We start from the raw sequence: 144,179 nt of genomic DNA on the forward strand, positions 1-144,179 counted from the left end.
TTCGATCACGGATAGAATGAAAATTTCCATTTGTTTAGTTTTGGAATAAAGAACAGGGTTAACGAATAGGTAGGTGACACTAAGGTTGTCACACCAAAGGGTGGGGAGCGTGGGAAGGAAAACACATGGTTCTTTGACAAGAGACTGACCCATAAGAGTCCAGCTATGACATTGGCAAGGGTCTTGTATTCGGCCTCGGTGCAAGATCGAGCAACAGTTTGTTGCTTGCAAGAGCTCCATGACATTAAATTTTGACGGAGAAAAATGCAAAAGCCACCAATAGAGCGGCAATCATCCGAACAACCTGCCTAATTGGCGTCAGAAAAGGTTTGAAATTGGAAGGAGGATGATTTTTAATGTGAAGACTAAAATTTAGAGTGTGCTTAAGGTACCGAACAACTTGCCAATGGGGGTTTTCGGATTGTGCATAAATTGAGCAATTTTATTAATAGCAAAGGCAAGGTCTGGTTGAGTTAGTGACATATATTGTAGGCTTCCTACAATGCGACAATAAAGGGTGGGATTGGAGAAGGATGGGTTATCAGATCGAGAAAGTCCGGTTGAGGTAGACATGGGAGAAGAGACACTATTGGCAGATAACATATTTGTGCGAGAGAGCATATCACAAATGTACTTCTATTGAGAAAGATGAATTCCATCATTTAAGTAGGAGATTTACAACCAAGGAAGTAGGAGAGTTTGTCTAAATCCTTGATTGGAAAAACAGAGGCAAGAAAGGTAAGAAGATTTTCAATGTGAGGTGAGTGAGAATTGGTGACAATAATTTCATCCACATAAACTAGAATATATGTAAGAATAGAATTAGATGAATAAACAAAGTGAGATGGATTGGCTTTAGGGGAGATAAAACCAAAATCACAAAGTTTGGAGCTAAGCTGTGGAACCATGCACTGGGTGCTTACTTAAGGCCATAAATGGACTTCTGCAAGTGACATACATGGTGAGGATGATTGGGATGGACAAAACCAACAGGTTATAACATGTACATAGTTTCAGTTAAGGTGCCATGAAGGAATGCATTTTGGATATCTAGTTGTCTAAGAGACCAACCATAAGAGACAGCAAGGGAGAGGACTAACCGAATCGTAGTTGGTTTCACAATGGAATTGAAGGTTTTGGAATAATCGATGCCCTCTTGTTGATGGAAGCTTTTTAAAACAAGACGCGCCTTACGCCATTCAATGGAGCCGTAGGCATGATGCTTTGTATGGAAAACCCACCTGCAACCAACAATGTTGGTGAAAAGGGAAGGGGAACAAGAGTCCGGGTTTGATTTTGAATAAGGGCTTGGAACTTTGTGGTCATGGAATTCTACCATTCGGGATGTCGGGAGGCCATGGTATAGCAGCTTGGTTTCTCTGGGATTGTAAGAGATGAGATTAGACAGTGGCATGGTGGAGGGTAAGAGATTTGACCTCCAAAAAAATGTTTAGGCCTAAAGGAATTGGGTCTAGTCGATGTGTTTGAGGTTGAAGAATGAAAAAGATTAGTAGTTGTGGATGGGCCGTATGTTGTAGATGGGTCATTTGATGGGTAAGTGATAGATGGGCCAGGAGGTATAGAAGAAGAGATGGGTAGAAAAGTTATAATGGGTTAATTACACTTTGCCCCTCGAATTTTCACTCAATTTACAATGTGCCTCTGAAACTAATAATTGCATCAAAGTAGATCCTCAAACTTTTAAAACTGCCCAATTCCTCCATTCCGTCTACCAGCAGCGTTATTTAAACAAAAATTCATTGCACGTGCTACTCATATGCATAACATATACTACAAAGATGTAATTTTTATCTAATTTATCATCATTGGCCATATAAAATATAAAATAATATATGTTATCAATTAATAATAAATTATAAATAATTGATAGCATATATTATTTTATTATTTCCAAAACGAGTTGTTTTGGTAATGAATATATTAGGAAGATAAATTTATTGATGGACTACTTCATCTTTTTACTCATAAGGTTGAAGACAAACTTACCAATATTACTAGTTTGATTAACTAGGATAATTTTACATATGATAATATATCAGTGCTATTAAAAAACTTGGTATCAGTATGTGTAATGATAAAAATATGTTACGACAACATTTGAAAAATAACAAGAAAGCCAAATATGAAATGAGAAATTTCTATGAACAATTTGGTTTACCTCCCTATTGCCATTTCAAGACAAAAAAGGAAAAACCTTGTTTACAAAGATTCTAATAAGTTTTATAAATCCAAAAAAGACACGTAAAAGAAACGTGATGAATTTTACAAAAAGAATAAAAAGTATACTTTGCAGCCTCAAATTATCAAAGGGTCTTCTACACTTTGCATTCCAAACTACAAAAATTGACATATTGTACCTTCAAAGTATCAATTTTTTTGTAATTTGGGAGTGCGATGTGTTAGTTTTGATAATTTAAGGGTGCAAAGTGTATTTTTCCCTAAATAAATATCAACCTGAACATGCTTAAGCCACATGATGGTTGTAACAAATCATGATTTACAAACTATTATACTCTCTATACGACAGAAAGTTCAATATTTCTATTTGGAATTATGATCTTGGAGAAGAGCAATAAAGAGGTTGAAATGAATAAAATGTAACAAAAAACAATCATACGTTCGTCGGTGGCTTTAGAAACATTTATATTTTGACTTGTAGTCGGTGTGACATTTTAAGTAGTTTCATGACCAAATTACCCTTTATTTTAGATTCACGTGACACATTTTTAAGTGGCTATTTAATTAAATAGTTGATATATAAAATCACCTAAAATACATCGCATCCAACATCAATAGGTGTGATTAAGGATGATAAAATCTCCTGTGAATAGATTATTATTATTTTTTTAAATATGTAATTAAAAGGAATACAAACCAAGAAAGCTAGAGTTAGATAGAGCTCTGTGTATATCTCTCTATAAACAAACACTTCATGATCTAAATCAAATGATGAAACATGTTCTATAATTTCAAATGGGTTAACTTTTTAGTTAGGACTTTCCTCACATCTTGGTCAACATATTAATTAAAAGTTAGATCCACTGTGTTCATATGTTATTGCTATAATGCTTGAATCAACTCTTTTAAAATAAAATATAAATAAAAGTCAATAAATAATGTCTCATCAGCTTAATGGGATGAAAATGAAATAAGAATAGAGTAGCTCTTCAGCCACACATGGAGAATCCTGACTGGGATCCCGACACAGCAAATTTTTTTTTTTTGCTTTTTTTTCATGTATTTTTTATGCTTTTAATTTTTTTTGTTTTTTAAAAACTCACAACATTATTAAAAAAATATTTCCTTAATCATTAAGTTAAAAAAAAAAAAAAAAACACCAGTCAGGATCCTCCATATGGAAGAGTAGCAAGCCTCATAAGAATATAGTATATGGCACATAACTCTTCCAAAAATAAAACGCCTTAAATATATATGATCCAATACGTACACACATATACATATACATAAGGTATTTGTTTGATGCATTTGAATTCTCCCATTCTTGTGACCATTTTTCCCCATTAGATATATACACACACACACATACAATATATATATATATATAGACCCCCTATAGCCTTTCCTTGATGATATATGGATCATGGATCATGACGACGACGATGCTACTACCGCCGCCGACATAACGACACGTCCAGGGCCAGGCATTGCATTCTCTTGGCTACCAAAACGTCCAAAAGAAAATTTAGTCTTTAATGATAGAATCATGCAAATGGTCTACCAAAAAACATCGATTGAGATAGACGGGTAATGAAGTCTTCCCATAAAATCTTCTGCTAGAAACTAGCTTAAACAGAGGCAATACAGGTTTCAGAAAGTTTAATCACAAGGACATGAGATAAAGATTATTAACTCAGCCTAGCAAATTAAAGCAAGTCTATTCCAAACACTCAGAAAATCGTACTGTCTGATCTAGTAACCATGCTGATTGAAGTGAATAAGAAACAAATTCCCAGCGGCATTAGTTCATCATACCAGCCTCAACTCCTGCGCCTACAACCGAAGGACGAACCAGCAGCAACAAGGAATTTGAGTTTTACAGCAATTCTGCCTCTGATTCATTGGCACTGATGAACTACTAAGTGTCCAAAGATAAGAGATGGAAAGAACAAATAACATCTCACTGAATTTTTTTTGGAGGCCGAAAATGTGCAGTGAGTATTTTGTGTTTTCCACCCCCAATTAGTTCAGTTGTTCAAGTCATCAGATTCTAATCGAGTGTATACAAAAGACAGTCACATAATCCTCAATGAGTTGGGTCTGGATTGAACTTTACAGTTTCTCTCCAGATGAGCTCCTTAATATTTTCTTCAGTAAATGATGGTTGCTCAAAATCAAAACTGAAAGGGCTTGGACAAACAGGCTCCTCGTTGATATCATGTAGAGGTGCCAAGTATGGGTGATACAAAGCCTCATCAACTGCAACAAACCAGGTATTAAAATTATTTTCAATGGAATTTATGGGAAAAGATTCCATCAAAATGAGTAATTATTTCAACACAGTAGTCAATGGTCCTAGGATCAACAGTCTAATCTGCACCCTACAAACAACTCAGCAGCGTTTGACATACTAAATGCTTTCTTGTAAAACCTCTTGGACCAATTACAGCTTTGGCACAACACATGCATTTTTATTTCCAATTTGAAATATCATTTTGACTTGTGCCCACTAGAAATGCAGTCAAATAAGCCAAATCTTCTAGTAAAGACTTGTAACAACATCAAACATTTTTCCATACAATCTTCCCCAAATTCCACTGCAAGTAGAGTGCTATATAACTCCAAAGCAACTGTTAAAAACTAACTGATATAATTGATGATGGGGGAACTCATGATACCTGTAATGCGCCTGTTTGGATCAAACACGAGCATCTTTTCCAGTAAATCAACAGCACCAGGGGACATGTTTGGAAATCTAGAAGAGAATTCCTGCTTTGGGAACTGTGGGAGCTGTCTAACATATCTTCGAGCATTATCACTTCGTAAAAACCCAAGACTGGAATCATCAGGTGAACCTATGAGCTTCTCACAACAACAGGAAAATAATGCAATTGTCAAAGTCAGTCTTGACTCTCAACAAGACAGAACAACTATTCATTTCAACAGAGTACTAACATAGACACAACAGAGCCAGGAGGAAAAGGAAAATGTGGGAAAAAGAAAGGAAAACCAGCAGCAGCTCTGTTGACACAGGAATGCATAGTCCGTCATTTTGCATGTGACAGTCAACCACAGAAGGAAATGAAAGGACATTCAAACCGGATTGACTCCTCAACCAATTCACTCCCACTTATTATCTCTAGTCCAAGGTGGTGTCTGTTCATCTTTGAAAAGAGGAATTCTTAGTCTGTGTTTCATGACAACTGAGGCTTGGCTTTCCCAAATTCAGTTATATGTTTATGCAATTTCTTCCATTTGGCAACTAGGAATATTTTCATAGACAGAAAAAACACAGGGGAAGAAGAACCTTTCAGAATGGGTTCCCCTACTCAAAACAAAGGGGGGAGGATTCAGACGGATGTATAATCTGAATTGAGTCTTGGTCTATAAATTTAGTGAAAAATTACTAGTGAGTGAAAGATCGGGAGTAATGACACTTAAATGTGGTATAGTGGTGTATCAACCCAGAATGATCGAGATTCTTGATGCAAAAAGGCACAAAATGAGATAGATTTTGTGATTAATGAGCAGAATAACAAAGAAATGATTGTGTTCGATTGCAAACAAGGGCATTTTTGTATGCATAAACCAGCAGAAAGGAAATATAGCACATTTTCATTTTCTGCAAGGAATTTTTAAAAGGCATACTTCAGTAATAAGTCTCAACTGATGAACATAGTCTTTGCCAGGGAACAGGGGTTGCCTCGTCATGATTTCACCAAGAATGCAGCCCACCGACCAAATATCAATTGCTGCAGTGTACTCTGAACAATTAAGTAGCAGTTCCGGTGCTCGATACCAACGAGTAACAACATACTCAGTCATGAAATCAGTTTCAGACGTTGTCCTTGCAAGCCCAAAGTCTCCAATCTTGAGGTCACAATTTGCGTTCAGAAGCAAATTACTGGGCTTTAAGTCACGATGCAAAACATTTGCTGAATGTACATATTTAAGTCCTCGCAACAGCTGATACAGAAAATACTGCAAAGGTAGAATTTAAGCTTTTATGAGAGCTCAAGCTTGAAAGATAGCAACAAAATCGTAAATGTTGCTACAGAAATTCATGTTACAATACTACCAGACATTAGAAGAATATCTTTGTTCATTCATTTTCCTTTTCTGCTGGCCAGGACAAGATATCAACCAATATGTTTTACCTTTAGTTCATTGTCATGTTTAATACAAATTCCAAAGAAAAATTCACGCTATTCAGCATAAATCTACTCTAGTCGTTTTAAATCAGATAGATCCAGAAAACAATCTAAACCAATAGTACCAACTCAAACATATATTAAATAAAGAATAGAACCACAATCTTACAGGAGATGGGAGTTGCGATAAGCCGACTCCTATATGGCTATTTTACAACGAAATGATTTCACCAAAAAAAAAAAAAAAAAAAAAAAACCTAGACAAAACTGAGTGGAGAAAAGGAATAAATGGCATCGACAAGTGAGTATGACATGTTTACATTCAATGGAAGGCAACCTCATCTTTAGTCCATATTTTTTCTTTTGATAAGTAAGAAGATATTTTATTGATATAGAAATAAGCAAAGCACAAGATCTTTAGTCCATATTTTACTTCATGCAATTTATTGTGATGATCATGAACCCTGTTGATACTCATACCCTTTCCCATATCCGTATCTAAAGGTTTGTGAGGAATTACAACAGCCCGCTGTTGCATAGATGAAAAACAAAATTAAAAAGAGAAAAGAATTTTAGGACATATTAATGGATCCTCATATATATGGATGATATGGCTGGGTAGTTTAAATTTAATCAAGATGATGCTCAGTAGTCAAATATCCATACAATGCAGACCTTGCCAAACTCCCACTTTGGTGAAAAACAGAATGATTCTTATAAATAAAAAAAATTGGACTACATTTTTCAAATCCATGGTAAACATTTTTTATAAGTAAACTCATGGTAAACATAATATCTTCATCCAAGAGATAGAAGTAATGCCAACCCGACAATGATCATCTGTCAATTGTTGGTTGGAACGTATAATCTGATGAAGATCAGTGTCCATTAATTCATAAACAATGTAAACATCATTGAAATTCTCCTTCTGTGGAGGCCTAATGATGTCTTTGAGGGCAATAACCTGCATAGGATAAAAAGGGAGCCTTAAGCATAAATTCAACTAAAACAGAAAGCAACCCTTGGGATAATCTCTCTTATCAAAGCTAATAATAGTACCAGCAAGAGTGATAATATGTGTGTGTGTGTGTGTGTGTGTGTGTGTGATAGAATTCTAGCATATGCTTGAAACTATCCATAATTTGTCCATACAAATAATCCTGTCCCTGTAACTAGGTTTATTGAGCTAGATATGTAAAAAATCCACTGTCTGTCCCTGAAACCCAGGTTCACAAACAAAGAAATCACAGGGACTACGCCTGCTGGCAGAAAATACATAATACGTAGAATTTAGAACACCGTCGCAATAGACAGGATTTACACCATCTTTGCCAAACATATGGAAGAGAGCTTTGATAAATGTACTGGTTCTGAGACATTTTGGCCTTTTAAATGTAAAGGATAATGACCCATTCCAGTGAAAATTTTCCGCCCATAAGCAATTGGTGAAAACCCTCTGGAGTTTAGGGATCACAAATTCAAAATATATGGCATAAATAAGAACTTTGCAAATTTCTAACGACCAAAATCATGGCCAAAACACGTACGTCACAAAGATACAAGGCTGACTCATGCGTAGATAAAGGAAAAATGACAAAGGTAGCTAGAATTACATTTTCATGATCCATGTGATGAAGAAGCTTTATTTCTCGTAAAGTTCTTTTTGCATCTATTCTGTTGTCAAAAGCATTTCCAATCTTCTTAATGGCAACCTCCTCACGTGTCTCTGCATTCACAGCAGCACTGAAGAAAGAAGAAGAAAAATTAATTTTTCTTCAGGATATTGTTGAAACTGCAAAAACTCGTCATAGCACCAAAATAACATATCATTCACATGATAAGCATAGCCTCTCAACACATGATTTCTCAACATGTTTAATGCTTAAACCAAGACACTGACAAGGTCATCCTAAACACAAGCAATTTTTTTTTTTTTTTTTTATAAGTCATCCTAAACACAAGTAACTGGGAGCACATTGCAAACAGTAAAAAAAAACTAAAAAAAAATAAAAAGCATATCCGTCATAGTTCCATATGCATTGTGCAATCATTACAGATTAATCAAATCCAACACCCATACCTGTCCATGAGCAAATGCTGACAAATTGTAGGTGCATGGCCAAATTCCGGTTTAAGGTTGAATTTGATTAAATCAGGAAACCAGTATAAAGTAAAAGAATATTTGTTTCACCCAATTAATTTCGGGCTGTTTAAATGAAAATTTAAAACGAAACAAATAATTTCAAAAAAAATTAAAAAAAGAAGGGAAACACTGGACACAGTTCCCCACATTTGAGACCTAGGCCGAGTTGACAACTCTGACACAAACTCAAGATTTATAAACAATTAGTCAATACACAAAACCATTAATGCATGAAAACATGGCCGAATATCATAAAGACTGCAAGACTAAATGAAAGAGTAAATTTATATTGTACGCTGTGATATTTATCGTCAACAAACTCAAAGTCAGTTACTCCACAACCGGGTCATCAACCGATTTATAACCCAGTTGTTTCACATTCTCAACAACCACAGCTTCGATGTGAGTGTTTTTAACCTGAAAGTAATGATAATTAGCATCTGTATCAACGTAAATCTGAGGTCATCAAGACGATTACAAGGCATAAGCAAGAACGTATACAAAATCAAATGATGAAACCATGATCTTCATTTCAGCCATCAGGAATAACTAGACAAAAATAAATAAAGATCCCAGTGAAAATCAAACTCACCATTAAAGCTAGTCCACAGAGAAAAATCTATAATCACACCAAATCAACAGCCAAATCTAACAATTAACCCACAACAAATCAGCTTCGTACTACAAAATTCCCAGTATAACTAACAACCAACAAGAAAATTAAGCCAATTAGATATATGATCCCTACGATAAATACTTTTTTTTCCTGCTAGAAACCAAGAAACAAGAAAGAGTTTGCTCCCAGAAGCAGAAACAAAAGAAAGAAAAAGAGAAGGGAAAAAAAAAAAAAAAACTCGAACCCAGAAAAGCTCTTACCAAACAATACCATAAGCGCCTCTCCCGATGGGCCGAATGGGAGGGACATACTTACGGGAAACTTCAAAGAGGTTACCGTACACATTGTACTGAACGTAGCGCCCACCATGGGTGGGAATCCCTCTGATATTATGCTCAGCTGAGCCAGAGCCAGGATCCATTTGAGGCGTCGGAGGGACCTTTGACTTCTTCTTAAGCAAAAATTAGCCGGAGGAGAGGAGGAGTGGGGTGGGGAGGGCTATATTGGAGGAGGGTCTGAAATTGGAGAAGCCGTGCCGGTAGTTGTAAAGGTAGTTGACATCTCAAAACTTCCTTTTGGGCTGCTTCTGGGAAAGAGAGAAGAGAAAGACAAGGGGCGAGTGAAAGAAAGAGCAGCGGACTTTGAAATTTGGACTGGGAGACGCGCTGGGTGGGTGACCCGTGAACCATGAAGACTTTTCTACTTTTCCTTTTTCTGAGGATTGGTGTGGTATCTGTGAGTGATTATCTTTCCTCCTCTTGTTTTGGGTTTTGATTGGGGAATCTTATTACCGTTGGGTTTTAATTTATATTTTTTTTTAAATATTTTTAAAAAATATAAAATATAAATATCAATACATTAATAAATATTTTTTTAATCAATAAATATAAAAAATTTAAAAAAAATTAAATTCATGAATGATCAGAATAAGAATACAAAATAATAGACATATTAGCATTATTCATTATTAGATACTGAAAAAAATAAATGCTATTATTTCTTTTCCTAGAATAATATTGTATATTATATTTTTATTTTATTTTTATCCTGTTCAAATGTGATATTTTTATTATTTTTAAATTATCTTTTATTTTAAAAAATTCAAATATTAACCGACAATACCACCTCATTACAGTGAAAAGAGAGGTTGATGAGTATATTGATAATTGATATGGCATAATTTGTGTTTGAGTAATGTACCCACCATTCCTTTTATCATTAAATTCCAACCATTTTCTTAGGTGGGATTAAATTATTAAAAATTATTTATTATGTCTAATTTGTGTGTCTATTATTTGATATCACGTCATGAGATGATAAGAGGAAGACAGTAAAATTAATGATAAATAGAATTATTTTTTATATTTTTACATAAATTCAAAGTAGGAAATCTACCATTATAGTCCGTCTATGGATGGTTAATTTTTATTTTAGATTTTATATTCTACAATCATATTTACTGTAACACATTTTGCCATATTTTTTATAAGAGTAATGCTATATATAATCGTAGAGTGTGTAAACGTTGTATAATCACTTTAACAATTATGACTGTAAATATTATTTCTCTTCTTACAATTAAAAATGACAATTTTTTTTATTTTTTATTTTTTTGACTTTCAACTCATATGAAGTGGAACCGTGGAAGCGTAGAAGCACGTGTTAGGTTATATGGTCTCATTTGCTGAGCAGTGAACAAAAGTGGTCGAAAAATTCTATTTATCGCCTCTATATCACATCATTATATATAATTTTTTTTTCTTATTAAATATGTGATATATAAATAATAAGTAGGAGAATTTTTTTAAATTTAATAAAAATAATTAAATTAAATATATTATATAGTGTATGGGATGTTGAATAGAAGAGTCAATGTCAAGCCTGTTGAAGTCGATGCATGTGCATTGAATTGTCAAATAAATGGTTCAAGTCCGCTCTCGAAATTTCCTCTGGAATTTGGACTTTTACTCCAATTCTTTGGAAATTTCAGTGTTTGTTCCTTTTCTTGGTCTACGTTCAATAATGGACATATTAGATATTTCAAGTCTCAAATTGAGCACCGTTGTCTTGCTCCATTCATCATTTTCCGTCGATTTTTAAATAGTAATGTTATACATCACATCATTATTTTATTTATATCTCATTATATATAATATGATGCATTTATCATAATTTAATAATAAAGAAATATATAATAAATGATCATTTCATCGTGATAAATATGTCATATCTTACTTGATAAGATATAAATAAGATAATAATATGATATATAAAATTTTTCATTTTTAAATAATTTCATCGCAAATATCGAATCTTTCCGTATCGGTTATGTTAAAAAATAAGTGGTATTGTATTTTTTTTTATTTTTAAATTATAATGGATTCCATTATAAACAGTATGCTAACACATTGATTTTTTTTTAATAAAGTTTCTATTTAAAAAATTGGATTATATACTATCAAACCATAGGTTCTTGATAAAAAATTTAAACCATTTCTCGTGTCATCTTTGCGCATGAGCCATGCTAATACATCGGTTTATGAATAGCAAAACTCGATAATTAAACAGATAGAGACGAAACTCTTCTAGATAACACAAATTTCAAAAGAGTGACATGGACAGTATGATGTCAAGTGCATTTCGTGGGCAAGAGGTTAGATAGATTATATAAATATAAGTGGGGACAAGTATTAACTAAGGTGGCCCTGATATTATAAATTGAGTTCAGCGTTAGGTGAATGCATTTGTTATATTGTAAGAACAGTGAAATATAACAAATGGCAGTATTGTGTGGTCCTTGTGTATCCAAATTATTACTTTTTTTTTTAGTCTAAGATAAAGTTTCGATTAATTCAATGTCCCGACTTATCTCAAGCGCACAATCGTACAGTTGGTACTGGGAAAGATGAACCATGCAAATGCAATCGTGTCGGCCTTCCTCTGCCAAAGAGTATAGTATTTACACATGAGAAAGATCAATCATACAATTGCTTTTTGGGGTTTCTTAGCTGACATGCTTTTTCAAAGGAAGAATAAAAAGGAGCCCGCTTAAAGTAGACGCAGGGCTGAAAATGGAGTAAGGACTAAAGACTAACGTGTGGTTTTGGGTGTTTTACGAAGATAATATTTTATAATAAAAATAATTTTATAATAGGATGATTATATCAATTTATATTAATTTTTATATTTTTCTAAAATTCTTTTATATCCCATACATTTCTCTTTAATTTTTATACGAGTAGTATTGTATTAATTAATTCTTCTATACACAGTCGTGTCATGTAGATGCTGTGCAGTTGCCTGCAGCTGATTTATAAAAAAAAATTTGGAATATGAAAAGGGAAAAGCAGATTGAAACCACCCATTTATGTGGTTTCTTGTTTTTGAGGGTGCGAGAGAAGAAGCTCAGCGTGGCTGATCCAACTCTCACAAGCTTCTTCCACGTGTTTTTTGCAGAAGATTGGGGTGGGCAATTTCGTGGGTAGGTTAACGGAAGGCCGTTGGTGTGGGTCAAGCCCGAGCATCGTTTGGGTTAGCTTGGTCACTGGTGGGCTTGGTTTGGGTTAGCTTCGTGGGCCAGCATTTCAGGTCAATGACATGGGTCAACTTATGGGTCATCTTCGTCTCCATACCGTCAGCACCACCACGACCACCTCTCATGTTCTGGTTCTAATATGTTCTTCTGAAAATGTATTGCTGCCCCTTTGATTGTGGATCTATTTCAATATGCTTCAATAAACATGCGAGTGATTTGATTTGTTCTTGTTGAATTGAGATAATTGGATATTTTGATAATTTTAGTTTGATTCTATTTATTTAAAGAAGTTTAGTCCACTGATGGTTTGATATATATATATATATAATTTTCGTGTGATTTGCATGAGCATTGTATCGGAATATGGCTCTATTTGATATATATGTGGCTTTGTTTGATATATAATTTGATATACATGTGGCTTTGTTTCATGAGATTTGCATGAACATGGTAAATATATATTTTGGAGCGTTCATATGAGGACCAATATCTTTGTTTGAAAATGTTCTTTACCGTTCTAATTCATATGGTAAAGTTATTTTAAAACCTTGGTTTCATTCTAATTTTGACTAAAACCAGCCATTATCATGGATGTAACAGCTCTTCTAAAAAGATTCTCCACAAAGAACTTCAATGTAGATTAGATGATAGTTTAGAAGGCTAGCAATGTTCATATTGGTAGAAAAAAGTTACAAACTTGATGGATCTTCTCTACAGTTTTCCGTCCATCTGAATATATTCTAGACCCTTCTGTGTTGGAGGATGAACATTGCTATGACATAGAATAACAAAAGAATAACAAATCCTTTCCATCAACATTTTGTGGTAACATGATGACCAAACTTACAAATTTCAGGCACCTTCATCTCTAGAATATTTACTCAACCAGCAATGAAATACAAGTTACATCTTCCTTGAAGTTGAAGCCCATAGAGAGACTCTAGGCAACAGTCTTCATTAGCCCACCCATTCAGCCAAGGAAAAGAAAATATTGCAGGAACAAGGGTTAGATTAAGGTAAATTAGAGCACCTTTTGTAGCTCATCCACAGGACTATACTCATCATCCCTGGTTTCGCGTCCTTGAAAATTTGCTAAGTCTTGGTCCTATATATAGAATTTCTCACCTTTATAGCTCTAAATTGCATAATATTTATAGGCATAATCTTTCAAATATTATTAAGATTTATGAAGAATGGATGAAGTGATTTAAAAGGAGCAAAGGCTCCCAAGAACTTATACATGTTATATAAGTTCATAATTCAATAAAGTTTTATTATTATTAGCAATATTAATTTAGTTAATTAGTATATACGTTAATAGAACATTAATTTAAAATCAAGCCTTATATATATATGTTAATAATCTCATGCATGATAACCTATCAAAAGATGTGCTACATATTGATGAAGATACAAGTAACTTAGAAAAAAATTACTTATGGAGATGAAGCATCAAATTTTACACTAGCAGTCAAGGTAAAATAGTTAGCAATACATACTCCCCCCCTCTCCCATATTAGAGAAAATAATAGTACAAATGGGAAAAGGGGAATTTTTGCAGCTTTCTAAATCACCCTTACATATGCTAAAAAAGTGGGGTTTTTTTTTATTTGAATTCAGGTTTCTTCAAATTTAAGGCAATTCAGTAATTACATTTCTATTCTGTGACCGCCTAAAAAAATTATGTGACCTCCTAAAAAGAAAAGTACATTATCCATTGTGGTATGAGGGAGTATAAAGCAATCTTAATCAGAATAGATAAAGGTAGAAGTTACAATTTTTTTTGATTGGTAGAAAGGTTGAAGCTGTTGCGATTGACCCAAATTTTGTATTGTAATTTTTATTTTTGCTAAAAAACACCCATTGTAAATCTTATTTGATGCTAATCAAATTTTGATTAATTTTTTTTTTTTCTTTGAGGAAGTATGTACAAGATTAGTCTTCACTCTCTCTCTTGGTCGATAGAATTAATTTTCTTGAAAACGTATCAAAGACTGGCCTTAGATGTTGAACAACTTGTACAAGGCATGGGAAAAGAGGAAGAACACGCATCTCTCCTAATACCATCCAGTTCAAATCCTCCAAACTCAATATGTTATTTCATAATTAAAAAATTTATTGCAACTCAATGTTTAGCATCCTAATTATTATTATTATTATTATGTTAGGACATCCTTCAAACTGGTTTACTATACTTTCCAAATTATATGCACGGTTACGTTGGACCAGTACTTGCATGGTCACCAACTATATCTAGATGGCAATAAAAATCCAAGCAACATTTAGGTGTTTTTTCAACTTTGTTCTTGTCTTTTAATTATAAGTTAATTAATTTTTAAACAGTTTAATATGTTTTCATTTTTTTATGTTAAGCAAAATGTTGGTTACCCATTTCAATATGGGATGGGACCTCCGAGACCATTTATCGCTACAAGCTCCACAAAAAGTGCAAGAATTGGTCAAGAAGATAGACTCGATTGTTTGGAAACTGAAGCGCAATATACTTCCGCTAGAGTTGATGAAGAAATTTTGTTGGATAGACGAGATGAACAAGAAACTGACGATGGCACTCCTGGTACACCACAGGTAGTGCCATCGTCAAATGGTGATGATATCATTGAGAAGCCAAAGTCGGGGATGAAGTTCAATACGTTTGAAGATTTGTTGAGCTATTATAAGGATTATGCTAAAAAATACAGGTTTGGGATGATGACACAAAGGAGTGAGAGATTAGAGAATCAAAGTGTTAGATATGTCACCATTGGTTGTGCACGGGGAGGGAAGGCCCCGGAATAAAAGTTCTAATATCGCCAACCCACATCCGACGGGAAAGACGAACTATAAGGTAAGGATGAATGCCTTAAGAGTCGAGGGAAAGATGTGGTTGACAACAGTCCATAACACACATAATCATGTAATCAGCCCACAAAAATCCTGTTTCTTTCGATGTAACAGAGAAGTGAGTGAGACTGTTAAAAGAGTCCTAGACACAAATGACTTAGCTGGCATCTTACTGAATAAGAGTCACAAGTCTCTTGTCATTGGCGCAGGTAGCTTCAAGAACTGCCCATTTTTGGAAAAGGATTGTCACAATTATATCAACAAAGCCTATCATCTACGACTTGGTGCAAGTGGTGCTGGAGCACTTTGAGATTATTTTATGAGAATGTAGTACAAGAATAACGGGTTTTTTGCGTTGATGGATTTAAACGATGACGGGAGGTTAAAAAATATTTTTGGGCAGATCCACATAGTCGGGCATAATGCTTTTTGGGCAGATCCACATAGTCGGGCAGCCTATCAATATTTTGGTGATGTGGTCACATTCGACACCACATATCTGACTAATATGTATGTGATGCTCTTTGCACCATTTGTTGGTGTAAAGCACCATGGACAGTCGATTCTTTTGGGAGCTGGGTTGATTTTCAGTGAGGACACTGAGACTTTCACATGGTTATTCCAAACCTGGTTGTAGTATGTGGACGGTATAGTTTCAAAGGCTATTATTATTGATCAAGATAGAGCAATGAAAAATGAAATTGCTATTGTCTTTCCAAAAACTCGACATAGATTCTACCTGTGGCATATACTGAAAAAAGTCCACAAGAAGCTTGGGTCATATGTTGGCTACAGAAGTGGGCTGAAAACTCAACTGATGAAATGCATGTACGACACATAAACTATTGAGGAGTTTCAGAAATGTTGAGCCAGGTTTATTAATACATATGATTTACATGAGAATGCGTGGTTAAAAAGCTTATATGCGGAGCGTGAACATTGGGTACCAGTTTTCCTAAAAGATCACTTTTTTGGCTGGAATGAGTACAACCCCAGTGCATCGAGAGTATAAATACTTTTTTTGACGGTTATGTCCATTCAAAGATAAACTTGAAGGAGTTTGTTGACCAGTTTGACAGTGCACTGAAGAAGAAAATTGAGAATGAAAATCAGGCAGGATTCCAGTCATTTAGCGGCACCATTCCCTGCGTATCTAGATCTTCAATTGAAAAGAAATTTCAGGAGTTGTACACCAACACTAAATTTAAGGAAGTTCAACAGCAAGTAATTGGTGTGCTTGATTTGGATCCATCTCTAATGACATCGGATGGTATAATGAATAGTTATTTAGTAGAAGATGAAGTTCGTCTTCAGGAATTCACTAAACTGGTTACATATTCAGTGAACTTTAATGTGGAAGACTACAATACAAAGTGTTCATGTGGGTTACTTTAGATGAGGGGGATACTATGTAGGCATATTTTGGCCGTATTCAAATTTAACGGTTTAAAATCATTACCTAACTTGTACATTTTAGACCAACGGAGGAAGGACATCAAGAGGAGATACACGTTAATTCGAAGTAGCTATGACATAGGGGATTAGAGGCCAAATGGTAATACATATTCAACTCTGTTGAATATGTGTTATGGGATGATAACTTATGCGGTGGATTCTAATGATCAATTTAAAGATACAAAGAAGACGATACACGAGATGACTGAATTATATCGTGAGAACCAACGCCCCTTATCTTTGACCCAAACAGGTTCAAAGGCGATGAATTTTTTGTCTATTTCCTTAAATAGTTCTTTATAACTACTAAAGAGGAATTACAATTTCTATAATTATATGATGTCCTATTTAACATCTCTTTACCCCAAACAGGTTTGGAACTTGGTTTTACGTCACTGGATAAAACTGCAGTTGGTAGTTCACAATAAGTCAAGAGTCTACTTATTGTCAGAGGGAAAAGAAGACCCCATCTCTGAGGAGAGCATCCAGAATGGAAACAAACATGCGAAAGGTTAAAGCCAAACAGAAGAAGCATAAGTGGGAGGAAAATGCAAACATGTGCATGTTTTAACATTGGGAGAATTAAAATTTATTTTTATGTTCATGTGTGTTAGATTTATAAAGTTTCACTAAGAAAAATGAGTATTTTTATTTTTTACTTTATTATTTTCCAGATGAAGGAGATACAGCAGCCATGGGCACACGTAGGAATTTATTTGATGAAGGAGATATAGTAGTCATGGGCACACATACGAATTTATTTGGGCTATCAGAAGTGTGATACCTCGTTTTTTACGTGTATTTTCACTGAAGGAGTATTTTAATTTAATTAATATATTAGTTCTTTTATTTTAAATTATTGTATTTTAATTGGATTTATTTTAGTTTGATGTGTTGTTTAATTTATTTTAGTCGTTTCATAGTTTTTAAAATTGTCTTCTTCGAATCAATTTTTAGACTCCGGAGGTGAGGATTGGACCTCATTTCTTTTCCTCATCTTTTTTTTTTTCTCTCTTTTTCTTTTTCTCTTTTCCTTTTCTTTTTCCTTTCCTTCTTTTCTTTTTTCTTCTTTTTCTTTCTTCTTTCTTCCCCGCGCGCTGCACGTCCTCTCTCTCTCCTCACTATCACCATCCAACTTGTGCCGCCTAGCACCACCGCTCTCCGGCGATGTGGCCGACACCACCCACCCATAAACTTCCCCCTCCGGCCGGTGCACCTCTCCACCAAATCTCACCTCCATTCGAGTCGTCATTTGCTGCCAAGAGCCAATCTAAGCCGCACGGTTTTTGTGCATTTCTGCCACCGTCGCTCCACCTCCGGCCACCATCTTTTTACCACTTCATCACCTACCTATTGCCGTCCTAAACCACCAATTTCTAGCCCCGATCCGTTGCCGGAGCAGCTCCCACGAGCGCAACTCCGATTTGCCCTTTTTTCGCTTCCACCGCCGTTTCCACCGTCACCCATGGCCAAAACTCACTTTCATTAGCTTCATAAACATCTCTAGGGCATTCCCTATCAATTTCAAGTCTTGGTTTGTCACCGTTCGAAAGTGGGTATTTTACAACCCACGGCCACAGTGTATTTTACACTGTTACGTTGCTTTTTCTCCGCCATTTGCAACGTCGTGATCCTTCAAAAATTACCTTATAGCGCTATAAGTATTTTTCAAACTCTATTTTAGATTTAAATATATTATTGCTTTTACAATAAATTCATTGACTGGTTGGTTAATTCCGGACTGAGTCCGAGGAGTCAGGGGTCGGATGGATTGAGGACGGAGTTATTTGGTTTTGTTGATATTGTGATTGGTTGGATGATTTGTATCTTGAGGTGTGTATTGCATGGTGTATTCATGTGCATATTTTAAATTGAGAAAAACTAGCTTTATTTGTGTGAATGGATTTCGGGTGCGTGTGTATCACAACCCCAAGCCGAGATGGGGTATTATCTCGGTGGAGCTCCTCTGGTCACTCGGGAGTAGATAATACTGAGTGACATCCCCTGGGTTGTCGCTGGGCGACGACCGGATCGCACGATACGGTAACATTGTCGTGTCGACTCCGTGGTTTCTAGGCTGGCGGGGACTAGAGGATGGCCTGGTCCAGGTACGCGCTGGGCGCGAGAACTGGGCATCACTCGTTTAAATGTCACACGCGAAGTTGTTACCTGTGGTGTGGCACAGGAGCCAGAGTGTGCGAATGATCCCTAGAGGAGATCATGGTGCATGCAATAATTGGATCGAGTTTTTTTGGATATTGGATACGGGCCATTTTCTAAGAAAATGGTGAGGTTATGTTTGAGATTTTGTGATCCATTTTCTGGAAAAATTGTGGTTTCTTGTTTTGGGTCATTATTTGGGATAATGGCAATGACTGGTTTTAAATGATATTTTTGGGCCAAAATGGGTTTTTGGCCTGCGTGGAAAAATGTGGTTTTATAATTATGTGCATTTGGCATTCTTTCATGCATATTGTTTGAGTTTAATATGTTTTTATCTTGTGACGTTTGGATTTTTACTTACCTGCGACACCATTTTGGTATCGTAGATTTTGATGCAGAGGTCGAGGAGGAGGAGGAGGAGGCTGAGCCCGAGGAGGCGGCTCTGCCGGAGTATTGATTTGGAGTTTATGCCTTGTAGTTTGGTTTGAAACGATATTTGAGGCTTGTGATATTTTATTATATATGTTTTGAACGGGTTTGTATTAAACAAAGAAAAATTCTGGTACGTAGTTATAAGACTTTTGTTATCCGCTGCGTGTTTTTATTTGCACACTTGTTGCATGTACATACACTTGGCACTTGGCAATAGGATGGTGATCCGTGTTGTCATCATCCCGACGTCTCGATTTCTACGTATCCGTACGTGGGATTTGGGGGCTTCACGAGAAGTATATGACACCAATCTTGGATAAGTGCAGGTATCATAAATATATATCAATCAAACAATGAATTCGTCTCCATCATGATTTCCACATATTTGTGTTGTGATCAATCAAACTCATGTGGAAAGTTGAGATGGTAAATAATCTTGCCTTTAATATGTCTTAATAATTTTGTTATTTATAAAATACATGTTCTAGACGGCTCAGCTTTTGACAGTAGTGGAACCCAGCACCAAGAAACCATGATTGGTAGTCAAGATGTAAGATTTCTAAACTTTGCACAATTTAATTGTAATATTTACATGATATTAATGTTTGCATATTAATCCTATCAGAATTTTTTTTGGAGGATGGCACACAACCAAAGCTCCCTGGGTGGTGATGGATCACAAGTGGAGCAATAATGTGGTTAATAGTTGAGCCAGATTAGATTTTTTGGTATTTAATGATATAGACAAAAATGTTAGAAGATATTTTCCTGAAAATCATTGTAATTTTTGGTTGCATTTTAGAGGAAATATTTGTGTATTTCATGTAATTATATATGTGGATAGAAGGAGAAGGTTCTGGAAGAAATTTTGTGTATTTCATGTAATTATGTATGTGGATAGAAGGAGGAGGTTATGAAATATTTTTTGTATATTTCATGTAATTATGTACGTGAATAGAAGGAGGAGGAGGTTATGGAATAGTTTTTGTATATTTCATGTAATTTATGGAAATTAAACAGGTTATGGATGTATGTGGATAGGAGGAGGAGGTTATATGCATTTTTTGAAGGAATAGGTTATGTGCATTTTTTTGTATATTTCATGTAATTTATGGAAATTAAACTAGTTATGTATGTATGTGGATAGAAGGAGGAGGTTATGTGCATTTTTTTTTTTTTTTGTGTATTTCATGTAATTTATAGAAATTAAACAGGTTATTAATGTATGTGGATAGAAGGAGGAGGTTATTATTATTTTTTTGTATATTTCATATTATTTATGGAAATATAACAGGTTATTAATGTATGTGGATAGAAGAAGGAGGTTATTATTATTTTTGGTGTATTTCATGTAATTTATCATTGAGATATCTGTTTAGCATTGGATGTATGTGTGTTTGAGCTTTTAGGCAATAAATAGTTCTAAAACAATAACAATTGGTTTGTACTAAATTAGGTTTATATTGCTGGCGCACGGGGAGGGAATTTGGCATTTGACATTGATATATCTGTTAAAGCAAACACTTCTTTTCTTTTCCAATGTTTGAGAAGTGATGCAGTTTTATTATAATTGTAGATAAGTTGGGAAAATGAGATTTTTACCCAAAACTTGTAACATATAAGTTTGGAAGGATTTTGGGAGGAATTTTACCCAAAAATTAAACAGACTGGCACACGCCCCTAAAAAAAGCATCAAAATACTCCCAAAATGGTCATGGCATTCCTCTCAAAATGTTCAAAGAAAATATAATACATGAAACAACACCACCAACATACATGAAACAACTAGTCTAAGTAAGTTTTAAAATTTAGATACAAAGTATGAAAAAACAAATACAAAAGCTCAATACATCCAGAGTAGTGTGTGTGAACGAGTTATTTGAGCTTGTTGCTCAAGAAACGCCAACTCTTTCTTCAGAACCTGAGGATTTAGCACGGATAGCACCATCACTCTCTCCTCAGTCTCATCCCCTCTCTTATGGAGCTCAAGCTCCTTCTTCTCGATCTCATCCCCTCTCTTCCAGATCTTAATCTCCCTCTTCTCAATGTCATTGACTTCGAGTATCTTTTCAAACTCTTTCTCATTCATTAAAATATCATCTTTTCTTTTTTGAAGCTCTAGGTCGATGTCATCATTACTGTCCGTCCACTTGAAATACTTACAGTATGGTAATCCCTACATATTAAGAAATTATTAGATGTACATAATATTAACCATTGTAGTAAACCTTCTACATTACAAGTGATGAAAGTACCTCTTTGTTGTACTTTCGACACCCAAAGAAGGGTCGTCCTTGATTTCTTGGCCTAGTTGAGTATCTAAGTGTGGCTTCAACCGTACAGAAGCATAATGGTTGACCCATAATACGTTTAGCAAATAATGAATAAGATAATAATGATGACATTCTAAAATGAACCAAAATTACAATGTGATTTAGGTTATCAAAGAACCAGAATCACAAGGTGATTTAGTACATAACAGGTTTGCTGCATGAAATGCTATGCAAACAAGGACGTTTATTTTGCTCCCCCCCCCCCCCCCCCCCCCCAAGTATGCAAATGAGTGAAAACTCAAGAAGAGACCAAAATGCTTGCATATATCAATGCTACACGACATGAAAAGTTTGCAATATCATAGAATTAAAGGAAGAAAAGAACCATAACACCTCACCTGAATACCCAAAATCTCACCTAAGCTAATAAAACATAAACCTATCAAACAAGACTGAAATTAGATTATTTTGAAGTTTTGCTTTGGGTCTAGTATCACAGAAAACCAGATCCTGCAAATCGTAGTGGAACCCAACAATATAACTTTTGTTATATTGAAAATTGGTGGTAGAATGTTGAAAAATGGTATTTACACCGAGTTCATAGCATGAACAAACCAGAGGAATAAATGGATTAAATTACATAAAAGGAGTTCCAATGCATTACAAACATAAAAAAGGATAACAGGAAAAATAGTTTCATGATTCTTCCCACACAAAAGCAAACATTGATTATAAACACAGATTTTTTTTTTTTTTTTAATTTCCTTGAGCAAGCATATTAAAAATCTAAATGTGCCTCCATACTCACCAAATCCAGCACAATTACATAAAGGAGCAAAATGATAGGTTGGTTAACTACAATCAGCACAATTTTCTTCATATAGAATATCCTAAATAAAACAAGCATTTCAACTTTTATTGTTCAAATATAAAAACTTACTCAGATAGACTATGAGATGATAAACAACTAAAAAATACTAGACCACAACTCGAAAATAGTAGACCAGTTCATAAACAACTCAAACGACTATCAAAAGCAACTCAAAAATACTAAACATCACAATAAGCATGATCATCACAATACATGGTGGAATATGAAAATCATATTTTAAAAAAAATTCAAGAAATGCTTGCCTTCCACCTAGACACGAAAGCGGCGACTGAATGGAAAGGGGCTGGTTTAAGTTTAGGGCTTCGGGATGAAGGGGAAGGGACTAGATTAGGAGATGGGTTTCGGAAGGGGCTGGGTTAGGGTTAGGGTTTCAAGGTGAATGCATGAAACTGAGTAAAGAAGGATGGGAAATGGAAACTAAGGGGGGCGGGAGGGATGTGACTTCAAGGGGGGGCAAAAAGGAAACCTATAGGGGAAGGGAAACGGTGTTTGAGGAGAGGGAGGTGAAATGCAAGAGGCAAATGAAACTCATTGAGAAGAGGGAAGGGGCTTGGTCGCGCGATTTGGGATTGACGAAACTCTGACTCGAGTGGGTTGGGACAAAACTCATTGAGGAGAGGGAAGGGCAAGCTCGCGTGATTTGGGACTGAGGAGAGGGAGGGACCTAGCTTGAATTACAAATAGAGGAGAGGGAAGAAATGCAAAACGTTGCGTTTTGTTTTTTGCCAAGTCAGCAACTCACCAGTCGTTTACGCGTCGCTTGAGGGTAGGCGACTGCAATAAGAGTTTTTGTGCATTAATTTAAAGGAACTCACACCGTACAACTCTTTATAACAAATTAATTGAATAGAAATAAAAGTAAAAAATAAAAATGAAGCTAATAAATTAGTTTGGTTTATGTTTCTTAATTGAATCGAGAAGCGAACTGTCGTCAAAAGCAGTTGCAAGCCTAATTTGGAAGTTTGATATTATAGTATAAAGTTCTTCTATTTAGTAGCCCTACACCACACACATGTTGAGAAAAAAATAAAATATAAAATTAGGTGTGTAGTGTAGCACTTCTGAGAAAAATTTTCTGTAGGTGAAAGCTACAACTACAAGTAATGATGTACTAAATTAGATTGTTTCAAAGCTTTTGGTTCATCTACTTCCAATCAAAAGATATATCTCTCAAATATAAAAGACAGTTGATCAATGTGTCGTTGAGCATAGGAGTGTAAAAACCCGAATGCGAATCCGAATTTTCAACTAGGGCAGGTTTCAATTTATAAAAACCTGAGTATTCGTTTATCAAAGTTGTAACCGGTTACTTAAATTTGTCAAAAAAATCGTTTTAAAAATGAGAGTTACAAATACAAAACAATGTCATTTCATTTATAAGTAATTTTTGTTAATGTGAGACCTGATTATAGGTACTAGATATTAATCCAGTATTCACATTATATAACCATGTCTGCATCTGGATATGGACGGGGTAGAAATATTTTACCTTAGCGGATACATGCACTTGATTTTCCGAGTCTTAGATTGGAAAAATAAAATAAAAAATAAAAAAACTAAAAAACTAGTCAAGATGCACAACCCTAACTTGTGGATTTCAGGTTCACTTGTGGCAACATTGGAGCTTTGATATGGTAATGCAAAGCCACCATAGTGCTGTGTCAACTATTTTAGTATGTGAGAGTATTTACATTGGAATCTCCATAAAATTTCCTATAATTTAGTTAAAAATGACATTCTCTAAAATTGTTTTTAGATTTTACTCATCTTTCAAAAACTTCAAACATCCTATTCCCTATACTTTCTCTATTCTATTAAAATAATATTTTTTTATTCTTTCTTTATTACTTTTTTCTCACTTTTATTTACAAACTTAACTACTCAATATTTTTTCTTATATTTTGAACTATTACTCTAGTAAATATTTTAAACAAAAACTTAAATTATTTTTTGTGGATGCGATAATATTTTTAAATTTATTTTTTATATTTTTGTAATTATTTAAATTATTTTTAAAATTATTATTTAAAACTATAACAAATATGAGTATAAGAGAAAGTGTAGATGATTAATTAGATGAGTATAATAAAAAGTATAGATTAGAATAAAATATTGATAAAAAATAATTTTAGAATGAACACTGTACATAACCTAAATACTTTTCAGAGATTCGGATGTAGAGATATTTTGATGAAATCCCTAAAAATTTTTTCAAAAAAATAGGGACAATATGGGTATGCCGTATCGGTTGGAATGCTCTGAGGCAACCATTTAACTTTCGGTAAAGGGATGACGACAATAGAGGAAAAGATGAGTAAAAGGTAGAAAAAGATCGGAAAACAAGCCGACAGCTTCTCGAAAGAAAGACTATTCTGAAAGTTGATAGAAAGAGGCTTGTAAACCAATGGGTGTGGTGCATGGTGCTGTAGATGGTTTGCAGTAGTGGAGCAAACGACGACATTTCCAATTTAGGATAAGTGTGGGGGTGTTGGTGGACCAAATGTCTTAGGCAAACTAGGGTTGTAATCTCTTTGGTCATTGGGTTTTTTCAGTCTCAGCCCATTTTTGTCGGTTTAACAATTCATTACCAAAACTCACAAAACAGACCAATCGATTTTGCATCGATTTGTCAGGGTGAGTTGGGTTAAAATTTCCTTAACAAGCAGAAAAAAAACCCTTTCAAAAACACAAACAATTTCAATCCCAAACAGCAATAGGTAGAAAAAGCGTATGAATGAAATCTGGCACTGGTTTAATGGATACAATTCAGACAGTTCTAATTGTGCTGTCCCAAACTTTGATAGTTATAGAGGAGAGATAGAGACAATGACTTTGAGAACATGCACCGAATTTTAAAAAAAGTTAATGAGCTTAAAATAAAATAAGGAATCTCTGGAGGAAACCTTGACAATTATTCATTCTCTTTCATGGATGAAAAACATGAAGTGACATAGACCTAACATACCTAATTCCTTCAATGGTGGTCAGAGATAGCTCTAAGCTATAGAGAGACGAAGTAAGGCAAGAGGTCTGAGCAAATACATGGATATTAGAAAGAGATACAAGAGACAGCACCTGGATTGACAACAATGGCACTCTAGCGTATGATTCTCTATAAAGATTTAACAAAAAGAAACTTACAAACTTAAAAACAGTGGCTTGTAAATAGCAGAACTCTTAGGATATCAAACTGCATGCTTCCTCTCTCTTAGGTCACCAGTTTAAATTACTCCCTGGCAGAACCGAAACTCGCCATATGGAATAGCCAGAAGAAGTAAAAAACCGAAGGTCTGTATGTGAAATGAATGATTTAACTTTTGTGGGTTGGGGCGTAAAGGTCAAAAGCCGATCTTGACAATGAAGATTGGAGGCAACTCGATTCATGGTCGATTCATTTACTGAAGAAAATTGATCAACTTCTTTATTATCCCATTTAAGTATTTATATATTCACTTATTTATTACCTCTTTCAAAACAAGAAAATAGAAAGAAAAAAAAAAATCTTTAGTAGAGCCGTGTTCAACTTGAGTACTCAAATACAACTCGAGTTTCTTGCCAAACTCCAACTTAGTTTTTCATAAATCAAGCAGAGTTTGGGCGAGTAATACAGCCCAGGCTCGATCACTAAGGTTTGAAGGTTAGATTTATTTGGCATGCGTTGCTTTGCGGTGAAGGTTTGTGCAGGGTGCATTGAAAGATTTGCTCCCCAGCCATTTCACAATCCATAAGCCTCAGTCCTTGAGCTCTATGTGACAAAGCAAGAGACCAAAAAATACAACAGCACAATTTTCTTGTGCTGCTTCTTGCCTGGGGCCTCAAGTGGTAGATTGGATCAGGGTCCCGTCAATTCCACCCAAAACTGGGCAAGTTGATGATGACCCAGAGAGATTCAGGAAGAAGGAACTCCTCACCCATCATCCTCCATATGATAACTACAGGATCTAGAAAGATAAAAAGAGTCTGATCAGAAAATTAATATACAAGATATCTGTAATGGTCCGAGAAATGTCAAGAGCACAAATCCTAACAGTGTTAGTATTTTGCAGGGGATCATATCGAGTCATCGACAACTTCCTGTGATTCCTGATCAAGTTTGAATTGACAAACTATTCTGCAAACACCAAATTCTTTCATATATTAATGACATTACACTGTAATTTATACAGATGCATTCCAGTAGAACAGAGACACAACATTCCTTGACACTCATACTATACTGGATATGATAAGCAGCGCAACATGGTACACTATGATAGATATGAAAACAGAAAACCACATACCCAGACCCATCTGTACTTTGGATTGAGTTCAGTTCCAACATAATCAACTTCAAACTCGTTCTATTCCGTTTCCCTCAAGCCTTCCATCAGAATCCGTACTTGTTCTTAGATTAGAAAGCAGAGCATCACGCCCAGTTAAAACTAACTGGAAAAAGCTATCCACTTCCTTAGTAAGAAGATCTAGTCCTTGTGAAAGTTTCTCGGCTCTCCTTCCCAAATCTGAAACAGAATTCTGGAATGCTTCCTCTTCAACAGGGTTGACACCATCTTGGATCGTGGGATACAATTTCTTAACACTTGTATCAACTGCTTCAAGTTCTTTCAAAACTGGAAATCGTCCACTGGACAATATATTTCTAATTTCCCCGTTCACACTAGTCTGCAGGCTAGTAAATGCGCGTGCCCATATAAATTTGTCAGCAACATCTAAATCTAGCAACTTTTTACCAGAACCAGAGAAAGCTGCAGCAAAGACGCTACAGACAAATATTGTCTCCACCTTAACTCCATACAGAGCACTCATTAAAACCTTACCTTTGGCTGAGTTCTTAACCTTGGGAAGATCCAGTGACTTCACAAGCTTGTCCAAAATGGTGCAACAGTTTTCAACTCTAGGGTTCTTTGAATTGACATGCTGTCGCCAGCCATCAAGTGAAGATCGGGCCCGGATAAACAGCTTTGAGGAGTTGGATTCGAAATTGTGTAGCAAACACTGAAGCAAGAGATTTCCCTGGTTCAACCGTGAGAGCTCAGAGCTAAAAGCAATGCATACATCAAGTAAATTCACACTGACGTCCAAGTACAAATCTAACCATTTCTCATCCCAGTCACACACAGGGAGCTCAAGATCTGTTATGAGGGTTTTTATGTCGTTATGTGTTTCACAAAGTGACTCCATTGCTAATTTCATCCATGAAAAGCTGAGAATTTCACCCTTGTCTTTGGGATTAAGCCTTCTCAGCCTCTCTGCCAAGGTTTCCTCAAAAGTCTTTGATAGTATAAGAAGCTTTCGAGACAGATGCGATGATGATAACATTCGGAAAGGATTCCCAAAAGGGAAGAAGGGCTGGTGTGGTTCATGTGGACGACTCATGCCGATGATTTTACTGCTGATATGACAACAGAGAAAATCCTCAGAAAAACCATATGCACAGTTTCATAGACGATGTTAGAACTAAAGGCATATGAAAATGTATCATACAATTCACAATATATGCATGCCATATAACTAACCCCATGAGGCAACCTCCAGGAAAAACTATCACTTCAGCGAAGATCTTTTCACATGAACCGTCCATGAAAAAACCGAATTATTTGGATCATTATTAAATGAATTCCATTCCAAGTGACCTAATAGAATCAGTATGCTTCGTTGAGTTGAGATTTTCATCATCAACCACCCAATAGCGAGAAAACATCTAAATAGCAGGGAAAAAAAAAATATACAAATTGTTGTCCTTGTACTTTTCCTGCATTCCAGTAGCAACAAAAATACGGCCAAATAAAACCTAAAGCAATAATCCCCTCGCACCTTTGCAAGAAAAACCCAAGTCCGCATCTCGCAAAATAACTCCCCCCCCCCCCCCCCCCCAAACACCATAAAAAACAACTCTCACAGACCACCTAAACATAAAACATAAAACATAAAAATAGGCCGGAAAAAAAAATACACACAAATAGATAAAGGCATACACAATATCTCACCTAACAGTCGGATCTTTGAACAAGAACCTTGATTAGACCAATCTGAACCCAAAATAAACCTCCGATCGTTAGGAATCTGATCAAAATTTACAGAATCCAAACCCTATATAATTTTGCCCCAAAACAAATCACCATCTGCTTTAATTGCAAATTTTTCCGAGATTGGGAACAAAAAGAAAGAAAGGAAGAGAGGAAAACGTACCAGATGTTTTGGATCTGATCTATTCGGAAGAGAGTTTCAGAGTCTGCGACGATATTTCCTTGAATTTTCCGGGTGTGATTGGGGTAGGTTTGTTCTTGTTTTGAAGATAGATACCGAGGTAGTGATAGGATAACCCACGGGATATAGTGGGAGGTGAGACGTGCAGCGACACGTGTGAGTAGTTCACTGGGGCGTCTGGGACTAACGGATACATTATTTATTATTTTATTTTTATTTTTATTTTTCTTAATCAATATTATTTTTATTATTAATTTACAAAAAAGAAAAGGTGCAGACGACATTGTTTTGGTGAGAAAAGTCTTCGTCTTGCTGGGCCTCGCTCTGGTGTAGCTTCTGTACAAACTGGACACTTCTAAACGGCGACACTTGTCCTAAGCGAAATCTGATCGAACACGTGTTTGATCAAGCAAGGAAAAACTTCTATTTTCCTTATTTTAGAGTAATATAGATATATGATTGTGTAAATATTGTGCTTGTTTAAAAAAAAAAAAAGAGTTATCATTAAAAAATTAATTTTTTTATATGATGTTATATTTATTTCATTTTTTTTTTAAAATGTAAAACTTATACAAATCATTTTACCAAACCCAATTTAGAAAGAAAGAGTATTGCTATATTTATAAATAAATTGCATAAAAATAATACTACAAATTGATGTGACTTTATATTATTCGTTAGATATATTTTATAATAAAAATAATTTTATAATTTGACGATCTATTTCAAGTTACGTTAATGCGTGATTGTTTTTGTTTAATTCTTTTATAATTTAGATTATTTTCATCTTTTTGGACGAAAAATAAGATAATTTTTTCATTATTGTGTATAGCAGGAGTGGTAGAAAATTGAAGGAAAGAAAATGAAATTATTTTCTTTATTTGGTCGAAGAGAAAAATGATGATTTAAATTTATATTATAAAGAAGATTACATAAAAGTAATTATATAAATTGACATAGTTTGGTATGATTTATCAGATTGTAAATATATTTTTATTATAAAATAGATTTAATAGATTAGATAAAATCATGTTGATTTGTATTATTATTTTTATATAATTCTTTTATGAATATAACAATATTTTGTTACAAAAAAGGGACAATTTGAATTCAATCTGAATAGGACATTTTTGAGTCATGATTGTTTCTATAATTTCATGATCAAGAGTTAATAAATAATCAAATAATAATGAATTAAAATGTAATGAAAAGAAAAAGAAATTGTTATAAGTTTTGCGAAAATTGTCATTATTATTATTATTTTTTTTTTGTTTATCAAGTGATGTTTTGATGAAAGTTGTTATTGAGATCATTTTCACATAAAATATAATATATTATACATTTATATTTTACTATATTGATGTGATATTATTTATAAATTTATTAATTTAAAAAAATAAATATTTATTTAATAAAAAATTACAGTCGTGAATTTATAAATATCATATATTCATTATAAAAAAATGAATAAATATAAAATCTACATGAAAAATTTAATTTTTTAATAACAAATCTTACTTTTTTTTTTAAATGACTCATAATACTTATACATTCTACAATTATATATAATTTTATTAATTTAATAATAACTCCCCGTAAAAGTGATTTTTCTGCTGATAACAAAATTAAAAAAAAATGGCTTTTTCTTTCAAAAGAAACTAAAGCCGGCAATGACCATATAAACGGTGGCCAATCACGATCAATCACTCGTGATCCGCAAAATCCGACCGTTGCTTGCTATTTTTCCCAGGCTTCAATTATACTCTTCGGTGAAGATGGCCCACAAGAAGAAAACATACGCTCCTACATGTCCGACTTGTGTTCGAAGATTTTCGTTGCTTTCTAGGCACTGTTTTCCTTCAAAGTAAGCTTCCTTTGCTATTGGGTGTTTGTTTTCATAACCTCTTTTAATTCTCATGCACAAGGGCATTGACATATTTTCAAGTACGGATAATCAAATTAAGAATGAAATACCTTTTCGTAACAAATAATATTATATACAGTCATAAAATATATAAATTATATATATTTTATTTAAAAAAAAATAAGATCCATTATTAAAAAATAATTTTTTTATATAGATTTTGAATTTATCTACTATTTTTTAAAGGGAGTGTTCAAATTTACACACTTTAAAATTACAAATAACGTTTCTCTTTTATAGTATTTATAACTTATAATGCATAGAAAGACAAATTACGAATTAAGGTTTCGAAGTTTACATGACGAATTAAGATATTCTTGAATTGATTGACTGAATTAGATGGTTTCATTTCTTTTTAATTATTTTTTTATATTCTTAGATATTTAAAAAAAAAACAATTCACAACATTATTAAAAAAAAAAATTCTTAATCATTAAATAAAAAAAGAACACATTCGAGACCCAAATTCAAGTCCCAAAGCATTTTCCGTGTCTCAAAAAGCTTGTGTGAATGGCATTTAAATGTTATGGAGCACACACATAATATGTCTATCTTTATTAAAAATTGAACTATCTAATTTAGTTAAATATTTGAAGAGGAAAATTGAATATAGAGACATAAAACATATTTTACTATTTTATTATGTTTTCATAGTTAAATATTCAATAAATACTATATGACACTTAGGTGTAGTTTTGATAATGAGATGAAATGAGATAATTTTTTATGAAAGTTAAAAATTAAATAAAATATTATTTTTTTAATATTATTTTTGTTTTGAGATTTAAAAAGTTTGATTATTTATTATATTTTTTGTGAGAATTTAAAAAAATTATAATAATAAGATGAAATAAAATCTTTTATGTATCCAAACTAAGCCTTATGCCTGAGTAAGGCCACTCTTCCTTACAACTAGCACACTTTGAGATTTTTATTTTTTTATTCTTTTTACTTTTACATTTTTTAATATATTTAAATATTTTTAAGAAATAAAAATATACAACAATATGCTAAAAATCATTTTTTTAATCATTTAATAAAAAAAATAGCGATCAAATGGAGGGTTACATTGGAACGGCACAGTAACTTTTTTCAAGTTCTATATGGTATATTAAAAGAAAGGAACAAAAAAGTAATTAAAATATTTAGTCGGTGTTCCAGAAATATTAATAAAATATATCGTTAATAAAATAAGTGGACAATTGTTGTACGGCCAGAAAGAAAAAGGATTATTGCTGGACTACATTTGCATCCAGAAGACAGGCATGCGTACATTAAAAGCATCACATGGATTCATGGTCATTCAATCCCAAACGGATATTAGCTGCCTAGCCAATAATAATCAAAAAAAGAAAAAAAAAAAAAAAAAGAAATAGAGAATTGAATAAAAAGATTCACAAACTTGTGAACAGCGTTCCACAAGCTTGCTTCATAAATATTAAACCTTTAAGAAAATATTAGATTTTTCCTTTTATAAAACATTTGCACCATAAAGCATCAAAATTATTGTCTACACCAAAAAGTACTCGGTTTTGATAATAAAAATGTTTTATCTCATCTCATTATTATAATTTTTTAAATTTTTTATACAAAATATAATAAATAATTTAACTGTTTTAAATCTTAAAATAATAATAATATTAAAAAATAATATTCTAATAATATTTTATTTAACTTTCAACTATTTTATCTTACCTCGCCATCCAAATCACACTAATTCACATCGATGTCAATGACCAAATCCTAGGAATAATGCAGTTTGTTAAAATTTGTTAACTTCCAAAGAAGCCGGCACACAAAAAGGCAGGCAGGAAAAGAATTATGTTCCTTTTTTTTTTTAGTATTCAGGAATACTGCTGGCAACATTAACACCATAAACTATTCAATATTGTATGGAGTAATAAGAGACAAAAACCCAAAAAAAAGGGTGATCTACTGCCAAATGCCAGTATTCAGACCTAAGTAGGCAAGAGCATTTTCTGGCAGTGATGTTAAACCAAAACACATGACCTCAGTTCCAGTCTAGATCTTGGCCTGCCCAGCTTGCAGGTCGAACAGGAACAAGAAAAACCACATGAATAAAAAACCGTACACTCTTAAGTTGTTTCGACTGAATTACTGGTTGAAACTTGAGGGGTCCAATTCACAGAACCACCTGGTTTTGCAGTGATGTGATGTGATGTGATTTAACGGTTTCAATCAAAGTAGCTGGTCCAGTTGGATCCAACACCCATAGCCATCTGGTTCGGGGCTGGCAGCAATGGTGAAATGGAAACCCAAACATGCCATGTAATTGAAATCATGAGAACACGACTATTTAACTAACAGTTGGACGTACAAATAACAAAATTTGTAACGTGAAAACTATGAATAAACATTTGATGTAATATGCTAACAGCTATTGTTTTACAAAGTGAGGAATGAATGAATGATTTGAATTGTACAATTGCATCCCAATTTGAGGCAGTGCGGAAAAAACAATGTAAACTAAATATGAAATACACGCATATAATCGTTTGTTTGGAATTGAAGGGACAACCAAAAAACTGGGGAACTAATAATTGGATAAAACAAGCATAAAAAACTAAGGGGAAACTTAAACTGAGTGATGGTGTCTTCACCATCTAGTTGTGGCTGATGATGGTTCCTAGTTACTACTATCCCCTTACTTGTATCAGAAGTCCCTTGACCAAATTGTCAATTGCCTAATTTTGAAACAGCCTTGTCTTCTGGATGATTATCATTATGCATGTGGGAAGGATCTCTCCCAATCCGGTGTTCCTGCATATTAATCATAGAAATGGATGGAGTTGGAAATTGGATGGGTTATAAAATTCCTCAAGAAAAACATTTCAGAAAAAAATGGACAAAATATAATGCATACATCCCGGAATAGTAAGTCATCTGCCTCAAGCATGTGGATCACATGTCCCATTTTTGGCCTCTTCGTCGCATCAGGATCAACACATCGAAGAGCAACCAGTAGAACACGTTTAAGTGCCTTTGAAGCGGGCATCTCAGGCAGCTTGGGATCAACAACTTCTTCAGATTTTCGGTTTCCAACCATGGTTTTCAACCAATCTATCAAATTCACCTGCAATTTTTTAGGTACTTACCTTTAGTTAGCAAACGAAGGGAACTTTATAGAAGAAGGATTTAAAGAAATAAGCCAATTGAGATTTGAGTTTAACCTCTTCTTTTGGTCTACTATAATCAGCAGGGCTTCTCCCAGAAATTATTTCCATGATAAGTATCCCAAAGCTGTAAACATCACTCTTCTCATTCAACATTCCAGTGCAAGCATATTCAGGCGCAACATACCTAGAGAAACACAGGATGAGAGATGCTTTTCCAGCTTAAAGAAGAAAACAAATGACTGCATCAATGCATGACATTGGTTTAAGGTCATCTATAACTAAACCAAAGCAAATGGACTAACCCAAATGTTCCCATCACACGAGTTGTCACGTAAGTCCTCTCGGAACACAGGAGCTTAGCAAGCCCAAAATCAGAAACCTTAGCATTCCATTCACGATCGAGTAGTATGTTGCTAGATTTTACATCTCGATGGACAACCTTTGGTTCAAGACCCTCGTGAAGATAGGCCAATCTGCAAGAGCAAAAGTCACAACTAGTGTTCAATTGCATGCACTGGATGGAAAAAGAAACTAACGCAAAACTAATATAAAAATATCAGCACACCCTTTTGCCGTTCCCAATATGATGTTCATACGGTTATCCCATGTTAGGGGGCTGACAGCACCAACATCACCATGAAGCCATTGATCCAGATTTCCATTGTCGACATATTCATATACAAGCATCCTGAGAAACAAAACCAGATCACACATTATTACATCTCTAGACACTACAGAAACCACAACCCCTGGCTCAAATAGGAAGATCATTATTGATACCTATATGCGCCCTCAACACAGTATCCAAGCAACCTGACGAGATTCTTGTGCCGCACCCGCCCAATTACTTCCACCTCCACTTTAAATTCTTTCTCAGCTTGACCCCTGCTTATCAATTAGCTAATTGAGCTAATGCATTATATATACACATTAAAGCCGAAAAATCCGAGTCGGTAAAGATAATGGAGTCCACTTGAGTATGGCAGCCATTAGTGAAACGGTTTGAAGAAAGGGGAGAGGAGGTGAAAAAGATTAAGTTTTACTCATTGAAAACATCACGTACTCAGGCTTAATCAGGGGCACAAGGGCTTAAAAAGGAAATTGACACTCTCGAAAGCGTGCTACTTTGCAGCAGAATTCTCATTTTTCACGCAGTCAAGAAACAATATTGTACAAAAGAAAATAAAATAAACCAGAAGACAAGAAAACAAAGAACTAGCACATAAACATGACCAACGGAAAGGAACTTGGATTGGTTGCCGAGAGAAAGGAAGAAAAGAATATATGGTCAAATACGCACAAAATCCAATCACTCCATCAGGCACCGTTGAGAGAAGTCATCCATCTTTCCTTTGCAATTTATCTCAAAGGAAAATTATGAGACTCAGATTAAAATGTTCTAAACGGTGTCTAACACAACAATATTAGTGGAATAAGACAGTGCGTAGAGTACCTGTTATTCAAGAGGTTTTTGACGGCGATTCTGGTGCCATCTGGCAAGACCCCACAGTAGACAATCCCATAGCCCCCTTCGCCAATCACATTCTCCTCGCACAACCCATTGGTGGCGGCCTCCAGCTCTCTGAGAGTGTACCACCTGCCCCACCCAAGGTGCGACACCTCCGGCCCCACCATGCTACCGCTCCCGAACGACCCCGTTTCGACCGTCGCCGTCCCCTTGCTCTCCCCGCTCGAGTACCGATCCGACAGCACAACCATGCGGTGGTCGAGCTTCCCGATCTCAATTTGGATATCTGCCGGTGGAGTAGCCTGGGGGGACGAGACTTCCAGGATTTCTTTGAACATGGGAGGCCTGGTAGTAGTCGCGGCGGTGTTGGGTTTAGCATGCTTGTGGGGGCGGCGGTGACGGCGAGAGGTGATGCAGAGGGAGAGGAGGAAGAGGGCGAGCACGAAGAGCGAGCCCATGAATATGCCAATGACGACCCAGAGGCGAAGGCCGAAGATTGAGGTAGGCTTTGACAGCTCCGTGTTCACGAATGCGGCGTCGTAAACCGACATTGTTTGACTGCGTGTATTGATATACAGAGAGACAAAAACAAAGGAATTAAAGGGTAGGTGTCATTGGACTCGCCAGAAAACCTGGAGAACTGGGTTTACCGTCCGGCAAACACGGGCAACAACAATACCAGAAGATTTGGAAACAATACCAGAAGATTGGTGTAGTGGGAGAAATAGTATTTTATGAATTGAGAGATGTGTGTATCCTTTGCTGTAGCAGTAGCTGTAAAGATGCTGCTGCAGTTTTTAGCTCAAGGGCCTTGAGCCAAGTTTTCAAGTTATATTAGTAATAATTTTTTTTTTAGGATTATTTATTAGTTATGAAATTAATAATTATAATCAGTCAACAACAAGACCCTACATGATTTTCCTCAAAGTTGATCATCTCCTCCGTCTACAAAAGTACGAAAAGATAAGAATTTCAAATATTATTTATCATTTTAATTCTCATCATTTCATGATATTATATTAGGTGATTGATTCGCAGTTTACTTATTAAGCGTTTTTTCTTTTTTAGAACATCCCTCAAATGAGCAGTGCTGCAGGTTACTTATAGAAGAGTTCATGAAAACTTTTCTCTTAAGAAATGATAACAAAGTTAATGCTCTCTGAAGGTTCTACCATTCATAATAAGGGAATAAATAAATAATAGTATTTGTACAATCAAAAGATGACCGTTATAATACAGACAGGGCAGAAATACAATACAATACATCCTTCATAGATCAGACGGCTAAAGATGCTTGCTTGTTGCAGATGATGGCTTGCTTGCAGGTAGGCCCCAGGTAGGCCCCCCACCGTCCCAAATGTAAAGACTTTTGGTGATGAGGATGTGTAGCAAGTGATAATGTGACTTTGTAACCTTTTGATCCGGATGGGAAGGTAGGTCAGAAAATGCTTGCTGCTTTTGTCACTTGCAAAAGTTGCAAATTGCAAGTCATGTTGCTGAATACTCAGGGTCAGGACAAAGTTGGAATAGGGTGTTTTTGGTTCAAGAAAGAAGCATAAATGGCTTAAAAACCTACCAAACAAATGGATGGAGAGCATTACAGCTTATGTAATGTGAAGAAGATTCTTATAGTTTTGTTGTTGAAGAAATTTATGGGCCTAACTCATCTTATAAAATTAATTCAATAAGAGAGTGTTGCTCATTGTTTATAAACATGTCCAAGACTTTATCTACAGACAATGTAGAATTTATTCCTTAACACCCTCTCTCACATGCAGGTCAGTATTTTTCTTGGTCTTTGTTACAAGATAAGTAATGTGAGTCTCCATTCATCCTATAGTAGGCTTTGATATTATGAAGAAATTCATGAGTCTAACTCATTTCTTAAAATTGATTTAATAAAAGATGATTCTTCATTATTTATAAATATGCCCAAGATCTTGTCCACAGGCAATGCGTGATTTTTTTCTCAACAGTTCTTTGTCTTCTTTGTCACAATAGTTGGGCTACTTTCTTTGAGGTTTGGGTAACTATGGTGAATTATGAAAGCATGATAATCTCATAAAGTCGCTTCTTTCATTCTCGTTAATTATAAAGATCTTGTCTTAAACAATATAAAAATAGATATATAAAGTAAATCTTACAATATTCTCTTCTTAATTACATTGATAATGGTATGCTTTTCAACGAAGCTGGTTGATAGAAAAAGATTGAAATTTAGACAAGGGATTGATTTGCTTGTGGATTCAGTTAATAGACCTAATCAGCAGAGGATAACTCTTTACGAGTCTTATTTGGGGCTCCTGGCTGCAATAATGCATCACTTTTAAGCATTCATTTTGATTTGTTGCATGGATGCTTTCACTTGTGGTGGGTCTTAATTCAAGCTGATCTACTATTAAACAAAAGAAATTAAAGAAAAGGTGGTGAGGATCCGCTAATAAAAGTATAGGAAAATACTTTTCTAAGGCAAAAGTGTTGGTGGAAAACAACAGATTGTTTGCTATCATTTTGTGAAGATTCCATAAATAAAGTTGGAAAATTTTCTTAGGAGTTTGGTTGCAAGAGGGAGCTATAGATGGATGGCTTTCACAAGATTCTACAACCATGAAAAATGGCAAAGCATGGAACATATTTGAAATCCCAAAAAAGGGGCACAGATCTTAAATATATTTATATTTTTAATCTTAAATTATTTTAATTTCACTACAAGTATACCACCCCGTACTATGGTCCAAAAGTCAATATTTTATTACAATAATTTATTTGTCATCGTCATAATAAGTATGGATGATGTTTCGTATTTGTGTCATATTAAGTTATAGACATTCGACCATATGAATTAACCTGATCAAGATTCGTTAAGTTAAAGGGTCAAACTTTCGAATCTTAACACGACCTATTTAAATAACGAGTGTTACCCATTTTGACACATTTAATAATTAATTAAAAATACGTTAACACGGCATAACTCATTTTAACTTATTTTATATAAATGATTTTAACTAACTCGCATGACCCGATTAACATAATTTCACATAAAATTTAAAATTTAAATTTATTAATAGCTACGATATCTAAAAAAAAATAATAATACTACCTACTAACAAAAAATATAAATATTTTTTAGATTTTAACATATAATAAAACCAATATTATAAACCCAACAATAAAAAATATGAGCATAGGTCCAAAATTACAATCCTAACAATTAAAATATAAGCAAATTAAAAAATACTAATATTACAACCCAACAATAAAATTTAAATTGGTTATTGCGGGTTGATTTTGGATTAAACGGAGTGACCCGTTATTAATCCGTTTATTAATCTTATCTTAACGGATCAATTTGTTTTTATCTGAACGCATTTGTATCAAGCTCAAACCCCCTAATTCTGTGTCATATTTGTGCTAAGTTTACTAGTCGTACCACATATTATCACCCCTATTAATAAGTAGATTTGGATGAAGAGTTTTGTTTGATAATCAATGATAGTTGAGCAATGTAATAAAATGTGATATGGTAATTAGTGATGAAAAGTATAAAATACCTAATAATTTAGGGGCAAAACATATATTTAATCTTAGTTAAACATAAAATTAGTCTATGTAATTTGTCTTAAATTCAAATTACCGATGTTCTATTCAATCGAACCTTGAGTCAAAGTGGTTGTAAAATGATAAAAATTGATCCATATATTAAAATTATTTAAGCCAATGTTCATCATTAGAAAAAAGAACACAAAAAGGCCTATAAAAATATTTTTTAAAAAAATAAAAATGATATAAGTCGAAACATGGGCAATTATTTATTTATTTTTAAATAAGAACCTGATCTCATTCATGCAAATATTACACCATTTCCTTACAAACCAATTGAAAGATACATTCAAAAACAACTTCTAATTCGTACAGATCCTTAGTACATAAGAGTGCACCATTTGCCAAGCCATGTGCAACTTGATTGAATTCCCTTTTTGTATGAGACATAGACCAGTCAACAAAAGAGTTAAGCAAGTGTCTGGTATTTGTAATCAACAAACCCCCATAACTCCAGTCAGACTTTGGATTTTTTAAGATGTTTACCACTTTAATGGCATTCCTTTCCAGTTTAATTCTGTGAATTCCTATCTCCTTACAAAATTTGACTCACAACATCAAATCATATGTCTCTCCATAGAAAGGGCATAAACGTAGTGCTCTTCTTGCTCTTAATGTTCCAATTACTCTTCATGCCGAATCTCTAATTATAGCACCAATACCAATTAGCCCCATCTCGACTTGTACTGCAACATCCCAATTGAGCTTATAAAACCCAACTGGGGGTTTTAACCATCTTTGTTGTTGAGGAAAATTTGAGCTTCTAGCATTTCTGTTCTTAGAAGCTTGCACTCTATTAAATAAGTCAACTTTAGTTCTAACTTGATTGACAAGAAGTGAAGGATGCTTGAACTTTTGATCATGTACAAAACTATTTCTTCGAAACCATATTTGTCTAACAGTCATTGCAGCTTCATGTAACTCCTCTTTATCAAGCTTGTCAACCAATGCTTGCCATATACCATGGAAGTCAGCACCCTCAAGGCTCATTTTATATATTTTCTTGCAACTGACTGACGAGACATCTTTTGCAGCAGGGCATGTCCACAAAACATGGGCCATATTCTTAGAACCAAAGTTACAATGAGACATATATCATTAGAAACAACCTTCCTCCTGTATCGATTAGACATTGTTGGGATAGCTTTATTCACAGCTTTCCAAATGAATATAGTTACTACTTTTGGGATTTGCAAAGTCCAGATAGATTTCCAAAACTTGGACTGAGTACCAATTAGTGAAGGTCCCCCATGAGCTTTTGCTACCAGTTCTCTATGTAAATAATAAGCATTTTTTATTGAGAAAATTCCATCGAATTGCCCAAACTAGCTGATCTCCTTTGCTACCATCAGACACAGGGATGCCTTTAATAAACTGCACCTCAGGTTCACTAAAGAGTTGATTAATAATTTCCTCTTTCCATTGATTAATGCTAGAATCGATAAGGTCTGAAACCATGTTAACATCTACACTAGGAGGTCTTGCTGAGTTAATCTTATAAGAATAAGGATTTTCAAGCCACCTATCCTCCCATATTCTGACATGCTTCCCATCTCCAATCCTACAAACCAGTCCCTCTTTAAGTAAATTTAATCTAACCACCAAGCTCATTAACAAGAAAGATGGTCTTGACCCTACACTTTCCTTCAGCAGCTCCCCATTTGGGAAGTATTTAGATTTTATAACCCTTGCTGATAGGGAATCAGGGTGAAGCAGCATATGCCATGATTGTTTTGCTAACAGGGCTAGATTAAAACTTTTAAAATTCCTGAACCCGAGCCCTCCTTGCTTCTTTGACTGACTAAGTCGATCCCAATTAACCCACTATATCTTGGACGTGTCTTCATTAAATTCCCACCAAAACTTCTTTAACAGCTTATTAATTCTACAAGTAATGGAATTAGGCAGCAAGAAAATCCCCATTGCATAGAAGGGGATAGCTTGTAGAACAGATTTAAGCAATATTTCTTTTCCAGTTGCAGATAGGCTATTAGTCTTCCACTTTTTCACCCTAGACCATATCCTATCAAGAAGAGAATGAAAAGTGCTTGCTTTAGATCTACCGATCACAGCAAGCAAGCCAAGATATCTCTCAAAGGACCCTTTGGATTTAATGCTTGAGATACTTAGAATATTATCCATTACCTCCATTGGAGTATTCCTACTGAAATGGATTGCTATTTTTTCCTTATTAAGCATTTGACCATAAGCCTTCTCATAGACTTTTAATATAAAAAGTATCTTACTCCATTCAAGAGAATTAGCCTTACAAAAAAGAAAACTAGTATCTGCAAAAAAGAGATGATTCACATACACATGTCCTCCACCAATAGGTACATTCAAAATGATACCATGAGATTCAGCTTGAAACAGCATGTTGGACAATGCTTCAACATAGGTGATGAATAGATAGGAAGAGAGAGGATCTCCCTGTCTAATGCTTCTAGTAGGCTTAAATGAAGAGCAAACCCCACCATTCAGCAACAAAGAGAAGGAAACTAAAGTGATGCAATTCATTATTAATGAAATCCACTGATCAGTAAACCCTAACCTTTCCATTACAGCTTTTAGTAAACCCCGCTCTTCTCTATCATATGTCTTACTCATATCTAGCTTTAATGCCATAAAACCAAATTTGCCAAACATTCTAGTATTCATTGAATGAAGGGTCTCATATGCAACAATCATATTATCAGTGATCATCCTGCCTGGAACAAAAGCACTTGATTCATGGATATGATATAGGGTAAAATAGACTTAAGCCTATTAGCCAAGACTTTAGCAACAAGCTTATAGCATACATTGCAAAGGCTTATAGGTCTTAAATCTGTCACCCTTTTAGGTTCATTAACTTTTAGGATCAAGATTATATAGGTGTCATTCATCTAAGGGAGCCTCCATGGTTAAGAATATGCAAAACAAACTTACAGGTATCCTTGCTAATAGCATCCCAATTAGACTGATAGAACTATCTAGGAAACTATCAGGGCCTGGAGACCCTAATGGTTTCATTTGGAATATAGCAACCCTAACCTCCTCCTTTGTGAATGGCTACATTAATCCTTGATTCATTGATGATGTAACCTTTGGGGACATCCCTTATAAACATTCATTGGAATCTCCAGTATTTGAAGAGGTAAACAGATTTGCATAGAACATTATTGTCTTGTATTTGATAAATGGAATTGCTCTTTTTTCTTTGAGTGGCCTGCTTATGAAAGTAATTAGTATTTTTATCCCCATGTTGAAGCCAATGCTGTTTAGCCATCTGTTTCCACTTCATCTCTTCCTTAGGCAAGCCACCCTCCACTTCACTTTGAAGCTAGTCAATTATATGAGAATTGCAGTCATCATTAGTTTCTTGGAGAACTGCTATCTGTTTAACTTTTCTTTACACTTCTTGTAAAGACATTTTTTTTTCTTACCCGAAATCCACCTTTTCAAACTACTAGCACACATAGCTAATCTGTTTCTAAATGATGGTGCAGCATCCAGCCCTTCCCTAGAATTCTCTAAAGTAGATTCAACAGTTGTAGAGCAATCCTCATGAAGTTGCCAAGAAGCTTCAAACCTAAATTTGTCTTGAGATCTCTGGGTGTTTAAAATTGGAATAGACAGCTTTAAATGTAATGGAGAATGGTTAGATTTGATTGCAGGTAGAGCATTAAAAATTGCATTAGAAAACATAGTGTTCCATATTGAGTTGGCCATGACTCGATCAAATCTCTCTTTCACAAAAGGTCTACCACTCCTTTTATTGGACCATGTATATCTTTGACTCCTTGTTACTATTGAATTTAATGAACAAGAGTCTAAAACATCTTTAAAGGCCTCCATTTGCCTATAAGGTCTAGGATTCATCCCCATTTTCTCAGCTTGGCAAGTAATCTCATTAAAATCCCCTAAACAAACCTATAGTATATCTATGGTAGGCTTTAATGAAGCTAACAATTCCCAACTTCTATTCCTTTTAGATGCTAATGGATGACCATAAAAACTTGTTAGCATCCACTTAGCCCCCATTGATTTCTTAGCAATAGTGACACTTATATGCCGTCTAGAGTAATTGATAAGATCCACATCAATCGAGTTTTTCCACATCAAAGCAAGTCTCCCACTATTTCCCATACTATCCACCACTAAACAGCTCTCGAATTTCAAAGATTACTTAACCACCTCAATTTTCTTCCAAGACCACTTGGTCTCCATAAGGAAGATCAAGTTGGGACACTTTTCCTTAATCAACATCCTAAGGATTCAAAATGTACGAGGGTTCTCAAGCTCTCGACAATTCTAACTGAAGAAACTCATTGGAATTGCCAGCCTCTGCCAAATCAGTAGACAATTCATCCTCCAATTGTAACCCAGTCTTAAATTTCTTCTTAGCAGCATCTTTAGCAGTCCCCTTTCTCTTCCCATTTTCACTCCCTTCCCTTAAAATTTGAGGTAGCTCTAATTCAGGATTAACCTCCCTCTGAACATGCTGCTAATCAGCAGTTTATAAAGCTCTAGCTCTCCTTTTCCATGACCTAGTAGAAGGAGCAAAATTGACATTACTCTGTGTATTCCTTATTTCCATTGTGGTAACATTACTAGACCTGATAGAGGTATCGGAAGACTTAGTAGGAGAACTAACCAGACTACCAACAAAGCCCTTTTCCATTATCCCATCTGAATTAATACATTTGTCAATATTTGAAACAGGCTTAAAACTCTGCTCAGCACTTTGCTTGTCACTCACTAAATTCCCCTCATCAACAAAGATCCTCGAGGTATTGAAATTGATTAAGCAGTTATCCCCTTATTTTTGACACCCTCTTCTTGCTCCTCACTTTGACACTAGTAAGAAGTTCTTCCTCCCCTTGACTCTGCATCAAGCCCCTTAGAATTCGCTACCATATCTAGAAGGAAGTCCTGTCCCTTATCAAAATTAATCTTGTCCATATCATCAGCAGCATCCTTTGACCCAGACCCTTGAGAAAATTCTGTTGATGAAGATCCCTTTTCACCTCTTGGACCTCTATTAGCAGCCATAATCATAGGGCCATGCAACCAAGCCCTATACTGACTTGTATGGGAACCATGCAACGAACTTTCCCCACCTCTAGCTGGACATGCAGATGCCTCATGTTTTATAGTACCACATTGAAAGCAAAAAGATGGCAGCCTTTCATATGATATGGGGATCCAGCCCTTTTGACCCATTTAGAGACAGATAAACACCTCTCATTAAAGGTTTAATAATACTTATCTCTACTTTGATTCTCAAATCCCCCACCCAACGGTATTTTATGACATTGAATCCAAAATGTTTCCTTATCAAACACATAGGACCCTAGTGCAATCATCCCATCAAACTCCTTTAGGCATATAAGACTACGGTAAAAAAAAAAGGCCATGGCCAACCCAACCTTACCATTTCCATGTCAGCTTGATTACTAAACTCAATAAGAAACAAGTTGGTGCCCACATGTTGGAATTGGAGCTCTCCCACCGGTTTCCAAACCTTAGTCATGTTATTTTGGAATACCTCCTTATTAACCACTTTCTCAGACACCAATAAACCAACAAGACAAAGCTTACCTCGTCTTATCACCGTATCCTCCTCTAGAGTTTCAACAAGAACCACACTTTTCTCAGCCTCTATAAGATTGAGGTTGTTCCACTTTTGCATCAAGTCATTAGCCGTTTTTACCACCTTTTCCAGTCTACAACCAACAGAGATAGACACCTTACCTAAGACAAGAAACACTCCTAAGAGAAAGCTATGAGATCAATCGTGCACCGCCTCATTGCTTCAAAGCTAAGAGACCCAGATAATCGTTCACCGCCTCCATTCTATCCTACATGGTGTTTCCTTATCAAAACATGGGCAATTAGAGATCAAAACTTGAATATCCAATTACAATCTAGGTGGTACAAACATTTCTGGATAAGATTGGATATTGAATATCCAAGGTAGAGCCAAACTAGCCCAAATGAATATTATAATCGTATTTATGAACTGAAATGCAGATCTGATATAGTTGGATAACCGAGCTTGCAATAAAATGAACCTTCCTCCTTTAAAGCATAGAAATAAAGAATCATAGAATAATAATGCAATATAGATGAGTACATAAACTTTTTAAAGACCATTTTAATTTCTCTACATTAGCACATCAAAATCCAATAAATACTTATTTCAAACTATTTCACTATTATTCACAAATCATCTTACTACAGTTTAAAAAATTTTCACCTCATCTCATTTTCTAAACATCCCCTAAAAGCTTTATCCTTAAGCAAAAGGATTAGGCTTTGGGAAGTCGATATAATAGTAAGGATTCTTCATCGCAAACTTAAAGAAATTAATTTTCTAATTAGAGAAAGAATTAATATCTAGCAACATCTAAAAACTTAATTTATGAATGGATGAGAGAGAGAGAGAGAGAGAGAGAGAGAGAGAGAGAGGTTTAAGTACACAGCCAAGAAGAAGCGAACTCCCATCAGGTGGGGGGCATAGGAGGAGGAAACTCTTTTACCAGCTGTTGTTGAAGGTGGGGGCAGAGAGAAGGTTGGTTAAAACTTCGACATAACAACAAGAGCAACATTGAAAATGGTATAAGACAAGGAAAATAATTTGTATATTTATTGGGTGAGTAGGTCTCGTGCAGTCTATTTGAGAAAAAATCTATTTTTTATTTATTTATTGTGGACTTAGAAATCTGCATGAGATTCATATACCTTAAAAACTATATATAAAATTATTCACAAGAATAAAAGAAGTGGAGGTCATCTATCATCGTCGAAGTTAAAAGTGTTCTATTTTAAAAGAACTTGACATACGATGATTTTTGTAATTTTTTTCTTTTATTTTTTTATCAAAGTTTTGCCAAGAATTTTAAGAAGTCGGGTGAGAATGCTCAAAATATTGTTAAAACTAGAACTGCTTCCCCCTATAAAGATTATTTCAAATTTGAGAAAAAAATGATATAAAACACCATGGGAAGTAATTGCTCGTCCACCACGGTGACCAATATTGAATCTGTAGAGGGAGAGTTTGGTGAAGCACTTTGATAGCCCAAATTGGTCTGATCAGGTGGGGACTTGGATCCCAAGCAAATGATCCGACCCCTAATCAAACTGATTAGATTACGTGGGAGGTTAGCTCTTGAGCATGTGTCCGACCCCTTATCAAATAGGTGGGATCACGTGGGAGCTCGACTCTCAAGCATGTGATTTAAACCCGATCAAATTGATCTCATTACGTGGGAGCTCGACACCCTATCATGTGATTGAATTACGTCGGAGTTTGACTCCCGAGCATGTAGAGCATATTCGATCTCCATAAGTATCCTACCCTAGATCAAAGTAGTTGGATCAAATTGATTCGAATCAAATTGATTGGATCACATGGGAATTGTCTCCCAAGAGCAAGATCTGACCTCCGATGAAATAGATTAGATCATGTGGGAGATAGGCTACCAAACGCGTATTTGGCCTCCGATCAAGTTGCTTGGATCACGAGGGAACTCCTTTTTCACTTGTCGAGCAAAGAGATCTCTAACCCTAGGGTGATCTACAAACCTCGAACCCAGGGAATATCAACAAAGCTCACCCCTTGAATCGCAACAGTGGTTACATTGCTAAGGGTGCGCACTTTGCTAGGATGTGAGCTAAAGTCCTTGCATCTAGGAGGGCAAGTGACAACATTGTAGGAATGCTCATCCCATTTTTAAAACATCATGGGAGGCAACTACTCGAACCCAAGGTGAGCAAGGAGCACTAACATGGGTGTATCTACAACTTGGGTGAGTAAAGAGCGCTCAACCCTAGCAAGCAAGGAGTACTCATCCCCCATATGAGCAAAGAGTGTCTGCACCTTGGAGCACAATGAGTGCTTGAACCTTGAGGCGATCATGGAAAGTTTGAAACCTGGCAAGAGCAATAACAACTCCTAAACAAGGCAATCAAAAGGGCCCACGCTCGAGGCAAGCACCATGAAAAAGCATGAAGGTTTAGCCAATGGCTTAGAGTGCTTGCTCGGTGGCAAGAAAAAGTGTTTGGAAAATGAAGCTTGGGCAGAAAAATGAAGCTTGGTTGGAAAATGAAGTTAGGTTGGAAAATGAAGCTAGGATGGAAAATGAAGGTAGAGTAGAATAAAAAAAAATGTATGATAGAAAAAAGAAGATAGACTGGAAAATGAAGCTTGGCTGAAAACATGAAGATTGGATAGAAAATGAAGATAGTCCAGAAATGAACCTAAGCCGAAAAATGAAAGTAGACCAAAAAGAAGATCTAACGGAAAATGAACCTAGGCAACCATAAGAGCTCCCCCCCCCCCCCCCCAAGGGGGCGCGGGTGGAATGTGCTCCTATCAAGGGTGAGCATTCAAATAAATAACTAAAGTTATCTCGTACAGAGGGGTGAACACTTTGCATAGTGTAAGAAAAAGTTCTTGTACCCAGAAATGCAAGTGAGGCACCCATACTTTACTCAGTGCAAGCAAAAACACTTGCACCTTAGGGTGAGTGAAGACTGCTTCGACCCCGAGGCAACCAAAGATTTCTTAAACCTAATCAAGCAAAAGTGCTCGCACCCCAGGGCGAAGAAAGGTGTCCAACTGGGGTGAGCAACAAGTGCTCCTCTCAGGGGTGAACATTGAAATTAAGTAAATGTGATGATATTTGCCAAGTGCTCATCTTAGGATATACAAAAGTGAAAAGTGATTGCCGCCTAGGGCAAGCAACAACATTTCACACCTATAGGATGAGCACTTTAGTCACATTACTGTTAAGGAATTGTGCCCTATGACCATGGGAACTTGCACAAATCATACTAGCTCCATGAGATCTAATGGTTACATGGGAGCTTGGCTCCGCAATATGTAGAGTATACTAGATTTTCAGTAGTATTCGGTCAAGTCCATGGTAGAAATTCCCACAAGAAATCTCCATCTCAAAACCATCAAGCAAACAACACAAACACCTAGGACAAATCACCATCTTAGAACCATCAAGTCGACAACATAAATATCTATCATAAATCTCTATCTTATATCCATGGAAAACCCATGGGTCTATGGTGCAAAAATGAAGATATTTCTAGTTGTTGCTCTATATTTTCATCTCTACGGGTGGCACTGTGGTTAGGTCCGATCACATTGGCACTGTCATCCATCTCTTCCATAGCTCATGCCATGGTTGATGAATAAAGATGGCTCCACAATTTCTCTAGAGAAGAAGAAATCTGAAGCAAAATGAGAAGAGAAAGAATAGAAAATGGTAAATGGAGAGTTGGGATTGCAAGAAAAGATGAAGATGAAGCTAATTTTGGAGGTTTCTAGTTGTCATCCATTGGTTTGATTTGGATCATCTATCTAATTCAATTTTTTGTAGGGTATCTTAGTTAATCCAGATATGTGCATGGTCATTTTAGCCTAACTCGGATCTCTTGCAGAGGCACATTAGTTGGATCGATAAATGCAGCTAGAACATTTCAATCCAATATGAGATCTGTAGAAGGACATTTTGGTTTAACTCATCACATAAATTCCTACATTGTATGATATAAACTGGTTGTTTTATTATAAATAGACAAAAAAAAAACTTTTAATGGAGAATTTTTTCCAATATATTTATGTTATATTTATTGAGATCAACACATGCCGTGAAGTGAGCATGAAACCCAACCTCAATTAGGAGCATTTCTTTTTTTGATACAGTTGTGACGGATTAACAATAGGGGTGTTGAGCAAGCTTGTTATGAATGTGTTTCGCAACACTACTGACGAACTCAATCAACCTGCACCAAAAGAAGCGTAGGGGCTCAGTGGATAGGAAACACCTATGATGCCTAAGTTAGCGTTATGGAGAAATATGGAATCAATGGAGTTGTCATAAGTTACTTCAAATAACTAGTTAGTGTCAATTATATAGGCACTTAATCGACCGATAATGATCATGTAACCACATGATATTCTCTGACGATCTTGGATATGATGAATATTAAGTTTTGGATAGGCAATAACCCAAGAAGGAAATATTGTTGTGAGCGAGAATCTTGGATACCCATTCTTATTAGAAAGGCTCGAGATTCCCTTGATGGTTACATCATTAATAGGGCCAAAATATCTTGAGCTCGAATATCCTAGTGACTTCTTCTTGTGGCTACACGTTGTGGCCTTCCTTAATTCTTGTTTGCTAGGCTTATGGAACTAGGTTCGTGGGCCTTTATGAGGTGGATTGGGCCCAGTCTGATTGGGGGAATATGTCTATTTCCAGTTACACCTTAAACTCTTACCATACGAGTAAGGGGTGAATTTTGTATTTTACCCCGGAAGACTTTAGTGACCTGTATTCATTGTCTGCGGCAGTACATGTTCCCATGCCTGGGGTTACATGTGACAGCTTGGCTTTTACATCTTATCGTGCAACAGGGAATACGAGATTTGCCCCTAGCATTTCCTTTTCAGTGACACTTGTCACATTCCTATTCAGAGTCATCCAATCAATGCTGCCGCCTATTTAAGTTTCGATTCCTAACTTTTATCAGTCATTTCCCGTAGTCTCTACCGTTCTTGCCTTCCCTTTGAGAAACCCTAACTTTTCCTTTGCCTATTTCTCTTATGTTGCTAATGGTGCCCAAAAATGTCTCCTATATTTCATCTCAAGGCTTGTGCTTATCATGTTCCAAGGGGTTTCCCAGAAACCCAAGGACTTTTAGCTAGAACAACCCTCAGTATTTTAAGGGTTACCACTAGTTCGTAGCCATTGCCCTGGATGCGGTGAGGAGTTCCTACTGAGTGCCTGACTCCGTCATCTTGGAAGTGTCGGGAGCTAACAATGGGGTAGTCGACTCGAAGGGGTAAGCTAAGAAATTCGCATTGTACCCCTCCATGTTCTCGAATGGTCTACGGTTTCCTTTCTTCCACCTCGTTCGGGATGTCTTGGATTATCTCACATTGGCCCCATCGCAACTCCATCCTAATGCGTGGATGATTCTTTTGTCGTGTTTCCTCATATGATGCCTGGTCTCGGGAGCCAAGGATGACAACTACCTCAACTTGACTGCCAGGGAGTTTTTCTAAACACATAGGACTCGGTGCCATGATGGCAATTTTGGTAACCTCCATTCTCGTACCAACTATCTGGTAGCCCGCTTAGAACTTCTTCTTTGTTAAGGATTGGTTTAAGATATTCTTTTTTTGTATCGGGTTGTAGTTGGGAATTCCTTACTAGGGAGGTTGTTCGTTAAGAGTTTCCCCCATTTGAGTTGTGTAGGGAGTCATCCCGGATACAAGGAGTTTTCTTTGAATCTGCCCTATCGGGAATAGGCTCGCTTAAAGGTGGTCTATTCCTAGGTTGAGGGGTATCAGAAAGAGGTGAGGAGGTAGGCGGTCAATCACCTTCTATTTGCCTAGTTCTTCGAAGTTGTGGATGCTACCGAGCTTCAAGGCTCCAAACCACACCCTCTGGCAAGCCCCTTAAGTGTCAAGGGAAAGGCTCGACATACAACCTCCCTAAGAAAGTTGTGGAGTGTCATGTGAGCCTTAAACTTCTCTAGATGATATACCGAGTCCTTAGATCCATTGTACATTTTCATTTGTGGAACTTTGAATTTAGGTGGGAGCAGCATTGCTATCACCTTCAAACTGTAAGGGAGATCCGAACTATTGAGTAGCTGGTTGATCGAGGAAGACACTCCTTTCTTCCTGGCTATCTCCTCGTACTTATTCATGAGACTGTGCAACCTGTGGCACATTCTTTTCTTCTCTTCATCATCCTCGGCCACCCCATTAACACTTTGTGTCTGCTTGAATTTGCTCATTTTGGCTAGGTGCAACGCATTCTCCAGATCCAACATTCCTCCATTTTAGGGCGTCGCTCTCACGCTAGAGACTCTCCATCTCCAGTGCCACCTTATTCATCCTCTTTTCCATTTCGGCAAGTCTCCTTTCCATGTTTGTTGAGGTAGCTTCTTGGTCATGGGTCATTTGAGATCGCATTGTGACTAGCATACAAAAAACACGTTAAGGTTATTCTTTAGATCCCACAAATGGTGCCAACTATTATGAACGTGTTTTGCACTACTGCTGATGAACTCAATCAAACCTATACCAAAAAGTGTAGGGGCTTATGGGTTGGAAACACGTCCGAAGTCAGTGTTTATAATGGAGAACATGGAATCAATGGAGTCGTTAGAAGTTACCTCAAATCACCAGTTGGTGTCTATTATACAGGCACGTACTCGATCAATAATGATCGTGTAACCGCATGATATGCTTCGACGATCTTGGATATGATGAATATCAAGCTTTGGATAGACAATGATCCAAGAATGAAATATCGTTGTGAGCAAGATTCTTAAATACCCATTCTCATTAGGAAGATCTGAGATTCCCTCGACAGTTACATTATTAATAGGGCCAGAATATCTTGAGCTCGAATATCCTAGTGGCTTTCTCTCGTGGCTACACGTCGTGGCTATGGCGCCCCCGACTCCTACATTCAAAAAGGAGGGAATTGTAACACTGGGATGATGACAGCACGGGTCACATATCCCAAATGCCAAGTGCTTAAGGTGAACATGCAAATAGTGAATAGTAATAATCGCAGCGGAGAAATAAAATAGTCAATTAAGTACCAGAATTTTTATATATAGAACTACTAAAATAAAATCCCAAAATACAAAATCAAAAAGGGAAACAAATCCCATGATCAACAAACGTCTATAAGTCATTCCTCTGACGGAGCCTATCCCTTAAGCTCAACGTCATTCTCTACATCAAAATCTACGATTTTATAAAACGGAACCATATGGTAGAAATACCATGGTGAGATTATAAATATTAGCATGTAATCAACTAAACAATCCAAGAGATAAAAACATATTAAGACAACCAACACGTATGCATGTACATGATGAAACATTCATGAGACCAAAACCATCATTTTTCTCGAAAATGACCATTTTTCCAACACATGCCAAAAATATTATTTGGTCCAAAACACGTCCATTTAAAAATACCAACCACCGTTTTCTGGCACATATAAATCCACAATTTTTTCAGAAAATGACCCACATATAAATCCACAATTTTTCAGAAAATGACCCACATATAAATCCACAATTGTTTTAGAAAATAGCCCACATATATCCATTTATTACGCATTTACCATGGTCTTCTCTAGGGACATCCGCACACCCTGACTCACTTCGTCACACCATAGGTAACGACTGTGCACGTGACTTTGTAACAAGCGATGCTCAGCTCCGCACCCAGCACATTCGTGACCAAGCATCCTCTAGCCCCCGCTAGTAAAGAGGTCATGAAGTCTACACGAGAGCGTTACCATCTCGTCCGATCCTATCGTCACTCAGTTTTATACATTCCAAAGTGACAAGAGAAACTCCACCGAGATAATGCTCAATCTCAGCTTGGGGTCGTGATATGCACACACCCAAAAATCTTTTCTCAACACGAAAGTTCAATTTTCAATCATGAGACATGAAAATGCATGCAACAGTATAATGGATGTCATGACACATCAGTCATTAAATAAAATACACCAATCACAATCCAACTCCACAAATAAACTCATCCTCCAATCCGGCCCAAAACCCATATCCAATAACAACCACAATCCATAAAACCAACACTTATTAGACCCAAGGCCCATCACAACTAAACAAATTATAGAAAACAAGTTAGTGCAAAAATATATTTAAATCTCAATAAATTCTTTGAAAAATTACTTACAACAATAGAAGGAATAATCTGGAAGATCAAGGGTGACACCAAAAGTAGTGAAGCAGTGTTTTTCAAGTATTAGCCATGGGTTTCAAAACTAGGAAAATGAAGGGAAAGCTACAAAGAAAGCTTGGCTGGGCATGGAGGGGCTTATGGTAGTCAGTGGAGTGGATAGTGGTGGCTAGTGGTCGTGGGTGGCGGTGTAGGCGACGGATCGGGCCGAAGAGATAGAGAGAATCCGTGAGAGATTGAGGGAGAGTGGGGGAAGGTGGAGGCACGCTGGGGGTGGGGAGGCTAAGTAAGTGTTGTCGGTGAGGGAGTGTGACGCCCCCAAATTCCGTTTGGGATTGGACGGACATTTGAAGCGTCGAGACATGTAACACAAGGTTACTTGCCCCCGTTCATGACATATAAGATGCAATGTTCCTAACATGCATATAACATTATGCAATATTCGCAGCGGATAAATTATTTCTTTAGCAATACTATGCACCAAATTGAAAATATCCCAAATGCTTAAAACATACTTGATATATAAAGACTCATTGAACAACTAAGATCATAACACTAGTCCAAAATGATTATAATTCAAAAAATACTGGAGATGCAACTCCATCGTACAAGTAGTAATTTACGTTAACTACTATATTAACATTGACGTCGCATCGTCGCTCAGTCAACTGTGTCTAGTTGGTCAGCTCCTGATTCTCCTTCAGGTCCTGTAACAAGATCTACCATTTAGGGGGAATGGTAGTTGGGACTATCACAGTGAGATTTGATTACAAATCTCAGCAAGTTAATAAAAAACTTCCACACAGGCTAATGATGCATGGATGACAGTAAAAGCATAAATGCATAATCAAATTCATAAGTAATTAAAGCATAACTTAGCATACAACATAGCATAATTGACATAACTTAAATTGAAACATGAACTGAACTTGACTTGACATGAACTTGATCTGAAACTTGACTTATCATGAAAAATACATACTCCACAGTTGTTGTGGCTCCATGTATTTTACACAAACTTGACTTAACATGAAAAATACATACTCCACAGTTGTTGTGGCCCCATGTATTATACGGAAACTTATTCTTTAACTGTTTAAATACATACTCCACAGTTGTTGTGGCCCCATGTATTCTACGTGTCACAATTACTGTATCTCACGTAGTGTATGCATTACAATTGCTGTGACTCCATACATAAGTAATCAAGATGAAACGTGACTGGAATACGAAATGACTGAATCCCTGACGTAACATAACGTGACTTGAACATAACTTGAAATACATGACCAACTTGAGATAGAAATATTTCGTAACATGGCATAACATATAATAGATAATATATTTAACATGACATACTTGTAATGTACAGTAATACATGACAGAATATATTATGTAACAGCTAAAAATTGATGACAGAATAAATTCTGTATAATAGACAATTACGTGATAACTTGGCATGGCATGACATATATGATAACATACATACATACACTGTAGTTCCTTTACTTAGCACACATACATAGTAGACTGCTAGTAAGTTAAAAGCTAACTTACCTTGATCTCCGCATTTCTTATAAAACCTTAAGCGCGATCACGAGGAACTGTAATTAGTGATTCTAAAAGTTAGCACTAAATCACTAATAAATTGAAATATGGAAAATACTAACTTAAAGAGTAAAATTTCTATTTTACTCTCTGCATGTAGGAAAATGACCGTTTTACCCATAACTTAAGGATTTTGCATACTAACTCCAAAAGTTACCAAAATTTACATGCCTCATGTAAATTTTATCCTCAATTCATATATCAATTTAGAAAAATTTAAAACTAATCACAACTATTAAAACTCCATAGGGCCAAAATTCTCATATGTTATTTCTATTGATTTTTGTTTCCAACTTGTTTTGATCAACCTTTTGATCTATGACTTATAAATATGTGATCTTCAAACTAAACCATCACATGGTTTAAAAAGATGTCTTAAAACATATATATGCTTCTAATTCAAGATCACATGATTAAAAATTAACCAAAACATAAATTTAGCCAAGAACATCCACACTTTGGCTTATTTGAATATCTCTTTACATAAAATTTCATATCTTTGAAACTAATTTCAAATATATTCAAAATAATAATATAACATGTATATAAGATGCTTAAGATCCTCCAATAAAATTATCAAAGTCATTGGAATAGGTTTAGACCACCAAAGAGTTAAACTTTCTCAAAACAGAAACTGTTTTTCCTCTTCCAGTTTCTAAGTTTCTAAATTTAAGAAAATCTTTCATCAAAACATTTAATCATGCAAAAATCCTCAACCAATAGTCATATATATATGTTAACAATACTCCATAAAAATTTCGGACCAATATCTATCCATTAGCTTGGTCAAAAACTCTAAACTATAACATATTCTCTAGTTTATCTCCCAGAATGACCTTTCTATAGTTTACATAATATTTGACTAAACAAATGATCTTCAAATGGGACAAATAAGATATCCATGTAAACTAGACTAAAAAAGGAACAACTTATAGGAAGGAGACTTTATGATAAAACACTTACAAAAACTTCGAAATGGGCGTGCAAAAGAACTCCTAAAAGCTGTCCGAGAGAAAGTGTTTGATATTCTTTTAAAGGAACGTGTAAATGAAGATAAGTTCATGGGTGATGGCTGGAGATGCTTATGGACGAGATAAGGAAGATGATAAGGCTGGAGTTGAGAGTTGAGTGTAGTTTTCTCCTACCCAAAATATCTATAAAAGATTATCTCAAAATATTCTATCCAATAATATCTACAAAAATCAGTTTAAGATATTTTCCAAATGTGGAGTAGACTTGGAAGAGTAAGGTGGCTAAAATCTTTCCATGTGTATTTTAAATCTCTATTCTTAAGATATTTTCCAAATATGTATTTTGCTTAAGTGTCATGATCTCACACCTTGATTTCCTTCACAATTCCATCTAATGGTTTCTCTTTGTGCCAAGTATCTAATACTATTCATTATGTGTGGTTAAGATCTTGCCAAGTCTCCAAATAAAATTTCGCTAACCTAATTTGGACATTTCACACTGTGATTTTGAAAACACTGCGCTTAGTTGTTTACCGAGGTTACTATTCACTCCAAAAATAAACGTAATAAACTTAGTACTGAAAAATCCTAAATATTCAATTAAGCCTAGTGGTGTAGACTATAATGTATTCTGACACTTCTAACTATTTCAAATAATTAAAATCGCATTTCTGACACCATAGTAAGTGATAACACTAACTATGTTGACAGGCTAAAACCTATGCGATTAGTGGATTCGTGAAAGCTTATAGAGTCTTCACGAGATTCCTAAAGTCAATAGAAATTCTACAATTGAATTTCTAGCGGGCTGTTACAGGGAGCAACTTCCTGGTGGTGGTGCGGTGGCCAGGCGAGGGCTGATGGCGGAGCTGGGTTGATGAACCCATGGATTTGTGTGCTGCGAAGAGAGAGAAAGAGGCTGCCGTGGAAGCTGGGTCTAGTGGGGTGGTGGTGGTCGTTGGCAAGTAGGGAAGCTGGCGAGGTGGGCGGTGACGGACAGTGGTGCACGGCGACAAGGGGTTGGGCTGGAGAAGAGAAACCAAATGGGGAGAGGCATTCTGTCAAGTGCAGGGGGGAGGGAGGAGAGAGGAGGGAAAGAAAAAGAGGAAGAAAGGAAAGAAAAAAGTAAAAAAGAAAAAGGGAATGAAATTAATTCTAGGCCCTTTATCTTGGGGTTTTCAAATTAATCCAACGGATAGGATTAAAACAATTGTTTAACTTAAAAACACAGTAATTAAGTTAAATAAAATAGTAAAACCTAACAATAAAAATCATTTGAAATGAAAAGTCAATAAATAATAGATAGTAAATAATAACGAGAAAAAGTTCATTAAAATAAATTACACAACTTAAGCACCAATAACGATAAAATACTATAAGAATAATGATAATAATCAATTTAAAATAAAGGAACCAATAAAATAATTAGTGAAATAAATATTTAAAAACACAAGAAAATGAGGGATATCACAATAGCCTTCCCGTTCACTAGGCTTATGGCACTCGGTTTGGAGGCCTTTGTGAGGTGGATCGGGCCTAGTCCAATTGGGGGAATATTTATCTCTCCAAGGCGCCCTACCTGGCTTGCTCGACATACTCTCCCTCCCTCGCTGGGTGCTGGCTGGACAGGTGGGTAAAAGAAATAAACTTTATAGGGTGGGTAGGTGGGTATATAAGGGTTATTAACTCTAATTCTAAACCTAAAATTTCTCTCTTATCTCCCCTCATTTTCTCCCACACGACGCATGACCCACACTTCTCCACTATTTCTTCCTCTTTTTCCTTTCGTGCATGGAAAGCCACGTCCATAACTCTCCAAGCATGGATCTTGTGGGTCTCTAAGCATGGTGGGCTCTAGAAGCATATGGTGGTAGTGTTTTGTTTTTCTTTACTTTGTTGGTTGTGATGTGATTTTTGGCACTAAAGGCAGGGGATTTGGATGGTGGACAAAGCCACCTGCTCGCTCATCAAACAGACGGGATTACAGAGTATACAAGAGCGGGGTAGGGAAAAAACTCATCGCCCCCCCCCCCCCAATGGGGGTGGGGTGTAGGAAGGGTGGCTGCCCACCTGTGTAGGGTAGATAGTATCCTTAATTAAAAAATCGAAGCAGAAAAAATCGATAAATATCAACGCAATATGTGAACAATATTTGATATTTAAGTTACGCAATAATTCAAACTCTACATCACATTTGTGAATAAACCTGTAAACATAGAATTAGACTAGTACTTTTAAAGGGATATATGTATAATTATTTTACAATTCTTTTCAAATTAATTAATATAATTGTGTAAATTATTTAAAAATATTTTTAATTTTACATAATTACCTTTCATTTTAAATAGAATTATAAAATAGTTGTAAGTTTATTATTTTCTATTCTTAAAATTCATAGTTATTTATTTAAGTTTGTAGACTATATCATGATCAATAGTGCTACAGAAACCGCCACGCGCACCATTGGGGGAATCCGCAGCCACATCAGCTAATTTATTAATTAAAAAAAATAAACAAAAGCAAGAAAATCGAACCGAATGGAAATAAGGGAAGATTTGTGATTTCAAAAGCCAAAAACCAGAAGAAACGGGTCTGGAGGGAAAACATTTGTCGTCGTCGTCTTCGGGTCTGGAGGGAAATTTTTTGTTGCCGTCTTCTTCGAGTTTGGAAGAAGGAAGAGCCCTACCTCGTCATCTTGTCTTCAAATCTCTATTCGTCGGCTTCTTGTCTCCGTGGCTAGCTTCAGGTAAGATCTTGGTTTTCCTTTTATGAAATCTGAAGGTGAAATCTTGGTAAGATCTTGGTTAGAATTTCATTTTCCTTGGTTTTTAGCTTCTGAAATCTTAACAATAAGACACACGCAGAATGCGAAGAAGAAGATACAACCAAAGCATGCATTTTTTTTTAAACTATAGTAGTACTACTTGGAACATACCCACATGCTGGATGCAAGTTCAGCCATTAGCTTTGGGTTCTCGATTTCATGGAAAGGAGGGAGAGAGAGTTGTAGATGACGAAAGGGAGGGATTTCAATTTCATGGGAAAGAGGGAGAGACAGCTACAGACAACGAGAGGGTGACTTGGAAAAGATGAATGAAGGGAGAAGAGCGAGGAGAGAGCAGCAGATTGTAAGAGGGAGGCTAGGAGAAAAAGACGAATGAGGGAGAAATTCAGGGTCCAAACCAGGCAAAGGAGAATTTGTTTCTGAAACACGCCATTTTGATAAATCTCAAAATGCGCCGTTTCATTCCACGGAAGCAAAGGTTCCCCCGCGATGCCCATGCTCGGTTGCAAATAGCATTTTTGTATCATAATATATATAAATATTGTGAAAAATTATGACATATCTATTAGGTGTGAAAAGTATGTTAATGAATTTTTATTTCTGTAAATTTGAAAAAATAAAAATTTATTATATTTTAATATGAATTTCCAAATTGCTCCATTTGTTGGTTAAATTTATTAATATTTCATCTTTGTCATTTTCGAATTTAAATAGGTTCGCTGCCACCTAATGAGAGCGTGCTTGTCCCGAAGGAAACAGGCGGCGCGTGTTACTTTCAATACTGACATGCGGAAGCTTTTTTTTCCCTCTAACGGGCGCTCTTTCTCCCTCTATTCGCTGTGTAGTGTGTTACTCTGAAATTCTGTCCGTCTCTCTCGTCGATCGCTCCTAACTAACCAAGAGACACTGAAATCACAGATCAAAATACCTAAATTCTTACGACGTCACTGTAATTTTATCTCTCGTGTTCCTGATCGGGGTAAACGAAAACCCTATATTTTTGGAGCTTGTAGATTATACCAAAATCCTATAGTTTGTTTCTCTCGATGCTTGTCCGGAGCTGATTTGATCAAAATTCGATAATCTTTTGTGATGATTTGTTGATTCATTTCCTACAATATGCGAGATTTGGGGTTTGATTTGTGAGAAGGCTAATTTTCTAAATTTTATGTGTACATATCTGTTTCTTGGGCTTGAATTTCCGGAAATAGGGTTTTGTAAGGTCGTTTGAAATTGCACAAATTTAGAAATAGGAGTTTGGGGGTGGTTTCTAAATTTTTGGTTGCGTGGGCGATTCTTGTAGATTGAGCTGGATCGTAGAAAGAAACATCAAGCTTCTAGAGTTGGCAGTTTGGAGATTTTCAATGATTTTGATTAGTTAGTATCGAGGTTTGGCTTGGAAATTCCAAACCTAGATCAATGAGAAGGAATTGGCAATTCGATTTCACTAAATTGTAGGGTTTTACTAGTGTAGTTTCTTGAATAGCAGGTGGATTGTCCTTGGGTGGATGTAGTTTCAAAATATTCAAACTATGTCGGAGTATTTTAAGAAGCAGATGACGTTATGATTTCTGGGCATTGCCTAGTGGGCAGGAGTTTGTATTAGAGTTGGTGAAGCTTTCCGGGTATTGGTTTCCGTGGTTGAGACCGCACACTGTTTTGCTGTCATCATATTGTTTGTTCCAAACTTTGCAGAATGAGCTTAGAGAATGAAGACCAAATCTTATTGGATCAGCCATCTGAAACGAATCATGAATGGCAAAAGTAATGAACTTCTGTTTCCAGTTCCAATTTTTATGGTTGAAGTTTTCTTTTCTGAGCTTTTATGTTGTATTTGCTTCTCCTCTTTTGGTGAACTCTGATAAAAGACTGTTTTAATGATGCAGGAAATTGAAAATTTTATATAAAAGGGAGTTTTTATTGTCATTAAGCGAATTGGATGTTTGCAGAAAGTTGCCTAGTGGGCTTGATCAATCAATTTTGAGGTAAGATGAATCTTTTTCTATAGGAGCTAATAAGCATACGTCTTTATAGTCCGCATTTGTGAATTTTGACGATGGAGTACCCTTTTTTTTATATCATTGCCTTGCATGGCTTTACTTACTGCTACCAGTTTACTCATGCATCATGATATGCATTGTTCTTAATCTGATTTTTTTTTTGTAACAAAATTAGTGAATTTGAGGATTCTTTCCAAGATCAGCAAAGAGTTTCTAGCGCCTTGTCATCACATAGTTACAGGCGTAACGAGTATGGTTCATCCCCACCTACCAAAGGGGATTTCAATAGCTATTCTTGGGGTGTCCATGGAAGATGGGAAAGTCGTTCATCTGTTCGAGGCGATAAAGATAGTGACTCGCAATCCGATTGGGAGTTGGGTAGGATATTCCATGCTCATGTTGATAATTTTTTTAGTTGTAAATTGTTTTACTTGGACTAGTTTGTAATTTTTTTCTATGCATAGCTATTTATGCATGTTTTCCCCATGGAGCTTAAATCCCCTCCAACAATTCATTGAAAGTGTAGGTTGACAATATATATTTAGCGCACTTTCTTTTGTATTAGACATTTACACTAGTAATTAGGAAGTTAAATACATTATGACAAAGCATTTACTAAATTTGTAAAGGTAGTAATGAATTAATTGATAAATCATGTCTTGCAATATCCAATTGATTAGAAATTTATCATGTTGTCAGAATTCCACACTCAAAAGGCTTTAAAAACTTATTTATTGGTCCTAAACTCAGTCTCTTTTGGTTTACATGGAAGTTGTTGATGTAAGGAGAAAACACTTGAGAACTAATTAGTTGTTGAGTCATAGGTCAAATGACCACGTTAAATGATTTGAAGGGAGGGTGGGAAATCCTTCAACATGCAAGTTCTTGCATGGTTTTTTTGAAGAAAACTTTGATATAGGAGAGGTGTAAGCACGGATGTCCTTTGTCTTGCTTTTGAGAGGGTTGCCAGAAAATGTTTTTTTGAGAACTATTCAACTTCATTGAAAAGCTCAAAAAGTTCAATCCAAGTACATTTGATATATAAAAGAGAGACGCCTATCTAGAAGGTGCAAAAGATACAAGAAAATCTTTTTTTTTTTTTTTTTTATAAGTAGCCAAGGAAAGTTTTTTGTGAAAGTGAGTAGGAAAAATGATTAGACAAAGAATGTTGTTTTGAGAAAACTATTTTTTCAGTCATGTGCTAAGCCAAACTACTCCGATTGAAGAAGTTACTCCACAAAGCACTAGCAACCTGGAATGTATTAAAAGATGATCTATTCATCTTACACATTTTTTTTTTGTAAGTAAGAAATTTATTGAAACCACGTAATTAGGCATAGCCCAAGTACACAGGAAGTATACAAGAGAAAACACCTAATTCTAAGCTAAAGCTGAAAAAGAGCACGAAAATCATTGGGGCAGAACCCATCCATTACAATAATCGAAGCCTAGAGCAACAAATTATGAAAAAAGAGAGCTCTAATCCAATCCACCAAGTGTTCTCTACTGTCGAAACAGCAATCGTTCCTCTCATTACAAATACACCACATAAGACAAAGAGGAACCATCTTCCAAACAGCCGGTGTTTGACCATTTTTTTGAGTCCCTCTCCAACATGCCAAAAGATTCACCACACTCTTGGGCATCACCCAAGCAAAGCCAATTACACATGTAGCACCAATTATTGATAACTTTATTTCTTTTCCTTGGATTATCCATGGTGAGATTCTTTCCTATTTCGAAAAATTTTATAAGCACAATGTGCTGAATTCTTAATGTTCTCTTTTCTTGCTGGAGGAACAGCAGTGAGTGTCCCTCCTTTGCGTTCATTTGATATATGTCACCTAATTGACTTGTTTGTTTAACAGTTCTTCATGCCTGCATGTTGTTTGCATGCCCTGAAAGCAAATGAAATATATTTCTTTGTGTAAATGTTTTCCTGGCATTCTATAGATTGATACAGCATTCTATCTATACCTGCCTTCGTGATCTTAATTCTGTCCCGCATCAGTAATGCATAAAGCATTTGCTATGTAATGCTCAGTTTTCCTGCAACATCACAAATTAGTTTGTTTTCAAGTGCTGAGATCTCGATGGATGGTGGGTTTGTCTAAAAAAAAACAACTGATCTAGACCTGTGTGTTGTATGCTTTAACCATTCATATCAACATGCAGATTCAGGTAGGCGCTATGGCAACCAATCTCGACGATCTTGGCAAGTTCCTGAGCATGATGGACTTCTTGGTAGTGGTTCTTTCCCAAGACCATCTGGATTTGCTGCAGGAGTTTCGGCTCCAACATTTCGAGCTAATGTTCACTCCCAGCTCAATAAGAGCAATGAGCCCTATCATCCTCCTCGGCCTTATAAGGTTGGACTCGTGCTTGTTGATGTTCCTCACTCAGACTGTAATGCCTGTAGTCTTGAATTTGGAGTTATACATCCCTTTTTCAATGCTATAGCATGATTTTTCTACCTTGAAGAGTAAATGTAATGCAAAAAGGACGAAGCCAGTTGCAATTCGTTTTGTACAGCCTCCTGAATACTGAGTTTTTTTTTTTTTTTCTTGCTGTGTATTCTTCAGGCAGTGCCTCACTTACGAAGGGAAACCAATGACTCCTACAATGACGAAACATTTGGTTTTTCTGAGAGCACAAGTGAGGACAGGGCAGAAGAGGAAAGAAAGCGAAGAGGTAATTTGCAAATTCTGCCAGATTGACTGGCTGATGCCACTGTTGTGTGTGTGTGCGTGTACGTGTATCTTAGCTACTTAATTGTTAACCGTTTCTCTAGTTAGTGAGTTTAAAACTGATGACTTGGTTTTCAGTTTCCTTTGAGCTAATGAGGAGGGAACATCAAAAAGCATTTCAAGAAGAGCAGAAGTTAAATCCTGACAAGCGTAAATATGGATTCGACATTACCACACTGCTAGAGGATTCCAAAGATGAGAAGAGCCTTTTGAATAGAAGCAGTGTGTCAGATGACCCCGTGACACCAAAAGCTTCACATAATGATTCTGAGAAATCTTCTTTTCCCCCACAAACTCCTGCATCCAGACCACTTGTACCACCTGGTTTTACAAGCACAGTTTTAGAAAGGAATTTTGGATCAAAATCCGTAATTCAACCGCATACAGTGGAGGTAACCGTCTTTCATTTTCATCTGATTTCTATGCTTGGAAAGTTAGTCATCTGAAAAAAGAAATGAAGAAGAAAAATCATTAGAAAGGTGGCCAGTCATGCATCTCTCTTTTTGTATAGTAATGCGTTCTAAATATCATACAGTGAGTTACTTATAAAAAAAAAAAAAAAAAAAGATATTATACAGGGACTAGAATAAGTGGTTTACTGTTTTATTGTCTTGAAGTATTGCTTTATCGTTCTAGAAGCTTTAATCCTAAAAGTTTGTATTGCATGTGCCTTTTAAGTTTATTGAGATTTATTGTATTTATGAGAAGACTACCAGGAAAGAAGCTGAAAAGTCAGTAGCAATCTTGTGTAATTCTACCCAGATTCGGTACATTCTCAAAAGAGTAAACCCACATCATAAAGAATAAAATGCAAATTTATGGTCACTTGGACTGTTATAAGCGAATATGCCTGGGAAATTCTAGGGAGGAAAGATGATTTTGCTACTTTCCCTATCGTTATTTTTCTCTTTTTTGTTCCCTCCCCCCCCCCCCCCTCTCTCTCTCTCTCAACCTACAGTTCCATCTGCTTCAAAACCTGCAAGCAATTTTACTGATGCATAGTTTTTTCATATATGTATCTACAATTTTTTATTCATTTTTAACATATAAATGAAAGACGGGGTTTGTAGAAAAATTATTAGCTTGATTAGCGAGATATTAGAGAGCTCATACCATCTATTGATATTTTTCTGTATAGGTTTAGCATATGCTGTCTCAAGATCTTCTCTGTTTCATTTTTGTAAAACCAAATATTTTTACCCAGGATTTTTTGTCTTGCTTGTCATATGTTACCTTTGCTTGTCCTCTTATTTGTCATGCATGTTCTGTTGCTTCTGTAGGTTGTGAATCCTGAACTTGAAAACTGCCATTCACATGCCAAAGGTAACCTTATATTAAATGGTGTTTCGGATCATAAAGTGGAGGAACAGTCATCAGAACAAAAGGTTTTGGGTACACATAAACTTGGAAGTACTAGTAATAATGTTTCATTATATAACAACAGTGACAAGAATCTGGATGTACCATCCAGTAATAAGATTGATGTGGATACTCAGTTGCATAAGACTTCTTATCTTTCAGAAGCCTTTGAAGCTTCGGAAAATAGTGAAGTTATTGAGCTTAATGGCGAGAAGGTAACAAGGGATAAAATAGTTGGTGAATCCAATCATGATCGGTCAACTTCAATCCTAGATAAGCTTTTTGGCTCTGCTTTGACACCAAGTGGTGGTGGGTCCTCTAGTTCAATTGAGGTAATGGTGATTTCTAATAGACTTCTCATGCTTGCCTATTCTACATGGGTGTATGAGAGTACTGATAGCATATTGACATCTGTTTCCTTCCAAAATGGAGTTAGGCTATTCAAGGTGTATTAACTATCTATTTATCAAAAAAAGAAAAAGAAAATATCTGTGTTTTACTGAATATGACCATGCCATGATAACATGACAATACTACCTATAGAATACAAGCATGCTTTGCTATCATCAAAATTGTTCAAGCAACTGATAAATAGTTACATGATTTACAGCCAGACATGGCATGTAGTTAGTTGATTCTAAACAATAATTTATTGAAATGGGTGGAGCATTTTATGGTTCTAATGGAATTCCCAAGAGAAGTGAAAATCAATTTTTATTGGTTGAGGTTTTGAATTAACCATATGATCATTCTTTAGGTCTTTGGTCAGATCTTTTCTTGGATGATGTTTTGCTGCTTCTCCCAATGAATGGATGCATTGCTCATTTTTGTCTATTTTCTTGTTTGTAACATGATGTATCTCTTCGTCATAATTTTCTTTGTTGTTTGTGCAGCATAATACTAGTAAAGCAGATGAGACGATCCCTCATGCTTCCCAATCTTCCAAGTTTGCTCGTTGGTTTCCTGAAGAAGGTATGCCTATATCAATGTTCTGGTTTTAAGTCATTGGACTTGCTTAAGCTTTAATTGATTGTATATTGATGTTAAAAAAAATCTCACTGCAGAAAAGAAATTAGTGGCTGATCTCTCCTCCAGCAGGCCAAATGACTTCCTCTCCTTGATTGTTTCTGGCGAGAAAGGTGGATCCCGGGAAGAAGTTTCTTCTGATGTGAAGAATACAGAGCACGTGTTATCTAATTTTCCTTTTGAAAGATTTGAACCTGCAGATAAAAAATCAAATTTAACATCTGATATAATTGAAAATTCTGAGCAATTGTACAAGAATAATAAACTGCAGGCACTTCCAGCTGTCCTTACATGTGAAGACCTCGAACAGTCGATTTTGTCAGAAATTAGTGAAAATGGCTCGACTCAGCAACTGCCTGCTCAAGCCTTGAGCATTCCCTATCCAAAGACTGAGCTGCCAAGTGTTAATATTAATGATCATGCTTCTCAGCACCTCCTTTCATTGTTACAGAAGGGAACAGGACTGAAAGATACTGTACCATCCTCCAACCTAGACATTCGATCTTCAGAGAAACTGCAGAACAATGAGGGAGTAAGTTTTGACTCTGCAGCTCGGACAAAAGAGGTAAATTCTGAGAATTCTTCTAGTTCAGGGCAGAGTCTGACTCTCGAAACACTATTTGGGACTGCTTTTATGATGGAGCTGCAATCAGTTGGAGCACCAGTGTCTGTCCAGAGAGGCTCGGCTGGATCTGCAATAGTTGATGTTCCAGAATCTCATGAGTTTCCTTTTCCTGAAATTGATGATGCTCTTGTTCTTCCAAATGAAATAGGGTCCAATTCAACTAGTTATGAAAGCAGTGTTTTGACCTCTAAGGAAAGACTGCAAACCAAACCGGTAAAGATTGATGAGCAGTGGTTCTGTTTTGATGATCCTCAAGCTGAGCCAGATTCATTCCAGGTTCGAACTGGATTGAAGTCTAAGCTTGGTGGCTTTGACAGGCCTGTGGATACTCGGCTTTCTGAAGAGGATAGCTTGATTACAGTTAATGATCCTTTGAACCTTCAAAGTTATGCGATTGAAAAGACTGCAGCTAGAACCAATGCATTAACTTCCCCAAACACCCAAGTTGACATTGCTGAAAAACTAGCAGCTTGGAATGCCATCCTCAAAGACAAAAGAGCATTCATGGGGGGTCAAGAAGGTCCACCTTTTCTTTGTGGTGCTCGCGATAGGAGGGAGCCCAATATTACCTATCAGAATCTTAGCGTCCAACCATCTTCCCCACAGCTTCAACCCCCTCATTCTAATCATGTAGGGCCTTTGCTCCATCCATTAGATTCTTGTCCTGCTAACATTCATACACAATTGAAATTTATGACACCAGACAGAATCATCCATCATGATCCTCCACCGAATCATCAATTTCCTGCTAATATGCTTCGTCCTCAATTTCGTCATCCCAGCCCTGGATTGACTGGGTTTGATCTTCCCAGTCACCACCCTATGTTGCAACAGATGTACTTGTCAGGCAACTTTCCTCCACCTCACCTGCTTCGAGGATTTCCCGGGAGTGCACCAATGTCCACTCAGCCAAACAGGGGTGCACCTATGCCTCATGCCAGCAATCAGATGACTGGTTCTATGCCTGAATTAAATCCATTGCAAGCTTTTCCTTTTGGTCACCGGCAACCCAACTTTGCTGGTCTTGGATTGCCACCACCAGGTAAAGCACTCACCCATATGGTTTGTCTTGTCGGTACTGGCTTTTCTGGTTTAAAAATGACTACTACTTATATAAAAAAAAATTAAATGTAAGTGCTTCCCATGCATATTTTAATTGGCCTATCATAGTTTTACGACAATGGCTTCACATGTGATCAAATTGTGTTACACATGGTTCACAACGACTTGAGGTTGTCTTGGCTTAGGATGGTAGACTTCTGCTCAATCTAAGATCAGAAGGAATGCATAGGATGGTAGACTTTGCTAAAAACTTACCACGTTATGTACCCTTACCTTTTCAAACTTCCCATTTGCACAAATTTCCTATTTTTGGAATGACTGAAAAGTTCTTCAAATGAAATGTAACATTAAACGGTAACCTGAATGTGAAATCATTGATATTTCTCTCTACCTAATTGGTCTTGATGTGTCAAGTGATGACTTGCTATAGCAGCCTTCCATGATTTCTTTTCCAGGAAGTGTACATTAACTAAGTGCCATTTTTGGCATTGCGTCTTTTTTGGGGTCGGGGGGAGGGGGAGTTGGGTTGGGTGGAGTTCGGACAGTCCTGAATTGAAAGGAATGCTGGACGTATAATCATTCTCCATTGCATTTGTTATTGTTAAGAATTTTTAAAATGTAAATCTTAAATAGAATAGAGGGGGAAAGAAGAGAAGGAATACTTCATCGTCTGAGAAATTGCTTGACTATCATATTCATCTTTTGTCATTGATGTTTTGTCGATTCTCAGCTCCTGAAATTGGTGGTGTTAGTACTCACCCAGAGGCAATCCAAAGGCTTATCGAGCGGGAGCTTAGGTCAAAATCAAAGCAGGTTCAACCTTTTGCTGCTGCTGACCGTGGTCAGGGAATGTATGGTCATGAAGTGGATATGGGTTTTGGTTATAGATGATGATTATTGAATGTATGCTTGTGTATATTGCTTTGTGTTCATGTCTCTTGCTAAGATCTGCAAGTCCAGTCCTTGTATCAGTGGTGGAATGAATGCTTCTTTCAAGGGGCATTAGGTGGCTTAGCTTAGTAATGGAATTTTCTGGCAACTAGCCCTTAGTGAGTTTTAGGCTAATTCCATCCTGTTCACTTGTGGCTTGTGTCGAGTTTGAGTTATTAGTCTTAAAAATTGTTCTTAAATTCATCTGAGATCACATCCTTTCCTGTTTAACTTCAAATTGTACAAATTAATCTGTCTAAATAACGTACGATTGAAAACAAAGCCTGAAAAATGCAAATTGCCAGTTCACTATAACATGCGTGGATAGGGGTGCCATGCTTTGTTATTCTTATAATTATTTTGATTGCTGTGTTTGGTTCCTTACTGCACTCAGTGCAGTTCATATTTAAACTACTATCATCATCCAAACACATAGTTTATACCATTTTTAGTTCAATTCAAATTGAATTCATCGTCGGCCCATAACTGACAAATTTTAATGGCTCTCTCTCTGGGTTTTCCATATCTCTCATGGGGCCCACATGGCTAGCATTATATTGGCAGACCACTTACATACTTTTTATTACTTTATGCGGTACTTTATTGCTTTTGCATATTAGCGCTATGGCTGTAGGTGAGTTTGTACAAAAAAAAAATTGTCTTTTACATTGGCAATGAAAAGGAATGCTAGGTAAACAATAGATTTTAATGGTGAAATTTATTTATTTTTACAACTTTATATATATATATATATATATATATATATATATCTAAATTCATCTTTAATATCCAAACACACTTAAATTCATCTCAAGTAAATTTTATAAAATTCATTCAACTATCTCAACTCACTACTATTTATAAAAAAAAATCAAATTAACTTAACTCAATTTAGTTTAACATCCAAACTCAACCTAGCATTGCATTAAACTAAATCAGATACGTAGATGGACTACATCTTTAAGCTTACGAGGGTCACATATGCAACGATACTAGCATATATGGCTTACACACGAGTTTCGCACATGCTTGTCAAATGGTGACATTTGTTTTTAGTCAAAGGTGGGAAGGGAGATCAGCGGCTTAACAGTATTATGGTGTGGCGTATATGTGCTTAAGTAGCCGGAAAGCAATAGATTGAGGGCATGTTTGGATATGTTGTATTTGTTTTTTGTGAAATTGAAAAGTGTTTTCTATTTGAGTAATCTTTAAAGATGAAATTATGAGAAGTTATGATAATTTTAAATATTTTGTGCGTTCAAACATGTCCTCGAGTCTTTTTTGACTTTGAGAAAAAACTTAATAAGCAATGATTATGCGGCCTTGGAATTCTATTGCTTAGAGTATTCTCAATGGCTTATGTATTATATAAAAAATATAAATTATTTGAAGAATTGCTCACAAAGGGAATTCTATCCGATTATGTAAAAGGAAATCTAAAATATAATTCTCTACAGTAACTAGCTATATAAAGCGGATATTGTTCATCCTGTAAATTTTTTTTATTATTTATATTTCATTTACTCTCTCATTTTCTTTTGGGGACTGCTACTATGCCACCCAGTGGTGACCACTCAACGTGCCCATAGGCCATATGCCAATTTTTTTTTCCTTTTTCCTTTTTACATGTTTTAAATATCTTTAAATATTTTTTTAAAAAAAAATATATACTCTAATAGTTATTTTCTTAACCATTATGCAAAAAAAAAAAAAAAAATTAAATGGGCGGTCTAAATGTGGGGGCAAAATTATGGGGCATAGTATCATTTTCCTTTTCTTTTATTTTGATTTTCATCATGTATGCTAATTCTTTTTATTGTTCATCATTTAAAACATATCTATTTCATTTTCATTTAAAACATAGGACTGGATTATATTACATTATATATAAAATATATAATATATATATATATATATTGATTTTGCAAATTTATTGGTAGAAATGAAATATTTAAAAAGAATAAAAAAGATTATTTAAATGATATGAAGAAAAATTAAATAAATTGATTATGATATATTGTAAAAGTCAGTATGTAGAATAGAATCAGTGAGATTTTGTAATATATTTTAAAGGATAAGATAAAAGAACCACTGTGAATACTCTTGTACACATTTTAGTTTAGGATTAAAATATTTATATTTGATTAATATTTGAATGTTTAGATAAGATGAGATGAGTCTACCTCAACATCTAAATGGAGCCTAAGGCCTTTACACCATACACAACCCACATGGTATAAATTAATTTATAAGATTGAAGTTTTAAAATTGAATTATTCTACTCACTAGCTAGTCCTACACCACATACTGCTGATGTGTGCTTTTATTTTATATTTTTTTTTTACTCTTAGCACGTATGTGCTATAAGGCCGTTGAATAGATTTTTCTTTTAATAAATTTATTGTCAAAATCAAATTATATCAAGTGATTCGTGTGTGATGTAGAGGTTTTAAAATAAGTTGTTGAAAGTGCTCTAATATATTATAATTTATATAGGTTAGTATGTGTATATATATATGAAAATTTCTACTCAACAATCTTACACCACATACTTGCTTTTAGTTTTAATTTTTTTTATTTTTTTTCTTAACAGATGTGTGGCAGGGATGGGCAGCCGGGCCACGCACCCCGCTGCCCTACCCTTGCAGGGGGGAGAACTTAACAATCCAATACTAGAAAGACGCCATTTTATGTTGTTTTATGATTGGATGGTTTTCTTAATATATAAATAAAACATAAATATGTTTATTATAGATATATAATATTTATGTATGTATATAATATATTTTTATATTTATATATATAGTAGGCCGAGGTTGGCCCAGCTCGTCTCCAGCCTTTGCTGGGGGGCCAGATGCAAACGGGGCCATCCGCCCCCAGCATCTAGCAGAATGGTGATTTGCCTACTCACTAGCTAGTCCTACACCATATACTGCTGATGTGTGCTTTTATTTTATATTTTTTTTACTCTTAGCACGTATGTGCTATAAGGTCGTTGAATAGATTTTTCTTTTAATAAATTTATTGTCAAAATCAAATTATATCACGTGATTCGTGTGTGATGTAGAGGTTTTAAAATAAGTTGTTGAAAGTGCTCTAATATATTATAATTTATATAGGTTAGTATGTCTATATATATATATATGAAAATTTCTACTCAACAATCTTACACCACATACTTGCTTTTAGTTTTTTTTTTTTTCTTAACAGATGTGTGGTAGGGATGGGCAGCAGGGCCACTCACCCCGCTGCCCTACCCCTGCATGGGTGGGGCAAATCACCATTCTACTAGATGCGGGGGGCGGATGGCCCCGTCTGCATCTGGCCCCCCAGCAGAGGCTGGAGATGAGCTAGGCCAACATCGGCCTACTATATATATAAATATATAAATATATTATATACATACATAAATATTATATATCTATAATAAACATATTTATGTTTTTTTATATATTAAGAAAACCCTCCAATCATAAAACAACACAAAATGACGTCTTTCTGGTATTGGATTGTTAAGTTCTCCCCCCCCTCCTCTCGCAATGACCCCTGTTGAGCCACTCCCCTTCTTTGTTCTCTCTCTCTCTCTCTCTCTCTCTCTCTCTCTCTCTCTCTCTCTCTCTCTCTCTCTCTCTCTCTCTCTCTCTCTCTCTCTCTCTCATTTCTGTGTCTTCAATCCTCATTGCCTTCAGTCTCCCGCTCCGTCGTACGCCATCAGGCCTGTAGCTGTCCGTCTGCATCTCCGTTGTCGAAGGTAAGTTTCTAAATCAATTCTCGAACTCTCACTGGCTTTCATTTTTTTTTTGTTAAGTTATGGAGGATGTGGTTAAATGGAGGAGTTGGAAAATGAGATTGTGAATTGTGTGCTATGGATAAGCAATTTGTGCATGTGTTTTGATGTTTGTATTAATTTTTTGTGAGATTTGTGACTTTAAGATTTCAGATTAAAACCCTAAATTAATTTAGGGAAACTCTTAATTGATTTTGTCAATTTATTTGCATGATAAAATGATGAAACACATCATACAGAAGAATCTTTATTATTATTATTATTATTATTATTATTATTATTATTATTATTATTTAACTTGAATTAGCATTTTAGATAATTGATTTGAAAATTCTAGAAAATTTGATTATATTTAAGTATCTAAAAATTCAGTTTGATGGAAATAGAAATTGAAAGAAATGATCAGTAGTACCACTACTGTGTTGATTTTAACATAATCATGTAAGTCAAACTCTAAAACATTTAATATAAGAATGAGGATTACTAATTACATAACATGTTTGTTTTATTATATTAATAATTATTATTATGTCCTGAATATGAAGTAATAATAACACATCTGCATGCTATATATTTTTCATTTTTATAAACACTGTTTTAGCTTATATAAATAAAATGTTTGTTGTGTTACCTGTCAATATTTTTGAACCTATTGTATTTACTTGCTTATATAATTAAAATGTTTGCACGGGTGATTGTTGCATGGTTTTGATAGTTGTTGTGATGTTTGCTTAATTTTAGATTTTTGTTAATTTTGTAAAATGTCTACTTTATCATATTTTAGTGATAGCTCTCCTGTCACTACCCCAACACCTAACCCTATACCTACCACTAGCCCTCCAGACCCTACCCCTATGCCTATGGACCCTTACCTTGCCCCCTTGTCCAAAAAAAGCAAGAAATCAGTTTGCATAATTTGGTCTCACTTTACCAAATTAGAGGTAGTGACCCCAATAACCTCCAAGTTAAGTATAACCACTGTGGTAAAGTTTATGGATATCACTATAGGAAATATAGTACATCCCAATTAAAGGTCCACTTAGAAGAACAATGCAAGAAGAGTCTAATATTAAAATCTTTATAAGAGAATAGTCAATCTAAATTAGAGATTGGACTAAATATATGGTGGATGAGAGTAGTGAGGGTTCAATGTTGAATGTGTATACTAAGTATGATCCTGATGATTGTAGGAGAAAGTTAGCTCATATTGTTTTCATGGACGAGCTATCTTTTTCAATTTGTGGATGAAAGATGGTTCCAAGAATATTCTATTGACTTGGAACCTAAGTTAATCTTCCTCTCACCATATAGTGTCAAAAGATATTAAAAAATAGTACAAGAAAGAGAAAGATTTGTCAAGCGGTCAATTGGCGGGTCAAGTAGTTTGCCTCACTACCAATACTTAGACATCTATCTAAAATTATAAATACATGTCTTTAACTGTGTATTTTATTAATTGTGATTGGACACTACACAAAAAAAAATTATAAAATTTTGTTAAATTTTTTATCACATGGGTGAGACAGTTGGGAAGGCCTTGGAGGCTGCAATAAATGAGTGGAGGTCGGCAAGGGTTTTGACAATTACAGTTGATAATGCATTGTCTAACAATGTCGCCTTAGGACATCTTAAGACCTATCTTAGAGAGGCGAATAAAATAATCTTGGGTGGTAAGTGTTTGTATGTTAGATGTGCTGCTCATATTGTGAATTTAATTGTCACTGACGGTTTGAAAGATTTTGATGACTAGGTTGCACGGGTCAAAACGATTGTTAGATTTGTGAGGTCTTCTCCTACTAGATTTGAGAAATTCAAGGCTGCTGTGAGAAATGCGGGCATATCATCTAAGAAGGGCATTTGTACTGATATTCTTACAAAATGGAACTTAACCTTCTTGATGTTGGAGGCGGTCCAAGAATATAAGGCGGCCTTTATATTATTGGGTGATGAAGATATTCAATATATAAAATATTTTGATGAGCACGGGAGATTAGGGAAGCTTATTGATGATGATTGGGAGATTGTTACTACTTTTGTAGATTTTTTGAGACTTTTATATGATGTCACATTGAGGTTATCTGGTTCTTTGTACTTTACATCTAATGATTTATATTAAGAAATATATAAAGTGAAAGAAGAATTGGATGAAATGTGCAAGGGTGACCATATTAGGATATAGAATATGACATTGATGATAAGGTTCAAATATGACAAGTATTGGAGATATTTGAGTAGGCTAAATATTTTGTTATATGTGGCTGTTGCTCTTGACCCCCGATATAAGATTGATGTCATGATATATGGTTTGGACTTGCACACGGGAACGCATGGGCTGAGCTTGTTTCTACAAGGGTTAGAGAAATACTGATTAAATTGTTTGATGAGTTTACCATGATAAGGGGTAGTAATATAGCTACACCTACACCTACACCCACACCCCACCTCCTCCAAAAGCTGGGGCTGGGAATAGGGTGAGAGGTTGGAGCTGAACCTCTTACTAGTCTGTCAATTTACAGAAGTTCAGTCGGAAGTAGACAGATACTTGGCAGTGGATCTTCACTCATATACACAAGACTTTGATAGATTAGCATGGTGTAAGACTAATACCGTTAAGTGTCCTATTTTTGGAGAGATAAGTCGTAGTATTTTGGCCATCCCTATTAGCACTGTTGCCTCAAAGTTGGCTTTTAGTACCGGAGGGCGTATACTAGATCCATTTTAGAATTCATTGTCTGCTACCACTATGGAGGCATTGATTCACGCACAAAATTAGATCAACGGAACAACAATTTATGTTTCGGATATTCTTGACTATGAGGAGGCCAATGAGGAGAAGAGTGGTCATTAGCCTAGATTTGTTAATTGTTGATTTTATTTTCCAATTTTGATTTATTGATAATTTTATATGGTATTAATTTCAAATTTAATTGTTGTAACAATACACATGATAACGTTTACCTCCGCTGTAGTATGATTTCGTGGTATTGGACCCACTATTGCCATTTCCCATAGCCTCATAGATTTGTACAATTGTTTTTTTACCTAATTTTTTTTATATTTATATAATTTTTGGTATCTAATTATTTGTTTTGTATATTTTAGCTTTTATAATCTTAGTGTCATATGCTCAATGCTAATCCCAAGCCCAAGGACCCAATGATCTACTTTCATCTTGACCCCATCTCATCTTGGTCAGTTAGATTTTTATTTGTAATTTTCTCATTTCAAAATATGTTTGCATTTTTAATATTTGTTTCTTATTTATAATTCTAATTTATTTTTCTAATAAATTGTTAATATTTCGGGTTTTATGATCTCATAGTCCTACAACAAGCAACATCACTGACTTTTCCACCCATGGCCACTCCAAATGTCAATCAGCTCAATTACAAGTCTAGAATGTTATTCTTGTATAGTTGTATTCACTTATTTATAATGTTGCTACAAGGTCCTTTAACAGTGTAATAATGTATTTTATCATCTTTTATTTGAATTATGTGATAACTTTAATATTTTTTAGATGCATTTGTAATTTTCTAATTGTTTTCTCTTAATTTGTATTTAGTGTAATAGCTTAATTATGATTATTAATTTATTAGTTAGTAGTTGGTTGCAACTTAATAGTATATTATTTTTATAATTGTGATTTTTTGCTATTTATATTTTTTTAGCTAATTTCTGGGCCATACGTTTTGGGCAAGTTTTGGCCCATTTCAAGTGTGGGCTCAGAAACATGTTTTGGTCTGATGATCCATTTGGGGAGGGTGGACAGATGGGTTGTCCACCTGGGCACCTCGATCCCCAGATGGGGTACAACTACCCCGCCCTCACAAACTAGGAGGCAAATGATGGAAAACCTCATCTCGGTTCATGCGATGCCGCACTCATAGTACGTAGGGGTGGGCAATGGGGCCCCGCACCCCTCTACCCCGCCCCCGTTCGCCCCGCCCCCGCACGACGGGGCGGGGTACACCGCCCCGCATGGGCCGGGGCGGGAGCCCCCGCCCCGCATCTAGTCCCCCTAGCGGGGGCGGGGGGCGGGGAGAGCCCAACCCCGCCCCGCATTTCCCCCGCCCCGCCCTCACCTATATATATATTATATATATAAACATAAATATTTATATTTACAAAAACATAAATATATGTTTATATATATAAATATATATTTATATTTTACAAATTGTGTATATATAAATATATATATATTATAATTTGTTAGACTTGTTCACAAATTATGCATTAGCAAATTTAAAAATTATATAGTTTAAAAACTACTACACTACAACTTACACAAAATATGCATTAGTAAATTTAAAAATAACATAATTTTTAAATTATAGTCATATTTACAAAATTTAAATTTACAATTTAGATCTAAACATATATTTTTTTATCACTTTTAGATCTAGAAATAATTTTTTAAAATAATAAAATATAGTTAATATTTGAAGTGAAAATAAAGCGGGGCGGATTGGGTATTCGCCCCGCACCCCGCCTAGCGGGGCGGGGTACCCCGCCCCGGGGATGCGGGGGCGGGTGGCGGGGAGGAAAACCCCACCCCCGCATGGTGCGGGGCGGGGTGCGGGGAGGGGGCTACCCCGCACTGTATGGTGTGGGTAGCACCCCTAATAGTACGTGGTGTAGGGCTGCTGAGTAGAATTTAGCTACAAATCGATAAATTTACAAACTGACGTTACTTAATGTGATAATTTAGATTGTAATGTAAATCTAATGAATTATATAAAATCGCGTCAATTTATGAATTTATTTTTATATAATTCATTTATATATATATAACATTTGACTTTTTAAAAACTCACAGAGTTGTGATATTTTATATTTTTTTAAAAAGTTACAAGGATATATAATACTATAATCAATAGAAGAAAACTTTTAAGTCTTGTTTGAAAATATAGCTGATTTAAGATATTTTAAAATTATTTTACTATTTTTTACAAATTATTTTATTACTATTTATAAATATTTTAATAAAAATATATAACCTTATGATTATTTTATAATCAATTTATATTTCGAACAATTTTGTAATATTAAGATTTATTTTTAGCCTACTCAAACAAAATGAACTGTAAAATAGATATAAAAGGTTTTAGTTTATCATTACTCTTTTTCCAAAGGAGCCGTTAACGGCAGAAATGAGAGTTGAAAAAGCGCAGTGGGGTCTGGGGAGTGGGGACTGGGGAATGTATTTGCCGGAGCCTGCACACTCTGCGCAGAGAGAGAGAGCGAATCGAACCTCTCCAAGAGCACTGGAGCTACCTAGAACGACCCCTCACCCTCACCAAGTCCTAACTGCTCTTATCCCCACAAATTGAAATTCCTTCTACCCTTTGTGCTCTTAGAAATCCCTTAAAGTCTCGGCAATCAACCCTAACTCCATCGCACTCTCTTACTCTCCCTTTTCGGACAGCAACGGCAACATTTGCATAGCTAGTATAGTATTGGTGGAAGTAGAGGATGAGATCCTCTACGGCATTGTCCCACCGCAACAACCCCGCATCATCACTGCCCTCTGTGGTCACCCTTAACTGCATTGAAGATTGCGCTTTGGAGCAGGAGTCTTTGGCCGGGGTTGCCGCAGTCGAGTACGTACCGCTCAGCCGTTTGGCCGATGGTAAGATCGAGTCTGCCGCTGCTGTAATTCTCCATTCCCTCTCTTACCTCCCACGCGCCGCCCAGCGCCGCCTCCGCCCCTACCAGCTCATTCTCTGCCTCGGCTCCGCCGACCGCTCTGTCGAATCTGCCCTTGCCACCGACCTCGGGCTCCGACTCGTTCACGTCGACGCCTCTAGAGCCGAGGAGATCGCCGACTCGGTTATGGCACTCTTCCTCGGCTTACTGCGCAGGACGCACTTGCTCTCCCGCCATGGGCTCTCGGCTTCGGGATGGCTCGGCTCGGTGCAGCCGCTTTGCCGAGGAATGCGACGCTGCCGTGGCTTGGTTTTGGGCATCATAGGTAGATCTGCCTCGGCTAAGTCTTTGGCTACTAGGAGCTTAGCCTTCAGGATGAGCGTGCTCTATTTCGACGTTCATGAGGTTCGAGTCTGCTAATATCCAGTGATTTCTATTGTTGTAGTTCAGTTCTCTTAAAACTTGTATCTTTTTTTTGTAAATTTGTTTTTGAATGATGCTTATGTAGCTTAAGGCGTGCTTTATTTTGATGCTTGAGCGGAATTTGATAGAGTAAGAGATTTGGCGTTTGAAAGTGGTTGGATTCCAAAGAACTCGGCTACTTTTGAATTTCATGATTAGCATTTGAGTACTAAATGTTTGGTGCACTTTTAGGTAATGTACTGAAGAAAAAGTGCTCTGTTCTGATGTCAATAGGCTATGAGTGAGATAGAAATTAACACATTTTGTCCCAAGAGATACTTTTGCAGTTTGGAATGTGCTTTATCTTTTACGGTTATGAAGTAAAATCACATAGGGTTGACGTGTTTAGCATCATAACCTGTTTAATTTTGACCAGTTTTATGTCATTTTTCCTAGTTTAATTAAAGCTTTAATTGAAAAAATGTGCTTCTTCAGTTGGTGAGAAGGTATGTATGGATTGAATTTTTTTTTTTTGATAAATGTATGGATTGAAAAATGATATGTTGTAATTGGTTGAATTAAAAAAGAAAATAAGAAGAGTTACATTTTATGCTTCAAAGGTTGTACTCTATGGAATAGTTTACTTAGGCTACGTTTTGATGTTGAGGTGATCTCAGATGATCTGTGAATAGTAGTGAACAAATATGAAAACGTAATGAATAATAATAAAAAAGTAGTGAATAATTTATGAATAGTAGTGAGTTAGTTTGAGGTGATCTTAGATCACCTCACTAACCAAACATGGCAATAAAGCTGTATGTCGATCATTTTGTATACATGGTCTATTGTTGAAATTTGTCTATGTCTACTTTGTTATATGAAATTGGATTTATTCTGAAACTCTTTCCTAATCTGCATTTGCTCAGGGAGAAGGAAAAGTAAGCAGGACTTCAATAACTTTTCCTTTGGCAGCCCGAAGAATGGATACTCTTAATGATTTACTTGCTGCAAGTGACCTTATTTCACTTCATTGTGCCCTAACAAATGAAACAGTTCACATTATTAATGCAGAATGCTTGCAGCATATAAAGCCTGGTACGTATTTTTTCACTTGGAATTTTTTTTTTTTTTTTTTTCACGGTTATTGGATCCGACTTTCCAATTTTTGTGTCGCACTTTGCATTTGTTGTGGTTCAACTTTCTGTTTTTTTTTTTTTTTTTTTTTTTTTTTTTTTTTTTTTTTTAATGTGGAACATTTTCTCCCATATCACAGGGGCTTTTATTGTCAATACGGGTAGCAGTCAGCTGATGGATGATTGTGCTGTAAAGCAGCTTTTGATTGATGGCACCATAGCTGGCTGTGCCCTGGATGGTGCTGAAGGGCCACAATGGATGGAAGCCTGGGTATGTAACTACTGTATATTTATGAATCCGTTAAAGGCATGTGCATGCGAGTGCGCACTCGTGCGTGCTTGCTTGAGAATCCCTTTCCAATACATCTTTTTACTTCTCTCACTTTGTGCCAAATTTAAGATCGTGTCCCAGTTTTTTTTTTCAATACTTTACTCCATTGGTCGATTGTAATTGATTTTCATGGCAATGACCCTCCATGATTTCCTTGTTTCACTAAACTAGCACACCTAGGCGTTGCTCTTGTATATGTCCCATATACTTGGGCTATTGCCTACTCTTTTGATTAATAAAAATTTTTTTACTGATAAAAAAAAAAAAGAACTTCAACAAAGTGTTTAGTTCCACATTTTTGCTAGATATGTGGGGATTTAACATAATGCATTTTCCAAGTGAGAGGGAGGGTAATTCATCTGTCTTCAGCCATGGAGGATTTTTCTCAGTTGATTTTTGATTTGGAATTGCTGGATCTGCCTCTGATGTTTGTTTTTTGGGGGGGGGGGGGGGGTGTGGAGAATATACGTGGTCTGATACTAGAGGTTCAAGGCTGGACAGATTCTTTGTCTCTTCTTCTTGGGAGTCCCATTTTCTGGAGGTTTGTCAAAAAAGAATGCGCAGGGTATGTTCTGATCACTTTCCCATTTTACTTGATTGTGGGGGTATTTGTGATGGTAGATGTTATTTTAAATTGGAGAATATGTGGCTTAAAGTTGACGGTTTTGTAGACAAGGTGAGAAATTGGTGGCATTCTTATCATTTTGTGGGGACTCCTGGCTTTGTTTTGGCAAGTAAACTTAGAGCTTTGAAGGCTGATTTGAAGAAATGGAATAAGGAAGTTTTTGGGAATGTAGAGCAGCAGAAAAAATCTCTTTGGGAAGAGCTACAGGCCCTGGAGGCTGAGGGGGATAGGGAGGATTGAAAGAAAGAAGTGGTGTTAGAACTTGAGAGGGTACTTTGGTTGGAAGAAATTTCTTGGAGGCAGAAATCAAGAGTTCTATAGCTTAAAGAGGGGGATAAGTGCACTAGTTTCTTTCATAAAATGGCTAACTCCCATAAACAATGCTATAGAGATGATTAAAGCTGAGAATTTTTTTTGATGAGTAAAAACGGTAGTATTAATAATAATAGGCATAGCCCAAGTACACAAGATGGTATACAAGAGATGTGACCTATCTAGGTCGCTATAGAAGTCGCAAGAAAATCATCTACATTTAAGCCATTAAAGTCTATAGCTAAAGTCCACATGAATAAAGTGCTGAAAAATAAAGAACAAAGCTCCTCTATTGTCCGCTCCTTATCTTTGAATGTTCGCTCGTTACGCTCTTGCCAAATACACCACATAATGCAGATAGGGACCATCTTCCACACAGTTTTGATTTGTGGATCACCACCCGGCATCGCCCAACTGGCCAATAATTCAACAACTGAATGCGACATCACCTAGTTTAACCCTACTTGACTAAATACTTCACACCACAAGGCTCTAGCTGTCTCACAATGTAGCAAGAGATGATTCACTGACTCACTAGCTTTCTTACACATACAACACTAGTCAGTAATGATTACCCAGCGCTTTTGTAGATTATTGGTAGTCAAAATCTTGCCCAGGGATGCTCTCCAAATGAAGAAAAGTGTTTTGGGAGGCGCCTTATTCCTCCACAAGCTTCTCCATGGGAAATGAGAATTTGGCATAATTGTAAGGGACTTATAAAAAGAGCGAACCGAGAAAGTACCCTTACCCGCAGGTTTCCACCAAAACTTATCTTCATGCAGTCCATTCAGCTTCGTAGAGTACACTAGGCTGAAAAAAGCCACGAAACTGTTTACTTCCCAATCATGTGTTGCTCTATAAAAAGTGACATTCCAATGGACTTGGTCCCCTAAACGAACCAAGAGGTCTGCCACTGAAGCTTCTTGATCACAAGCCACTCGGAAAACAGATGGAAAAGAATCCTTCAGTGCCTCCTCCCCACACCAAATTTCCCTCCAAAATTTTATACGTGTGCCCTCCCCCACCCTCTTCTTATATGCTTCCAAATCCTCACACCATAAGACCCATTCCCCTCTCTAGTACACCAGGCCCCCCATAGGTTGCCATGTTTACTATCAACTACTAATTTCCATAATACTTCCGATTCCATATTGTATCTCCATAGCCATTTCCCGAGAAGTGCTCGATTAAAAGTTCTCAAGTTCTTTATCCCCAACTCACCTGAAAAAATTGGTCTGCATACCTTATCCTAACCAATTAGGTGAAACTTGAATTCATCCCCCATCCCACTCCAAAGGAAATCACGGTACAATTTTTCGATCTGTGTTGCCACAGAAGTTGGAATAGGGAATAAAGACAGAAAATAAGTAGGTAAGTTAGAAAGAGTACTTTTTCTCAGAGGGTCACACAACCTCCTTTTGACAAGTACAATCTCTTCCACCCAGCCAATCTTCGCTCTATTTTCTTAATAACCGTATCCCAAATAGATACGGCTCGTGAAGCAGCCCCCAACAGTAATCCCAAATAGGTCATAGGGAGAGCAGAGACCTTAGACCCCAGTGTGCTAGCCAATTGTCGAGTGCTACTGACATTCCCAACTGGGACTAACTCTGATTTATCAAAGTTCACTCTCAATCCTGACGCTGCTTCGAAGCATAACAGAAGCGCTTTCAGTGTCCTAAGTTGTTCTTGTTCAGCCTCAGCAAATTAATGTTTCATATGCAAAAAGTGAGATATCGAGATAAGGCCCCTACTTAGATCACCCACTGAAAATCCAGCCAACAGACCGTTGGTAACTAAAGCCATTAACATCTACTCAGGGCCTCCATGATGATAACAAAGAGAAGTGGGGACAAAGGATCCCCCTGTCTTAACCCTCGTGAGCTGTTAAAAAAACCTTCTGGACTACCATTAATCAGAACTGAAAATCTTGCCGTTGAAATGCACCATCTGATCCACCTACACCATTTTCCCCCAAAGTCACACCTCATCAGTAGATAAGTGAGGAAGTCCCAATTTACGTGGTCATATGCCTTTTCCATGTCTAGCTTAGAGATAATCCCTGCAATACCAGACTTTAATCTACTATCTAGGCATTCATTGGCTATTAAGACCGAATCCAGAATTTGACGACCCCTAACAAAGACATTTTGTGGCTTTGAAATTATCTTGCCAATGGCCTTCCCCAACCTGTTTGCTAGCACATGTGAGATAATTTTATATATCCCGTTAATGAGGCTAATAGGCCTAAAATCCTTCACTTCCAAAGCCTCGGTCTTCCTCGGAATTAAGGCAATAAAAGTTGTATTTAGGCTTTTCTTAAATTTTCCAAACAAGAATAATTCCTGAAAGACATTCAATATATCCTCTTTTACTACCTCCCAACATGTTTGGAAGAACCCCATTGAAAAGCTGTCTGGTCCTGGTGCTTTATCTTTCCCCATTCGTCTGACCACTTCATATACCTCCTCTTCCTCGAAAGCTCTTTCCAACCATGACGCGGTCTGTGGCTCAATCGAATCAAATTCAAGTCCATCCAATTTTGGCCTCCCCCTCGCTTTTTGTAAATAGCCGTTCAAAAAAATTCAGCAAATGTTCCCGGATCACAGGAGCCTCTGTACATTCTCTACCATTGATTTTCAGCATCTCAATGGTATTATTCCTCCTATGAGAATTTGCCACTCTATGGAAGAATTTTGTGCTTCGGTCCCCTTCTTTCAGCCACAGTGCTCTTGACTTCTGTCGCCAAGAGATCTTTTCAAGTGATAATACTCTTTTCAGCTCTGAGGTCAACTCTGCCTTTCTTGATACTTCCTTTGCTAATACCCTTTCCAGCTCTGAGGTCAACTCTGCCTTTCTTGATACTTCCTCTGCGGTGAGAGATCTATCTTCATTGATCATTTCTAGAACCTATAACTCCTCCATCATGTTTTTCTTTTGCTCCCCTAAGTCTCCAAAAGTTTGGGAATTCCAAAGCTTTAAATCCTCCTTTAAAGCCTTTAGTTTGCCTGCAAGTATATGAGAGGGAGTACCATTAAACTGGTAAGAAGACCACCAATGCCTTACCCTGTCCACAAAACCCTTGCTATTAAGCCACATCTTTTCAAACTTGAAATAACCCACTTTGAATGCCTCCTCCATCCAGTAAAATTGGAAAGTGATTTGAGCATAGACGCGAAAATCTCCTCTAACATACCTCTGGATAATGACATTTCCACTCCGGCGATATTAAGAATCTATCCAGCTGTGACCACATCGGGCTATTTGACCAAGTAAAAGGACCACCAATGAGTGGGAGATCCACCATGTTAAAGTCAAAAATGCAGTCGGAGAACTTTTTCATGGCTGGGTGTAGATGACTGTCACCAGATCTTTCACTGGGGAATCTTGTGATGTTAAAGTTCTCTCCTATGCACCAAGGAAGGTCCCACCAGCTATGTACACCAGCAAGTTCTTCCCATTGATGATGTCTGACGTTGTCAACATTTATTCTATAAATTCCTGCAAGAGCCCACAAAAAGTTATCATCCACCATCTTAAAAGAACAGGCCACCGTGTAATCCCCTATGAACTCTTCCATCTTCACCACCACCCTTTTGTCCCACATCACAAGAATACCTCCCGAAGCCCCATTCAAATCCATATAGACCCAATCTACATATGAGCAATGCCACACACTTCTCACTATTTTTCTGGTCACCAATTTCAATTTGGTTTCTTGTAGACAAAAAATATCCACCCACCAATCTCGAAGCAAGTTTTTTATGTGAGAGCGCTTATTAAACTCATTCAGCCCCTAAACATTCCAAGACACGATTTTTGGTTTCATAAAGAAACAAACGTTGTCTTCCCTTTGGCCCTATCACGGCTTGAACTACCCTCATTCAATGACCAGTCTAGTCTCTTAAGCTCCCTTCGTTTCTTAGATCCCTTATTCTTAGAATGTGAATGACCCACCTCAATGGCCGTGAGAAGAGCCAGAAATTGTTCTTCATAACCCACACACTTCATACCCACGATATGTTGGATATCCTTTACCTTTTTGAACACCCAATTCAACATCTCACATTCATTTGGTAACAAACAGTCTAAAGGAAATGGGTTCCTGTCACCATGCCCCTCAAACTGATTATGGCCTTCCCATTCCACCATTGTATCCACTGTCTCCATAGCATCCGAGAGGCGAGTAGCCTCTTGAGAGTTAGGAACCACAAGTATTTCATCGCTAAATGTACCAGGTACCTCCATTTGGGCAGTCGATGGGTTTTGTGCACATACATCAGGTGAGGATGCCCTTGGGAGCTGGTTCTCTTCATTTTCCACCATGGCCTCCTGGTTCCTTTCAGTCCCATATTCCAAAAATAAATCCAAATGCTCGCACTCTGTACCAGGGACCTCCATTTGGGAAGATGACATCTCCATTTTTATTATCGGTGGATTCTGTGCACAAATATCCTGGAAGAGTGCCATTGGTGACTGAATCTCGTCATTTTCCTCCACACGCGACGGCAGAATCTGCTCCACCACCATCATCGGCGTTGTCTGTGCCACCGGAACAAGCTTCGCCGTTGTTGTTTGTTCAACCTGAGCATGGGTCATCGCTGGTTTCTTTGCTTCCAACGTTGATGGGTCGGATCACGGGTTACGGATCCTCCAAGTTGTTGGTGCTGTCGGCCCATGGACTGAGGCTGGTTCATTACCCCTTTAAAAGCAAGCCTATCTCTTCCGAGACTAAGAGGCCTCGAGGCCAAAACATTCCCCCCCTCTAGGCCCACTCCCGGCCCATTACAAGCCAGCCCCAACTCCTTCCTTATTAAGTAATCTATCTTTAGTTGCAGGTCTCCCAGCTGCAACTTAGCTTCCCATAAGAGTTTCATTGTCTTCCCGTCAGCCACGCCACCTACTTGTCTGCTGCCACCTTGCCACTGTACAGGGCACGTCTCTCTGTCAGGGACTTGTCCCATAGCTGCACCATTTTGTACGAGCATGCCTTCATTTTTAGACCGAGACGCATGCGGCTGCTCCACCATCAATGCCTCCTTGTAAGATAGAGATTGTGGCTGCGCCTTGGCCATCGTCCTCTTCAGACTACCATCACTGTGCACGTTTCTCTTTTCATCGGAGAGATCCCACAACGCCTCCCCCATATTACTCCAACCATTTCCCTCTTCCTTGGGAACGAAGATGAACTTCTTCCTCCCTCCACCTCCATATTCCACCACCACCAAATATTGGCCTCTCGCATTTGAGCACTGTTGAGCAATAAAGCTACTGCTGCCTTCCCTTATTGTGGTGTAAAAATCCTTTTTTTCTTCCTTTGAGCACACATCCATGGCCTTAGCCAGCCACTGCGCTGCTGAAGTTCCCAGGACTACCTTTGCCACCATCCTCCATGTCCTTTCAATGATAACCACCTTGCCCCTCTCCTTTACAAGAGTGAAGCATTTTGAATCTATAACTAACTCCTTAAACAAATGCATAATGTGCAAGAGAACCCAGTAAATGCTGCTGTGAGGAACGTCGCTAACCACACAAACTAAAGAGGGAAATTGAATGAAAGCTAACCATCATCGAGGGAAAGTGTACGGAGAGAAAATGTACTAGGATTAAAGCTGAGAATAATGTGCTCTCTACACCCGATGAGATTCAAGATCATGTTGTGCAGTTCTATAGTTCCCTTCTAACTGAGATGGAGGATTGGAGACCCAAAATTGATGGTTTGAATTTTGAGGCAGTTGATTCTTCTACAGCAACCTGGCTTGAGAGGCCGTTTGAAGAGGATGAGGTGCATCGGGTGGTTTGTGGGATGAGGAGAGACAAAGCTCCTGGCCTAGACGGGTTTTCTATGGCTCTCTTTCAAGATTGTTGGGAGATAGTGCGAGAGGAGGTGATGCAGGTTTTCTTCAAGAATTTTATGATTTTCAAAAGTTTGAGAAGTTGTTGAATGCCACTTTTATTGCTCTAATTCCTAAGAGAGTGATTGCTTCGGGGTTAAAGGATTTCCGTCCCATTAGTTTGGTGAGTGGATTTTATAAGATAATTTCAAAGGTTTTGGCAAATTGAATGAGCAAGGTGATGGATAAGATTATACTAAATCCCAAAATGCCTTTGTTAGAAGACGACAAATCATTGATTCTGTGTTGATTGTGAACGAGCGTTTAGATAGTTGGTTGAAGGAAGGTGTTCCGGGGGTTCTTTGTAAGCTGGACATGGAAAAGGCATACGATCACGTAAATTGGGATTTTCTCTTCTACATGCTTAGAAGATGTGGTATTGGTGAAAGGTGGTGTGGTTGGGTTAGACATTGTGTTTCGACTGTTCAGTTTTCAGTTTTAGTTAATGGGCAGCCTTGTGGTTTTTTTAAGAGTTCAAGAGGTTTGAGACAAGGGGATCCGCTATCCCCATTTTTATTTGTTCTTGTTATGGAAGCTTTGAGCCATATGGTGGAGGCCGTGGTAGGAGGAGGTTTTATTTCAGGTTTTTTGGTGGGAACTTCTAATAATGGCTTTACTTCTATATCACATTTACTTTTTGCTGATGACACACTCAATTTTTGTAATGCTGTTGGGGGACAGATTAAACCATCGAGGGCTGTCTTGTTAGGTTTTCAAGCTGTTTCCGGGTTAAAGGTGAACTTGGGTAAATCAGAGCTGGTCCCGGTGGGTGATGTGCATAATATTAATATTTTGGCTGATTTATTGGGATGTAGAGTTGCTTCTTTATCCCTGAAATATCTAGGCCTCCCGTTGGAGGTGTCGTTTAAGGCAAAGTATATTTGGGATGGAGTGGTTGAGAAAATTGAGAAAAGGTTGGCGGCATGGAAAAGGTTGTATATATCAAAAGCGGGTAGAATCACTCTTATAAAGAGTACTCTTTCTAATATTCCAAAGTACTTTATTTCTTTATTTCCTTTACCAGTAGGAGTGGCTAATTGAATTGAAAAGTTGTGTAGAGCCTTTTTGTGGGGAGGTTTGGGAGAGGAGAATAAAATTCCTTTAGTAAACTGGAAAAAAGTTTGCTGTCTAATTGCTGATGGAGGCTTGGGGGTTTGTAATTTGTGTAGTTTTAATAAGGTGTTGTTGGCGAAGTGGTTGTGGAGATTTTGTAGGGAAGAGGGAGCGATGTGGAGGGGGGGGGGGGGGGGCGATTGTATGGAAGTGATAGGGGGGGTTGGTGCACTGAGAGTAGGGGGTCTTATGGTGTAAGTTTATAGAAATTTATTAGAGAAGGATGGGATAATTTTGTGAAACAAGTCAATTTTGTGGTAGTTGCTGGTTCAAGAGTTCGATTCTGGTGTAAGTTTGGTGTGGTGAGATTGCACTGTTTAGAGCCTTCCTGGCAGTTTTTAGATTGGCTGTTAATAAGCAGGCCTCAATTTCAGAGTTGTTGAGTTACTCTAATGAAGAGGTGCATTGGGATGTCAGTTTTTTCAGATCTGTTCAGGATTGGGAAATTGAGGAGGTTACTGATTTTTTCAGGTTGTTGTATTCCAGGGTTATTAGACAACATGAGAGGGATCAAATGTACTGGAGATACACGGCGTCTAAAAAGTTTACTGTTGGATCTTATAAGACGTTGTATGATCAGCATAGCATCTCTTTTCCTTGGAAGAGTATATGGAAGGCTCGTGTTCCGTCAAAGGTTGCTTTTTTTTGTGTGGACAGCAGCAATTGGGAACATTTAACAATTGACAATTTGAGAAAGTGTGGTATGATTGTTTTGGAGTGGTGCTTTATGTGCAAGAAAGCTGCGGAATCTGTGGACCATCTTCTTATTCATTGTGATGTGGCTAAAGGGTTATGGGATGGTGTGTTTGGAAGATCTGGACTGTCCTGGGTCATGCCAAATTCAGTGGTAGAAGTACTTGCATGTTGGCCTACACTTCTTTCTTGCTCTCAAGTGGCAGCTGTGCGGAAGATGACTCCTTTATGTATTATGTGGTGCATGTGGTTGGAAAGAAATGAGAGGTGTTTTAATAACAGGGAACACAATGTAGATGAAATCTGGGGACTTTTTTGTATGTTCTTTGTGTAGTTGGTTTTCAGCTATTGTACTTAATGGTGGGGCAGTCCATGAGTTGCTGTCCTTGTTGTTCTAGTTCTAAAATGTATTTAGGTGTATTTTTTTGTATACTTCTTATGTACATGGGCTTCACCGCATTTGATGAATAAAATCTTTACTTATAAAAGAAAAACATTTTGTGCTAGATATGCTCATATTCTTGCATGAGTGAATGTTAGAGAGAGAGAGAGAGAAGGGGGCAGAGAGATGCGTAAAACGCCATTAATTTTACTCCAACCTCCGTCCTCTGTGCTTGGTGACATTACTCCATATCATCCCTCAATCAATTTTATATCCAACTCTTGCCTAATTTTGTGTGGCTTTATGTCGTTATGGTGTCCGATGTGTATACATAATATTATGTTTGTGTTCTTGGACATTCTATCGAACATATATTATGCACTATGGATCTCATTTTTCAAAGGTATTCTGCCTCAATTTGGTCACCGAAATTTTAACAAGCATCTATTAAGCACTTATGCAAGCCAAACAACCAACAATTACAACAAGCAAAATAGTCTCCCCTCTGGGAATGGGCACACTGAGGCTCTCCCAATCAAATGCAGAGAACCACAATCAAAGAACCTCCCAAAATTCACCACCTTAAAGAATCCTATGTAAAAAGAATTTCGGCTAGAGAAGTGATCCAACCAGAAGTTTTTTTCTGTCAGAGCTGGTGGAGAACAGCCTCAATACCCACTTTGCCTCTGCTACACCTCCATAAACATCATTGTAGGGGCAGCTACCTCAAACTTGTTCAACTCTTTGGAGATGGCCAAGGAGTCATGTCTAGTTGCATCACCCAGTGTTCTCAAATCCCCAATCCATTTTTCATTGTGTCCATTGGGAAGAAAGGTCTGACATTAACATTGGCATTAGAAGGAAAGTGACATGGGCTTCTTTTTGAAGTCTACCTGAGGAGGGGAGCCGCTCCCTATCCATGACAGATTCACAAGTAGAGCCATTAAGAAGATTTTCGATTAGGTGACTTTAATATATCTTATCATGCTGTATTCAGGTAAAGGAGATGCCCAATGTATTGATTCTTCCACGAAGTGCAGACTATAGTGAAGAAGTATGGATGGAGATAAGGGATAAAGCTATCTCTATGTTGCAGACATTCTTCATTGATGGTGTTGTTCCAAAGAATGCCATTTCTGATGAGGAAGAAGAGGGAAGCGAAATAGCTGATGAAAATGAACAAGTTGATAAGCAAGACAAAGAAAGTGCTCTGCAGGGTTTGGTTGGTGAGCAATTGACAGATGATGTTCTTGTAAGCCCAGAAAGCTCTGAGAAAAAAGGTACTAAAAACTCCAACGAGTCTCCTAGCCAGCACCAGGTATCAGGTTTGTCTCAAAATACCACTACCAGATCTGAAGGAAGGCGAAGCAGATCAGGTAAGAAGGCAAAGAAGAGACATACACGTCAAAAGTCCCAGCAAAAATCAGGCGAATCCTTGGTACTAGAAAAGGGAAGTACCTTGCTTCAAGAAGATGATACTGCCATGAGTGGCACGGACCAGGCATTAAGTTCCAGTTCCCGGTTTGCTTCCCCGGACGAATCAAGAAATAGAAAAACACCTATGGATTCAATGCAAGAATCAACTTCTGACCAGCTTTTGAAATCAAAAAAGAAGCTCAGTGGAAAGTCTGATGAATTGTTGAAAGATGGGTATGTTGTAGCCTTATATGCTAGAGATCGTCCTTTGCTCCATGTGTCGAGGCAAAGAGTTAAAAATGGTGGTTGGTTCCTGGATACCATGTCAAATGTAACAACAAGAGATCCTGCAGCACAGTTCCTTGTTGTTTTCAGAAGCAAGGTTTGTTGATCGGAACTTAGATTCTCTTAAGCAGGGCTTAATTCCTCCTTATTTCTCAGTTAATGATAACTGGCTTAACTTGGAAATTTTAATTGCAATCCCGGTTGGCTGATATGTCAATATATGGATGCCGCTTCTTCAGGACACAATTGGTTTGCGATCATTTGCTGCTGGTGGGAAATTATTGCAGGTACGATACAATTGTAGAAGGTGGTGACTGAAATTGTTATTGGAGTGTTTAAAGTTAATGTTTAATTTTTCACCCTTTATCAAGTTGATAAAAAAAAAGCTGTCGGTGGGATCTGAAAATATGTTACTAAGTTAGCTGATGTCCTGACAATTTAAATTTAGTTATATCATCAATGTTGTTATTTGGTAATAGAAGCAGTTTCTATTTTGACATGGCAGATTAATAGAAGAATGGAATTTGTATTTGCTAGTCACAGCTTTGATGTCTGGGAGAGCTGGATGTTGGAAGGTCCTTTGGAGGCGTGTAAGCTCATTAACTGTAGAAATCCGTTGGTAAGTTCACTTGTTGCTTCATGTAGTTGCATATACTGCCGAATAGTTTGGTTGCTATTTCTTGAAAAATGCAAAATAACATAGACAGTAGCCATTGGTGATTGGAGTTTTTTTTCCTGGGTTACCCATATCCAATTCAACAAGACTTCCAAGAATTTAATTGGTCTACTTTGGATCTGCACTGTCAACACCATGGAATTAAGGATTGGATGATTTTCGTGTCTACTATCTAGGAATTCTACATTAATATTCTTGCACATGGAACCTTAGTTCTCCGACGTACATGTTTTAGCACACTACAAATGTTGTCAGATGGGATCAGACTTTTTAAGAGAAAAAATTCTCTTGTGAAACCACTAGTGTCCTAAGGTGTCTTGAATATTATTATATTGATATGGATGGTTCTTATGTCAATTTTCTGGTTAGGAAATAGAATATTTTATTTTCTTAGGCCTCGTTTGGATGTTGAGATGAGATTAAATGAGATGAGAAATCTGTAAATGATAGTGAACTAGTTTGTGAATAGTAGTGAAATAGTTTGAATTAAGATGTTTTATAAGGTTTTGGGAAATGAGAGAGCAAAAGTTGAATAAAAAAATTATAATATAATTTTTGGTTACACAGTTCAGATGAGATGAGATGAGATATTTTGAATAGTAATGGATAAAATATTATTATAATATAATTTTTTTAATATTAGTCTTGTATTGGGATTTGAAAAAGTTAAATCGTTTATTATATTTTGTATGAGAATTTGAAAAAGTTGTAATGATTAGATGAGATGAGATGAGAGTATTTAGTTTTGGTTAACCAATATTGTTAGAATATAATTTTTTAATATAATCTTTATTTTGGGATTTATAAAAGTTAGAATTGTTTTTTGTGTTTTGTTTGAAAGTTTGGGAAATTTGTAATGATTAGGTAAATGATTAGATGAAAAAGTTGAAATTGAAAATTGTTTGTGTTTGAGTGGTGTTTGGATGTTGAAATGAGATGAGATGGGTTGAGACCATTGTAGAATTATAGGGAGATTTAATTTGATGATCTGTCAGCAATGTTAGGGGCTAAGATTGAGGAGATCTACAGCTAACAGATCATGTTTTCTTATCCCATGATTTTAGGGGATTTGGTAGTCTGTTACCAAATCCGTAGATATGAGTTTCCATTTTTATGGCTTTCTGTTTTAGGTAGTTTTGATTCTTTCCTAGGTAAGTTGTAAATATCCCTAAAATAGATGAGTATTATCATATATATATAGAGGGGAATGTAATCATTATCTGATATATTGGAATATTGAGTTTTTCCTTCCAATTCGATAACCATCTCAACATCCAACGGGGCTTAGATGGGAAAAGCCCTTGGGTTTCAATCAAATATAAGTAAGAGTGAAAGGTAAAGAATTACTGGGAAGAGTCCATCTTTGGACCCGCTGTGGTGTTAAGTGGCACTTTACACCATCCTATGTATTTTTTTTTTTTTAAAATATTAGACTGAATTCTGTGTCTTCTTTTCAAAAGCAATAGGAGCTTGGGTTGTGTGAAGCAAACCTTCGCACCATGTCTGGTGGAAAGGTTTCTCTACTAGGAATGCTTCTATTATTGGTGGAGGTGGCTCATTTTGCAAGGTTCTGTGCTAAAAAATTGGCACTTGATGGAATTTGCTGGCTATAACATGTGGATGTGAAGGGCAACTTTGGCCTCTCCAATATTGGGAGCCAAAGGTGGGTGCTTTTCTGTCCATGCATGGATAATAAAGCCCATATCGTCCCTATAAATAGTAGCCAACACAATTTGACATCTTGAACGACGACATCTTATTTGAATTTTTAGCTTTTAAGTTGGTATCAAGAGTGTAGTGGGTACATAGGGGAGGTCGTCTGTTAAGCAATCACTTTCGATTTTCTTGATCTGGCAAGCCGATTGAATGGTAATAGGGAAAATCAGTTCATGAGTGTTTTGTTCCTCATTAGCCATATCAGGTCCATTGAATTAGCAACAGAGTAAATGGTGGATCTCTTTGGGATTGATTTGGGACTGATATTTTGGGTTGTGTGAGGTTTAAGGGCTAATATGTGCTGGCATCTGAAATGGATGTATCTATGAAAAAAAGAGCTAATATGACCCTATTTTTTGTAGACATGTCAATTGGCCAAGGAGATTACCTCCATATCATTCTTTCTAAGTGGCATGTAATAAACAAGGCTCTAGAGTTTCAATTCTGGATGTTCAAAGATTAGGCTATGACTCTTCTTTGGTAAGTGGAAGAAATGGTGCTGGCTTGCTTTTAGTGGGAAGAGAGTTCCACCCCACTTTTCAAAATAGGACTTTAAGTCAATTGTGCAAGTCAACCTGCCCTAGGAGTTTCCATGCATAGGCAACAGGGGGATTTTGAGAGGGTGTTGGGCTGTGCTGGTCAAGTTTATGTGGAGATGATTGTAAAGGGGGCATATTTTTCCTGTGTCCAGATTAGATTGTCTTGAGACACCTTTCGGGAGGGGTGGATGTTGAGAATGGTGTTGGCAGTCTAGTTGTCAAATAGATTTCTGAATAAGGTTTTCTTCAATTGCTTAAGGTTCTTCAAGGTAGGATTCACAACTCTGTGGCTTGAGGTGCGATATGGTTGGGTGATTTGGTCTCAATTTATAATTTCGAAGGGTGGGACCTGAAGGCTTTTCCCAGGTTCTGGATGTTCAGGCCCTCACTTGGAAGCACGAGCCTTTTCCATGGTTCCAATGACTCTATACCTTTCCAAATTACTTATAAAAGGAAATTACCTTTCCAAATTCAAGAGCCTTTCTATTTTGGGTTGAGTTTTAGGAAGAGTGGCATTTTCAAGATGGGTGGTGCTACAGGGCCGCCTCATTGTGACCCTCCTTGCCCGCTTGACGTGGATAATAGATGTGGCTGCCACACTGGTTTAGTGATTTAAAAAAAAAGAAAAAAAACAAATGGCCAAACCGAGTTTTCTTTAGCTGAAATCGCCTGCCAACCAAACTGAGTTTTCTCTTGCTACTGAAAGGCAAAATGGCCTGCCTGCACTCCCTCCTCGAGCTACCGAAATCGGGTTGGGTTCATTCTTTTTCTATTTTTATTTTTTTAATTTTTTCATTTGATCACCTTCTTCTTCTTCCAGAAGCTGTGCAAATAAATAGAGGCGGCCATGGGATTGACAAGATGAATCCCTCCAAAGCACAAAGTTATCTCTTTTCCTTTTGTCTTATTTTCAATTCCATCTCGGTGGGGTTTTTCGGCTGAGAACGTGGAGGAAGAAGAAGGGTCTATTTTTCTGGTGAAGCTTCTCGGCAAGATTGTGGGTCTATTTTTCTACGTCTATTGGGCTCTCGGTAACTTGTTAATTTCCAGTGTATATTGACATGGTTGTTACCATATTACTTGAATCTTTATGATAGAATTATTAAATGCCACGGTTCTCAGCTCTGCAACTTGACTTTTTTGCTTTGGTTGGTGACACTTGGATTTAGTAGGGGTTTTGGATTTAGAGAGAGTTCTGTGGCAACTAAGATTTACTTGGATAGAATTTGCTTCTGATTTGAGATTTAGAAGGGGTTTTGAAAGATGGAAGAATGAATTTCAGAAGGGACTTATTCTGGTTTCGAATTTCAGATGGGAGGGAAGGATGAATCTCAGATGGAGAGGTTTCGTGCAGTTTTTTATTTTTATTTTTATTTTATTTATTTATTTATTTATATATATATACAGGTGGCCGCCACCTGGCTGTGCTACCTCAGGCAGTAATAATGAGCAGTAGATGTGAGGTGGCCAATCGCATTTTTCTTTCAAGATATTCTTCACTACTGTAATCCATGTACGGTTATGATGGGGAGCATTCGAAAGATATCATGTTTCTGGCTAATACCAAGACCTTGAGATTAAAGACTTGAGACACTGAACTTAATGTTTGTTCCTAGGTGTTGTTGCTAATGTACAGTTGATCTGATCTTGTTGATCAATTGGCCAGACAACTTCTTGTATGCATGGCCAAATATAATGAGTTCATCAACAAATAGCGAATTGGTGATGGTGGGCACGTTGCGGCTGACCCTTTATACATATATATATATATAGACATGTATATATATATAACTTCCAATATATATATTTGTGTATATATATTGTTAAGGCATGTAAATCGATACGAATCAGGGGATGAGTGGGTGGGGTGCGTGAGTGTCTTTGCCACTAAAAACCCTTTGAGAGAAGAATGGGCAAAAAAATGGAATGGAAGGGATGCAGTCTGTTTTGCCGGTTGTGTGCACTGGCGTTCATGCAGTGCAGAATTACTTAGGTTTTTCAAGCAAGGTTACAAGAATGGATCGATGGTCAAAATGAGGTTGCGGTTGATTCTGATACCACTAATTGTACCTTGCTGTTCCTAGGGCTGGTCAGTATTTCCCAAATAGCCCAAAAATTTTTCATATGCTACACGAAAAATTTGTTTTCCAGCCTGACCCAAAAATTATGGAATGGTGCCATCAGAATCCCGTGTCAAAAATTATTTATCTTCAATATTTAACATGCATATATATTGTGGGATACATTTTTTCTTAACTTGTCTGTATGAATCTCTTAGGCAACGTTAAGAGCTAGTCTGTATTAACTTTTTTGCTCAATAAATTTAGTGAAATTTCTATTTTGCCAATCTTTGCTACTCTAGACCCCTAGAATTGTGTCTGAACTTTAGAGAATCCAAATCTCTTGTGCACTTTGGGCAATTTTTAAAAATGACTTGTCAAACCGTCTCAAGCGTTTCCATATTTAGCTGCTCTCAAGCAATGTACCCACCCTATTTACCTTTTGTGTTTTTCTGATACATGAATTACTATTATTGGCAAACTGTAGGCTGCTTTGGATGTACGCATTGAGATTTTGGCGGCTGTTGGGGAAGATGATGGGATTACTCGCTGGCTTGATTAAATTCTGAGAGTTAAGCTCGCGAACTTTTTCCTGCCCATGAGGTTTGTATTAATCTGAAACAATCTAAAAGTTGTAAAGCTTTATTTTATTTTTTATTTTTTGCTTTTCTTCTCTTCCATTTTTTTTCCTATTTATATTTATATTTTTATTTTTTGAATTTCGGAGGTGTCATCAGATTTCAACGCTTTGTCTTCTAGGTTATTCATCTCCATATGGATGAATGTATAACTTATATACAAGAGATATACCTTCGAACATGTGAGATTTGTTCTGTGGGAATGTCGTTTATTAGCTCATCTTATAGTTTTGTGGTGTTTCTACCATAGGTCATGCTTGGCAACCAAAATCGTCTCTAAAATCAAAGACGGTTGTTTGGTCAAATATGGTTTCATGCTAAGATATATAAAATATTTTTAAGCGGACTTCATATGTAATATGAGATATTTCCTCCAACTTCTGCACTTGGAGGGACTGCAAACTATTGATGTACCCTTTTTGTCTGGGATGAGCATTTTGGTCTTCCATTGTTGGGGTTGCTCTGTGTAGACCGTCTCTTTTAGCTCATCCATTGACTAGGGGTGTGCATCTGACCCGTACATCCGACCAATCCGAATAGTATGATCCGAACCGACCCGACTTTATCGGGTTATTATTTGAGCAGGTCTTCAGCCCGACTAACAACCGGTTTGAATAATTTGTGTCAACCCGTCCGTTTTATACTCATCAAACCCTAGCCAGTAGCCGCCGCTCAGATTTCTTCGCTCACTCAGCCTCAAGCACTCCGGCGACCAGCTCCACATCCTTCTGGCAAACATGGACGCCAACGGCAACAGTACAGTCGAGTTCAAAGAACTCGATCAGGCCGTCTTGCCCGATATGAGCGCCAAATTCACACGCGACGTCGGCAAGCTTGAACAGAACAATGAAATTCACAAAAAGGAAAACGCAACAAAATAAAAAATAGTGAAGAAAAAGTTTTGGGTTTTCTTTTTTAACGTGAGTAATTCACCACGAAAGACTAAATTGAAGCGTAGACGGCTTCTTACGATAACAGAGTGAAAAAAAAAAAAAAAAACACTCAAAGAGAGAGAAATGGAGTTTGCTATGCAGAAGCAGAAAAGGAACGTTAAACCAATCCTCTGAGCTGAAATAGAAGCAAAAACGGAAGAACTTTTTTCCAGTCGAGAGGCAGAGGCTTATAGATCTGTTCCAACTTCCAACAATATCGATTGGGCTTGCTCGTGACGCCTTGCCATCGAAGAAACTTGCAGGGGTGGGGTTGGCCTTGGTCGCGGGGCAACGATCCTATTCCTCGTGTGGTGTCGGCAAAGAAAAGAAAATGGATGTTTTGCTATTGCCTTCTTCTCGAGGAATAATCTGGAAGACGCCTCTTTAAAGGGCGGGTCATACGGGTTCGACCCGTTTCTATTCTATGCGGGTTGGATTGGGTCAGTTTCGCTCCTTGATTGTACCCACTCGGGTCGGGTCGGTCGTAAACCCGCATTATCCAGATCGGGTTGCAGGCTTACCATTGACTATCTTCTTCATGATTGGGAACATGGGTTTTGCCATTATCATGTTCCCTTATCTGGCTGGTCTCTCCAAAAGTGATACCAATAAGAGGAGAGTTGGTCTCCATGGGTGTGGGAGACAAGAGGAGAAGACGAGATCGATGGAGATGAAGGTAAGGTTGGGCTTTAAGATTTGGTGGATTGGGTTTAGGTTTTTATTTAGATCGAGGGCCGAATTTATAAGGTGGGCTTTATATGTGTAGTTTGGCAGATCAGGTATGGGTTCTATTTGTTTGCATAAGGGGCTGCTGGTGTGATATGGGTTTGATGTGCTTGGGAAAGTAGGTGAAGCTGAGGGGGCTTATGGTTCTGAAGGCTGGCTTGGAACAGAGCAGAAGAGCTCGAGCTGGGAACTTCTACCAGATTGATTGTTCTGGGATCAACAGGTTGTACGGAAGGTCAGGTGTTCAGTTGATGCAATAGATCATAGGTATATATATATATATATATATATATATACTAGTAAGAGCGTTGTACGTATGCCCAGTTAATAAATATAAAGAAAAAATAAAAAAATAGTACAAAATGGTAAATGAGAAGATGAAAAAGAAATTTAAAAAAAAATTGAACAAAATATACAAAGTGAAGAAAGAAGTAAAGACTTTACATACAAGTTAGTATCTTGATTATTTAAGTATATAATTATAACAGCAAGAATTTTAAGAAGAAGAGATTGAGTGCTTATGCCTTAGTTTGATTTATAGGATGAGCAGAAAGTATGTTGAGTTTATTCTAACGCAGTTGTTCATGTTGATTTATTTTTGCGCGCAAGTACATATTTCATTCATTTTTTGAAATTGTAGTTGCAATATTTGCTAAATAAAGGTGTTCATGTAATAATGAAAAATATAAAGACATAATGTATTAAACATTCTACCTCGCCTGTGTTCGAAGAGATAAACAATTATACAATTCAATATTTCTTTTGCTATCAGTTTGATGATAACAACTGCTATATATTTAGTATCTTCCTCAACTTCTAAATAGACTCAACATCTAAAATTAATGAGAATATTAGTAATTGCGTAATTTTGACAATTAATATGTTATATTTATCATATAAGGAATGATCATTTAAAATGATGAGATAAAATGATTTATCGTGACTATAAGATGCTTATGTTTTTGCAATTATAGCACAAATTTTTCATTGTAGTCATATCAGGTTGCTTTATGAATCATCGAATACAATTACAAGATATCTATATTTCATTTTTTTTATTTAATTTAATTAAAAAAAAAAACCAAAATCACAATGGTTTCTAATATGAGTTGAAATGAATTAAGTGCAATAAATAATTAATGTGGGCATGCATCGTTTAGGTTGAATTAAAATCAAAGTAAAAAATATAAGATTTGGAGTAAATATTTCTCCTTTTTAAAAGAATAAAAAATGAAGACTCCAATAGCTCTGAGCCTTGGACTCACCAATCGATAAATGGGAAACCAAAAAAAATGAATCTAATAAAGTAATAGTAGTTTAGCACTCCTCTATAATATAGATTTTTTATATTATTTTTTAAAATATAAAGAGATTTTTTCAAATGTAACTTTTTTTTATAATTTTTTTTATGTTAGATTATTATTTTGCATTTTGTTACAAAAAGTATTCATTATTATAAATATTTTAAATTAAATTTTCTCTTTCATTGTTATTTTTTATTAAAAAAATAATGAGATTTTTTCAAATGTAACTTTTTTTTTAATTTTTTTATATTAGATTATTATTTTGCATTTTGTTACAAAAAGTATTCATTATTATAAATATTATAAATTAAATTTTCTCTTTCATGGTTATTTTTTATTAAAAAAATATTAAAAATATAATATTTAAATGATACAAAAAAAATTAATATATAGTATATTGTAAAAATTAATATATAAAATAAAATAAAAATTAATAATGTATTTTAAAAAATAAGAAAAAAATCCACTAAAATTGCTAATTTGATTATTTTATTTGTAAACAGAACATGATGAAGTATCCTCATGTATCTTCCAAATATTTGTAAAATATTTATCAATACACTTTTGTCCTTATTAGCTGCTTCAAAATAACCCATCGAAGTAACAAGCATATGTGCATGCATCATATTTTCATTTATTGACCAATGCTTAGGATGCTTATATGTTTGCAAATAAAATAAGTAGATTTTATCAAGATGTCTTTTTTTTTAATATAAAATCATTGTATTTTAAAACAATCATTAACAAAACCTTTAAACTTCCAAAATCATTAAGGCCTCGTTTGGATTGGGAGATGAGTTAAGATGATTTGTAAATAATAGTGAGATTATTAAGTTGAGATGAGATGAATTGAGATAGTTTTTAAAAATTTTGTGTTTGAATTGAAAGTGAGATAAGATAATTTTAACTTTTTAGAGAGGAGATAGATGTAGGTCCACAAATAATTATATAGTATTTATAATGATTTTATTTTATTTATAAATAATAATATTAATTTACAAATTACCTATTCAAATATAATTTTTATAACATATTTCATACTAATATTATAAGCTGATAATATTTTTATTAGATTATTAATTTAATAAAATAAAAAATCAAATTTTGTTTATTTTTTAAACAAGTTTTAATTTATTTATCTAGTGTATTATACATTCTTTATGTGTTCCAACCTTCATCGTTAGATTAAAATTAAAAACCCTAAGATTAAGGGCTAGGATTAAAACCTAGATCCTGTATTTTTCCCTCCCCCTCCAGCCGACACTCTCTCTCTCTCTCTCTCTCTCTCTCTCGTGCATTTCCCTTCACTCACCGCAGCAAGCCCGCACCGTCACCACCTCCTTCACGGCCACCCCGACGATGCTCCAATCCCCTCTCCACAATGGATTCCTCCCCGAAGCCCCAGGTCTCATCCCGTGCCCCTCTCTCTCTCTCTCTCTCTCTCTCTCTCCCACAGCACCTCTCCTCAGTCATTCGTCGCCGCACATCAACGATACCATGAGCATGTTGTCACCGGCAACTTTTCCACCCCAGGTCTTTCTCTCTCTTACTTCCCGAGGCCCTCTCTCTCTCTCTCTCTCTCTCTCTCTCTCTCTCACACACACACCCTCGGATCTCATCAAATCCGTGTACCCACCATGCGCCGCCGTCCATAGCCACCGTGAGTGCCACCAAGAGTGGTCCCCAGCCCTGCACCAAAGCTTCTCCTCTCCCTTGCCTTCGATCTGCTCCCTCCCCTCACGGATCCTCCACCGAAACTGTCTTCATTTCTCAGCCGAAGTTATTTGCTACCGTATACAAGATTCTAAGTAGAAGATGAGAGAAACATCGAGGGGAGAGATTTTTGTTGAACTCCGTAAAAACGTACAACAAGCAGGGATAAAATGGGAAGAAAAAGTGTACGAAAACACTGGTACACTTGCATTTGCGTTTATATATATATAGTAGTTATATGTATTTTAAATTTAAATAATGATATTTAAACATAATAGCTCACAAATTCATTTTTGAAAATATTTTAAAGGTAGGAAGGACCTGCATTAATTTTCGCAAAAACCTATACAACTTTCATCTCATTTCCATTTCCTCACTATTTATACAAAAAACTTGTCAACTCTGTCCATCCAAACATATGTTTAGGCCCGATTCGGATATAATAAATATTTTATCTCATTTTATTATTATAAATTTTTTAAACTCATAAAATATAATAAAAAATTTAAAATTTTCAAATTAAAAATATTAAAAAATAAGAAATATATTTTATTTAATTTTTATTTCAACTAATCTCTCCATCCACGCAGGGGATATTATGCAAAAGTCAGTTGGACAATTTGAGTGTCAGGAAGTGAAGTCGGCTCTTCTGCCAATTAATTAAGAACCACATGAGATGAATCAAGGCATGAAAAATATATATCACCAAGGAAGGCGATTCCCTCGATCAACGCCATCACAACCATAGAAAATGAAAGCCTCGATCGTATTGGAACAGAAGATCTCCTCTCTAGTGAAAGAAATCCTTTGGCATAAAACACGTGGTCTAGTCGATAAAAGTGACAATCATATTGCACACAACTTAGCAAAATGGCCGCTTTCAATAACTTACAAAGAAGCATTATCCATTATTTCATCCTGTAACCAATTAAGAGGTATCACTAACTCGATCGAACTTAATTTTTAATCCTCCTTAACTTGTCTTTTATCTCTTGTAATTTTTCATCTCGAATTTTATCATCCCCGACTAATCAAGCTAGCTAGTTAATAATTAATATGATATATTAAGTAGATTTCTTTTTAAGTAGTTATTCATTACTTAAATTACAACGTATCAATTTGACGTGAATAATAAATTTAAGATAAAACACTAATATTGCATTTTGAAATAAACTAACAAGGAGCTTGGTTGAATAATTGCCTCGTTTGGTTGTAATGAAACTATTTTATCCTATATTATTTTATTTTATTATTATAGTATTTTTAAATTTCTATATAAAATATAATAAATAATTTAATTTTTTTAAAATTTTAAAATAATAATAATAATAATAACTTATATTTTAAAAATATTTTATTTAATATTTAATATTTATTTTATTTACGTAACCAAACTATACTTAGTCGCAACTGAAAATCATGTATCAAAGATGATCAGTCGAAATGAGACCTAACGTCATGCATGATAGATATGGTCGGTCTTCAATTAAAGCTTTCAAGTACTCCCAACCCAATTTTTCATTTTGATTATTGGGGGAGGGGGGTCCTTTTTCTGAGTTTATTAATGATGAGAGCTATCGATAACCATAAGAGGGAGAAAGCCTAACCAGGCCTAGTGGACCTCGTCCTATATTAGTACGTACTGTCGATGCATGCAAAACTAACTAGGCCGGCTACCTCGATCTAGTACTTTACTCTCCCTCGGCCACTTGCTCGACAGCCGACAGGAAAAGTTTCAGACATCATTATCACCCGATGGGACATAATTTTTCTTTCCCACCAAATTATCAGATAAAAGAAAACAATATATATGAAGAGAAGATGGGTCTTATCGAACACTTCATTTACAATAATTACAGCGCAAATGTAGAATAAAAAAGGATTCTAAGATGAAATATTTGGTCGTATCTTATAGAAAGGGTGCGCTCTTAAAAAGATAATATTTTATAATTTATATAACTATGCGAACCGTGATTCACCGCTAGAGGTAATGGAATTTAGAAATACATTATAATTTGTTATCTTGAGATTTTTTATTTTTTTTTTAAGAGAGACTCGTATTACCTTCTTTAAGATTATTAGTTAAGAAAAATTTTTACAATTTAGGTTTAGTTTGGCCTCTCAAATTTTTGATCTCAGACTCAATATTTTCATTTTATCATTATAATTTTTTTAAATTTTCATATAAAATATAATAAATAATTCAATTTTTTCAAATCCTAAAACAATAATAATATTAAATCTTAAAATTCAAAATTCTCATTTTACTATCAAATCATACTTTAGTATTTTTTTAAGTAAGCAAATTATCATTTAGATAATAAAAAATGAGATACATAAAAAGGGGATAGGTTCCCCAACGCACATCTCATTACAATAACAACAACACAAAAATAAAGGAAAAAAAGAAAAAAAGCAATAACTAAATACTTGGTTCCCACCCATATCTTGCAAAGAGCGTGCCGTCTTAAAAGATGGTTTTTTTACAGTTCACACAACTATGCAAACTGTGGAGCCATCGTTGGAGGCAGTAAAAACTAAAGGTACACTGCAATTTTGTTGTCTCGATACGTTTTTTGGAGAGACCAGTATTTCCTTTCTCAAAATAATCAGTTAGAAAAAGTAAAAATATAGTAGGAAGATCGGAATGAGATAGACTGGATTGCGGTGGGCCAACTTTCTCCACATGCACCTGTGGTGGCACATGGAGACCAAGCGCCAGTGATTATGAGATGTGGTGGGGCAGATTTGAAAGATCTTGAGATGGAGAATCTACTGGTATGACGCGTTTAGCCAATAGACTCATCAAGGCGTGGTGGTGCTGAGGGTTATGCGTTGAAAATTTCACCATGGTTCTGCTTCGTCCCAGTATATCAGCGGCAAGAGAGTTGGGTCATGAGGCGGTGCATGTTGACAAGCGTAGCTGGAGTGCGGTAGATCTGACCAAAATAGAACTAGTGGAAAGGATAGAAAAATTCAAAAAACCATTACCATGAAAGTATATATACTGAGTGATATTGGAAAAGTAACAGAGAGGAAGGTAGGAGCTACGGCTCCACCCTCATCTTTAGACAACACACTCCAGAAAGATTGAGTTTTTTTCTAAAGAGAATGAGGAACTTCTATTTCTAGAAACCGAATGGGTCACTCTAGTTGTATTACTCAAAGATCTTATGATTTAGCACTTAATTCCCAAACGTATTGCTCTGATCATAATTAAATTCCTAGAACTCAAGAGTCAAAAGTGTAAGAGCATTCATATTTGGATGAATAAAATTTTCCCCAAATTTTAGCTAAAAATAATCTTTTTCTAAATTTTCTTTTAAATTTTACTAATCTTTCCAAAACCTTTGGCCACATCTCACTTTCTATTTGTTCTCTATTCAATTAAAATAATATTTCTCTTTTTTTTCTTTATTATTTTTCTACTCATTTATTTGTACATATTTTAACTACTCTTTTTTTTTTTTTGTCCTTTGGGAAAAGAGCGGAAGAAATTTTTAACTTATATTTTTTCACACTCTTGTAATTATTTAATTATTTTTTGTAGCCATGTTTTCCATTTTTTATCTGTTTTTTTAGACGACTTTTCTCTCTAAACGATAATATTTTTAAAATCAATGCTTTTGTAACAATAATATTTTAGAAAAAAAAAAATCATATTTTCACAAATGGTCAAAAAATTTTTTTTAAAAGAGAAAAAATTAGATCATTCCAATGGTACCCTTTTTTTTTTTTTGAAATTTTAACAATAACAAATATGAGTATAAGAAAAAGTGTTGGTGATTGGAAAATAAATTTATTTTATTAGTTAAAATAAAATATTTGTAAAAAATAATTTAGTGATAAACGGTAGTTCCCATATTTAGGGAGGAGCTACTATTCGCATCCCAAAACCTTTCCCTAAAATAAGAACCGGATATTGGAGATGAGTTTTTATCAAAATGTTAAAAATTTTTACTAAAATTTAGGGAATGGGATATTATAGGCATCGGATGGTTGATGCTCTAAGATTAACGGTACTGTGGTTTGGTGCATGCATGCATGAAGTCAAGCTGATGTATGAAAACATGATTATAAACTTATTGTTTGTGATCATGGAGAGTGCATGGTTTTTGCAGGCATTGATAGATCATGCAGATAAATTGCGTACGTCTGCATTATGTACGTATATGATTATGGAGTGATTTTAATTATTTCCATATTGCAGCTAGCTAGGTTAAATATTCACGTCAAAGCCACTTGTACACATGATGTTATATAAGAACGATTTCATGGTGTATTGATCGTTTTTTAATAAAAAATAAAAAAAATAACAATCACTATAACATAATTTGTATTTTGTAACAGAAGAAACGTCACAAAATGGTAACCGGCTGGATGCAGCCCATGCTAGCTTGCTGAATAATTATTTGCATAAAAAATTAAAGGAAAAATATAATTACAAGTACAATTATACACTAATATGTACACTAATATAATGTGATTTGTCAAAAAGTAGATTTTATTGAAAACTGTGTTAATTTAAATTTTAAGTATGAATGAATCAGTATTAATATACAGATTAGTACGCGATTGTGTTTGTATATAGCAAAACTCAAAACTAAAACTTTTATCACCCTTTTAGTCTCCATACATACATACATACATACATACATACATACATACATACATATATATAGTACTGTAAAAACCTGCATGCAAATGTACGTTGACCTTGAATCTAGTCCACATGACTCTTAACGTACACCTCACACAACTCTTAATCTGCATGCATGGGTACAATATTAGATCAGTACTGATCGATCCATGCCAGCACCGGCCACTTTTTTCTCCACATTTTTAAATAAATAGCTCTGATCCACTTGATAGGGTCATCTTTTTCAAAACTTATTAACTATTGCTAAAAAAAAAAAATAGAGAAGGATTGAATTATGGAGTGATTTTATATACAAAATATTTGAAGTAGTGACGTCTCAAAAAGATAGGGATGACGAATATTAATTTATATGTAATATTATTTATTTATTATTAAAACTGAGCTCCAAATTAATATTTAATTCACGAGTCTGATGATCATCATGATCTGGTCTATATATATAAGTTTTTTTTTTTTATAACTTGGTGGAGTCCACATGCAAAATCTTATCAAATGTTCATTAATCTTAATTTCCTGATCTATCATAACAATCAGTTTGAAATGGACACAGTACAAATGCTGCATGCTCATTAATTATATATTTATTTATACTGATCTACATGATGATCAACTCAAAGATCAGACAAACTATATATATACAGATCAAATTAATATATGATCTAGTTGCATGCATGCATGCATGCATCCATATCTTATAATTAAGGTGGATGGATGGAATTATTCCAGAAAGATTAAAAAGAAAAAAAGGTTAAAAAGTTATTAAAGAATGAGTTTGCTTGTGCTTTGGTGACACAGGGCCACGTATTACTCTGTCACTGTCCCGTATATCATTCGCTCCGAGTACATCACACTGACAGGGACGGTTCACTGCATGCTTCATGTTCAAACAATTATCGCCCGGCTAACTGATGGCCAATATACACCCACTCCTGCTTACCCTTCTTCAAGATCTATACGTATTCTCTATCTCTCTCTCTAACTTTTCTTCTCTCTCCTATTCTGCAATTCTTGTTTCGACTCGGATTTTTGTGGTACCCGGTCTGTCCAAACCTCTCTTATCTTTTTTCAACGAAGCATTATTCGATTTTTCGTGTCATTGGCTTGGCTTCAATTCCCTCCTTTTCCGCTATCTTTACAGCTCCCACTTGCTCTCTTCTGCTTTCCTCTCCCGTCTGTCTGTTTCATCATTCTCCATTAATTCAGGCTTTTGACCTGATCTGCACATTTCTGATCACAAAAGCATTACGAATATCATGAAGGTGATGATCTCCCCAACCTTTTGAATTTTGCATTCTCTTTTTTATTAATTAATTTCCTTCTACTTTTTACTTTTGCTGGGGAGGCAGCTTGGAGTAGGAATATGCATGCTGCATGATTCCACTTTTGAATTAAATTCTAAAGGATGTTTGTTTTACGGGTTTTGCTTTAAATATTCTCTTTTTGCAATGGATCCTTATATATATGAACGGTTTGAGAGTTTAGTTTCAGAAAAGATTATTACAAAACTGGTTTCTGAAAATTAATTTCATGATGTATAACGTGTTTCATGTTCAGATTTAGAATATATATATTTATATATATCGTTCTTGAATTATTAGTAGTCAAGAAAATACAAAAAATAGAGAGCATGCTGCAGCTGGTTGAAATATATATATATATATATATATATGATCTTATAATTAAATTGATGATCGATATTTTTGCTATTAATCTTGCAGAAGGTTGTACTGAAGCTGGATTTAAACGATGACAAAGCCAAGCACAAGGCCTTGAAGACAGTCTCTACTCTTTCAGGTACGTTACGTCGACGTACGTCAGCTTGTTTCTTTTATTTTTCAAGTGGTACTACTTCTCCCGGCCGGCCGGGTATATATATTTATATATATGTTTATTTTCCTCTATATATGAAAAGACTTTTTTTTTTTTTTTTGAAAGGATATGAAAAGACTTCTGATTTCATATATATTTATTTCTGGGAAGGGGAATATTAATAATGAAAATAATTAGTGCGTAAACTTATCATTATCGAGTTCTAATTAATTTTTACGATCGAGTCCCGTTTTGGTTAATTGGCAGCTTCTAGCTGACACGAATTATATATACCACATGATCAGTACTACGTGGTCTAATTATCACTTAAACTAGTGACGGATATTTAATGTCAACCTTGGTACACTTGATCACATTTATCTCTATAATGTGTTGCACTCCAAATAATTAATGAAGGGTTTAATTATCCTACCGGTACTATATTTGGTTGAATTTAGGGGTTTTTTTGAAAACGTATATAATATATATATATATATATATATATATATATATATATATATATATATATATAAAGCAAGGTTGAGAGAACTGCGTACGTACTTCAATGGGCCGGGGGAATTAAGAACAAGTTTCGGAGTGAGATGAGATGAGAATTTTATGAATAGTAATAAAACAGTTTTTGAATAGTAGTGAGATATTTTGAGTTAATGTTTTATGGTGTTTTGAAAAATAAGAGAGAAAATATTGAATAAAAATATTATAAAGTTAAAATATTGTTAGATTATAATTTTTTAAAATTATTTTTGTTTAGGGATTTGAAAAAATTGAATTATTTTTTTTTTAATTTTTTGTTTGAAAGTTTAGGAAAGTTGTAATGATTAGTTTAAAAATATTTGTGTTCTAGTAATATTTGAGAAGAAGATGAGATGAGAATTTTGGGAAGAAATATTTTTCAAACAAGCCCTTATAAGTGCATGATAATTTGTTGGACGAATAACTTTATATATAATGAATCCAATTATCTTATTGAATCGGACGTTTTAAATAACATATTATGTAGATCCTAAAAATGTTCTCTCTTTTTTTAATTCAACTATCCAATAACTCGTTCATATATATATATAATTTAATTTGTAGGCATTGATTCCATTGCAATGGACATGAAGGAGAAGAATCTAACTGTGATAGGGACAGTGGATCCAATATATATTGTGAGCAAATTGCGCAAATATTGGCCAATGGCAGATATAATATCTGTTGGTCCGGCAAAAGAGCCTGAGAAGAAAGAGGAGGCGAAGAAGGAAGAAGCAAAGGCCGAGGAGGTGAAGAAAGAGGAATCCAAGAAACAAGAAGAGAAAAAAGATGAAGAGAAGAAGGAAAAGCCTGACCCTATTTTAGAGCTTGCCAAGGCTTACAAAGCTTATAATCCCCACCTCACCTCATATTACCATGTCCAAAGCATTGAAGAGAATCCAAATGCCTGTGTTATTTGTTAAATGGGCTATCAAATGTGTGTGAAAGATAATATTGCAGACCACTTCTTGTCTGTGATCAATGGTTTAATATTGGAGTTTTGTCAAAACAGTATATATATATATATAGGATCAGCTGCATGCAGGCAAATGCTGTCAATTAATTAGGAGCTGTTGTGTATATATATCATGTGTAATATATATATATATATATATGAAGAAGATATTGATGCTTGATTGATCTCATGTTTAGACCTTAATCATGTAGATAAAATGGAAATTGGTAATTTGAACACTAAAGTTATTTATTTTATCTCTCGATCTCTTTTTCCTTTCAAGATGCATATATGCTTCATGGATCTAATTCCTCGATCTATGATCAACTCCTTCTTGTGCTTTTTGTTCCATATGAAAATGAAAAAAATTAATAAATTCGTGATGGAATTTGTGGGTCTCATTCATGATCGATGATCTGTCTTTTTCTTATGAGATCAACTGATCAATGGTTATATGCATGCTTTATATATATTATGGTCCCCATGGAGTAATTATAAATTGGTCGATCGATTTGCTCTTTAATTAATTGTTAATAAATATTTTTTAAGAAATATTTTAGTTACAAATGGATTTCACAAAAATAATCTCACAAACTGATGCGGCTTCATGTTGTTTGTCAGATTATAAAATTAATTTTGTTATAAAATAAATCTAATGGATCAGATGAATTGGCTACTAATATTTTTCTTCAAGATGATTATCATGATCATGCACGTGGCAAAAGTTAATTGGCTAGTAATTATTATTAGTTTATGGAGAGATGTTTTCCCCCTTAAAAATTCTTTTTATACTCTTAAAAAATGAAACATTGCCCTTTCGCTTTTTAATTTATCTATTGCCACATATATTAAAATAAAATCCACAGCTAGGGACAATTTCCTACTCTTAATTGATGCAAGTGGACAAGCAAGAAGCTTCCAATATTGCATGATGCGGTCCAATCTTTCAGGTTACAATTTGTAGAGTAAACTACAATTAAACCTTTGATTCTCATGTCCTACTCGATCCACACGCATGAGGGAGACTCGTTCTTGGCCGTTAATAATTTCTTGATCGAGTAATGCTGCATATAATGGAGTGTGCAATTAAGCATCATGTAATCATTTTGAAAAAAAAAAATAAAGTTTATTATTAAGAAATTACTATTTTTTCATTTGGGTCTTGTATATATTTATTATTATTTTTAAAGTAAATCATGTATAGCGTGGCGTTTGCTCATTTATAATTACAAATATCAATTCTCTTATTTTTTTAGGACATATTTTATAACTGTACATCATGTGATCAATGTTCTGATATCACAACTAATTCATGATGTGATTAATCAACCAAATATTTGAAACTTTTCTTGATGATGTTGGGCTCTACAAGCTAGACTTAGAACATGAACAGCATAATACTTACGTGAGAAATACTACTCTCACTGAGATCGAGTTGGGTCCCGATTGGGTCCTGACGCATTTTTTTTTGCTTTTTATTTATTTATTTTATTTTTTATACTTAGTGATTAAGGAAGTTTTTTTTAGTGAGGTTGTGATTTAAAAAAAAAAAATTAAAAATATAAAAAAAACGAATGAAATAAAATAAAAAAACTTATTAATTTGCTGTTGTCGGGAGCCGTCTCTTGCTACATCCTCGATCGGTGGATGTAGCACGGCTCTACTTACGTACAAGCTATTTTGTTAAAAAGTGATCATATTTTCAACCGTAAAAGCAATAACCATGAGTTCTTTCCGGGCCTTCTTATAGACCAATACCTCATGTCCATATATATGCCCAACTTTGGAATATCCTAGACTGATCTTATCCTTAAGTAGTCATAGCGAGTAGAATTGAAGAGCTGAATAGGACTGGAGAGGAAAACATGCATGATGAACGCTGGCCTTTTACAAGAAAAACAATAAAGCCGCATAAAGGTACAATTAGAATGACATATTATACAAAAATACCACTTATTTGTGGGTTAAAATGATTATTTCTTGTCAAATGAATCTATTCTTATCACAGATAATTCGTTATATATATATTTTAATTTTATTTATCTATTTATTTATTTTTAACAGGCTGTAAAGGTCACGCGTCTCAACGGTGCATGAGTTTCACGGCCTCATATCTTTAAGCTAGGTAGATCTGCCCCCACCCCATTTCATATTGACCGGCGCGTACGTCCTACATGATGCCAAGATAGCTTTGTGTGATCGATATTGGGAGGTTGTCGGTCGAAAATCTGACCCATCTAACTCTAGTTGTCCTCGATCCTTTGTTCTTGCTTTCTTCGTAATATAATGGAAGTGAAGATCATTTCCAACGAAAGCGCCAAAAGATCAAAAGTAGTGCCCCTTATTCGTTGTGCCTTCCGACTGCAACCTTTGCGATCTTTCAGGTGAACCACATGAATAAACTACCTTTTTTATTGGTCCCGGCCTCCTTGCTTTTGTCAAAGAAGATAAGTCCAAACCTTTGGAATGCATTTTTTTTTTCTAATTTTATTTTATTTTCTAACATTGCACATATCGTAATAGATCCCTCTATCCTCTTATACCTTTGATTTTATTTTAAAGCGAACCAATATTGGAAAAAAGTATAAATTATACATTTATATATATAATATATATGTATATATAAAACTCTCATTTGATAACAATATGTTATATATCATTAAAACTACTTACCTAATTAATATTTTCCTAAAGAGAAACGCTATTGAATTCCTTCAGTACCCCATGCATTAATATTCTACATGATCTGTATATACACTACAAGAGAATTAGTTTTTTAAGACAAAAAAATGTTGTCTCAAAATCAAGTTCGAATGAAAAAATTTCTATTCGAACTTAAAATTTTGTTCGAACAACATGAAATGTTAATTCGAACCAATAATCATATCTGACCAAGACCGTTTGAACCAACACATTTTTAAGTGACTTTTGTTTGAAGAAAAATATTAACTATTTGAACAGACAATCTATTTTTGAAAATCTTCTGTTCGAACGGAGTTTTGAAAAATAACGTTATTCGAATAAATATTTAATTGTTCAAACAAATGCACGGATTGTATTTCCTGATACGTTCGAATGGATCTATTTTTGTTTGAATGTATGCATAAATGGTAATTTACCATTCGAACGGGTTATTTAAAGTTCAAACGATATTGATCAAACAAAATGAAATTTAATTAAAAAGAACATACTAATACAAATTCTAATCTATATACATCAATTGTTCAAATGTTTACAAACATCATAAATAAAGACAATTAAAAAAATTAAATGAATTATGATTGTGGTGGTAGTGGTGTCATAGAGTTTTGGGACATTATTGACTGTAATTGTTCAAACACTTTTTGGTTATTTAATTGTAGCTTCTCTTCTAATCTTGCTTCTAAATCTCCTACTTGATCTAATTGGGTCAGCAATTCTTTTTCCTTCGACTTCAATATTTCTATCTCAAGTGCAGCTTCCTCTAATTTCTTAGTTTTGTCGTCATTTGATTTAGCTTTAGAAGAGGATGACAATGTTGAGGATAGTTTCACGCAACGTCCTAAGCCCCTCAAATATCCAAAACGTGATCCAAAAATTTGAGAAAAGATTTGATCATCGTTGACAGATGATTTATCAAATGGATCCGCAGTAGTTTCTTTAAGAGATATCATCTTATCTTACAAAAAGAAAAACATTAAAATTAGTATAGGTAACAAAAATATCTTTAAATAATGGAATTAAATAAATTTAAACTTACATAATTTGCCTCTGCCTCATGATTATTCCAAACACCATCACGATTTTTTTATACTTTAGCATACAATTGGGTCAGATCATAGTCAGCAGGATTTTCTTCTTACTGCAAAATAAAAATAAATATCAGAATTTAAACTAGAAAAATGTATATATTAATATTTAATGGGGACTAAAATAACTAATCATTTTTTTTACAAGCGATGAAAAGTTCGAAAACCCGCGTGATGATGTATTGTTAAATTTTATCTATTTGCTTTGTTCACCGTACTCTGTTGCTAAAAAAAAGTATTATATTTTTATGTTTAATACATCTATTATATATTATTAAAAAAAGATAGCAGCGAAATTACCTGATAAGTAGAATCTTTAAACAGATCACAAACTTTCTCCCATTAGTTTGGTGACATTGCTTGGAATGGATTTTAGCGCCCCTCTGTCGTAGTATTGAACTTCTGATAGTGTGCATGACATTGACCTTTGTACCTCCAAAATGCATTCAACATCAGTTCCTCAATCGTTAGTAGATCCTCTCGCGGGCCAAAATTTAGTTCAAACTTGTCATTCAAAAAATTATAAACAATTAGTATAATTTCAAAAGTTATTTACATAAAAATGTTATACAAAGTAACTTATTACCAGGCAACGGTTTTTGATGTGGTCTTTCACAATTTGGAAAACTTTAGTCCAAGAGGATGTAGTCATCGGTGCATACGTGCAAGTAATTGTACCAACATAAGAAGCAAGCCAAGCTGCCGAATCCCCAGAGCCACCGGTGTGATCATCAGGTATATCAATTTTAATTTTACCCACTTTCTTTACTTTCTCTATGCAGACACCCCTCGTAATGCCTCTAAATCGGCGCTGGTTTACAACAGCTATATATTCAAAAATTAAAACAAATATTTTAATTAAATTATTTTATTTGAAAGATATACAATGATAAAATATCTTATTTTGGTTATGGTGATGTTGGCCTACCATTGTTGGTAGGTGAATCACACGGGGAGTTAGTAAGTGGTGGGGATGCCTCACGTGTGTTTTTTGTGTTTAGGAGGCATATATATTTGAAATTATAATAAATTATTATTCGAACAAGATACATTTCATATTTTTATAAAAATTATACCTACACAAATATCTATTTGAAAATCATTCAGTATCAGTTTTGTTGGACTAGTTGCTCTCATCCTCAGTAGACACTTCAGTTGATTCATGTTCTTCTGATATGTCACATTCAATTACTTCAGGTTGAACATCTTCTCTGCGCAATGGGACCATGTCATATTGGCTTAGTTCAACCTAATAGTGAATGACAACTTGCTATGACGGGTGCATCCTTTGTGCAATTCTCGTTGTGCATTCTCCCACAGTGATCCAAAGTCTTCATTTCCCTCAAATGAGTGTGTAGATGTTCCTTCTCCATCTCTAGCACCAACATTTATGTCCTCCGTGTCGATCTCGTTACATTCATCCATCTGATTGAGATGATTGCCAAATCTAACTCCTTTAGGAAATGGTTCGCCATGTAAAACCCAATGTGAATATTTAGGATTAATTCCATTTATGAATAAATGATCCTCCACTACGATCATATTATATGAACTAAGGTTTTTGCACTTCTTGCATGGGCATCTTATAAATCCTCGACTGTCAACACTCCCACAAGCAAATTCTAATAAAGACTTCACCCCTTGTGCATATTGTTTATAGTTTCGACCAAGTCTACCTCCCAACAGTACTTAGCTCTTATCTATCTATAAAAAACCCAATTCATAGGATATACACTATCAAGAAACTATTACAATACACGTGTTTAATTACCATATATTTTTAAGGTAATTGGTCCTATTCCATTTTAGAGACTATCATCTATAGCATATATACTCAGTCCAAAACTTGTATGTTAGTAAAAATTTCAGCAGTATTTTCGTACAATTCTCCAAATATGCTAGTCATGATAAGTTGTTGACCCTATTCATGGGCCGAGAAATTTACGAACTACATACTCGAAGAATGTAATAAAATGTTAAACTAAAATTTTAATTGACTAATACAAGAGTTTTAACTGAATATATATGCTATATAGATGATAGAATCTCAAACTGTCCACTTTGGACAATTCAAGAGTTGTGCCCAAACATTTTTTAAGAGAATATTTGGCCACAACTCTCAAACGAGTCTAAGGTTTAACTGCATATAAAATAACTAGAAAATCCAACAACTCAGTAGTAAACATAACAATTGTTATAATCACATTCTAAATCACAAATACATTGCAAAATTACAAGTATACATGATTTTCCCTTAAAGATTTTGAAGTAGACCCTATAATTATTTACTTGAATATTTTATAAGTATAAAATGAAGTATTAATCTATTCAATTATACATTATAATTCTTTAATTAACTATTTTATAAGAATATTTTAAGTATTAATCTATTTAATTAGAGTACTTAAATATTTTCACTAATACATTATAATTCTTTAATTAAATATTTTATAAGAATATTTTAATTAGAGTGCTTAAATATTTTTAATTATGCATTATAATTCTTTAATTAAATATTTTATAAGTATATTTTAAGTGTTAATCATTTTAATTAGAGTACTTAAATATTTTCAAATATTTAATTATAATTTTTTAATTAAATATTTTATAATTATATTTTAAGTATTAATCTATTTAATTAGAGTATTTAAATATTTTTAATTATACATTATAATTACATTATAAATATCTATTTAATTGATACTGTTCGAACAAATACTCCAAATATTTGAACGGAATTCTGGTTGAGTTAGATTCTGTTCGAACTGAGTAAATTTAATTCGAATGGGATTCAGAGTGTTTGAATGGGACCAAACCAGAAACCAGCCACAAAACAAAGCAAAAAATTGAACCATAAAATACAATTTTTACATACACGATGGCATATTTTATTACAATACATTGAAAACTATATGATTATCTCTAAATATGATTATTAAATAACTTACAAAAATATAAAAACTTACCTTTAATTTTTGCAATCCAATAAAAATATCAATTCACAATACCTATATATGTATAAAACACATTAAACCTCTATTCTATCTCAAAAATAAATGCAACAAATATCAAGATAAGTGTAAACGAAAATTGGAATGAAAAATAACAAAAAAAAAAAAAAACATATTACCTCTTGTGCTTGTCTTTTCTCTCTCAAGAATCTCTTCTCTCTCACTTTTTTCAAGCTCTCTTTCCGCAACACTCTCTCAAACTTCAAACCGAGTGAAAATGAAGCGAAGGATCAGGTTAATAATATGTGAATTTCCGTTTGAACGAATTTTTTAGAAGTTCGAATGTGAAAATAAAAAAAATCACGAATTTTTCCCACAATATTTTCCCATTCAAACTAATAATATTAGAGTTTGAATGTGACGCCCCCAAATCCCCACGCCCGAACACGGGGAAATTGAGGCGTCCGGATGGTGACAACCCGGGTCACCATCCCATCGACGAGTGCCGAGTGTGTGCAAGGCAACAGATGTGTACAGAGAAACACGCAGCGGATAACGAAAGTCATAACTAAGTACCAGAATTTTTCTTAACGTAATACAAGCTGTTTAAAACATACATAGATAAAATATTACAAAACACAAATACAATTTAAACAAAAAAAAGATAGCATCAGCAACCCGGCGGAGCCGCACCCTCGGGCTCAGCCTCCTCCTCTTCGTCCTCTAACTCTGCACCAAAAGCTACGGAACCACGAACGGTACCGCAGGTAAGTAAAACCCAAACACTACCAAATAAAAACACATAAAACTCAAACAAGATGCATGAACCATGCCCAATGCACAAAGCCCATAAAACCCAAGTTTTCCACACACGCCAAAAACCCATTTGGCCCAAAAGCATATCCTTTCTGAAAAAAACACGCCAAAAGTCACATTTGGCCGCCAAAAGTCCATTTGGCCCAATATCTCGCCAGAAGTCCATCCGGCCCAATATCTCGCCAGAAGTCCATCTGGCCCACGCCAAAAGTCCCATTTGGCCTCATAAACCATTATCCAATTTTAACCGTATGCACCATGACCTCCCCTAGGGGTCATCCGCACACCCTGACTCCAGTGTCACACCGTAGAGTACCACCACGCATGTGACACTTAACGAGCGATGCCCAGTTCCGCGCCTCCCGCGCGTGCGTAGCCAAGCATCCTCTAGCCCTTGCCAGCGAAGGGCCACGGAGTCGGTGAGTAGGGCGATGCCCGGTTCCACGCCCGGCGCGTTCGTAGCCAAGCATCCCCTAGCCCCGCTCCCGTCATCTCTCTCGACAACTCAGGGGACATCACTCAGTTTATTCCGCTCCCGAGTGACCAGAGGAGCTCCACCGAGATAATAACCCATCCCGGCTTGGGCTCGTGATACACACGCATCCGTAAAACCACTCACGCCAATACACAGGCTTTTCACACATGAACAAAAACACACATGCATGCACCATGAAATGCCATATCAATGCATAATAAATTAACCAACCAACATAAATCAATTAAACAGACAACTCCGTCCTCCATCCATCCGACCCCCGAAACTCCTCGGACTCAGTCCGGAATCAACAACCAACAACAGTAAATAAATTGAATGAGCGATATATATTTAAATCTAAAAATAGGGTTTGGAAAATACTTACTGCGCTATACGGCAATTTTAGAAAACAAGCGGCGTTGCAAACGGCGGAGGAAAAGCAACGTAACAGTGTAATTTACACTGTTGCCGTGGGTAATAAATTACCCACTTTTGAACGGAGACAAACTAGGACACGAGATTGATAGGGTATGGTCTAGGGATGGTTGTGAAGCTATTGGAAGTGACGAACGGCCGTGGGTGGCGGCGGAATGGCCGGATTACCCAAAACGGAAACTAAGCTCGTAGGAGCTATTCCGGTGGTCGATGGAGGCCGGAAATGGGTGGGTTAGGACGGCAATGAGTCGGTGATGAAGTGGTGAAGAAATGGTGGCCGGAGGTGGAGCGACGGCGGCGGATCGGAGGAAAAACCGTGGAGGCTTTGGAGGGCTTTTCCGGCCAAACGGCCGGCCGGTTGGGGGTGGCTTTCGGAGGGGTGGTGTGCCGGAGGGAGGGGGAACTTTTGGGACCGGTGGGGGTCCGGTTGGTGGCCGGACGGCAATGGGCTGGAAGAGAGAGAGAGCCGGCGCGAGGGAGAGGGAGGAGAGAGAGAGAGCACGGGGGGGTTCGGTCGAGCGGGAGGAGAAAGAAAGAAAGAAAGAAAAAAAAAGAAAAAGAAGAAAAAGAAAAGAAAGGGAAAAAGAAAAAGGAAAAAGAGAAAAAAGGAAAAAGGATGTGAAAAGAGATGAGGTCCAGTCCTCACTCCGGGAAAACGAAACAAACCGCCAAAAAGATTAAAACCACAAAACAACTAAAAGAAATAAAACACAACCTCAAATAAATTAAATTAAATTAAAACCCAATTTTTAAAACGCAAATAAATTAAAATAAAATAACTGATATATTAATTAAAATAAAAACAATCCTTCAGTGAAAATACACGTAAAAACACGTAAAAATACACGAAAATACAGTATAACATTTTATTTAGTATTACTAATAATGATATACTTATAATTAGTATCTCTATAAGTATAATACTAAGTATCACTAATAGTATAATACTAAGTGATATTATAGTACATATAGCATAAATATATGCAAACTAATAGTACTATAATACTTTATAATATATTCTAATTCACTACAACATTTGTTAGTTTTTGCCGCAAGGGTATGTGGTCAGAAAAACTATAGTCGTAGTGGGAAATGATCTTTACCCACTAAATCTATCCGTGGGAGACTAGTGACTTAAAGTTGGTGACACTAAGTATTTTTTCCTACTAATTTGTGAATTGGTGGGAAATTGTGACATTTTTCCACCAAATAGATAGTTGAGATAGCCAACAAATTTCGTGGCAAAAAGTTACTCAAATTAGATTGGTTAGTGAGAAATACTATATTTTATGACGAAATGTGCTGGTGGATATTAATATTACCCACTAGAGAATTTGGTGGAAAAAAATATTTTCTGGCAAAAAGAAAAGTGTATTTGCCACGAGACATATTTGCGGCAAATAGTAAAAGAATTTAGAAAAAAACAAAATTGTAAAAATACAAATAATGATATTGTTTCACACCTACTAATCAACATTCAACTAAATTACTAAATATCACATATAAAAGAATTCAGAAAAAAATAAATTGTAAAAGGACCAATAGCTGACTGAAAAGAGGAATGGGCTAGTTGTTGCTCAAGCAGAGATTGCAGGCTTGCGCGGCCAATTAGCCCTTGCCCTTGCTACCCGGGATCGTGCCTTTGCTTTCAGTTATGGTGCTGGCATCCTGAGGTTCAGGTCCCACCTTCTGACCAATCCTGCTACTGACCTTGCGACTTTAGACCAAGGCTTATTCTTCCCTGAGGTAGCTACCCGCCATCGAGTTGACACATTTGGGCGAGATGAAATGCCTGATACTTTTATAGGAATCCCTCCGCTACCGCCCCCTAACTTCTTGGCTCCTTCATTTTTCTACTTGTAATAATAACTTTTGGTTTACTTTAAAACTTGTGATGGTGAATGTTTGTTGGATTTCTGTCGCAAGTCTTTGGCCTTTGGCCTTCTGTTTTATTTGTGCTGCATACCTTTGGCCTTTACTTTTACTTGGGCTACTTGCCTTTGGCCTTTTGTTTTGTTTGGGTTACTTGCCTTTGGCCTCGTAAACCGTTGAGGCTTGTCATAGGTGCTTGGGGGTGGCGTGGTCTAATGACCTTTGTGCTCCTTTACATGGCACTACAATCTGCTAAGACTTGTCATAGGTGTTTAGGGGTGACATGATCTAATAGTCTCTGTGCATTTTTCATGGCACCGCAAGCTGTTAAGGCTTGTCATAGGTGTTTGGGTGTGGCGTGGTCTAATGACCTACATGCCTCTTTACATGGCATCGCAAATTACTAAGGCTTGTCATAGATGTTTGGGGGTGGTATAGTCTAATGATCCCCGTGCCCTTTTACTTGGCGCTGCAAGTTACTAAGACTTGTCATAGGTGTTTGGGGGTGGCGTGGTCTAATGACCTCCACGCCCCTTTACATGACATCATAAGCTGCTAAGATTTGTCATAGGTGTTTGGGGGTGGTGTGGTCTAATAACCTCTACGCCCCTTTAGATGGCATTGCAAGCTGCTAAGGCTCATCATAGGTGTTTGGGGGTGGTGTGATCTAATGACCTCTGCGCCCACTTTCCTATTGTGCTCACTGGATATGCACAAATGCCCGCCTTGGGTATACTTATTTTTACTAGGAAATAATTGACGAAGTAGAAACGTAACATGATTTAAGTAGTAATAAATGGATGCAAATGTGACTATAAACATGAATGTAAATGTAATAATGTCAACATGAAATAAATGAAATTAATGTAATTGCTATTGATAAAATTTCTTTAAGTGCTTTGCATTTCACGGGTGTGGCAGTTCCTTGCCTTGACTGTCTTTTAAGCAGTATGACCCAAGTCTGTTGTTTGCTACCACCATATAGGGCCATTCTCACCGAGGCCCCATTTTCCCGTCATCTTGGGTAGTCACCCCGCTTTTCTTTAAGACTAGATATCCTACCTTCAAATTTCTGGGCCTCACTCTTTATTTGAAGTACTGCTCGACCTTAGTTTTTTCTTGCAACATTTTGGCTTCCGCTATTTCCCTTTCCTCTTCCACTAAATTGAGGTACTTCTCCAGCTTCTTGTCATTTTTGGGGGTTGAGAAGTAGCGTGTTCGGTAACTTGGAAGCCCTACTTTGACTGGAGGAACCGCCTCGCACCCATACACCAATGTGAATGGGGATTCCCTTGTTGGAGTCTTTACCAATTTTCTATACGCCCAAGGTACCCTTGGCAGCTCGTCTGGCCACTCTCCATTTTTTCTTTTGCGATCTCTCTTCTTTAGTATTGAGAGTAATGCCTTATTTGTCGCTTTTGCTTGCCCGTTTGCTTGTGGATGGCCTAGTGAGAAGTTCTTTATCTTAATTTTTAACTCCGTACACCATTCTCTATAATGGTAGGAGTCAAATTGGCGTCCATTGTCTATAACTATACTTTTGTGGGATTCCAAATTTGCAAATAATGTTCTTCCATAAAAGCCTTGTCATGGCCTTGCTTGTCGCGGTTGCCAGTGGCTTTGCCTCTGCCCAGTTCGTAAAGTAATCCACTGCGACAATCATGAATTTTATGTTGCCTCTCCCTAGTGGGAAAGGTCCAACCAGATCCATGCCCCATTGGGAAAAAGGCCACAGTGCCGTTATAGATGTTAACTCCTTTAACGGAGGGTGAGGTAATGGTGCGTATGTCTAGCACTTGATGCATTTTCTAGTGAATTCTTGAGCATCCCTTAATGCGTTGGGCCAATAGTATCCTACCCTTACTTGCTTTCCTGGCTAAGGTCCTTCCACCAGAATGGTTCTCCCATATTCCTTTGTGTATTTCTACTAAGACATACTGCGCCTCTTGTGGTGAAATACAGCACCGTAACGGGGTTGAAAAACTCCTTTTGTAAAAGACTCCATCGATAAGGATGAACCTTGCCGCCTTTCTCCTTATCCTCCTCGTCTCTTTCTTTCTTTCGGATAACTTTCCCACATCTAAATACTTGACCACATTGTTCGTTCATTACAAAATACTAGAGCCTAGGACGCCCATTTCTTTCCCAATAGCTGGGACCTCGATGATTCTCCTTTCAACTTGCCATGGGAGAGGCACTTCCTCCATTCCTGATGTTGTCTGTGCCAACTTCTCCCCCTCTTCATTGTCATCCTAAGGTATCTAAGATATATTGAGATACGAGAAAAGATCGCAAGCCTTCCAAACCTGTGCTAAGTACTTCCTCAACTTCTCCCCTTTCATTGCGTATAGGCCCAACACCTGATTTTACCACTACCTATGAATCTAATTTTGCCTTTATCTCGGTTGCTTATATCTCAACAGTTATAGAGAGCCCTGCCACTAGTGCTTCGTATTCGGCCTTATTGTTGGTTACTTTGAATATTAACGTTGCCATGTAGTGTCGTTCCTTACAGTCTAGGCTCAACAGATGCATTCCCAAGCCCCCGCCAGCCCGGAAAGATAAGCCATCTATGAAGAGTACCCATGGCTTTCCCGTTGACTCTACTGTATCTTCTTGGGGGAAACCTGAGAATTCTGTCACAAAATCTGCCAGTGGTTGCCCCCTTACCGGCTTTCTTGGCATGTATTCTATATCAAACTCACTTAGCTCAATTGACCACCCTACCAACCTTCAGGTTTTCTTAGGGTTTTTGCTAACAGGCTCTCCGTCAGCACCCTTATTGTGTGGACCTGAAAGTATGGGCAGAGTTTTCTGGCTGCAGTCACCAAAGCAAAGGCTAACATCTCGACTCGGGAGTATCTCACTTCTGCTCCTCTTAGAGCCCGACTTACATAATACACAAGAAGCTGGGCAGCCTCCTCCTCCTTTACTAGGACGGTGGATACCCTCATGTGGGGAAATTTCTAAATATGCACAAAGTATGTCACCTTTCTTTGGTTGCTTTAGGAGTGGTAGGCTAGCCAGGTGTTGCTTTAACTTTTTGAAGGCTTTATCACATTCTTCATTCTAGTGGTGCATCTTGCACAGTACTCGGAAGAGAGGGAGGCATTTATCCGTTGACTTGACTATGAATCTACTCAGGGCTACTACCCTGCTAGCCAGACACTGAGTATCGTTTAGATTTCTTAGCGGCTTCATGTTGAGTATGGTCTCTATCTTTTTCAAAAAGGATTCAATTCCTCTTTTAGATACAATAAATCCCAAGAATTTTCCAGAATCCACCCTAAAAACACATTTTGCAGGGTTTATCCTCATTCTGTAATGGCGTAAGATCCCGAATGCCACTCGCAGGTCGTCAAGGTGCTTAGCGGGTTCCTTATTCTATACTAGCAGGCCGTCTACATATACCTTTATAAACTTCCCAAATTGTTCCTTAAACATGCGATTAACTAATCTTTGGTAGGTTACTCCTGTATTCTTCAATCCGAACGGCATAACCTAGTAGCAATACAACCTGCGATTTGTGATGAACGATGTCTTCTGCTCATCTATTGCATGCATTCGGATCTAATTGTAGCCTGAATAGGTGTCCATGAAACTTAGCATATGGTGTCCTGCTGTTGCATCCACAATAACATCAATGCATGGTAAAGGGAAATTGTCTTTTGGGTAAGCTTTATTATGGTTGATGAAGTCCACGCACATTCTCTATTTTCCATTTGCCTTTTTCACTGAAACAACGTTGGATAGGTGTTCTAGATAATGAGCTTCCTTGATGAACCCAGCAGCGAGTAGTCGCTTTACTTCCTCATCAATGGTAGCATACTTTTCCATGCTAAATGACCTTCTTTTTTGGCACACTGTCGTGTGCGCAGGATCCACGCATAACTGATGTTCTGTGATGAAAGCTAATTACATGACTTCTACAATTAATGCTTGCAAAATACCGGTACAACCAATCCATTCCAAGAATAATGTCAAATCCAAGCAACTTGAACACAATTAAATTCGCCTCAAGAGTCCTCTGATTGAGCTGAATTATTGCATTTTTAATGCTTTTGGAACCAATATATATTAATTCTTTCATTACTTTATCATTGGTTTTATATGGAAAAATGAATAAATCAAAGTTGTGATTTTAATTGATTAAAAGCATGAATTTCTGCTCTAATTTTATCAACTGTTGATTAATATAGATTATGGTACATTTCACTCGAGCGGCGGCTTCTGGCCGCTCGAGCGAAGTCAGGCAGATTCAAACGCTTGACTTCCGCTTGACAGTGGACTCGAGCGAGATGCGGGAAAAGAGATCGCTCGAGCGGAGGCATTTGGCCGCTCGAGCGAATTCAGGCAGAGTCGAATGCTCGATGTTCGCTCGACAGGCCGCTCGAGCGAATTCAAGCAGAGTCGAACGCTCGATGTTCGCTCGACACTCCGCTCGAGCGAATATCGCATTTTTACAGATCATGATTTATTCCGCCGTCAGAGTATATATATGTTTTTTTTACATCTTAGGACGACTCTTGGGCTGGAAAACTCGGTTTTGAGTAGAGAAACACTTAGAATTCATTTTTTTCTTTGATTTTCGTTCAGATTCGGAGAGGAGGATTCATTCAATCGATCATTCACGCAGTTACACAATTTCCACTGGATCATTCACCCACACTGTAGCAGATTGAAGAACTCCTTGAGGGGCCAATTGCCACTGCAGCTCAGCCTCCTCCACCGCTTCGAATCTTCGTCTCCATTCAACTGGCTTGATCTTTTCAATTCCCTACTTGCTATTTCATTTCAGTTTTGAGTTTTTGAGTTATTTTAGAGAATTTTGATTTAGACGTTTGAGTAATTTATTTGTTATTCATTTAATTCATGTTATTTATTTTTATCGTTTCGTTAAGCTTTCATTTTAGTAGTGATTACAATTACGGTGGTTTAATTTGAGAATTTGTGATTTGAATATAATGATGAACCCTAGAACATTGAATTTGGGGCTTTTCAATTTTCAGTGCATGTTTTATCAATTACTTCATAATTTAGTTTAATTCTTAATTTAGTTTTATTAATTTCTGAGTTTAATCTATTAGTCCTTTACATTCCAATCCGACAATCAAAATCTAAAAAAATGAATCTAATCCATGACTAGTACCCTTTTCCATCCATTGCACATACCATCATTTTATTTTCTCTTTGTTTCACATTTTTCAACGAGTTTGATTTTTAAGTAACTTTCCCTGAGGAGACGATTTAGGAATTTATTCCTAATTATTACACGACATCCTCTTGCACTTGGAATAGCTTTAGTGCTACTCATTTTTGAGTGAGTCAAGTTTTTGGCGCCGTTGCTGGGGAAAGTATTTTAACTTAAATTTAAACTCGTTATTTTTGTTATGCTCTTTAAACTGATGTTTCATGTCATGGGTGAGGGACGGTTCAAATAGGTTGCATAAAGTCACATCGAGTGTTGAGAGTAGTATACACAGTTTGGAAATATATAGCTCTTCTGTCTTTTCTATTAGTGAGTCAGGTGAGGAAATTGAAATTGAACCAGAAAACATGGCTGCACCTGCACCACGCACTCTTAAGGATTATTTGCAACCCACTCGCACCACTACACCTTCATGCATTGTTTTATCTGAAAATGCATCTAATTTCTCTATTAAGCATGGCATGATGTCAGTGATACCTCAGTTCCACGGGATGGATTCTGAGAGTCCTTACCAGCACTTGACAGATTTTGAGTTGGCTTGCACTACTTTTATCACTAGGGCTGTTACTGATGAATTTATTAGATTTCGTTTATTTCCTTTCTCTTTAAAGGATAAAGCGAAGATTTGGTTTAATTCTTTGAGGCCTAACTCTATTTCTAGTTGGTCTGATATGCAGCGTGAATTCTTACAAAAATCTTTTCCTTTTCAGAGAACTCAGTTTTTGCAAGAGCAAATTAGTCAGTTCAATCAGACACCTGATGAGACCTTTCAGGCCAGTTGGGAAAAATTTAAAGATTTGGTGAACATTTATCCACATCATGGTTTTGAATCTTGGAGGTTGGTGAGTTATTTTTACACTAGTCTCACTCCAGAATGCAAGCAGTTTGTTCAGACAATGTGCAATGGGGAGTTCTTCAGTAAGGAACCTGATGAAACACTATCATTTTTTTAACTACCTTGCTGAGAGCGCACAATAGTGGAACACTCGTACTGATCGAGTTCCATTAGCAGCACAGCCACTGAGGGTTATTTCTGGGGGGGATAGATATGAGCTTAAAGAAGACACTGATATTCAAGCCCGAATAGCTGCATTGACTAGAAGACTAGAGGTCATGGAAATGGAAAACGTGAAGGCTGTGAAAGTAGTAGAGGCATGTTCTATATGTGCTGATTCAAACCATAAGACCCAAGACTGCCCGATTATGCCAGTATTTCAAGAAGGTGGGTCTGAGCAGATGCAATCAGCTAACTGGGTTAATAGAGCACATAATCAGCCTTTCTCCAACACATATAATCCGGGGTGGAGGAATCACCCAAATTTCTCATGGAGAAATGGTCAGCCTGGTCGGTCCCCACCACCTCAGCAGTAGCCATTTAATCAGGGTGCTCCTCAGCACCAGTATCCACCATATCAGAATCCTCAGAGCTATCCTTATGTAGCTCATCCTGGATTTCAGTCTCATTTAGCTGCACAGAGTTCTCAGCCTTCATCATCTGCAAAGAAGACTCTAGATGACAGTATGACTCAGATGGCCAATACACTTCAGCAATTCATGCAGATTCAGACCACCACAAATAATCAGAACACTCAGGCCCTAAATGAGTTGTGAGACACTATTAATAAAATGAGCACAACCTTGACCACCCTAGAGAAAGGGAAATTACCAGCACAGCCTCAGCCTAATCCTCAAGTATACAGGCAGCAATAACAGCAAGTGCATAATGTCTCAGGGGATGTTATTAAGACAACGAAGACAGTTCTTACTTTGAGAAGTGGGAAGGAAGTTCCCCAACCAGAGATGCTTATAGACACACAGGTAGTTGGTCTTACACCTGAAGATGTAACAGAGATTGATGAAGTTGAGAAAGAATCAGAGGTAGTGAGACCAGAGCTGAAGAAGCCTGTGAGTGCAGATGTTGAGACTAGTAAGGGATACCAACCTGTGGTTCCTTATCCTCAGAGAATGGCAACTGGCCAAAAGAACAAGTATCACACGAAGATTCAAGAGATTTTCAAGCAAGTGAAGATCAATATTCCACTCTTGGATGCCATACAACAAGTGCCTTCATATGCAAAATTTTTGAAGGACTTGTGCACAGTGAAGAGGAAGCTGAATGTGAAGAAGAAAGCTTTCCTAATGGAGCAAGTTAGTGCATTGATATTGAGCGAGACTCCTCAAAAGTTTGGAGATCCTGGCTCTCCCAACATTTCCATTATGATTGGTGAATCACGCATTGGGAGAGCTTTACTTGATTTAGGGAGTAGTGTAAACTTGCTACCGTTCTCAGTATATGAGTAGTTGGGATTAGGTGAGCTGAAAAAGACCTCCATCATGCTACAGCTGGCTAACAGATCAGTTAAGGTACCGAGGGGTATTGTAGAGGACGTGTTGGTCCAGGTGGACAAATTATACTACCCAGTGGATTTTGTGGTTCTTGACATGCAGCAGCCGGTCTCCAGTATTTATCAAGCTCCTGTCATCCTAGGAAGACCATTTCTAGCTACACCAAATGCATTGATCAATTGCAGAAGTGGAGTTTTGAAGCTTACCTTTGGGAACATGACACTTGAGTTGAACGTTTTCAACGCTTGCAAGATGCCAGCACATTTTGATGACACAAGTGATTTGAATGCTGTGGAGAGTTTGACACCAACAGATTTTATTTGCTCAACTTCTCTCTTATCTGATGATGATTATATTTTTTAGACACCTGAATTTTTACTTGATGAGAAAATTGATCATATCAATGAAGATGACTTTGATTTTTTTTATTGTTTTGCAGATTCTTCGTTACCACTTGAAATACAATTTGCGGGAGTAAGATGGAAACCCCAGTTTGAAGCTCTACCACCACCAGACATGCTTAAATCTTCAGAGGAAGAAGTTCCCTAATTGGAGCTGAAACCACTTCCTCAAGATTTAAAGTACGTGTTTCTTGGTCTTGAAGAAGGCATTTTTCTGGTGGTGATTTCCTCAAAGCTAAATCAGAAGGATGAAGCCTAGTTGATTAAAGTATTAAGGAAGCATCGAGGCGCAATTGGTTGGACAATAGCTGACATCAAAGGCATTGATGCCGCTGTATGTACCCACAAAATCCATCTTGAAGACGATGCTAGACCAGTTCGTGATGCTCAACGTAGGCTCAATCCTACCATGAAAGAAGTTGTGAAAGAGGAAGTGCTTAAACTACTCGCAGTGGGTATCATTTATCCCATCTCAGACAGTAAGTGGGTAAGTCCAACTCAAGTGGTACCAAAAAAATCTGGTTTGACTATCATAAAAAATGATAAAAATGAGTTGATTCCAACTAGAATAGCTACTGGCTGGAGAATGTTCATTGACTATAGAAAACTTAACTCAGCCAGTAGGAAGGATCATTTTCCTTTACCATTCTTGGATCAAATTTTGGAAAGAGTAGCTGGTAATGCATATTATTGTTTCTTGGATGGCTATTTTGGTTATTATTAAATTGCTGTAGTGCCTGAGGATCAGGAGAAAACCACTTTCACCTATCCTTTTGGCACTTTTGCTTTTACTAGAATGCCTTTTGGTTTGTGTAATGCTCTAGCTACTTTTCAGAGATGTATGATGAGTATTTTTTCTGATATGATTGATGATATTTGTGAAATATTCATGGATGATTTCTCTGTTTTTGGAAAATCCTTTGAGAGTTGTTTGAATAATTTGGCACGTATTCTCCAGAGATGTGAGGAAAAAAATCTTTTACTTAATTGGGAGAAATGCCAATTTATGGTCACTCAGGGCATTGTATTGGGGCATATTGTTTCTTCTGAGGGTATAAAGGTTGACAAGGCAAAGATTGAATTAATATCTAAACTTCCTATTCATAGGACGGTTAGGGATATTCGTTCTTTTCTTGGTCATGCTGGCTTTTATAGGCGGTTTATTCAAGGGTTTAGTTTTATTGCAAAACCTTTGTGCACTCTTTTACAAAATGATATTGAATTTGTTTGGACTGATGAGTGCCAAAAAGCTTTTGATACCCTGAAAAAGTTGCTTACCACTGCACCTATTGTGCAACCTCCGCAGTGGGACCTTCCCTTTGAGATTATGACAGATGCTAGTGACTATGCCTTAGGAGCTGTTTTGGGGCAGCGGGTGGATAATTGGCCATTTGTGATTTATTATACTAGTAGAACCTTGAATGATGCCCAGAAAAATTATACCACTACTGAAAAAGAATTGCTTGCAGTGGTTTTTGCACTTGATAAATTTCGGACTTATATTCTTGGTTCTCCTATTACTATTTTCACTGACCACTCTGCTCTTAAGTATTTGTTGGCTAAGAAAGATGCAAAGCCACGCTTGATTCGCTGGATTCTATTACTTCAAGAGTTCAACATCAACATTAAGGACAAGAAAGGAGTTGAAAACGTGGTAGCTGACCACCTCTCTAGATTGTCATCATCTCCTTCTTCAAATGTCAGCCTTCCTCTTGATGATAGTTTCCCGGATGAGCAGCTGTTTGTGGTTGATAGAGCTCCCTGGTATGCTGACATAGTCAATTATCTGGTGACTGAGTGAATGCCTTCTGAATGGTCCACCCAAGATAAGCGTCGGTTTCTCTCTGAGGTACGACACTTTTATTTTGATGATCCATATCTTTTTAAATATTGTTCGGACCAATTGATTTGAAGATGCATTTCTGATGATGTGTTTTCTTCAGTTTTGAGATTTTGTCATATGGGTGCATGTGCTGGTCATTTTTCAGCAAAGAAAACAGTTTAAAAAATTTTGCAAAGCGGTTTTTACTAGCCTTCCATGTTTAAAGATGCTTATAATTTTTGCAAGGCTTGTGAGCCTTGTCAAAAATTGGGATCCATTAGCAAAAGAGACATGATGCCTCTTTCCCCTATTCTGACTTTAGAAAATTTTGATTGTTGGGGAATAGACTTCATGGGACCTTTTCCGGTTTCTTTTGGAAATACATATATTCTATTGGCTGTGGATTATGTTTCAAAATGGGTGGAGGCCATTGCTTGCAAAACAAATAACCATCATGTTGTCCTGAAATTTTTGCAATCTTTATTTGCTCGTTTTGGCATGCCAAAAGTTATTATAAGTGATGGGGGTTCTCATTTTTGCAACAAACCATTTTCTACACTTGTGAAGAAATATGGTATTACACACAGAGTTTCTACCCCTTATCATCGTCAAACAAATAGGCAAGCTGAATTGGCAAACAGAGAGATAAAAATTATTTTAGAGAAAACCATCAAGCCTAATACGAAAGATTGGTCGGTTAAACTTCTTGATGCTTTGTGGGCTTATAGGACAGCTTTTAAAACAAATCTATGGATGTCTCCTTATCGATTAGTTTATGGTAAAACTTGTCATTTACCTGTTGATATTCAGCATCGAGCTCTTTGGGCCATAAAACATGTTAACATGTCACTTGATGAAGCTTCAGGGTTGAGAAAATTGCAGATCAATGAATTGGATGAAGCTCGTCGGAATGCTTATGACAACGCTCAGATTGCAAAGGAACGCATGAAAATTCTGCATGATCAGAAAATTCATCCAAAGCATTTCAGACTTGGCCAGGAAGTTCTTCTTTACAACTCTCGCTTGCACATTTTTCCTGGAAAGTTGAAATCCCGATGGAGTGGGCCGTACATTGTAAAGACCGTTCATCCTCATGGTGCGGTAGACATTGTCAATCCGAAGAATGGTAATAGCTTCACTGTCAGCGGACAACATTTAAAGTCATTTATGAAGGTCTTTGATCCACATGAAGAGATCTTGCTTGTGCAAGACCCCAGGGAAGTGTTTTGATTTGCTTCTCATTCTTTACAATTTTCTTTACTTGCTTTGTTTTTATTTGTTCTTTTACTTTGATTTTATATTTCATGTTGATTGTTTGTTTTGCTTGCTTAGTTCTGTGCACTTTCTTTTCTTTCGTTCGACTTATTGAGGACTATGTCTCTCATTAGTTGGGGGGTAGCATGTGTGCACAGTTTCAAAAATAAATAAATAAATAAATAAATAAATAAATAAATAAATAAGATTTGTGAAATTTGAGCATCTTGGTGGAGTAGTTGAGCGAGATCATTTGTGAAGATTTATTTTCAAACTTAAACATAGAGCATGATTTTTGATGCATCATATTTTGTTGATATGTGGCTTGAAACACTGGGATGTTATGCTTATTGAGATGAAACTTGATAAAATTTTTGTAGAACGAAAGACAAATTTTGAAGGACATTTTGCACATGCTTACGCTTGTAGTGTTCCTTATTTACCATTCATTGATTTAACACTTGAGAAGTAAACTGCAAGACTACCGAGCCATGCCAAAAAAAAAATAGAGAGAGAAAAAAAAGAAAAGAAAAAAAAGGGTTTGAAAAGAAAAGAAGAAAAAAGAGAGAGAGAAAAGGAATAAAGGCAACTTAGTGAACTTTCCTAAGTAAAAAGGGCTAGAAACAGTTACCTAAGACTTTGGAGGTTGAGTGTCCAACCTTTAAAAACAGAGCTGGCGTGAAAACTGCTAGATCCTTAGGCTTTGAGGTAGTTAAAATCAACAATGATTAATCTTAAGGTTGAAAAATCCTATGGCAAATCATGGTTAGTAATGAGGAACACACAACCGGTCTAGCTCCACACACACATTTGAGTTTTGAGACATTTGCCTTAATTCTATGTGAAAGATTGTTGAGATAGTCTTGGTGGGTATAACCCTTGGGGGTTGAGTAGTAACATGTCACTTTTGTGAGAATTCAGAATTGTGTTTGATTGTTTTTGTTTGAATTTCGATCTTTATGCAATATTCATCTCAATTAAATTTCACTATTTTGCTCAATGATTAGCAAAATGCTAGTTGGGGGGTGTGATTGAGCTGAATTATTGCATTTTTAATGCTTTTAGAACCAATATATATTAATTCTTTCATTACTTTATCATTGGTTTTATATGGAAAAATGCATAAATCAAAATTGTGATTTTAATTGATTAAAAGCATGAATTTTTGCTCTAATTTTATCAACTGTTGATTAATATGGATTATGGTACATTTCACTCGAGCGGCGACTTCTGGCTGCTTGACCGAAGTCAGGCAGATTCAAATGCTCGACTTCCTCTCGACAGTGGGCTCAAGCGAGATGCGGGAAAAAAGATCGCTCGAGCGGAGGCATTTGGCCGCTCGAGCGAATTCAGGCAGAGTCGAACGCTCGATGTTCGCTCGACAGGCCACTTGAGCGAATTCAGGCAAAGTCGAACGCTCAATGTTCGCTCGACAGGCCACTTGAGCGAATTCAGGCAAAGTCGAACGCTCGATGTTCGCTCGACAGGCCGCTCGAGCGAACTTAGGCAGAGTCGAACGTTCGATGTTCGCTCGACACTCCGCTCGAGCGAATATCGCATTTTTACAGATCAGGGTTTATTCCGCCGTCAGAGTATATATATGTTTTTTTTACATTTCAGGACGACTCTTGGGCTGGAAAACTCGGTTTTGAGTAGAGAAACACTTAGAATTCATTTTTTTCTTTGATTTTCATTCAGATTCGGAGAGGAGGATTCATTCAATCGATCATTCATGCAGCTACACAATTTCCACTGGATCATCCTCCCACCAAAATTCAAAGGACAGCCTAAAGCAACTTTAGAACACCACACAATGTCACCATTAGGGAGAGTCACTACCAAAGATTGTGATAAGGGCTCTGTGACTAGATTGCACATCCGTGCAAAAGTGGTTGACACAAAAGACTAAGACGCCACAGAGTCAAATAAGGCACAGGCATAAAAATCATACAAACGAACTCTACCTGAGGCAAACTCATACACCAATGAAATTCTAAACAAACAACCCACACCAAGCATCAAATCCAAAGATTAAATTAGACCCATACCTATAATCACCCCAGCATCCTATGTGTCTGTTGCCTCGTCGTCAACTTCTCCAGGAGTCATTGCGTAAACTCGGGCTTGCACCACTTGCCTCAGATTAACCTTACCACCACCACGACTTCCCTGAGCTGGGTTAGGACACTTGCGACCAATGTGCCCCTAGCCACAATTGAAACACTGAGTTCCACCCTGAGGGAACTCACCCCCATGGGCTCTGTTACACCTACTACAGACTGGAGTTCAGCTTCCCACATGTACACTGGAGCCTGCTTGCAATCGGGCTCCAGTCCTCTGCACAAACTTCTATGGTGAACCAGAACTACTCTCTTAACCAGCAAAACTACGCCTCTTCTGACCGGGAGGGGTGCCTACCACAAAACTATTCTCATGCTCCGCAATGGTGGCCATATCAACTAACCTCTAAAAATTTGAAATCTAATGACAAGCTAACTGTTTGCATATCTCACGTTGTAGACCCTCTTGGAAACGCTCGGCCTGCATTTCTTTAGTGACAATGAGGTGGGTAGCAAATCGCCCAAGCTCCATAAATTTTCGAGCATATTGCTCAACCGACATATTTCCTTGGACCAAGTTACTAAATTCCCGCGCCTTTTGTCACCTCATAGAAATGGAAAAAAAATAGTCATCAAATTCTTTCTTGAAACACTGCCAAGACACAACGGCAAATGACCCCAACTCCATCACCAAAAGCTCCCGCTTAGCCTTCCATCAATTTGCCGCATCACCTTGCAACAGGTAACTCCCATATAACACTTGTTGGGCTTTCGTGCAACCACAACAAATTTCAAAAGTTCTTTCTAGGTCCTCAATCCACCTTCTAGCCAGAAATGGATCCTCTTCACTAGTAAAGACAGGGGTTTTATACGCTACGAAGTGCTCATAGGTGCACCCGATTTGAACTACTCTATTCTGATCTCCTTGTGGTGGTCGGAAATTTTGCTGAAGGAACTCTATCATTCTATTTAATGCACAGTTTTTGGTACCGTACCGTATCGGCCGGTACGGCCGGTATATTCCGTACCGGTCACCAGGCCGGTACAGGTAAGGTACCTGTTTCGTACCGGCTGAAATATCGGCCGTATCGGCCTGTATTTCGGCCTGTACCGGCCTGCGTACCGGCCTATACCGGCCGGTATTTCGGTATTTCGGCCTTCATGTTTTTTTTTTTTTCATTTTTTTAAGTTATAATCTTATTTTTTTACCCCAATTCATATTAGACTATTTATAATTTATATATACATATGTATTCATATATAATTTATTCATATATAGATTATTATTTTGAAATATAATTTATATATATATATATAATTTATTTATATATCGACTATTCCGAAACGGTACCGGTACCGAAATATTTCGTTCCAGTGCCTTGACTGGTACGCCATCCGGTACGGTATTCAAAACATTGATTTAATGTCCTGGCCATGGCATAGTTCCCATCGCCTCGCGACAATTCATCCTCAGGCTCATTGGTTGGCCTTCTCAATCTTATCATCTTCCTGCCATAGCATAACCCTTAACCCAAATTAAACTCTAGACAAAGCAAAACAAAATAAAATAAAACCAAATAAAAATAAAATTGGTTCTATAAATAAAATAACATAATCTCAAATAGAATAAAATCAAATTAAATACAAATAATTTGAAATTACAACTTTAAATTTTTTTGGTACTGCACCTACGGGACATGTGGTTTTACCCAGAGCCAAACCGCTCTGATACAACTTGTGACGCTCCAAACTCCCACGTACTAAAATGCGGGAATCAAGGCATCAGGATGATGATAACACAGGTTATGCAGCCCAAAGACAAGTTCTAATTGTGTGCACATGCAACATGTGTACAACAAAAGACGTAGCAGATAAGTTAAAGTCAATCAACTATGTACCAGAATTGTTAAAATACTAATTCACTTAAATACAAGTGTACCTAAAATATTATAGTTATCTAGTAAAACATAATAAGACCATAATACAAGAGTCAAAAGCTGGAAAAGAAATCTTGATATATGAGCAAGTGACGCCAAATCACTCCTTTGGTGGAACCGCATCCTCATGTTCAACCTCCTCATCATCTACATCAAAGTCTACGGTACCACGGAATGGTACTGTAGGAAAGTAATAATCCAAACAATCCACGAGATAAAAATATATAGATGCAACCAACAAACATGCATGCATATGAAGGGTTATGCATAAGACCCAAAAACATCATTTTTCCCAAACATAATATTTTTCAATGCAAGCCAAAATCCCATTTTGACCCAATAACAAATCCATTAAAACACATCCGCCAATTTCCCAGTAAACAGCCTACGTAGAAGTCCACCATTTTTCCAGAAAATAATCCACATAAATCCTATTTATCAAAATCCATCATTTTCCAAAAAATAACCCATCATAAAAATCCACCATTTTCCCAGAAAATTATCCATATAAATCCAATTTATCAAAACCCACCATTTTCTCAAAAAATAACCCATTATCCAATTTTACTGTATGTACCATGATCTCCCCTAGAAATTATCCGCACACCCTGACTCTCATCGCCACACCATAGGTAACGACCACGCATGTGACTTCGTAACGAGCGATACCCAGCTCCACACCTAGCACGTACCATGACCAAGCATCCTCTAAACCCCGCTAGTAGAGGGGCCACGAAGTTGGCACGATAGCGTTACAGTATCTTCTAAGTCTATTGTCACCCAACGACAACTTAGGGGGTGTCACTTAGTATATTCCGCTTCTGAGTGACCAGAAGAGCTCTACCGAGATAATATTCCATTTCGGCTTGGGGTCATAATACACACGCACCCAAAAATAATTTTTCACATGAAAACTCAGTTTTCAAATATCCACATGAACATGTATGCAATTACACAAAAACTTAATTTTTCAGTTACAAACCTGAACATGCGTGCAATTGCAATGTGCATGACACGACACAAATAATCAATAGCCAATAGAATGCCAACATAAACCAAATCACACAATAACTCCATCCTCCAATCCAATCGACCCCCTTACTCTTCAGACTCAGTCCGACACAACCAACCAATTCACAGTAAATATAAGTTAGCCCAAAAATATAATTAAATCTCAAAATTTCTTTGGAAAAATACTTGCAACGTTATAATATAATTTTTTGAGGATCACAGAGGTGCAAGAGGTGGCAGCAAGGCAACATCACAGTGCAAAATGCACTATGGCCGTGGGTCTCAGAATATCCAATTTTGAACAGAGACAAACGAATACTAGGAAAGACTAGGGTAGGGCTTAGGGGTGTTGGTGAAGCCAAAGGTAGTGGTGGTTGGCTGGTGGTGGTGGTGTAGAGGGTGGTGGAAAGTCAAAAAGGCCAAATCAGAAAGTAAAATAGCTAGGCTTCACCGGTGGTGGATTGAGGTTGGGGAATGGTGGTTTGGGTTGTTGGAGGGCCGGTGATGAAATGATGAGAGAATGGCAGCCAATGGTGGAGTGACAATGACACTGGAGCACAAAAGGGTTGTAGCTTTAGGAGGGGCATGGGGACTAACGGCGGTACGGTTGGACTGAAAACAGAGAGGGGTGGTCGCCGACAGGTGGGGAAAAGGGTGGGCTGGGTGAAGGAGAAGAAGACAGATGGGGAGAAGGAGAGGTCTGGGTCACACGCGATAGAAAGGAGAAGAAAATGAAAAATCAGAGGAAAAGAAAAGAGAAGGAAAGAAAAAAGGGAGGGAAAAAGGAAAAGAGAAAAAAGAAAAAAGCGAGAGAAAGAAATGAGGTCCAATCCTCAACTTGGGTCACAAAACTAATCCAACGAAAATAATTTTAAAACAGCAAGTTGAATAAATTAATTTAAATGCAGTAACTAGCTAAAATAAAATAATTAATAAAAACCAACAACACAATAATTTAAAGTCGAAAAATAAACTGATTTAAATTAAAGAGCAATTTAAACACAAAATAATAATTAATATTAAGAAAGCACATTAAAATAAATTTCACAATTTAAAAATCATAAAATAAATCCAACGAAAATTCGATAAATTTCAAACAAGAGAACCAATTTTTAAATCAATTAAAATACTCATTCAATAAAAATAGACTAAAATACAAGATAGCACAATTGAGATTCAAGGAGATGCACACTAGACAAGGCATGAGATATAGGGTGAGGCCTCCACACAGGGGCAAAACTGCTATTTATATGGAAATTACAAACATAGTGAATGCCAAAGCTATCCACACACACAGTTAAGGTGATGGATGAATGCATACAGAGATCCAGTTTGTCAAAGATTACATACATATAGAGAATTAGAGTATCAAAGATGACATTTGTACAGATCAGATCCAAAGTGTCATCTCTAACATATGTAGAGAGATTACTAGCATCGTCACATAATTGAGTTGAGATGTGCCAACGACTCAGGTGACAATCTTAACTCAATTAACACAGGTTGAGAAACACCTAGCAGCAGTCGAGACGGTGGTTTAAGATTTGGGCATGTAGTGCCTTGTTATATTTTCACTTTCATAGCTTCTTGTAAGGACATTACATATGTTTTAAAACTAATTTAATCATATCACCATTTCTTAATTAATATCATTAAGCGTCACTTTTATTCCATTTATTTGTCCTTATTTTCTCTAATAACTGAGCTTTTTAACAGACATACGTCTTTGCCTTTTCTAAACTAATTATTGATTTTTATTCTATATATTCTTTAACTACTATTTTTAATATAAATTAAATGCTTATCCATGATTAATTAAGGTATTGTTTTGATATTAAATGAAATAAAGATTATGGTAATGTTCGATCGTACTGTAGAAGCCTTTGAATGGATTTTCCACTCCTACCATATTTTCTGTTCGAACTATATATTGGTTGTTCAAACGGGTATTAGTATAATCAATTGAACGGTTACTATCTATGTTTGAATGTTTATATTATTTTGGACAACTTCTTCCATATCAAAACCAATCGATCGAATGAGATATAAGTTGGTTGAACAAAAACTTTTTTGTGTTTGAACACTCAAATAAATCATTCAAATGGTAAGGAAATTTCCCACTAAATTTATGAACTTATCCCGTCAATTTTCCATTTGATTGTTACTAATTTCCATTTGAATGTTTATTTCTTTTATGATCGAATGTTTTAATTCATGTTCGAACGGTAATTTTATTGGGGACTTAATTTTTCATCCCTAAATATCCCCATTCGAATGTATTATTGATTGTTCAAATGGTAAAAGACTTTCAGCAGCATTTAGGGATGAAATCGTCTAAAATAAGTTCTTATTTTTTTTTTCTCCTTTTATTGTAGTGATAATATCATGACCAGACAGACCGAACATCATCAAATTTGATCGAGGAATTTCTCGGGTTGTCATGAATCATGCAGCTAATTCCATGCTTGTAATTATACTTCAAATGTGTAAGAGCTAGAAAAGATTTATAATTTTTTTTTCCTTCTGGAAATTACAATTAGTACTGATCAGGAGCTCCACAATTTATATATATATTTATATATATATATATATATATATATAAAACTAAGTCCCACATTAATTAATTACTAATTACTATATACATATATATAGGTGAATGAAGTGAGCTTTTTAAGTGATTTTTGAGAAATCCTATACATATATATTGACCCAGTCTTTCAAAATTAATTATGACACAAATGTAATGACTAATTTTGATTGCCAATATTATTCTATATAATACATGAGACAAAAGGGATGTCACTGGGCTTGGAAACCATGCATTTTATTTGTACACAATTTTAAATAATACTTTAGATGCATGGTGATGGTGGGGATCACGTAATATTAATTAATTAGTCTCCTGGGCTACCTGAAAATGATCACTTTGGCTTATATACACCCCGGCATGCATGCAAGGTCGACGTTTTAGTGCAGTACAGACAACCCTAATTATTATAAAAGTTGAGAACCTGCAGCACGCTGATCATGCATGCATGCATCGCGCCAATTAAGCGTACGTTGTCCACCATACGTGACCCTGCATTTTGGCGAAAGCCAAAACGCCGACCCCTTTAATTATTATAGCTAGCTAGCGACATGCTTCGCATATTTCTTTGCAGTACAGCATGAACAACATGAGACTGAAAACGACAACCAAACTAGCTAGCAGCTTGGCGTTTAAGAGATCAGATCAAGAAAATGAGCCACATGTAAATATATGTATATAACATGTCAAAAGATCCCCTTTTGTCTAGATAAAGACAATCTTTAATAATAATTTGTACGCGAAAATTGTAAACACTATGATAATTTTTCTAATATATGTTAACATTTATATCATTCTAAGTATAGTGTGGATTAATTCAGCCGGAACTCATGATGATTTTGCACTCCAAACTACTATACGCACTACAAGAAAATACGTCATTTGTAGCACCACGAATACTCGCAAATAACCCCAAAAAACGCTGGTAATAATTATTCTCAGCGTTTTTTGATACGCCGGATGTTAGTCGCAATTGTATACTCACTTATAAATTAATCTAGTGATAGACCAAAAACGCTGCAAATATTCGACTATTTCTAGCGTTTTTTTAATGCTGGAAATAATCTAAAAAAATGCTGGTTTTATCATTTTGCCTTTGGCCATAAAGCGCTGAGAAAAACATTCTATAGCGTAGCTAAAATGTCGCAAATAACACTAAATTCGCTGCAAATAAACTTGATTATTTGCAGCGCTATCTAAGAACGCTATAGATTTCAGTACATTATTGATAGTGTTTTAATATTATGCTGTAAATAAGTTTATTAACAACGCTATAAAACATTGTAAATACTATCTGAGAACACTGCAGATATTCGTGTATTATTTGTAGCGTATTAATATTACGTTGAGAAAAGTTTTTTAGCAGTGTCTGTAACGCTGCAAAAACTAATAACAGGGAATCTAACATATTAGTCCCAACGGGATGTAAAACGCTGGAAATAATTTTTCAACATCAGATTTTTTTTCCAGCGCCTAATTCAACGCCGAGGATGACCTTTGTAGACATGCCCAGTACGTAATTGTTGCAAAGATTTGGGTACCTAATTCAATCCAACTCAGACCACAATCCAGTTCAATCATAATACAAAGAAGCATATTTGCCTTTTAACAACCATAACATTTTCAATATAATATAAATTCAATCATCCAATACAACATTGTTACAGTCTTTTAGTAATCAATACATTAGCTTGGTGCATTAATGGAAGGGAATTTTAACTACTATAAGTTGGAGCCAAGCTAACAGGAAATACATATTTGTGACAGGAAATATATATGTAAATTTCAAGTTCTCTCCATAAATACACCCCAATACAACAGGTTTAGGTGTTCATGGAACTGGAGATCATGAAGCTTCTACCCCAAGAGCTGCTGGAACATCTACAGCACAGCTACACCCATGCGTGCTTACCATAGGTTACGTACCCCTTCAAAGATCCAGCTGCAAACAAAGATCCAGCTGCAAATGTACAAAATTAATTTCATGCTTCAACTCTTTGGCATTCCCAGCCTCTGCAGACCTGGGGCATAAAAATGAAATGGCATGTTCGTCGTCACTGGGGCATGTTCGTTGTCACTGGGGCATGGTCGTTGTCGCTGCCGATGGGTTTAAAATCACCTAGTTTCCAAAACCGTATTCCTGCTGTGCATTATCATCTGGATTCAACATCTGTAATATAACTCCACTAATGTCATAATATGTATTCTTTTCTGTTCCATTTAAGAAAAAAGTATCTTTTATATATTAAAAAATAATCATGTTATACCTGACACCTGTACATACAGGAAAGTCTGTAGCCTTCCCCAAGAGTTCTCAAAAGACCCAGTATTTCTGAAGCACCACTGATAACTTTTGAGCCGTTCAAGATACCTCCACTAATTGGAATGGTTGTTCCTTCTTGTTCAAGAGATTTAGTATCACTAGAGGGAGACAAACTAGAAGTTGTTGATGTGACATTTGTACAAGAATCATCAAAAGTCTTCTTGCGTATCCCTAAAAGAGATCAAATTAGAAAGTTTTAGGGAGTCATTTATTAGCCATGAGGCATAAACATCACCAAATAAAACAAATTAGTTCATGACTGGCCAATGCTACGAATATTGTTGGGTTTGGAATTGAAAAGGGAGACTGAAACACCTTTGGATTACTGCAGAGGATCAAGAAATCCTAAAACAGAGTATGAGATTGCAGATTTGTCGCTGATGAAGACAACCTCATGGCCATGGGGCATGGGCGTCGTCGCTGCCGATGGGTTTGAGATCACCCAGTTTCCAAAATCGTAGTGTTAATATTCAATGGGGCATGGGTGTTGACGCTGTTGATGGGCGAGGGAAATTTGAATTTCTTGAAATAGGCGTGAGAGGGAAATTTGAATTTCTTGAAATTTTGAGGCAAAAAACTGGATCAATTGCCAATTTTGAGGCACTAGTTTTTGTTTTGATAACAATATCTTGAGGGAAATTACAGAATATTAGTGTATGTAAGCCTTAATATAAAATTACCTTTTCCCCGTCCCTTTTTTCTAATTTCTTGACTAATATTAGTTCTTTCATCTAAATATTACAATCTTATTTGTAATAGTGTAATTGAAATGTTAATATAATATTTTTTTCATATTATATATAATTATATTATATAATATATCTAATAATACTTTATTATATATTATATATAAGATAATGTTACTATAATGTTATGTTAATATTAAATATATATATGATAATGTTATTATAATCTTAAACATAAATATTTAATTGATCATATGCTTTAAATATAATAAATATTAATAATTATATTAGTAAATTAGTAATACTAATATACATTAGTATATAATGTATATTAATTACAATCTATACTTTATGGTCTTATACAACACTATTACTATTAGTAATATACTTTAAGTGTATATATAAATTATTATATAAATCACTATACTAATACTATATCACTTATGATACTATTGACTATAGTGATATAGTAATATTATTATTATTAATGATAAAATACACTATCAACACAAACTTTTCAACACTGTACTATATTGCCAATCAAATGGTGGCCACCTAGCCAGCAAATATATAGAACATGACCACCAGACCTTAAACAAACTCTTAACTCCAGGTTTTAAATAATAGAATGTAGTTAGATTATTACATAAACAGACCCAAGTATAACACGGATATATAGAACTTGAACACTAAACCTTAATGTATGAAATGTAATTCACTCAAATTTACTAGAACCATTTGTTTGTCAAAAACTAAGTTGAGCCAGACTTTTTTCAGGAAATAAGCCCTTATAATAAAGCCCACTAAACTCTACTTAAGTATAGAAAATAAAGAAGATTCTCAAATTTTTCCTAAGTACAAATTTATTAAAATGTAAACCTAGCATTTGAATCGTAGGTGGAAGGCTTAGCAAAGTGGCATTGTAGGTTGGCGTGAGGTTGCCAAGTGTTACTTCTATCTTCTTCCTTGCAAACACTCTCCGATGAAATTCCCTCAACTTTGGCTTCTACCAAACTCTCTTCTTCTTCTTCTTCTTCTTCTTCTTCTTCTTCTTATTTATTTATTTATTTTTAATTTTTTTATTCATTTCATTTCTTCCCAGCTTTGGCAAAGTGGCATTATTTCTTGAAATTCCCTTAAAATAACTTTAGCTTCAAGTTATAATGTATAAAATGTAATTCACTCAAATTTACTATAACCAATAATTTATTTGTCCAAAACTAAATTAAGCTAGCCTTTATCAAGAAATATAACAATGAAATTAAAGCGCACTAAGCTCTACTTATAGAAAATAAAGAAGATTCTTAAATTTTTCCAAAGTACAAATTTATTAAAATGTAAACTAACTTTTGAATTTGAAGCCCATATACCTAGCAAAGTGGCCGCATTGTAGGTTGGCGTGAGACTACCAAGTGTTACTTCTATTTTCTTTCTTGCAAACTAGAGGTGTAGAACAGTTCCCTCTCCTTTTTCTGATCTAAAACCAGGAATTTGGTTGCATCCGAGCAGTTATCCGCCTGGATTACACTCGAGCGGGTAAGATAAACCCAGATTTGGTATGAATCCAGTCTTGAGACTAGGTTATCAATCACCAGATCCGGGTAATTTTTTTAATTTTTTTAAAGTCTTAAAGTCTTTAAAAAAATTGGATTAAATTTGATTATAATTTGGATATCCGAGTTTTAGGTCAAAATTAAAAAAAAAATCCGAATATCCAGTTACAATCTAGAGATCCGGATTGAATCCGGTTATATACTCCAAGCTTATTATTGTAAAATATTAATATTTTCTTCTTGTTTTTAATTTTTTTCAAAATAAAAATTAAAAAAATAATTGAAGGCTTTTTATTAAAAAAAAATTATGAAGTCCTTTAAAGCTCACAGCCGTACGTACTACTCTTCCAATTGGATTACAACTTTAGAACCCTTGCCATTAAACATTTTCAGCCAAATTATCCTTCAAATATATATCCCCATGGGCCCATAGATCTTCCCCATTAACATAGCTAGGGCTGCCAAATTTTTTGGCATTTCACAGATTGTGCATTACGTTCCCAAAGTTTAATGCCTCCACACATCGCTTGAACACCAGCCTTCCTCCCTCCACATATCGCTTGAACACCATCTCCTCCTCCACATAGCAATGTCCCCACACTGCAGTTAAAAAACACCAGCCTTCCTGTGAAGCCCCCAAATCCCCACGCATGGACACGGGAAAATCGAGACGTCCGGATGGTGATAACCCGGGTCACCACCCTAACGACGGGTGCCAAGTGTGTGCAAAAGCAACATGTGTGCATGAAGAAACACGCAGCGGATAACGAAAGCCATAACTAAGTACCAGAATTTTTTCTTAACGTAATACAAGTTGTTTAAAACATAACTAAATAAAATATTACAAAACACGAACATAGTTTTAAAATCAAATATAAAGCATAACATCAGCAACCTGGCGGAGCCGCATCCTCGGGCTCAGCCTCCTCCTCCTCATCCTCAAAACCTGCACCAAAAGCTATGGAACCAAAAATGGTACCGCAGGTAAGTAAAACCCAAACACCACCAGATAAAAACACATAGAACTCAAACAACATGCATGAAGTGATGCCAATGCGCAAAATCCATAAAACATAACTTTCCACACACGCCAAAAATCCCATTTGGCCCAAAAACACATCTTTTCCAAAAATCACGCCAAAAGTCACATTTGGCCTTTATCCATCTCAAACCATTATCCATTTTATCCGTATGCACCATGACCTCCCCTAGGGGTCATCCGCACACCCTGGCTCCAATGCCACACCGCAGAGTACCACCACGCATGTGACACCTAACGAGCGATGCCCAGTTCCACGCCCCGCGTGTTCGTAGCCAAGCATCCTCTAGCCCTCGCCAGCGAAGGGCCACGGAGTCGGTGAGTAGAGCGATGCCCGGTTCCGCGCCCGGCGCGTTCGTAGCCAAGCATCCCCTAGCCCCGCTCCCGTTGTCGCCCAGCGACAACTCAGGGGACGTCACTCAGTTTATTCCGCTCCCGAGTGACCAGAGGAGCTCCACCGAGATAATACCCCATCCCGGCTTGGGGTCGTGATACACACGCACTCGTAAGTCCACTTACGCCAATAAACAGGCTTTTCACACTTAAACAAAAACACACGTGCATGCACCATGTAATGCCATATCAATGCACAAAAATAACCAACCAACATAAATCAATAAAACAAGTAACTCCGTCCTCCATCCATCCGACCCCCGAACTCCTCGGACTCAGTCCGGAATCAACCAACCAGCAGATAAATTATTGAAAGAGCAATATATATTTAAATCTGAAAATAGAGTTTGGAAAATACTTACAGCACTATATGGTATTTTTAGAAAGCTCACAGCGTTGCAAACGGCGGAGGAAGAGCAACGTAACAGTGTAATTTACACTGTTGCCGTGGGTAATAAATTACCCATTTTCGAACGGGGACAAACCAAGGCACGGAATTGATAGGGAATGGTCTTGAGATATTTATGAAGCTAAAGGAAACGAGTTTTGGCCGTGGGTGGTGATGGAAATGGCGGTCGAAGGCCAAAAAGGGGCTGAACGGAGTTGAGCTCGTGGGAGCTGCTCCGGCAACGGATCGAGGTCGGAAATGGGTGGTTTAGGTCGGCAAGAGGTAGGGGAAGAAGCTGTGAAAAGATGGTGGCCGGAGGTGGTGCGACAGCGTCGGAAACGGTGAAAAACCGTATGGCTTGGAGGAGCACATGGCTGCTAACGGTGGCTCGGATGGAGGTGAAACTTGGTGGGGATGTTCACCGGTGAGAGGGGAAGAAAACTGGGTGGGTGGTGTAGGCCACGCCGCCGGTGAGCGGCGGTTCTCGGCTGCGAAAGCAACCGGCGACAGGGGCAAAAACAGAGCAGGTGCAGTGACTTCCGGCGGCTCTCGAAGGCTAATGGTTGGTCCGATGGCTCTGAAAATTGGTGGGGATGATCTTTGGTGGAAGGGGAAGAGAATGGTGGTGACGGTGCACTAAATGGTGGCCGGAC

General features: G+C 36.4%; 9 protein-coding genes across 22 annotated transcripts; 4 read left to right on the plus strand and 5 right to left on the minus strand.

Moving 5' to 3' along the window:
* Positions 1–3,757: 3,757 nt before the first annotated feature.
* LOC122299095 (mitogen-activated protein kinase homolog MMK2) lies at positions 3,758–9,831 on the minus strand. Its single transcript, XM_043109028.1, has 6 exons — positions 9,370–9,831; positions 7,964–8,093; positions 7,177–7,314; positions 5,848–6,180; positions 4,878–5,061; positions 3,758–4,458 (listed from the first exon to the last, which is right to left on the minus strand). The coding sequence occupies exons 1-6, from the start codon at positions 9,528–9,530 to the stop codon at positions 4,286–4,288; spliced, it is 1,119 nt and encodes a 372-aa protein (XP_042964962.1). The 5' UTR covers positions 9,531–9,831; the 3' UTR covers positions 3,758–4,285.
* An 11,402-nt stretch (positions 9,832–21,233) lies between these two features.
* Positions 21,234–23,466, minus strand: LOC122299103. Its single transcript, XM_043109040.1, has 2 exons — positions 21,791–23,466; positions 21,234–21,711 (listed from the first exon to the last, which is right to left on the minus strand). The coding sequence occupies exons 1-2, from the start codon at positions 21,938–21,940 to the stop codon at positions 21,379–21,381; spliced, it is 483 nt and encodes a 160-aa protein (XP_042964974.1). The 5' UTR covers positions 21,941–23,466; the 3' UTR covers positions 21,234–21,378.
* Positions 23,467–26,183: 2,717 nt separating this feature from the next.
* LOC122299110 (protein BPS1, chloroplastic-like) lies at positions 26,184–29,044 on the minus strand. 13 transcript variants are annotated; one of them, XR_006239595.1, is made up of 6 exons: positions 28,887–29,044; positions 28,685–28,726; positions 28,214–28,330; positions 26,981–28,089; positions 26,729–26,811; positions 26,184–26,641 (listed from the first exon to the last, which is right to left on the minus strand). XR_006239595.1 is itself a non-coding variant. In XM_043109070.1 (5 exons), the coding sequence occupies exons 3-4, from the start codon at positions 28,276–28,278 to the stop codon at positions 27,030–27,032; spliced, it is 1,125 nt and encodes a 374-aa protein (XP_042965004.1). In that variant the 5' UTR covers positions 28,279–28,330; positions 28,685–28,726; positions 28,887–29,044; the 3' UTR covers positions 26,184–26,641; positions 26,981–27,029. The 13 variants fall into 13 exon arrangements, 12 of the variants coding, with proteins under 12 accessions (XP_042965004.1, XP_042965014.1, XP_042965024.1 ...); XM_043109070.1 differs by lacking the exon at positions 26,729–26,811; XM_043109080.1 differs by lacking the exon at positions 26,184–26,641 and having other exon boundaries at positions 26,643–26,811.
* A 4,100-nt stretch (positions 29,045–33,144) lies between these two features.
* Positions 33,145–36,256, minus strand: LOC122299149 (probable serine/threonine-protein kinase At1g01540). Its single transcript, XM_043109155.1, has 7 exons — positions 35,419–36,256; positions 34,746–34,850; positions 34,531–34,653; positions 34,268–34,438; positions 34,020–34,149; positions 33,713–33,922; positions 33,145–33,609 (listed from the first exon to the last, which is right to left on the minus strand). Exons 1-7 carry the CDS (start codon positions 35,982–35,984, stop codon positions 33,526–33,528), a joined length of 1,389 nt encoding a protein of 462 aa, XP_042965089.1. The 5' UTR covers positions 35,985–36,256; the 3' UTR covers positions 33,145–33,525.
* Positions 36,257–40,857: 4,601 nt separating this feature from the next.
* LOC122301658 lies at positions 40,858–42,744 on the minus strand. Its single transcript, XM_043113053.1, has 2 exons — positions 42,459–42,744; positions 40,858–41,741 (listed from the first exon to the last, which is right to left on the minus strand). The coding sequence occupies exons 1-2, from the start codon at positions 42,742–42,744 to the stop codon at positions 40,858–40,860; spliced, it is 1,170 nt and encodes a 389-aa protein (XP_042968987.1).
* Positions 42,745–58,876: 16,132 nt separating this feature from the next.
* Positions 58,877–68,124, plus strand: LOC122299158. Of its 2 annotated transcripts, XM_043109174.1 has the most exons (11): positions 58,877–59,908; positions 60,031–60,129; positions 60,320–60,522; positions 62,320–62,513; positions 62,727–62,835; positions 62,970–63,283; positions 64,172–64,214; positions 64,413–64,582; positions 65,144–65,222; positions 65,315–66,943; positions 67,694–68,124. In XM_043109174.1, exons 1-11 carry the CDS (start codon positions 59,841–59,843, stop codon positions 67,852–67,854), a joined length of 3,069 nt encoding a protein of 1,022 aa, XP_042965108.1. In that variant the 5' UTR covers positions 58,877–59,840; the 3' UTR covers positions 67,855–68,124. The 2 variants fall into 2 exon arrangements, with proteins under 2 accessions (XP_042965108.1, XP_042965099.1); XM_043109165.1 differs by having other exon boundaries at positions 64,172–64,582.
* Positions 68,125–76,852: 8,728 nt separating this feature from the next.
* Positions 76,853–95,767, plus strand: LOC122299168 (C-terminal binding protein AN-like). The gene is made up of 7 exons (XM_043109189.1): positions 76,853–77,737; positions 78,661–78,829; positions 79,008–79,138; positions 89,215–90,015; positions 90,158–90,205; positions 90,424–90,537; positions 95,397–95,767. The coding sequence occupies exons 1-7, from the start codon at positions 77,159–77,161 to the stop codon at positions 95,469–95,471; spliced, it is 1,917 nt and encodes a 638-aa protein (XP_042965123.1). The 5' UTR covers positions 76,853–77,158; the 3' UTR covers positions 95,472–95,767.
* LOC122299173 lies at positions 79,145–89,193 on the plus strand. Its single transcript, XM_043109202.1, has 2 exons — positions 79,145–79,763; positions 87,629–89,193. Exons 1-2 carry the CDS (start codon positions 79,570–79,572, stop codon positions 88,167–88,169), a joined length of 735 nt encoding a protein of 244 aa, XP_042965136.1. The 5' UTR covers positions 79,145–79,569; the 3' UTR covers positions 88,170–89,193.
* A 10,060-nt stretch (positions 95,768–105,827) lies between the features above and the next one.
* LOC122299177 (heavy metal-associated isoprenylated plant protein 39-like) lies at positions 105,828–108,424 on the plus strand. The gene is made up of 3 exons (XM_043109215.1): positions 105,828–106,141; positions 106,601–106,676; positions 107,790–108,424. The coding sequence occupies exons 1-3, from the start codon at positions 106,136–106,138 to the stop codon at positions 108,146–108,148; spliced, it is 441 nt and encodes a 146-aa protein (XP_042965149.1). The 5' UTR covers positions 105,828–106,135; the 3' UTR covers positions 108,149–108,424.
* Positions 108,425–144,179: the final 35,755 nt, after the last annotated feature.

This window comes from Carya illinoinensis, chromosome 2 (assembly GCF_018687715.1).
Source record: "Carya illinoinensis cultivar Pawnee chromosome 2, C.illinoinensisPawnee_v1, whole genome shotgun sequence".
Classification (NCBI taxonomy): domain Eukaryota; kingdom Viridiplantae; phylum Streptophyta; class Magnoliopsida; order Fagales; family Juglandaceae; genus Carya; species Carya illinoinensis.

Coding starts and splice junctions, on each gene's coding strand:
- LOC122299149 (XM_043109155.1), bottom strand. CDS start 35,984: ATGTCGGTTTACGACGCCGCATTCGTGAACACGGAGCTGTCAAAGCCT. Junction 34,150..34,267: donor CGTGTGATGGGAACATTTGG/GTTAGTCCATTT, acceptor GTGTTTCTCTAG/GTATGTTGCGCCTGAATATG. Junction 33,923..34,019: donor ATAGTAGACCAAAAGAAGAG/GTTAAACTCAAA, acceptor AAAAAATTGCAG/GTGAATTTGATAGATTGGTT.
- LOC122299103 (XM_043109040.1), bottom strand. CDS start 21,940: ATGTCATCATTATTATCTTATTCATTATTTGCTAAACGTATTATGGGT. Junction 21,712..21,790: donor GTCGAAAGTACAACAAAGAG/GTACTTTCATCA, acceptor CTTAATATGTAG/GGATTACCATACTGTAAGTA.
- LOC122299158 (XM_043109165.1), top strand. CDS start 59,841: ATGAGCTTAGAGAATGAAGACCAAATCTTATTGGATCAGCCATCTGAA. Junction 62,836..62,969: donor AGAGGAAAGAAAGCGAAGAG/GTAATTTGCAAA, acceptor CTTGGTTTTCAG/TTTCCTTTGAGCTAATGAGG. Junction 63,284..64,171: donor TTCAACCGCATACAGTGGAG/GTAACCGTCTTT, acceptor TTGCTTCTGTAG/GTTGTGAATCCTGAACTTGA.
- LOC122299173 (XM_043109202.1), top strand. CDS start 79,570: ATGGAGGATTTTTCTCAGTTGATTTTTGATTTGGAATTGCTGGATCTG. Junction 79,764..87,628: donor GTCAAAAAAGAATGCGCAGG/GTATGTTCTGAT, acceptor GTTGTATTCCAG/GGTTATTAGACAACATGAGA.
- LOC122299110 (XM_043109070.1), bottom strand. CDS start 28,278: ATGGACGGTTCATGTGAAAAGATCTTCGCTGAAGTGATAGTTTTTCCT. Junction 28,090..28,213: donor CCTGGAGGTTGCCTCATGGG/GTTAGTTATATG, acceptor TTGTCATATCAG/CAGTAAAATCATCGGCATGA.
- LOC122299095 (XM_043109028.1), bottom strand. CDS start 9,530: ATGGATCCTGGCTCTGGCTCAGCTGAGCATAATATCAGAGGGATTCCC. Junction 8,094..9,369: donor GGCGCTTATGGTATTGTTTG/GTAAGAGCTTTT, acceptor TTCTTTCTTCAG/TGCTGCTGTGAATGCAGAGA. Junction 4,459..4,877: donor TCCAAACAGGCGCATTACAG/GTATCATGAGTT, acceptor GGTTTGTTGCAG/TTGATGAGGCTTTGTATCAC.
- LOC122299168 (XM_043109189.1), top strand. CDS start 77,159: ATGAGATCCTCTACGGCATTGTCCCACCGCAACAACCCCGCATCATCA. Junction 90,206..90,423: donor CTGGTGGGAAATTATTGCAG/GTACGATACAAT, acceptor TTGACATGGCAG/ATTAATAGAAGAATGGAATT. Junction 90,538..95,396: donor TTAACTGTAGAAATCCGTTG/GTAAGTTCACTT, acceptor GGCAAACTGTAG/GCTGCTTTGGATGTACGCAT.
- LOC122301658 (XM_043113053.1), bottom strand. CDS start 42,744: ATGGCCAACTCAATATGGAACACTATGTTTTCTAATGCAATTTTTAAT. Junction 41,742..42,458: donor TTTGAAAAGGTGGATTTCGG/GTAAGAAAAAAA, acceptor CTTTTGTTCCAG/GCAGGATGATCACTGATAAT.
- LOC122299177 (XM_043109215.1), top strand. Junction 106,677..107,789: donor GACAGTCTCTACTCTTTCAG/GTACGTTACGTC, acceptor TTTAATTTGTAG/GCATTGATTCCATTGCAATG.